Genomic DNA, 132,282 nt, shown 5'->3' on the forward strand with positions numbered 1-132,282 from the left:
AAGATCGGTTTTTAAAATTATCACTCTATCAAAAGTTTATCAATAAGTTATGTCAATTCTGCGAGTCAGAATTTGTATATTATGTCTATGAAATATGTTATGCCAAATTATCAAGTCTTGATAAAATTAATGGCAAAATTGGGTATAAACAATAACAGGCGATTGATTATCATTATATGTAAATAGGCATAACAACTATGTAATGTGCACCCTGAATGAACACATCTTGTGAAACAACATTTATTAGTCTTAATTTTATAAATTAGGTGCTGATCCAATCAAAATCAAAAAATGAGAGCCTTTAAAATATTTTAAATAAAATCTTATATATATCCTTGCAAAGTTATCTCTACTACAGTTACAGTCTTTTTATCGTCCCACTGCTGGGCACAGGCCTCCTCTCACACGGAGAAGGATCTCTCGGATCTCTGCTAATGATATCTCAATTACGAACCATAATTTAAGATGGGATTATAATACACGGTAAGTATGTATAATATTGTATACCAGACATGAGATACGATACAACAGACAGATAAATAGGTTCATATGGGTATACATAGGATATCTGTTCAAGTAGAATATTTGTATGCTTCCTAATACCTAAAGCACTTATTAGTATCTATGTACTTATGCTTTATAGGTATTACCTATAATATCGACGAGTTTGCAACTCCCTTGCTTGAATAGCAGCAAACATAATATTTCAGTACACGATTTAGTTAGCGAAAAATATGTCGGATTGTCCCTGTCTGTGCAGGATAAATAGGCTAAAATCTGTTTGGGACATAATTAACATTTATAGCTTATGTTGGTATATCGTTGTGTGAAGCTGAGTTTTCAACCATAGACCTAGCTGCTAGGAAATTGGTTCTACTGCGTCTTTTAGAACGAAAAGAAAATTGTAAACGTTTTCAGCCAAGCTAAATTATTTTGAAAGACGCTTGAGTACCTAATAAAATACCCATGTACGCCCAGTGTGGTCGCTTACGTTCATGATAGATGATACCTACTTGTTCATCGTTTACAATGCGGATGAGATTAATTTATAAATTACCTGCACAGTTCTGAAATTACTGCAAATGAAAAATGTACTTTCAATGGGTCAAATTATTCACAATAAAAATAATAAAAAGAAAGTTTTCTTTTGACAACTCAGAATTAGGACAGCCCCGAAAAAAATACATGCCTACTTACCACGTACCTTCGTACATACTTCCCTAAGGCAATAACAGATTACAAGGTCTTTAATCCAAACGAGATAATCAATAACATTCTGACTGTCATAATAACGATTTTTTAAGTACTTATCTAGATAAACATACTACTAGTGCTTATGTATTTTTTTTCTGGGAATTTGTCGATTTTCAACGATTAAAAGATTTTTTCTTTATCCGGTATTATTTAGAGGTATAGAGGAAGATAAGTATGCAAATTGTTAGAGTGATCCAATTTCCGCAATGGTTCAAGTCAAAATATTGGTTTTACAAAACATTGCACTTATATGTACATTGTACAGATAGAGTATTCTAACAAGGAAAAAAACAAGGGCCACAGCCAATTACAATATTGTTTCCCATGTAGGTAATTATAATATGTTACACACTTTTGCCAAATTAGATTTGTTAGGGTTTTACGCCATAAACTAACAAATAGTCCACACGTCCATATTTGATATGAAAACTATCTCAAACTATACTATAATATATTATTCACGTTTGGATTGAGCGTAGAACATAATGGGCGTGATCCGAGCGACCCTCTAAGTTCGTCTGGCTAATCTAGCGGAGGGTCCGAATATAGTATGCCTCAGATAAACAGATAAAATATTGGTAAAGTTTATTTCCACTCATTATCATTCTTACTTATTTGTTTTAGGCATTTGTTACTTATAAAATAAGCCCTGTCAAAAGATCGTAAACATCCCTACTTCCCTACTAATATTATAAAAGTAACTCTGTCTGTTTGTCTGTCTGACTGTTACGCTTTGACGTCTAAACCATGTAACTGATTTTAATAAAATTTGGTACACAAACACAATATAGAGATAGAGTTGACCTTGAGAAAGAACATAGGATAGTTTTTAACCCGCACTTTTGAAGAATTCTCTTGGTAACGATATAACCGAACACTGCGCGGTTGAAGCCGCGGGCGGAAGCTCGTAATATATAAAAGTAACAATAAAGTTAAAAAAAATACGTTGCATTCAAAGTTCAATTTTAGTGCAAGGCGTTCAGTTCAATAAACAATATATTATGTAGTTAAAGTAGGTACCTGTTAGGAATAAATGACTAAATAAACATAGCAACTCAATTTACCCAATGCACTAATGGATGATTTCACACCGACTGTCTAAATATGAACATGTTGACATAAATACTAAGTACTATGAAAATCATTGCGGTTTGGGTCACGTACACCAATTTAAGGAAAATTCTTTACTTCAGGAAAGTCATGAGAATGACATACATTTCTGGGGGAAACACAAAATGAAATGCTTCTGATTTTTTTGCTAATACTCAAGCAAAAAGTTCCACTCAAATTCTTTTTCATGGTCAATTTAAAATATAATACAGTTGTCGGCATCGAATAGGCCCTTGCAAATCTAATTTGCACCTCTTTGGGTTCCGTGATAGAGGGCAGGCACTACACTTTTGATATTTAACATTTTCTACAAGAGGAGGAACTTGACCTCTGGAAATAGAACTATCTCTATAGAGAAAAACTGTGCCTGTTCGTTCTTGAAAGTGCTTTGCGTAGGACGAAATATTATCAAAATTAAAGAAACACTGTGCTCACTGCTCTTAATAACTAAGTATATGTAGTGTAGTTGAACTTTATTGAAGTGTCACTGTCACTGTGCTAAATAAGTACCTATTTCTTTTGTTTTTTCCTTATTCTACTATGTTATTGATAATAACCTTAGTACTGTATTAGTGAATCTCTTGTTTAAGTAAATAATCATTTTTGTTTAAAAATTGACGAAAGGGAATTCCTGAAAGATGACTTTAGTTCAGTATCTTTTATACAGGTTGTAGTCAAATTTTACGATATTTTATACTTTAACCATTCTCTATACACGAAAAAAGGCAGTTAACTATACTCAACTGTTTTTAGAAAACTTTACTTTAAATTTCGTAAGCATACTTTTCAGAATTAAATGGATGGAAGTACCTATATTCCAGACACCTGATCTTAGCAGTTAGTTGAAGCTGCTTAACGACAGTAATTATATACATAAGTAACGTATTGACCTGTGAATTCGTAACCAACAGAGTGAACAATGCTCTTAACCATACCTTAATTTAAAATTCTTATCGCTACCATTCCCCAATATATCATAGAAAAGCTTGATAAACAAACACATTCTTTTACACGCTCAAGTTTTGTTATTAGAGAGATAAGTTGCCTCCCAGTCAGAATTACGTGATTCGATAACCGGATCTAATTTTAAAATACCAATTTGATTAGTCCAAAAATAACTAATAATAAGTTGACTGAAGTAACATCAAAATTGAAATGTTAGTCTACGATTAAATACAGACTAATTTGTCCACGCAGTTAAAGATTGCAACAAATATTTAATTATTGAGTATTACAATCATGCTATAGATAAAATTATTATTAGTTCAAATACTCATGTTTGTCCTCATCAAGTATTATATAATAAGGTTAATGTCGGTAAACGATACGCATTGAACTTGTGTAGCTCGGGGCTCAATCGTCAGTATTAAACTAATTTGCGCGGCCGAACGCGCAATTGTATTCAAATTTAACAAATCATAATGCTTCGGAAATACTCCATTGTTTTTATTGTGTTGTTACAAATATGTATAAGTTTTGGTGCTCATGTCAAGGTGAGTGTTAACGACTTTATCTAAACTCGGCGTTTCAGGCTAATCATGCTTTGCTAAATATAGAACTGGCCAAATGTAGAATTTTGGTAAGTCAGCGTGGGATGAATATGGTTCTTCTTTTATTTGTTCTATTATGTTTTTTATTGTTGTTAATTTATTTATTTGAGCCTTACTGTGTGTTAATTTCTTATCGAATTAATTAGTAACTTTCTTTGAGTTCGAGATTCAATCCACATAAGTACAAAATAAGTACATTCAATAAGATAAAGGGCAACTTAGGACAATATTTGGGGTATTTTTAATTTCACATTAGAGCGTTAAGGTGTATTCTTTTGTTTACGACTTTATGACTAATAACCGAAGGTTAAATTACACTCATAGCAAACTCATATTTTAATTGTTATTTTCACATATAGCTTCGCTCCAAATACCAGTTGACTTATTTAAATACAGTTATAGGCTAAATAATTTATCAATATTTTAACTTATGTTTATCGAATTCAGTCAAAACAACAGCTGCCTAAAGGCAGACAAAACATAATAAGAATAATTTATTATAAATATCCCAAAAAATAAAAAGTCATGTTAGGTAGGCGTCTTTTGCATTTCTAAGCGAGTCTCACTGAACCTTTCGATAAACAATGATAGTAGATAGTGTCGGAACTGTAAAGCAGCTTGGCGTTTGCGCCGTTTGGTAGTCAGTAGCCTAGTCACCACAGACTGGAGTACCGCAGAACACATGTCAATTGTTTTGATAAAACTAACGTGACGTCGGCATTATCTCCCACACCTTATCGAAAACTCCACATTAATAAGATGTCGATGTTAAAATAAAACAGATTACTTCGCGCTGTGTTCACGAATCCCCCAAAAAATTCGAAGGTAAAAATGGTAAGGTTTTCATTTTTTATTCTTGTAGCTTCCGTATTTTTTTTTGTTCTAATCAAATACAAAATTAATAAACACGTGGGTCTTGCATCAACTAGACATTTATTTATAGAAACTGGAATGTCACGATATTTTTTTGTGTACAGTTTTAAGACTTAACATAACATCAACGTATGACATTATGACATGCGTTTACGAAGTATGCTTAGCAGTTTTATGTTGTAGATTTTATAATCAAAAAGAAAGTAGTATTTTTTGAAACATTAATGACTTTAATATAACAGTTGTTAAATTGTTTATAACTTTTTGAGATTTCTTATATATATTTTTTTACTCATTGAATAGCTAAGCTTGGTTAAATTTTTCGTGTATACACTTTAAGTATCTAAGAATTTTTATTTTTAGTAGGTATCGCTGATCTAGATCGCGTAACTTAAAACTCTGTTTCCCAGAAAATATGGTCTAAGGTCTTTAGTATCTTATATTTTGTTTCAGTCAAAACGCGTATGTGTGATCGGTGCAGGGATAGCTGGTATATCCTCGGCCAGATATTTAAAAGAGGAAGGGATTGACTTCACTGTTTTTGAATCCACGCGATACATTGGAGGCACTTGGAGATATGATACTCACGTGGGTACAGATGAAAATGGTCAACCACTTCATACAAGCATGTACAAATACTTAAGGTACGTTAAGTAATTATATTTTTGTTATTTTGGGCCGCCTTACTAGATTGTTAGACATAATATTGTTTATTAGAGTGCATTTACGAAGAATGATTTAAAAACGGTTACTATTATCAATTCATTTATTCCATATTTCATTTCTGATACCTACTTATTGTAAATATTTAACTATATGATAAATTGCATATGTTTGCATTAGTCAAATATCTGTAGCTCACGTTGTAAACCATTGTTGACTTAGTTCTCAACTAAATAAACAGATGGCGCGGTATCAAGTTTGTACAATAATGAAATACAACACCATCTGTTGCTTCTGTATATAAACTTAGTAATGTATGAAACATAGTTGGAAATTAACATTTTTTAATGCTCTATCCTTTAAACTCCTCGTCGGCTGCCACATTTATTCCTGCATTTGGTAGTCGCAATCTTGAGGTATTTTAAACCTCACTAAAACCTCAGAACACGCTCAGGACCCAACAGAAATGTATGGGTGGACGAATTTATGGAACTGGAGAACTGGACCAAAATTCCCGTGCTCTTGTACTTGCTTTTTAATTAACGCCGGGTCCGGCGGAGCTCACGTTCTCTTCTGTTTTTCTCAGTCTGCCGACATCTCACTAGTATAATTCTTCCTAATCATGTCTTGCTTCATACAATCCATCCATCGGTTCTTTGTTCGTCTTTTGTCGTTTTCTTCCTCTAATCCATTCACACTCGTGCTCAATTACTTATGGTACCTTTGATCTTTGTTTTAGAACAAACCTGCCAAAAGCCCCTATGGAAATGCGGGGCTTCCCCCTGCCTGATTACCTGCCCTCGTACCCTACCGGGAGAGACTTCTACCACTATCTGGAGGAGTGTGTGGACCGCTTAGACATAAGGAAATACATCAAGGTGAGCTTGGGAGAATATTTTATTGGTTAGAACCCAAAATTTCTGGGTAATATACCAAGTGCTGTTCAAGAATAATTAAGCATTAAAGATAGATATTTTCTGCCTCCTTTAACAAAATCTTATGTTTTCGCAGTTCTTACACGCCGTAGTTTCGGTAAGAAGGATAAACGATGTATGGAAAGTCAAATACGAACACGTTGTAACTAAGGAGATATTTGAGGAAGACTTTGATTACATCATTGTTGGGAACGGACACTTTAGCAAACCCAGCTATCCTAACATTCCTGGTGAAGATCTTTTTACAGGTAACTTTATTTTCTAGTAAATGTTACATAATCGTGCAAAATAGATATTGAGACATGGTCACATAAAAAAATAGACTGACCAAGTATAACATCTAAAACACTTCGAAAGGATCAGCAACCATCAGATCAATGAATAAACCTATAACTTTCAGGTAGAATAATCCACAGCCACGACTACAAAGCGCCAGAACCCTTCACAAATCGTCGCGTACTAGTCGTGGGCGCCGGTCCATCAGGCATGGACATCGGGCTTGAAGTAGCTGACGTGGCCAGCGCTCTCATACACAGCCATCACTCTAAGATCAACTGGACCACGCCCTTCCCTCCGCATTACCACAAGAAACCTGACATCAAGGAGTTCAACGAAACTGGAGTCATATTCGAGGATGGTAGCTTTGAAGAGATTGATGATGTTATTTATTGTACAGGTAAAATAGGATAGGTTAAATAGTATAGGTAAAATTGCTTCGAATAGAATGCTAAAGAATTCTCAACCATATCAAGTGATACATCGTCAAAATTACGGCAGTTTGAAGCGATCACTCTTGCTGCTTATTATTGGTCACTATATTTGTCGTTGTTTATGCGAGCAATTTTCTTTGCACTTAAAGCTATTGAGAATTCATTATCAGATCCGTGGCCAGAAAGACCTTAATCAAGCATAGTACTTGAGTAACCTTTCTCTTGTTTTCCTAGGTTTCTATTACGACTTTCCGTTCCTGGATGAGTCAAGCGGCCTGACGATGGAGCCCAAGAGTGTGGTACCTCTATACAGGTACACCGTGAACATCAACCAGCCCTCTATGTTCATCATGGGAGCTTTCATCAGAGCCTGCTTGGTGGTCGCTTTGGATGCACAGGTAAGCGTTATCAAATAATTTATAGGGAAAATTATCGATATTAGAGTTTTTTCTTTCTTCTACAACGAAGAAGTTTTATTTATGTAGAAGTTTTATAATAATATTGTTCCACTATGGGATTGTTTTCTGTTTTCTTAAAATAGGAAAACTTGCCCACCTCGTTATATTTATGATTTTGTTACCAAAACTTTTTGTTATTGTACAATATTAAATTAGGTATCATTTTCCGTGTCAGATCACTGCTAATCGTAGGAATTAATTGCACTAAGACTAACTATGGAACACGAATTCTATACTACAATGCCCTATTCGCTAAAAATAATTAATCTTTCCCTTTTTCAAATCCAGGCACGGTACGCAACAGCATATATTAAAGGGAACTTCAGTCTACCGACTCGAGACGAGATGATGCTGGAGTGGCAGAAGCGAATGGACACCATCCGCTCCAAGGGACTGCCGACTTCTTACATACACATTCTAGGAGAAAAAGAGGTAAGCTACACCTAGCCCACTTTGGGCATCACGAAATAAGTCATTGAAGAGACTCGATTTGAGAACTCAATTCATTTTCAGATCTATTTATTGGTTTGGTACTTCTTCTTCTTTCTCTTCTTCTTTTTTCTTTTTTATTCTATCAAAAAATCAGAAAGCATCTTGACATACAATACGTTATATATTATTATAGTAACAGTGAGTTGCATCATTTTACAATAACGATAGCCGAAACATTTTCAGTTAGCAAATCGCCGATTTGACCAGTTTCAGGGCTGGTTTTCATTTGGATATCGTAATAGTTTAATGGTGCAACTGACCCTTACTAACAGACACACAGTTTATGTTATTATACAAGTACCTACAATTTTACCAATCGTTTTCAGGACGAATTCTACGCGGAACTTACAAGAGAGTCAGGTATCGAGAGAGTTCCTCCAGTGATGTTCAAGATCCGCACAATGGACACTGAAGCCAAGATAGAGAACTTATATACCTACAGGAATTACGCTTATACAGTCATCGATGACCATACCTTTGTGAGGAAGGTAGAAGACCCAGCTATTAGGAAAGGCATGCATGAATATGGGTTAGCGTATATGAATTAAAATGGATTAGAAAATAATATCGAAGTACGCGCAATTCACACAGTCACACTCAAAAAGAATTACGGCGGAGTCACACGCATTGAAATATGCATTGAGTGGCAGAGAGCGAATTTGACGGCAAAAATTACACTGGTCAACAAATTATAATTTTTTTTTTGGTGCAAAGGTGAAATATACAATTTCTTGTAGGATATTAGATACGTAATCGAAGTCCAGAACATAAAGTTGCACTAGCACGCAGGGATTTAGAGATATAACCCTCCTAAAGTACCAAAAACGCGTTTTTTTATGAAATTTGATGTCATTTTTTGGGGACAGCAGAATTTTATAGGAATTTCTAACTAAAGCATCATATAGTACTACTTTCCCCGCATTAACCCCATTTTAATTTATATTTTTGCGAGTTTTATTTCCCGATATATACCATTTTATAACTAAAGTGGAGTTTTTTCATACTAACAGGCCAAATGAAATATAGGGAAGATCGAACTATCGTAGCTGTATACGTATTTCATGAAAATTTAAACTCTTAACGTTGGAAATAAAAATGAATCTCAATCGGGAAGAGTAGTACTATATAATGCTATAGATAGAAACAAAAAAAACTATTTTGCTGTACTTCAAAAAAATCGTCAAATATCGTTAAAATCGCGTTTTTGGTACTTGAGGAGGGGTATATCTCTAAATCCCTACGTGCTAGTGCAACTCTATGTTCTGGACTTCGATTACGTATCTAATATCCTACAAGAAATTGTATATTTCACCTTTGCACCAAAAATGCTGTTGACCTGTGTTATCATACCGAGTTTCTCTGCGACATGCTCAAAGATGCGCTTACACTTATGCCCATTTTCACCAACAAATACGTAAATTTAGGGATCCCTAGAGAGCATATAGGGAACACTTAATACGAATTTCGTTTTCACCAAAGTTTAAGTGTCCCTTATAACCTTTATTATTGGGGGAACCCTTATACCAAGTGACACTTAGTTAGTAAAACGTTAAGAGATTGTTGGTGAAAACGGGCGTTAGATATTAAAATTAACCCTAAGCTTTTTGCCTACCAAATAATAATGAACATGCATAGAAAATGTACCAATTCATTATTATTGATACGTAACAGATACACTTACAATAGTTCATCAAAGTGTTTTAGCTTTAATTTCAAACGGCTATTGATCAAAGATTGATCGAACAACAAACTAAGTTTGTAATACGAAAGATGCGGATATTTTTTTATTTATTATACATGTATTTTATTTATGAAACTAGCTTTCGCCCGCGGTTTCACCCGCGTCCGTAGCCATATGGTGACAACAACTATACTAAAACCTTCTCCCGGGTCTAATTTACCTCCCCTCTTACTTTCAGCCAAATAGGTCAACCTGTCATGTTATGTCGTGACAACTCAAAGCGGGTTTCATTTTTCCTCATTCATCATTTTTATTTATATAGATACCCATATAAAGTTGCTGTAACAGTAAGGTAAATCAAGCTATAGAGCAAGTCAATTCATCTTTGCTGATAAAATAAAGAGGAATCATTTTTTTTTTTGTTTGTTTGCCTCCGAAACTAATGAACCGATTTGAAAAGTAAGTTCACTGTTGGGAAGCTAGACTTTCCCCGAGAAACATAGGCCACATTTTATCCAGGTACGGGAAGTTCTCCCGGGTCACGGGGAAACCGCGAGGAAACAGCTTATAGGAGATAACCAATAATGGATGAAACTGAGTAGGAAATAATAATTATAATGATGAGTTCATAATATGTTATTGCGTACGGAAATGTTACATGTTTTGATAACAGTGCCATCAACTTTTTTTTTTTTTTTTGGCAGGGGGAAAATCCTCATGGACTTCCCTCCACCTGGGGTCGGTGGAGGGGGTGTGCCGGACTCTTACCGGCTAAAAACCCACCCAGTGTTGCCTTCTATTACCTATTGTCGAGGGCACGGGTATCGCCAAAGCATTCTTCCGCACCCCCGACAGGTATTGGCCCGCCAGATGTTCAAAGGCGGGCCCCGTCAACCTCTGTGGCCGTCACCCAGCGGCCACAGCAAACTCTACTAAGAGAGGCGCGCGCAACACAACGCCACCGTCTCGAGGCCTATTTCTGATCGGACGACAGACGCCCCTAGTCTATCGCCCGCAGGCCGCGCCCTATGGTGGCCGGAGATCAGCCACCCTGCGACGCCCACCACGTCTGCTGCGGGCGGGGAGAGAAGAAGCAGTTTCTCTCTCCCTTTCCGCCGCCTCCTTTAAAACCATCACATCCTCACAAAAGGAGGCGACGGCGTTCCACCCTTCTTCGCTGCCGACCATGCAGGACACGACAGCCGGCAGCGAAAGACTTCCCGCAGCATCTACAGCTGCCGCTAGGTTACGGCGCTGCGTTGCCCATGCTGGGCATTCCACCAACGTGTGCAGCGCCGAGTCCTCGCTGCAGATCCCACAGTGGTGGCATTCGGGCGTGGGCTCCCGGCCTATGCGACACAGGAACTTTCCGAAACACCCATGTCCGGTAAGAACCTGTGTCAGGCGGAAGCTGAGGGCGCCGTGGCTTCTCTCCAGCCACTCCTTCATAACGGGCCTGATTGCCGCGACAACGGCGTGCCCTGCTGTGGGTCGCGCAAGTCGCTGCTCCCATTCCACCATCAACACCTGGCGGAGCTCTGCCCTGCGCGCCTCAACTTGTCGAGGCACGAGGCACTCACCCCGCTGCACTGCTTCCTCGCGCCATGGTTAGAGTGACGCGAGGACTATAGAGTGACGCGAGGACTACAGTGCCATCAACTGCCTTAATTATGTTTATAAGGAAATCAGAAATCAAAATAACATGACAATTCCAACTGTTTATTATTTGATATAACATTAAAATGTACCTTATAGTTAGGATTTTACACTATAGTTAATTTTATATAGAATTATTAAATAATTAGTAAAAATCACTTAATTTACAAACAATGAATGTACAAAAACAATCAATACTGGATAAGTAGTTTATTTTGTACCTATTAATTTATAATAATTATTACATTATTGATTTTATGGTAACATTCAAATAAATGAATAACAAATTGCATTAATGTCTTTTATTTAAATAACAGCACGTTTCACCACTTACTTATAAAGATAAAACTATATAAAGATCCCTCAAAATATGTAAAAGTGGGGAAACGGGCCTTGCAATTAGTACCTACTGTCATTACAGGCAAGATCAATTTTATTGGTCAATAAAATGCACTCAAACATCCACTCACGTTATACAAATCATTTTAATAATCTCATTATTTAAAATTTGATCTTCACTCAAGATCTATACATTGTACGCTTATTCTTCTTCAAGATCAATAAGATCCCTCAAAATTGTCCAATATCTTCAATATATTTCATCCAAAAGTTTAAAATAAATTATAATTCGATAGGACAAGGCAGCTCTTTCCTTGGTGTATACCTCCTCTCATAGTTTTCTTTATCAATAACTTTGTAATCATAATCACGATAGTTGAGCAAATCTTCTAGACGGTTCTTGCCGTTAAAACGAGCTATTTTAGTCAGTACTGGGGGAGCTGGCGTGATCTCTGCTTCTAGAGTTAGGTTTCCAAAGTATGAATCCTGAAAAAAGAAAACAAAAATTTGAAAATGTAGAAAAAATAGAACAATGAAATTGAAAAACTTTACTTTTAAATATGGGAGATCTTCAAAAAGCAAATAGAAAGCTTCAGTTAATATCATTGATCTGATAAAAACACAACCATTTTTCAAATTAAAATAGCAAACATTCGTGAAGTTTTACAATATTGAAAAGTATTTCCCATTTTTTGGTGCCATGTTATATGATTAATCACAACACTGAATCGAGTCACTGAGTCCCAAATAAACACCTTCTAAGCAATAGCAAAATATAGGGAAAATTGGTGCTAACCATGTCACTAATGACATTGACATCAACGATTCTCATGCCCTTATTCTGCTGCGCGTACACATGCTCCAGCCAGTTCCTCAGCATCTCCTCCTGTGACGGCAACTGGAATTTGCCCGACGCTAACGCTGCGGCGTACTGACCCTGTGTGACAAAGAAACAAGCATTCAATAAAGGAAGCAGGTCCAAACATTATAAGGTAAATAAGAGATGTTTATGTCCTAGAATATTGGGATATGTCGCTATTGTACATTATCATACAACTGTTAAGCATGTCGACTTTAACTGAAACCTTATTCTTGTCCATTATATATTATGTATAAAGCTTCGCCATGCGTTAGTTCCAGATTATACAGTTAAGCTTGTAATGACTTTGTATATTCAAATTAATTCATGAATAAGCTCATGGGTACTTATTACGAGAAATTTTTTGAACGAGAGTGAACTAACCTGAGCATCCATAACTCTATTGATGACTTTCTTGGAGACTCCTACGAAGGTCATGCTGGGATGTTTGATGTTCACTGTCTGCTGATACAGCGGCAGTACAAACTTGCGCGACGCCGTCACTCCTGAACTGCTGTCGAGGAACGGATGGTTGTAGTTGTAACCTGGAATTGTAGGGAAAAATGTTAATATGTGGTACAATATTTTATACACAAATTAAAGAACCCCTAAAACTCCGCAAAAATTGTCCTCTCATGGCATGGATGGCACATAGGTAACCTATACATAAAATAAATAGGTCAGGGTCTTTTACCCTTTTCTTTCAATCATGATAACTTATTTATACACTATAAGGTTTACCATTTCATCAGTTTCTATCTGCTTACCCGTGCAAAAGATAACATCATCGAACTCTTCAGTGGAACCATCAACGAAGAAGGCTCCGGTCGGCGTAAACGAGTCAATGTCTGGCTTCTTAACGTAAGTCTTGGAGAAGTCTGGCTGGTTGTAGTTCAGATGATGACTATGGAAGAGCTGGGACGTCACGTTGGATAGCTGCATCGCTAGATCAAGACCTGATGCCCCTGCGCCGACAAGAAGTACGCGACGATTCCTGAACTCTTCTGCGTCTTTGTAATCGTGGCTGTGGATCACTTTTCCTGCAAACAAATGAACGGATTTTTATTTTACTTTTCGAACGTGATTCGCAAATGTTTCTTCGGTCTTGTGTAATTTTGACAAAGTTTGTGGGTACTAAGTCAGTAATAAAAATGGTTTTACAAAAAGCTTACATTAACATGGACCATAAATATTTTAGTGGCAAATTAAGTTACATTAATGTTTCAAGTTAATTATAGTTTATGATAGCTTAAAAGTAAAAACAATGTACCAAAGCAATAAAAAGGCCTTGCAAATGTCCATAGAACGTGACTGACTAGCATAACTAAGCTTGGAAGGAAATGACAGGAAAATTGTTCGCTCACAAAAGAGCCCACAATTATTTTATTACCAAATGTATTAGTTTGTTGGTTGTTATTATGAAAAATATATGCATGAAAAAAACTAATTACAATGGGGCCAGATCATTTATGATCGAGGAAGTCCAAGCTACGCAATGCGGGTACTACAAGCAGTAAAAAATATATATATATAAAGCATTGATGCCCGTTTTCACCAACGAATACCTAAATTTAGGGAGCATTTACGGAACACTTAATAAGAATTTCATTTTCACCAAAGCCTAGGTGTCAAATTATAACCTCAATTATAACCCTATAATTTGACTTCAACTTGGGGGCCCGATTGATGCCTGCTTAAACAACCCCTATCATTATCATTACAGAATACAAACATATTTTGAACCGTGGATAGTGAAATGTACCTTTATATGTTATGTAACACCAAAAATACCATGTTTAAAAAGCAAAAAAATACAAAAAAAAATGAAACGTAAACTTTTAGAAAGTTTAGAAGCTGTGGAGGTTGTGGATATGTAAAATAATAATCATTAGAAGACCACGTACCTATCTTACGTGAAAGAGCAGATGAATGAGAAATAAGTACGATGATCATGACTTTTTTATAAGACTAGCCGTTTTTCCGCGGTTTCACCCGCGTCCCGTGGGAGCTACTGCCCGCACCGGGATAAAATATAGCCTATGTTACTCGCAGATAATATAGCTTTCTAATGGTGAAAGAATATTTAAAATCGGTACAGTAGTTTTTGAGTTTATCCATTACAACCAAACAAACAAACATTTTCCTCTTTATAATATTAGTATAGATATAGATTATAGGTTATCACTTGCTATGAAAGCAAGTGATAGGTCGTGATGTCGCTGAATTATTCAAAAATAGGTAGTCCTGCATGTCCATAAATATACAGACCATAACAGATGCAAATCTGGTAATCACTGATGTAGTTTCGCGGTGGCCGGGACATCTATAGGCCTATTCAGACCTAAGCGGTATTCGCTACCGTCTACGGCAGAGAAAACCCTGTGGGTATGCTGTAATATGACTGTTCAGACCTAAGCGGTATTCGCTACCACGTGCGACAGAGAAAACCCAGTGGGTATACGATAATATTACTGTTGATGTTCGGGACGTATGCCGCTGCTGCCGCGCGGTATGTACTTCTACCCACAGCGGCAGTGAATATCGCTCAGGTCGCTCTAGCCGCGGTAGGTATAGTTATTGGCACGGATATTGAGCCCTGACCTTAACCTGCGCAGAAGCCATTTATTGGTTTATTGCCTTGTGTACAGTGCGCAAAGCGATCCCCACTCTTCCGCCGAGAGCTCAATATCCGTGCCGGTAACTATACTTGATACTAAATACCTGAGCGAAACCCGTGCGGTATCTACCTCTACCCACAGCGGCAGCGAATATCGCTCAGGTTTGAATAGGCCTTTAAATACCAAAACTGCAGTAGATACCAATGATTCGAAAATGGTGAATATGGAGGAGCCTATCTCCTAGGTGATAGGGGATACCCTCTGGAGGTAAGAAGTAGGCTAATATTGAACATAATAAAATATATAAATTAAAACAAAGATAGTAAACAAATATTTTAATATTAGTCCTCATATGATGTACCAAACATTATCATCATCCTCCTGCACCAATTCAATTTGAGGTGGGCTGGGCGCAGCATGTTTTTACACGTCTTTCCAATTTCTCGCACCACCTGAAACTAAATAAATATAATAAATGTATAATTTTAACCCCATACTTAAATCCATCAACTCATGGAGAACAAAAATACAATGAAGTCGACAGTAAAACAAGGAACACAGTTGAACGGCAATATCTTATATTATTATACACAGATATTATTCACATTTACCTCTAAACGGTTCCTATCGCATTAAAACTATTTGTAACTGGATCCAAGCTTTGTTTTTGGCTTCGTTCGTGGTCCCATCCATTTTTTGTTTAATATTGTGTCTCTATGAGACGTCAGCAATTTCACTAGCTTGTCTTTTTCTTCTGCAAGAAAGGTTTATCCTCGTTTTCTCTTCTCTGCCAAAATAAACTTATCTATTCAACAATAATAAACCCAAAATTAACCTCACTCTATGTACACAAGCTCGATGATGTACACATACACATCAGTCAATTTGACAAACGCGCGAATGACATAGGTAAAAATTCACCTATAGAAAACCTCTTTTTTGTTTAATTGCATAAAACATAGCGTAATGTAGTTTAAGTTAAATTAAAATAACATCACAAGGAAAAAAAACTCACAGGCTATTGTAATATATACTCGATAGACGTTTATTTCTTAAGAAGTAGAGAAAAATCATTTTAGCGATAAAATATCGACTTTGCATTATCGTTTGTAGAACTAGTAATCTGTCACTTACTTAAGGGATCCATGTACAAGTGTGGTGAAAATGAATTTAGGTAGGTGTCAAATTGGGAGGGGTCCTTATTAAAAGTAGCTTTTAGATAGGGAAACGGTAAGAGGTTGTTGGTGAAAACGGGCATGAGTCACTAAGCCCACCATAGAATTGCGACATTGCTAATACACACGAGGTACCTATTGGTAGTTCTGACGCGAGGTTTTTTCAGTCTTACACCACAATTATAGGCAAAAAGTGAATAGATAAAAACCCCATTATCAGAACAAATAGGTACTAGTTTGCGTTTCTATATAGATTTCCAGTAAGTCAGTGTACAAACAAGCCGCTATAACCTGTTTGATGCAATGTAAATAAATACTTAGGTTCTATATTGATAGCGGAAAAGCTAAAGCCGTATTTGAAGTATGGAGTGCATGGAATTCTGCCAATCGCGTCTGACGAATGAATGCGATGACACACGCTCTTGTCTTACCAATTTAAGTAAGGAATCAGATTCTAGTCTGTCTGATTTTAATTCGAAAACATACACCTACCTTTTTATTTACTGAAGTCCGAATAGTAGAACTGGATTTTTTATTCCTTTCTTAGAAACTTTTTTGTAGTTCAATAAAGACTACTAGCAAAGTGCATTTACGAAATAATCTGTTAAATAACTAAGTACACTTACGATGCATCTTCAGGCACTTGTTACAAACTGAGGGTCTCTCCTAAGTAGTTCATCAAAAACCAGGAGATAGATAAAGAACGTACATAGATTGGTTTTAGTCTATAGGAGTCCCTCACACAATCAGTTCCTCCTTTACCATATAGCAACATCATATCCTCACCTTTGAACATCTCCAGTCGATCGATATTTGGTATGACAGGGCTACTGAACTCCCCACTCGCGACCACTATGAAGTCACACACCTCTGTCAACTGCTCCTTCGTGTCGGTCTTCGTGTACGTCACCTCCCAGTGGTCTTTGGCCCATTTCACTAGGTTCACGTAGCTTTGTAGCTGAAAACAAGTTCATAAGGTTAACATTGGATCAATGTTCTAAATGACAGTATGCAACTGCAGAATTTAAAATGGCAAAATTACATGAATGTCCCAATTTATCTTCGTGAAGTATCTTTGCATCATCTACTTCATCTTTTTCAGGTCATCATCAACCCTATTTAGTAAGTAAGTATGTAGATAGATACTATATCATCTTAGTTCTCGGATTTTAAAATCCGTTTAAACCTTAAAACAATGAATTGCAAGTCTTTCTCTCACGGGATAAGCACAAGGATTGTATCCCACGTTCCCTTAGTATTCATTCTGGCATGCCCAACCATATCTATGAAAATGAATGAATAATACATGAAGCGATGGTGTGAACGATAAACAATAATACAACACCATGTATACAGGTTTCTCGTCACGTCACCAGCTGGCAATTGGCAATGAACAAAATACTTTATAGCCGTAACATCCTGATTCTATTCCGCGATTATTTATGGGCAATGCCTTTATTTAAGGCCAAATCGTCGTCTGATTTATCACGCTAGATGCGTGACATTTGATTAATTTATATTAAAAGATCATAGAAGGATAACTAGAGTTATAAAAATCTTCGTCCTCGCAGTGTTTGCAGATATTTAGGAGAAAAAGGATCATATTTAAGCTACCGCTGCGAAACAGTTTGTTCAAACCGTTAAATTTTTAAAGGAAGTTTACCCTTCTTCGACATCCGAAGAACGTTAAACAGTTGATCCAAGCAACCCAAGCTACTATTTTCTGACCCCACATTAACAGCTAAGTTACCTAAGTTCAAGTGAGAGTGCACAAGTTCCTTATGACCGCTGCTGGCTTCATTCACATGATTACCAGTTACGCAAGCCTTTGACATTAGTTGCCCAACGATACGATTTCACTGGTTAAACTTTGCTCCTCGTTATTTAATTTTTGTTTATTTTTTGCATAATAATCGTTAGTTTAGTCTGGTCTAGCTACTGTTCAAAGAAGCAACTATAATTATTTAGAAGCTGTCTTATTAGACAGATTTTGGGCTTCTTTTAGATAAGAAACGTGAGAAACTAAAATACATACATACATGACCCGTCTAAACATAACATCCTGTGACCTATGTTTATGCGGTTCAAGAATCTATCTTGAAATTAATTTCCTGTAACAAGGGCATGAAGAGAAGAGTATAAGTGGATTGCTTGCTTGATTAGTATATCTTCTATCTTCCATTGCCTTATTATATGTCTCTTCTATTAAACGACTACTTTTTAAGAATTAAAACTAAACTTAAGAATAATGGAATATTTGAAACACCTACCAAGTAAAGGTTGTATTTCATAACAACCTCAATGTTAGTATGCAAAACCTGTCTCAAGTCCCATTTGACCCTAATGCCAGCTGAATGGAAATTATTCCCAACATCACACCTTACAACATTCGCCGAGAAAAATTGCACAATATTAACACACGAATAGATAGCTAAATTAACATAAAGTCAGCTCATTTGTATCTACTTTGTTTTAACATCCAACTTGGGAATATTTAAGTGACTTCATTTAAATATCAAATGGATCACCTACCTATTTTATTATCAGTAGGCAAATTACCTACCTAAATTGTTAACCGTTTCATTCTTTAGGATTCTCATAAGCACTCCTTGAATATTGATAATCGTCTCCAGCAATATCTATTACCTATATCCTGTTTTTGTACATTAGACATTTGAAGGACATCGTGATCGCAGGTATGTAGGTACCTAAGAACGTATTAGACTGGCCCGCAGATTATCAGAAATTGTGCAATATGAATACGATGGCAAAGTGCAATCGACTGGAATATCGCTATACCTAATGACAGTTAATACGTACCCCACTATAACAGATACCTTACTTGCTAAACATTCTAAAGATACCGGCTTACTAATCAACCATCTCGTGGGAGACCCTTTCATTTCCTTGACCGTTCTTCTTACATCTCATTTTAGTTTAGTTACTTACAAATATACCACCTAAAAGGCTTTATGAAAACTGTTGTCGAGTCCCAAAATACGCCTTTAGAGTAATATTTTCCTAACATTCGAAGATTGATAAATTATGGAATCAGGCGTTACTTTGCGGAAATCCATGACATTAAACATTGGGAAAAATATTCGAAGATTGACTTACTTGTATATTGTTCATGAGTTCAAAATGTTTGGCGAAGTGCTGCAGGTACTTGTAGAAGCAGGGTCCCGTGGGGTAGGAGGGAGTGCCCTCGGGGAACGGGAACCCGGCGTACTCCATCGTCTGGCGAGGAGTGTTTGTTCTGAAAAACATATTATTCACTTATAAACTTCACTCAATGCTCAATGAAACTCTCTATTAAGACCATACGAATAAATACTACATACTTCACTTAAATAGTTCTTAGACTAACTTTGAAATATCGGATTACAATCATAAAATATTCGCTATGATTCATAGTGTCCAATCTCGTATTAAGTAAATAAGAACTTTAAACTATATATTGCAGTTACTTGAACACAATGTCCTCCAAAAACTGGTCGTTAAAACTTAGATTGTAACTTAGATTATATTCACGACACTTCCAGGATAATTTTGGACTTCCTCAAAACAAATTCACAGGAGATGATTTGTGTCCATTAAAAATACTGAACCTGTCAAAACTTAGGAATAAAAATTCGATGCTTTCGTAACAGTTTGTTACTGCCAAGAAACGATGAAGTATCAAAGAACCTTTGTTCTGCTAATAACATTGCATTTCATTAAGATGCACGTGCTATTTCTGTGCAAGTTACTCTGTTCCGGATGACCTCTAACATCTTATTGTTAGTATTATCATTTATAACTTCATACCTCTCTTATGAATGAGAAACAATACGGAGAGTAACAAAAAAATGTCCTTGATTTTAATTATGTGATAAAAACCGTTTATATCGCATACAAATTATATTCTTATTTATAGTCGCTTCATGTAAATTAAAAAAACGTTACTATGCAAAAGTTAAACTGTCGGGTCTGACAGACTTTGCTGGAGCTAGTTAATTTCGTTAATGACAAGAAGCAACTTTTGATAAAAACTGTTCAGTTTAATTCGCCGCAAATTTTTGCCAACTTTTTTACGTTTTTCTGTTCCCAAAATTTTTGTAATGCATCATTATCATAAAAGGGCACGCAGCAACCAATGTACTTCTTACTTGTGCAATTATTATAAGCAGGATCATTCATACAGATAATGTAAGTACTCGTTTATAGATTTCCTTATTATAATATGTTGGATCCATTTGGGACGCAATTGGAACAACTTATTATCGAATATATTAAGATCAACAATATATAACATATTTATATTGGCACTATTTAGTCGTAACTGGTCCTCATATTGGTCATACACTGGTCTCATTTCATAATGGACCGGTTTTGTTTAAAAATACAATTATCTAATATCCGCGGTTTCACTCCGCAAACTTAACGATCAGTATTTTGTTATCATTTTATTTGAAGGAATTCTTATTCCTAATTTTGAGAACGTTGAAGAAGTATATAATTCCACTTAAAAATACAATACTGCTTTTTTCGACTTTCCTGCTTAAAAACTGAATAATTTTGAAAGATTTGCAGGTACGGTGTTTGTCCACTCATTGCAAAACTTATAGACTTAAGGAGACATGCGGCTAATAACAGTTGCGTTAAAGATCGCGTTGTTCTGTGTGAGAAAATGGTTTAATTAATGCTTTGATTGCTACTGTAATAAAACATTGTCATTGTGTACTTAAATGTATTTTATAACCAAGCAATTACTTTGAATATAAGCTTCTTGAAATTAGGACCTAAGAGGTAATGTTACTGTTACAGCCTTTTTATCGTCCCACTGCTGGGCACAGGCCTCCTCTCACAAGGAGAAGGTCAAAGGTAATGTGCCTTATATTTATTTTGTCTCTCCTCATTTGTACTCTTTAAATATCCATCGTGTTAACATATTTATTTTTATTCTTAACCTTGTCAAGGAGATCATAATTATTTTAAGGAAAATCTACAATACGTAACCACATACTCGTATATATTATTAAGTGTACTCGTGTCAAGAATCGTCCAAAAAACGTTACTGAGTTTTGGTTATAATAATAAAGAAACTGCTACACCAGTTAAAATGGGAATACCTAGGTATGTTTGGTTAAATATAAGCTCAAAGGCATGGAAAAGAAAAATGAATTAATATCCAATGTAGACAAATATATGGCCAGTAGGATAAGCAAGACATGAAAATAAAGACATGAGATTTATCTCCACTTAAAAAAAAACCTACAATCAAAGGCAAAGAAATTAAAACTAAAGCTCACCTTAAATTTTTATACATGCTAGTGAAGAGAGGCAGTCCATCCTCGTCGGTGCCGACATGAGGGTCGAACCTCCAGGTGCCTCCAATGTGGCGGGAAGCCTCGAATACTGTGAAGTTGACTCCATACTCCCTCATGTACCGAGCAGTGCCCAGTCCAGAGTAGCCCGCGCCAATGATGCAGACGCGGGGCGGTGGTATCGACTGGAATAGACAAAAAAGTAGCTAAGTAAATTCTAAAATAATTTAGTAATGCCTAAAGGATCTGGGACACAAACTCTTCAAGCAAATAAAATTGAATTTTATTAAGAAGATAATCAATTCCATAAATAACTGAGTCGGTTGCACCTACGCGGAAGAAGTACCTAATAGTTAATTGTTTGACGTTACGTAACATTTCACGATTTTTGATTATTTCAAGGCGTGCCAAATTAAACAAATCGTGTTGGTGCGCAGATGTGTGATTAATTTTAATCAGCTCTTTTCAGTATAATTAGAAAAACTATTAAGGTTTTCCCAAGAATCAGGCAGCGGTTTCACCCATTTTTTTCTGTGATTTATGTAAGGTGGGGGGAAATCCCAAAAAATAAGCTCGTGCCAAAAAAAGTACCTACTCGCAGCTGATAGGAGCCTTGAGCCAAAATAATTTACCATATTTTATATATTTTTTTTTAAATAATAATTAAAAAATAATTGAGAAGTCAAAAAAATTTACCATGACCAAGAGAAATTACCGGGATCTATATCAGATTTAGTACCATAGAAAGAATCGAGATCCATCAGTGTGTCCACTCATCAACAAATATGAACACACTGAAGTTGATATTATAAACACAAGTTATTTTCTTACTTAAATATGCTAATTTGTGATTCATCTAGATCAACTTTTTTAACAAGTCCTTTGTTAGGTCATCAATCCGATTTCTTGTAACTCAAGATGTGGTAGTAAATAAAAATAACCAATGAGGTAACGTTGTATTGGCAAACTCTATCATAAGAATCAATCGCAATTATGGCTAGAATTATAAATTTATCAAGCTATTCTAAGCACTAATTATCTGATACAAGTTTTATACCAGAATTATAAACCGTGATGACGATAACTAGATATACGTAACTGTATTTCATTAAATAATGCCTTGCAAACAACCTCTCGACGAGCCAATCGTGTATTAAAATTAGCATCTTCTATCTCCACTATAACTATTAATTCTTAGAATAGAATTATTTTGAATTAGTAATATACAAATAACAATATTTTCTGAGAATTACACGAAACCTCTTCATGTTCTTGGAAATTTGCAAAAACCTAATGGATTGGCCGTGGGTGGCGATTGTATAGGTGATATTTATAAATTCTATCTATAATTAAGCTCAAAAAATCTTTAAAAATAAGATGTTTTTTTTTATCATCATTGCATGGCAAAAATCAACACAACAATTCAAAGTAAACAAACTCATTCACGTGGGAACTTTCAACAAACACAGCGTTGACCTTACGCCAAATTAGTCTAACTTCACGCAAAGGCCAGCTACTGCCGGTATAAGGAAGAAGAAACGAGTATGTACAAACAAATCAAATGCTTACATCGTAAATAACATAGTCCTCAACTTCTTCTTGTTCCATTATCTTCACAACAAGCATAACAAACACTGTAAGAGACACAAATCTGCACACACGTTTGTATTTAATCCTTATCATTTCTCAACATAAATAAGTAAAGATGAGGAGTATTTAAGTACTGAGTAGCCTACATAAACTTATAACTTGGACTTAAAACTGGATTTGCGGAAAAACCGTGGCATAAATTATAAAAGCCTGCAGCCTAGCACCGTGAGAATAACTAAGATTTTTCTTGAATGAATTAAAACGGTAATAAATAAAGTTTATAAAAAAAAATTGCCGTGTGTGTATATTGACCACAACACGGCTTTGTCAACTGAATGGCAGTATCTGGATGACAGATTACAATAAAACTCGTTAAAGAAAAAAAGGTTATAAGTAGGTAAAACCCGTATTTTGGTGATGTCGATGTTTTCTGCGAATTTACACACTGATACACTTATGTATTCATATATGTAATATCTTTAATCATAGGTACCATATGAGTTTTTGTATCACAAATGTAAGGCGAACTAAGGCAAATCAATAGTTCAGTATCCGATACCATATGAAACCGAGTTTCAGTATAGAACAAGTACAAGATTACGTTTTGGTTATTCAAAACTAAATCTTATACTTTTGCAAATTTTTTATACAGCCGCAGATGTGTCGGATTGGATGTCACCAGTAACTTGCATGATCTTTGAATCGAACCTTTGTGTGTGTCTTTGTCCGAACTCCGGAATAAATGAACTCTATTTTCTCTACTCTCTCAACTCTCAATCCCTTTGTGACGAATTATGATAAAGTAAATAAAGTAGCCATTCGAAGTCCGCTGTCCTAGGTATAGAGGCCTAGTCCAAGTAAGACTACCTCAACACATAGGCATTCTTTTATTTAATCTCATCATTACGTAGAACTTACGGCTAATATCTTATTCACGAGCAGTGGCTCATAGAGACTGTTTAACCCGATTTGGCATTACATAATGCGTGCGCACGCGCACGTAAAATTGCGAGCCTGCACATCAAATAAGCGAAAATTTACCGAAATCCTCCTTGAACTTTTTGCGTGTTTGTTTCACTCTTCCAAAGAATTCAGTATTTATAAACAGTACGTTAGTCTCCTATTAAGAAATTAGGAAATGGTTAAGTTCCTTGTTAGGTATCTTACTAATGTATTAAGTATTTATTACCTATCGATATTACTATCGTTTACATGTAAAATGAATGACTCGAACCCTCTTTCCTTTTATTAATCACAAAAGACTATGTATATCTGCAATTTAAATGAAGTAATTATAACTTTTAAATGAACAAATGAGCTTTGTATCAATGTAAGCCTTTTGGTATTAAACGACAGTTGATCGTGAGTAATACAAAGAAATAAGAAACTATTAAATAATTTGCAATGGTAATATGCTTTATGCATGAATATGAGATAGAACTAAAACTTACATGGAATTCTATGTTTTCCCTAAAGAGTAGGATCATTTCAAAGGGTGACTGGAAAACTTCTACATATAACAAAATGGAAATAATTAATCCTCTTTAGTCCCCACAGTGTGGATTTCAAATAGCAATAGGTATTAGATTCAGAGAAATACCCAACTTAATTCATTGCATAAGTACTTAACTATTTCTAAGCTATGATAGTTTTGACAACACATTACTCTCCCAATGTGTCACACAGTGGGTAGGTAAACCTCATGACGACTATGTTTTCGGTGAGGACAACCACTTACATGATTTGCCATCTGATTTCCCAATCTATTCTCATCCGATCTCCTCATTGAGACCTAACTCTACGAGAGCCGAACAGCTCTCATAAATGCTAAATGTAATAAAATTTTATTGCATATATAAATTGAGATGCATAAAGATCGTGACTAAAATATGCAAAACAATTATTATGTGATTAAGGTTCCCACTTAAACGCTTAAGGACACTGGTTATTTTGTAGTTATTAAGTATGTCGCGTTTATTCAGATATTAGGTACTGTGTTATCTCACAAGAAATTAGGGTCAGAGTCGTTAACACTAAAATATAATATGCACCTCTATTCGTTGGTCTTACGTATATGAAGTCTCTTACAACAGCTTATTACCAAATTACCAATTTTTGATGAGGTAAAAATATCAACACATCATAGATAGATAGATACATAGATATTCTTTATTAGGTACACCAATTTTACGTTCTGGATCTTAAACTAGTTAAAGTAGATAACATAATGAGCGGTCTTATCGCTAAGAGCGCTTCTCTCTTCCAGACAGCCTTAGGATGGATTGAGACGAGAAGGAAAAGATTATATGGTAGGCAGTTAGGCAAAGTGTACACAGCTCCATGGCATTGGTCATCCTCTGTTGTATCGCCCTTTACAAAAAAGTCGTAACTATATTTGAATTGCAATATCTTTTGTAAGTATATAAGTACTAAATATGGTACCTATCAATTAGTACCTGTAATATAAATGATAGTAAATTAGAGGATTTTTTTTATACATGTGTTGTATTTCGTTAATAGTTCCTAGCAACTTCTTTCCATCTTTCACAAGTATCATAAACAATTTAAGGTTTGTTGACCAGATACAAAGGAGAGCGGATTAGCCTTGTAAATTGAAGTACTAGCTGTAACTTATTTGAATTGAAGGTAGTACTCGAGTCGTCAAGGACAAAAACAGGTTTGATTATGCCCTGTCTATTATTATTTGTTGCGAACAACTCAATATTTTATATTCATGTTTCTAAACCACAAAGCAGACGGGGAAAAATCCTCGTCATATTTTTTGTGCGAGGATTAGAGAGCGTGTAAAAGAAATCACGTAGCAAAAAGACCTTTAAGTATATTCTTTGGTAAAAATTAAATGAGCATAGCAAATAATTTTCAAATAAATACACTTAGAAATACAAACACTCACGGACTTGGCACGTCAAGTAAGTTTCTAATTATATTCGACATTCAACGTAATTTAAGATTCGAGATTTCAAGAACAAATAAGTATTTACATTATGTTAACCCCAGCTACATATTTACCTCAAAAATGTGCAAGGCACCTACAATCTACATAGATACAGATGACATTCATTGTACATATCATCACCCATTCAATTAGTAAATACTTAGTTACAATGCACCCGCATCAGTAACATGATTTACTGCCACAGATACAAAGAAAAATAAACAAACCTAAAATTGATACAAATAAATATCTACGTATACGTACGCATCGCATTTATCGGCGAATGCGTTTCCTGTCTTAAGACATTCATCACGACGACTTAGAAAGCTTAGCGTTTCGTCATTCGTTGAAGACAGATAACGCAATGCAATTAATTCACAGTTAATGTCCGACTGTTAAGTGACTGCGGTTACTATAAACAGTTAATTGTTTATCGATATTTTGGCGATCTTTCCTACCTGTCTTGATTGCAATAGATAAGGTATATTTTTATCAGTACAAATGATTAATTAATTGATGTTATACAAAATTAATTAAGTTATAATGATTTGTTAAATGTGTGGGTTTTTAATTTATGTAGCTATTATCTGATAATTATTTTTGATAGCCATCCCGTATAATATGCAGCACTAAGTGTTTTTTCAAATGCTAAAATATCCAAAAAAATTAAGCTCATATTTTAGAAGCAACAAATGAAAGGCCTTGTTATAACGTAAAGCTCACCAATTATCCTCATACCAAGAAGGTTGCATCCAAACTAAAAATACGCGCTGGAAACTGAGTCAAGGAACTCAGGTGTATTCATCATACCCATATCATCGTCTGACATCCTACATAAACACAATTTGGATTCACTGGCCGATGTTACAAACAGCCATAATTATATCTGCCCATGACACGACTGCCCACCGGAGCTTCAGAGAATCTCCATTGTCCAACGACAGCCGACTCATAAATAACCAGAGATAATTTTCTTGTTTCGAAAGCGGTGACGCTTAAAACGTTTAAAGAAAACAAAAGTGAAATTGCTAATAAAAATATTTGTAATACCACTTTCGAAGCGAGTTGTGATCGCTCTCGTTTAAATTTTCTATTTTTTAAGTTTTGCTACGGAAAGAATAAGGGTTGTCTCAGTGGTTAAAGTAAGCTCCTCAAGTAAGTCACTGCAGTTTTGATTCCAGGCAAGTAGGTAATAATCTGTGCCCTTTAGTGAGACAAAAAAAGGCTGATAATGATGTGCACAATCTAATGTTTATACCTAAAACAGCCCTATACAGAGTGTGTCGTACCTAATCACATTAAATTAAATACGTTAATATACTGATAAATATATGTCGATTAGCACAAAGAAAAAAATAGATAGGTAAAAATAAAAAACATTTCAAACAAAGTAAATAGAATAATAATGTGCGGAATAGAATGGAATAAAAACAAACAACGGAAATTCTCCCTTGAAAACTGACAGCTGTCAACTGGTCAAAACATTCGATACCTACTCCTAACTTTATCTCTGCTTTACACATGATGTTGTAAAATTGTAAATTATGAAAACGAAAAATGACTCCTGTGGCTAAAGCACTGAATGGAATAGGCAATTTTTTTTACAATTTACCATAGAATATCATAAAATATATGTGATAGGATTTAATGTGATTAGGTACGGCACACCCGATATAATCATACCTAATCCGTTAATTGATTTCATACTAATAATTTAACCTCGCCAATTGAAAAAAATAATTATACGTAAATTATTGCACGGTCAACCAAGTTCCTATAGATCAAGATCAGTATTTGTCGAATCATGTATAAAAGCCATTAAATATTTTCAAGTACCCATTGGGCCACTTTATGAAAAGGTTCGATACTGCAATGTTAGTACTTACAAATAAATCGTAAACAGTGATCTCGTATAATGTATCAGAGAGGGCACACGCTCAGATTGTGCCTACAAACATGGAGAGACATTATGTGGCCCAGCCGGTTGCGAAATGCTTCCCGTTTTGCCTTCCACAACGTTTTCCGCACAGTTCTGCGCGCACGCACGAAATGTGTCGGTGAACCATCACCAGATCACTGATACGATCACGCAGCGTAAATACGACGGAAATGCTATTATAGGAAAGTTTATAATTACTACACTATGTAACATTTGTTATTGTAAAACAAAGCAAACTATTTTATTCCTACCAGATCTTGATTGCTGTGGTAAATTAACAATAGACCACTACCGACAAGTTCAGAGTACCTTGATTTATATATTAATAGAAGAACTTCAGGAAAATGACAGGATCATAAAATTCTCCAAATGTACACATACCCCGGGGTATGTGGATACATGTATCATTATCACAATATTCGGTATATTTAATTCCCAATACCCTATGGGTCCATTCTTTTCAGAAGTCCGGGTTTCCTCCACAACATCGTGTGGTAAATTGGTGTGGTGGTCTAACCTGACATGTGGACCACATAATATTCAAATTGATTTTAAAAAATTTACAGATTTTTCGATTACCTAATAATACAGAAATATTTCCATTTAGGTGACACCAGTAGACATTAGGCTTACCAAAGGTAATAGAGCCCAGCACGACTAAAATCTGATAAAAATCTTTGATTCATCCTGACTTTGAGGGTCAAATCAACAACAGAATACGTCTGTACCTATCTAATACTGAATTACATACTTAACACGATGTGAATATAATAAATGCTGCTAAAAAATAATAAATAATATGCTGCTTGCAAAAAAAAATCCTATATTGTGTAAAAAAGATAAAAAATGAAGAAAAACATTTTTCGTATCATATTATTATACACATATTATTATATCATGTGTTATTTAATTGATATCACAATTCTTTCAGGAATGTAGTTTCTGACCAAAATAAGCAGAATGAGTACCTACAAACCACTTGGTCTATTATTTTCAGTCATCGTAAAACCATAATCCCGCGCTATGAAATTGATTTAGTTTCTTCGCACCTAATTTTTGTACAGCTCCGTATAATTCGTCATCGTCACACTATTCGCACATTTAGTCCGTTAGATTTAAAATTAAACTACACCGTACTTCTCAGTTTATTTACAACCGGGTTTAATTAACAAAAAAGTCTTGGAAGTCAGTTAAAAACTAAATAAAAATAAACAAACGACTTACGAGAGTCAAAACATCAGCAGCCTCTAAGATCACACTCAATAAACATAATATTGTCACGCACGATCGACACGCCATTTTTACCAAATCAACATTAATGGACCACTATAAAAAATTGCACTGTTAATAAAAACCGCGCTGTTGTTAAAAAAGTTGGTGGTACATGCGCGTGCGGTGATCAGTGGTGTTCCGCGAAGAGACAACACTAGAGTGAGCTTATGTTGTAGGTGCTGAAGTAGGGGACCACTCGACGACCTTGACCGTCAAGGCTCACTGACTCACATACACAGATCCTGTCTTCTTATTGCTCGTGAATCGATAGCAACAAAACCTCAATGATAATTATGACGGAGTGTGAAGTCACTTAATGGTTTTAAAATGATACAGCGATTGCGCCCTGCTGCGCTCCCCAAGATCGCGGACCGAGTTACCTTTGTACATTATTTACGTACGCAGTTTGAAGCCTTTTTAATTAATGTTTTGGCAAACAAAAAAGGCTCGGGTTTTTCGACCCATGTCGTTGTTCGTGTTGTATCAACCAAAAGTCAATGAATTTCTGGAAGCAAGTCTGACGTCATGATTATGGTAGGTTTTCAGTTTACTTTATGTAGAGATATAGATAGCAACGTTGGATTAGAGGCTTGTAACTAGTAGTAAATACCTCGTAAAGCTCCTGTCGGTACCTATTTACCTAATATATGTAAATGTTGCTATTACTAGCCTGATATCTAGGAACCTGTTACGAACGATGAAGCTTTCGCAACAATTTGCCATTCAAGATTTAAGAAATAGTGGAATACCTACACTGTTCTCGCCTTCTAACAAAACATCACCTATTCTTTCAGAATACATGGGGAATAACATTTATTACCAACCACTATTGTTCGCTATGTCTGAAAATTCGGTCACCAAAATCTAAAGTACGTAGGTAAGTAAATACAATTAAAAGTTCAACACACAAACAGGCAGACTGAGGTTTAAGTATCTATATTTAGTTAACAGTAATAATTCTTCAAAGAAGCAATTAAGAGATGCTCATTATGACCAGTCATATACCTTCATAAAATAATATTGTTTGGTTTTTTAAACTCATTAGGAGCAGGTAAATGCTATCGCTACTGCCTTATCAACTCACCTACGGTTTATAGATTTATGTCATGGACTTACATAGAGTATCTACTAAATACTAAATAATGTCTACACCTAGAAACCTCATAATATTACTTGTTTATTAAACAGTAAGTATTGGATTTTCCAAATAACATTGACGTGTGTTTGTAAAAGATACAAAATAAAACATCGCAATTTTTTATGATTTCAAAAAGAACCGTCCAAGCTGCGCTATGTTGTACCTATCTACAATTACGTCAATATAATTATCAAATACCTATACAATTAATTTTTCATAGTGAAAAGAAGATCCACGAGCTCCTAAGTATTTATTTACGTACAGAACACTTTCTAAATCAAAGTTTTCTTCCAAACTCATGGCTCTTCACAATTTATTTATTTATTGGTTCACCTATAATTGTTACATCAAAACATTGTTAGGTACAGTGCACAAAATTACGACTAGATGTATAATATTAAAGGGTAAACACTCATACACAGTTAATGGAACATAGTTAATGGTCTACTCTAAACCTAGTACTTCAGCCAGTACTTACATTTCTAAATGAGACGGCAAGACTGGTTATTGGCTCATTGGCTGGTTTTACCTACTTAATCATAAATCAGATTCTACGTAATTGATTGGAAGGTACTGGTACGAAAAACACCTTTGGCCCTAAAGGCTCCAGCTAGACTCTAGTATCACGATGTCGCAGAGTATAATCCTAAACACGATAATGAATGATGTAGTATAACGATCTTAGTATTCTTCTGATGTTTTCAACGTAACTGCCTACTTACTCAAATGCATAAATTATTCACAAAGACGTAAAGTGAAGTAGCAATCACACAGAGAAAACTTTCATTGCAATCATAATATATTTTAAAGCTTTAGGTATGTGCTCCCTCGCTATCTGTGTGTTCTTGTACTTATATTCTAAATTATTATCAACAAGATTTAAGTCTTAATCAAGTTGATCAAATCAATCCTTATTCTTACAGTTTGAAAGGAAAAGGATTTCATGATTAATAATTTACTTAATGTGAACGCATTAGTTTACTGTAAATGTTAAAAAGGAACGCATTTTTACGACCGTTGAAACGTCATATTGATAGATAAACAATCGTTCAGAAACGTGCATCATGCATGTGAATTTTCTGGAAATTAGAAAAACAAGAAACGATTACATAGTAACACTCATTATTTTTTTTACAAAACTAGTTTAAAATTGTTAAAACTTAGTAAGAAAGTAATCACTGTAAATAAATCAACTTAATTTTGTTTTGTTTTTGTCGGGGAATCACAGACTTGTTTACTTTGAATAGACTTCAATTTTGACAGTTCGCGAACTGTCATGCCATTTCTGAATTCATCAAAATAAATGCGAAATAACCTAGCCTTTTAAATAATTTTCCGTGTTAAATAAATATTTAAATGTCTATAGATGCCGAAAATGATTTCTCCGACTTCAAAGTGAGTTACTTCACAACTTGTTTGTTTTTATGGTTTACAAATTGTGTAACTTATTCGTGCAATATGTTTCAGCTACCACCGATCTTTGAAGATCTTAATGAAAGGGTTAAAGAGTATCTTTTGAAGCCGGAAAGGTTGTCTATTCATCAATGGGAACGGTCTCAGTCTCATTGGCATCGCGAGTCGAACGTCGATTCCTTATTTATTCATGATGCCGATGATTTTGGGCCGGACACTACACTTGAGGTAAACTTTATTATTTCAGATCATTATGAATAAAGCTATCTGTATGCTGCTTTCTTACAGTAACTCTCTAAATCAAGCAGTTAGTTTGCCACAGAACTTAGTTTAATTTTATGTTGGTAGGTACTTTTATGAGGGTAACTTGTCATTGTTAGTTATAAACTCAGCCATTAGGTTCAAAATCCTTTGAAGTAGTGTATAAAAGGATATTACAATCAACAATGTTTTATCATACCACTCAAGTTGTAAGTAGTACAACACTGGTTTCAGTGAATAAAAACTTTTTACAATAGGCTCGCATTTGACCACTGTCTTACCTACCAGTCATGACCAATTAGTATTATATTTGATAAACTAATTATAATTTCAGGTGGTCAGGGACCCAATTACTGGAGAAATAACAGGTTTAGAAGAAGTAAGTATACCAGTGGAAGATGACGAGGATAGTCTCTCTATGTCCCGGGCTCCTCTTCCCCCGAGCCTTGCTACTAGAGGTACAACTACTCAAAGCCCTTTCTTACCGGCTGGCTTTGAAGAAGAGTTGGAGAAAATGCTGGCTGAAGCAGCAAGTGGAGATGTCAATATTGATCTGGATAATGAGGAACCTGGAAAGTTTTTGGGTGAAGGTAAGATTCCAAAAGTTTTATGTATTGTGCATCATGTTTCTACATAATTTTGTGAACAATTAGCTTAATCTTAATTAATTTTTCAGACATCCTGAACACTGCACCAGGATCTAAGGAAACGGTACTATTTGCTGAAGATGGCTTCACTCTCCTGAACGCACCGAAGGTGTCTGAAGAGACTGCTGAGGATAAAGACAATGTTGATATTCATGTGAAGATCAATTTAGAGGAAGTGGTGGATAATAATGCACATTTAGTTGGTATGTATGATTTCAGCAACAAAGTAATAAGCCAACTAATGCTTTCAGTAGCATGATAAGTGGAAAAGTTTCTCTGTAGACAGTGGTGGATCTGCCATAGTGGCCAACTCTCATCAACTTGTGATCTTGTGCTTATTTATTCTTTTTATTTACTCACCTATGCACTCTTCCTTTATGCTCCCTTACGTTCCCTCATAACAACTCACTTATATACTCCCATGTGAATGTGGCCAACATTTCTTGAGAGTTAGATCTGCCCTGTCAATGTGATATACTTATTTACACAGATGCAGTGGCGAAGGGTGGTTTAATGAAATAGGGAAGCCGCAGCAAAAAAAGCTGGGGGGGGGAGTACTCAGGGATGGGGGGGAGAGGTAATGGAGGTAATTTCTCAGTCCACCTTTTAGCACTGACTGAGAGACTGATAGTTTGAACATATTTTCTCGAGGAATTCGGCAGATTATTAATATCTATAAAACTTTATTATCTTTAGTTAGGTATATTAACTACTTACATAGTAGAATCTGAGAAAAGTTGGCACTAGAAACAATACCTTTTAAGTATTTAATTTTCAACGGCCTGTTAGCCATTGATATTTATCGTAGGTATGTGTTTCATAAATCCGTCAGGACGTTATAAATTTTAATATTGACGTATTATTTGAAATGAAATGAAATGAAATGAAATCGTTTATTTTGCAAGTTGGACATTACATCACTTTTACACGTCATTTTAAGAACGCTGAGGCCGGCATTTCCTAACTGACTGATCCCTGAGAAGAAACGCCGAAACAAACTCAAGGGTCATAGTCTCTTTTTAAGTCCAAACATGTTATAATCCAATAATATTATGTGTGAGTGTCACCATGTACGCGGTCTGGAATGGCCTTTTGAGGAAAGAGCCACATCAGGCTGGAGCTGACCAGTCCCAACAGACGGCACGCATGCATCAGTCGTCGTGTAGCTCAACCATATCTTACGCGGTGTCCTGCGTGAGCGACGAACGCGACGCGACGCGACGCAACACGACGCGACGTAATGCGACGCGATGCTATACGCGACAGATGTCCTACGTGATTTTGGTCATTACTTCTCAAATCATGGAGAAGTTGTGTTACAATTTTGCTTGAAAGTTCATATTTAAAGTACAGACAGCAACAATCTTCCAACTTGTTTGTACTAATAAACGATTTCTTTAATATTTATGTTTTTTTTGTCCCACAACAATCAACGCTTCTGAATCGTTCGCGGTGTCGCGTCTGGTCGCCCTCAAAACAAGTACGCGTTACGTCGCGTCTCGCCGCAGACTGTCACATAGGCCGCATGTAGGGAATTCCTTTGAGTTGATCGCGTTCGTCGCGTTCGCAGCGTCGCGTCGCGTCGCGTTCGTCGCTCACGCAGGACACCGCGTTAGGGACAGTGGCGGCCCTAGGGGTGTGCGAACTGTGCCTTCGCACAGGGCCTCGCGCCTGGGGGGGCCTCGCGCTACAACCCACACTAATATAAAAAAATATAATTAAAAAATATATATCTGGTCCAAGAAAAAAAATATACATTTTTTCTTTATTTCTAATTCATTCTGCGTTTACTTTTTGAGTTCTCAATTTAACAAAAAGTTGGAAAACCAAAGTAACAAAAACAACTGGCTCTCGATCCAGTCACGGATTCTTTTTATTTGTGCTTAATTCCGAGTTTAATTTGAGAGTCCTTAAACAAAAAATTAAAAAAAATTCGCGCTCGCTACGCTCGCGGCTGTTCACTTGTCATTCTAACATGATTAGAGTACTTGTATGTCCCAAAACTCAAAAATTTTCGAGTTCGCTACGCTCGCGGCTGTTCACTTGTCAGTATCTACCGTTCATTCTAACATGATTAGAGCACTTTTATGTCCCAAAACTCGAAAACTTTCGCGCTCGCTACGCTCGCGGCTATTCACTTGTCGGTACGGTTCATTCTAACATGATTAGAGTACTTGTATGTCCCAAAACTCAAAAATTTTCGAGTTCGCTACGCTCGCGGCTGTTCACTTGTCAGTATCTACCGTTCATTCTAACATGATTAGAGCACTTTTATGTCCCAAAACTCGAAAATTTTCGCGCTCGCTACGCTCGCGGCTATTCACTTGTCGGTACGGTTCATTCTAACATGATTAGAGTACTTGTATGTCCCAAAACTCAAACATTTTCGCGCTCGCTACGCTCGCGGCTGTTCACTTGTCAGTACCGTTCATTCTAACATGATTAGAGTACTTGTATGTCCCAAAACTTCAAAATTTTCGAGTTCGCTACGCTCGCGGCTGTTCACTTGTCAGTATCTACCGTTCATTCTAACATGATTAGAGCACTTTTATGTCCCAAAACTCGAAAATTTTCGCGCTCGCTGCGCTCGCGACTTCACCTTGCTCTGTTGTTGACTATTCAAGTTGAGGTACTTTAGTGACCCAAAGCTCAAAACATTTTGCGCTCGATTCGCTCGCGAGTGCTTTATTTTACACTTCTATTTTTTTTTTCATCCTTTTTTTAGCCAAACCTAGAAGGTAGCGCCGCTTGTAAGTCCTTTTATTAACAAGAAAATAACTCCTAGCTCGCAACACAGACTTTTCACGTAGGACAAAGGGCCTCGCATAGATCTGCCGCACGTAGCCTCGCAATGGCTAGGGCCGCCGCTGCTTAGGGAGCTCAACGACCTGTCACACGACAATGCCAGATCTGCAGAACATTTGCGTAGGCCATTCAAAAATACTCAAACCCGCCAGACAGTATTTATGTTAGAAGAATATATAATGTTGCTCGCATACACGATACTCACATTCACAATAACAATAATAAATTAAAAAAAAAATACAATTATAATATATAAATGTCAATAAAAAGATAAAAGAATGTCATTAACAAAATGTTATCTGATGATAATAATATTTAAATGTCAAAAGTAACAATACACAGGCATTTAAAAAGATATCACTCACTAAGCGAGCAGCTCATTCCCAAGCTTCTTTATCATTTAAATAATCAGATATTTTGTAATATCCTTTTTTCAAAAGTTTGGATTTTATATGATTTTTAAATTTCTTGATAGGTAAATCACGAACCGCTTTGGGTAGTTTATTGTAAAAGCGTATACATTGACCCATGAACGAGTTGCTTACTCTGTGGAGGCGAGTAGCATGTACAGCAAGATTATGTTTATTCCTAGTATTTATGCTATGGACATCAGACATTGGTAGGTAATTCAACCGAGCGGCGTGCCCGAGTTTTATAACACGTTTTTATTCTCAAAACTTAACCTTGAAAAATAAGTTCCTTCCTAAAGTAAATAATCTGTCGGAAAACAGTCTAATGCGATAAATGCTGTCCTAGTTAAGTTTTAAAAGTAGGTACACTAAAAAGAAACCTGATGCAAACTGTCTGCGTATCAAAATAACTCATTTCAACGTAGGTCCCTCTATTTTTTTCACTACACACACTGTACTTGTACACTCACAGTGCGATTGCGGGGATTAGTATAGTAGGGAGTAATGATACTGCCAACTACTTAATCAAAATTACGTACTTGGTGAACATAAAAATTATCAATTCCCAAGTAGGGTCATTAAATCGCGGAGAATCTTAACACCGCGATTCAGGATTTGCATAAAAATGCACAACGCCATCTATGTTGACATAATGTAACTAAAACACTCAAACTAACATAAAATATTGTACACACACGAACTATGTTATTTCTAAATGATACACACACTAATAAATTCAATTAAGTAGTACAAAGAACAAATTGTTAATCTAAAACAAAATAAGAACAATGAGAGTGAATTTGTCTGATTTGTTTGTTTACATATTTGAGAGCTCTAAGCACTGTCACTCGCGCGTAGACAGATATAGCTACTCTACTCTTGACGCGTTCTTTCTCGTTCACTCGCGAGTTTTGATTGGCTGGAACCCGCTCCGTGAGCCGGCTTACCGCTCGCCCTTATGCCGCGAAAATCGCGCGGCGCGGCGTGGATGACGTCACGCAAGCGTAGTTTTGTATGGAGGAGGAAGCCGCGGCTTGTTTAGTAGGAGCAAAATGTTTCAAGTAATGTATAGACAATTTTTTTTCGGTGGTAGGCGTTTTGTTATACCTACATATTTAAATTGTGTGGTTTAAATGATTATATTAATTATACCTATACCTATATTATAACTTATACCCATGCTTCTTTCTTGAAATTCGAAAGGGAAGCCGATGGGAATCGGCTTATAAGGACGCCTCGCCACTGCACAGATGTTATTTATTGATTAATCTTTACAGATATCTGGAAAGACGAGGAAGTACCAGAAAAGAAACCTCACCGACCAGTAAAGAATATAGAACTGGATAATGACACAGACAATGACAATTTCCTTGAAGCCACTATTATAAGACCTCCTATCGAACTACCAGAGATTCCTGTGCTGAACATTACAAGCTCAGCTGCAAAGACTGGAGTCACATCAACGGATTGGGCAGAAATGATAGATGTGTCCCAACCTGTGCCAGAGTTCAGAGAAAAGATTAAAGACATGGCTCAAACTTATCCATTTGAGTTAGATAACTTCCAAAAACAAGTAAGACTTATTTCTGTCTACAGTTTAATTTGAGGATTTACTTTTTTTGACCTTATTTAATTAATTATATTTTTATATGAATTTTGCAGGCGATATTAAAACTAGAAGAAGGTCACCACGTGTTTGTAGCGGCGCACACGTCGGCCGGTAAAACTGTTGTCGCTGAATATGCGATAGCCATGTCCAGACGGAATTGCACCAGGTATTACTCATTTATCTATACAGCATATCTAATGTACCACCGGAATATTCATTCCGAACATTTTATTATCATCATCAGCATCGTTTTATCGTCCCACTGCTGGGCGCAGGCCTCCTCTCACGCAGAGCTGGACTGAGCGTTAATCACGATGCTTGCTCGTTGTGGGTTGGTGACGTCAGACTTTGTAGTCCAGGTTTCCTCTGGATGTTTTTATTAAGCTTTTATAAGTAATTGGTCTCTAAGATATACTTAAAAAATATACTCACAATCCTGACTCATTTTATTTTTTACAGGGCAATTTACACATCACCGATCAAAGCCTTATCAAATCAGAAGTACAATGACTTCAACAAGATGTTTGGTGAAGTGGGCCTTCTGACTGGAGACTTACAAATCAATGCCACCGCCTCCTGCCTCGTGATGACCACGGAAATTCTCAGGTCTATGCTATATTGTGGCTCTGATGTCACCAGGGACCTTGAGTTTGTTATATTTGATGAGGTTCACTATATCAATAATGCTGAGGTGAGTTTCATCATTTCATTTTAGCCTGTGTGTAAAACTAGTTGATAAATCTATATTTATTTACTAATGAGCACTGACATTTATGACCCACTTGAGCAAATTATTGTAGAGACAGTTAAATACAATAAGGTCGAAATTAGACATGCACTGTAAAGAAGCTAGTCTTTATTGGTTTAACAGTTTCAAAGTAAAGTATTTTCGAAAGAGTGGGTCATAGTTGTTATACATTTTGCTTTAGTTTTGTGAATAATAATTGATCAGTTTAATCTTTTTTTACTTAATAATTTTTACGTTAAGTTTCGATTGGGAAAGCTTCGGCGAATACTTTATCAATACTTACAGCACCCAAGCTATTCTTATGTTAATTTAAAACTGAAGTGACCACAGTACAAACAAATACAATTTTATATTTCACTTTATCATCCTAAAATTGTTCTTCCCCAGCGAGGCTATGTATGGGAGGAAGTGCTAATCCTCCTCCCAGCTCACGTGAGCATAGTGATGCTGAGCGCGACAGTACCCAACACGCTGCAGTTCGCGGACTGGGTGGGACGCACCAAGAAGAGGAAGGTGTATGTCGTGTCCACGCCCAAACGACCCGTGCCGCTGTGTCATTATCTTTATACAGGTATTAAATGGAACTTAGGCTTTATTTCGCCTAGGCTTTATTTATGGAGTTTCTTGAGAGTTCTTGTCCATGAGACCCACTCTTTGCAACCGTAGCTAACTAGCTTAACGTTTCGAAAGATTTCTTATTGACTATATGATATACTACTGTTCTAGTTCAAGCACCTAATTTAGAGTCTAAACAACATCAGACGTTGCTACGCGTTACGTGTAAAAAATCGATTTCCAAAAGTATTCTTGCTAAAATAAGGCAAGCATTATCAGGTACCGATATGTGATTGTCTTCTCATCATCACGCTTTCAGGAACTGGAGGAAAATCAAAGAACGAGAGGTTCTTAGTGGTAGATCAAGAAGGTAACTTCCAACTGAGAGGTTACAATGAAGCAGTGGCTGCTAAGAAAGCCAGAGAAAATGAGTACAAGAAGAACTTTGGACCTAAAGGTACATAATTCCTGAATGTATTGTTATATCTCACTCATAATAATGTTAATACATATTTTGATATATCTATGTACCGTCACTTCACTCTGTGTGAAATACTCTTCATTCTTTTTCTTTCTATTTATTTTACAGGTGGCAAAATGTATATGAATCCTAAAGCGGAACAAACTATGTGGGTGGCCTTCATTGACCATTTAAAACAGAAAGATAAATTGCCCGTGGTCGCATTTACATTATCACGTAATAGGTGAGACCACAGAATGCGTCATATTTTTTTCCAAATGTCAAGATATTTTACGAATAGGAATCCATACGTCGTCATTTTATGTTGTTTTTTTTACAATTCTTGTATTGTTTTCAGGTGTGACCAGAATGCTGAAAGTTTGATGTCTGTAGATTTAACCACTGCGAAAGAAAAGGGTCATATCCGATCGTTCTTCCAAAAGTGCCTACAAAGACTGAAAGAGCCCGATAGAAGATTACCCCAGGTAATAAATAACCTGTTATAGACTTATCACGGAATATAAATGATTAATATTAACTTTTTTTTTACATTTAATTAATTTTTTTTACGTATATTGATTTTCTTCTAGGTGATAAGACTACAAAGGGTACTTGAAAATGGTATCGGAGTACATCACAGCGGTATATTACCACTGCTCAAAGAAATTGTGGAGATGCTGTTCCAGTCTGGTTTTGTAAGTACAAATTACTGACACTTATAATTTAAAATACCTAATCCTGAACTTAATATTATTTGTAATTTCATTGTTTTGATAATACCAATTTTTATTGCTACAATTTTTTGTAGCCATTATATACAGGAACTGACCTCAATCAATTCTAATATTTAAATCGACAACTGATAAAGAAAAGTCAACCTTACTACCAAACACACAAGGTTTACTTTACAACAAAGGCTTCTAAAACTATTAAAAAAAAACACTTCAAAGTAGTCAAAGAACAAAACAAAGCAAAATCGACCTTATTACCAACTACATAAGGTTCATTCACTTACAGGTAAAAATCCTATTCGCGACGGAGACATTCGCGATGGGCGTGAACATGCCGGCGCGGACCGTGGTGTTCGACGAGACCAGCAAGTACGACGGCCTGCAGCGACGGACGCTGGCCCCGGCCGAGTATATACAGATGGCGGGCAGGGCTGGGAGAAGAGGTATAGTGGTTAAAAGCAGTTCTGTAAAAAAAATATAAACCGACAGTGAAAGGGACAAAATAAAACTTTTCATTTAACGTGTCTCTGGGAGTCGGTGTCTGCACGTCTAATGACTGTGTTATTTTGCTAATTGAGCCCCTGGTCGACCGACTGATCCATTTAACAGAAAAAAAAAATATCCAAACATCTCCCATTAATTATTTCATATTGATTAAAAAGATCTTCGTCTATTCTTGCATACAACACAGTTCATGAATATAAGAGTAGAGCTAAGCTGAAAACACGCTCCCTACAGCCACATTTAGCGTCTATACTGTAAAGCTTGTGTGCGTAAATGCGGTAGTAGAGCGGGTCTTTTCAGCGTTGACAAACTACATTAAGATACATCACCAACTTAATTACACAGAGTAAAAAAACTGCCTTGCAGTGAGTCCGCCCTTACCATAAATGAAAAATATATGCACAAAAAAATATATATTTTATTTTAGGTTTGGACGATACGGGAACAGTAATAATCCTGTGTAAGGAGGGAGTACCAGACTTGGTCACACTGAAGGGCATGATGCTGGGAATACCGCAGAAACTATCTTCCCAGTTCCGACTGACTTACGCCATGATACTTAGCTTGTTACGGTAAGATTTGTCATTAGTCAACTATACAGTTGTAATAATAATAATGCTTAATAACAGGTAGGTGTGTATGCAGCTATCCAAGTTGAAGATAAGCTTATGTGAATAGTGTGGGAAGATATATAGTTTGAGGTATAAAATAAAATTAAACCTACATAATAAAATCATATACCTATAGGTAATTGAACTTTTGTATGTCTAAATCCAGGGCAGCCACAGTATCAGTAGAAGGCATGATGCAGCGTTCATTCAGAGAGTTCAACCAAATTTGCCAAGCTGATAACTACAGGAAACAGTTAGAACTTGCTGAAAAGGAGTATTCGGAAAAATGCAGTACACCGCTGGCTTCCCACCTGGCTCCTTTAGCAGCATTCTATGATACGGCAGCAGCGTACATCGACGTATTGAATGAAATCATGCCGATATTGCTCAATACGTCTAAAGTGGCGAAGGAAATGACGCCTGGGAAGGTACTGATAGTATCTGCGGGCCCTTATATGAATCAGCTTGGTGTACTGTTGAATAATAATGGTAAGTGGAAATTGTGTCCTTTATAAATATCCAAGAGCTGGCTATATTTTGTGACCTTTAACTGAAGTATCATTCTTCGGCAGTAATTTTAATTGAATTTGAACCTTATAGTAATATTTTTAAGTTCTATAATACTATTTAGGTCCGCGACAGACGCCTTACAAAGTCCTCGTGCTAGACACCAAGGTTGAAGACAACGCTACATACAATTTCGAGGTCGATGAGAACTGGTACCGAATGCTCAGCTTCTCCGCCATGTATGACTCTATAGGTAAGCCACAACCCTTGAATTTAAAATAGATAAAAACTTGAATGAAAAAATATCTGTTTCATAATATCCTCCATGTCAGTGACAGATCTATCGCAATGGGCATTGTGAGCATATCCTGCCAACAACCCCAATGTATGTGTGTCGTGTCGACACTCTTATTACTTCTTATTATGTCCCCCCCCCATTATAAACTCCATTACGTACTACCCCATGTACTCCCCTTGTATGCTCCCTCATGTACTACCGTTTCAACTGTTCCTATGTACTGCCCCATGTACTCCCCTTATATGGTCCCTTGTGTACTACCCTTTCAACTGTCCATATGTAGTCTCCCTGTATATTTCCTTATGTTGTCTCTTATGTACTGAATGTAAATTTAAAATTGGCGGGATGTGCCCACAACTTTTTTTGATGACGGGATTCGCCGTAGCTTCATACATAGATATAAATAAATCTCTTTTCTGTCGCCAAGTTATCATTATTTGTGTTCCAGGCACAGAAGAAAGTACCTTAGATCACACAATACTATGTATAGCGCCCAAAAATATAATAGCAGTTACGAAAATGAATTTGAAAATGGATCCTAAAATCATCATAGACGACTGGGAAAAGCGGCAAATGCCTCGGTAAGTATTCTTTTTACTTAGTAACAATATGACTAAGGCCTAGAGTTTGCAATATTTCTGCCCAGGAGTACTACTGATTGGGCGGGGACAAGATATTTGAATAACGAAATTCTATTGGTTGTTTGAAAAAGAAACGATATTCTATTGGCGGTCGCTATAGGACGCATACTATTGCTTTTCGGTGATGCTACTTTTGGGGCAGCAATCAGGGCCGACGGATTGTCGATTGTCGATTGGATTGTCGGTCATTCTTTTGCGCGCATTTGTTTTTAAGAATGACTCAATAGAAATAGAGGGCGCATGCTTTATACCAATTGGTCATTGATTGTTAAGCTACGTATGGAGACCTTTGAGATGAGTCTTAAAAACGAAATGATTTTTTTTCAGGTTTAAAGATGCGCCAGTGGGTTCAAGCTGCACTAGTGCAGTACAGGAACTGTCCCGCATCTCCCACGCCGTGTGCTCGGGCGCCACTACACTGGAGCACGTGAGCCTCACGCAGTCGCTGTCCGTCACCACCGGGGAGATACTCTCCTCGCTCGACAAGATGAACAAGTGCATGGTGAGTCACACGTAGCTTGTACACTCACAGTATACAGTAGGGTGACAGCGCAGTACGGGAACTGTCCCGCATCTCCCACGCCGTGTGTGAACCAACAGAAACATGCAAGGTTTCACGGACAACAGTCAGGTAAAACTTCTACTAAGCCTCTTAAAGCAAAAGCGCATTTGCTGCTGCTACTATTCAATTTTTATATGTTTTGACAGGTCTGCATACTTACAAGTACCATTCCTAATGAATGTATATAACTTATACATGTAAAAAAGCCAGATTGCTTTGACCCATTTATTACATACCTACTTAATAAGAATGGTCTCGTTTCTATGTCATTCTTCAATATAATGAATCTGTATTTAGCACCATGTAATATTGCAATGAGCTTTGCGTCCTATTTCATCTCGCCCATCGTAGTCAAAAGCAGCTTAATCATTTCTACAAAGTCAAAAACAAGATCGGCGTGACAAGTCCATAAAAGAACTGTTTTTTACTACAATGTTCAAATCCATCATCATTAACCATATTCCATATTAATATTTGCATAAAACACCGCATAATATACATACTTATAAAAGTTATCTAACTACGGAAGGGCCAGATTGTTTTGCCAAATGTATTGATTTGCTTTATCTTATGTATGTGCTCACAAGACTGGGGAACTTAGAGGTAACTTCAATATGTAATTAAGCTTTGGCTTTGCAAGTATAACACGATAATTTTGATTTTTGAGTCTCTTGCTTTCCTCTGCTCCTGCGATTAGTGCGAATTTTTAAGCCTTTGCGACATTTTAAATAAGAAATATCTGTGAACATTCTATTAATTTTCTTCGTCTATGGTGTACTAAAAAGAAAAAACATATATGGCTTTAATAATCACTTCATTCACGCTCATCCATCATCATCTTATTTGTTTTTATTTATCTGCTATAATTTATATTAACCTCTTCAAAGAAATCCTTTTTCAGCCATCTCTTGGTATTTGAGGTGTATTTTCAAATTGCTGTATTTGTTTATTTATTTAAGAAAGGAACACCAACAGCTTCTGTGTACAAATTAACAAAATAGGAGGTTTTAAGTAGTAAGGGCTGTACTGCTGTTATTTAATTTTCTGATCGTTTCCTTAAGCTTTTCATCTGATCTGTGTGATATTGTTGTTAAATGTAAATGTTTTGTTGAATGGGTGCGAATAGTTGAACCTTGGCATGGAATGGTCGTTTTTAATGTCTTTTTTTTTTGGTAACATGATATTAAAAAAATGTTCTACTAGCATTATATTTCTTAGAAGAGAAATGTTATCTGTCTGCCAGCGAAACGACTAAAGAGAAAATTCACAAAGGCTAACAATATTTTTTTAATTTCAGAACGAGTTAAAAGAGCACAAGAAATGTACGGACATAGCGAACTTCAAGAGCGAGTTCGCGATAGTGTACGAGCGCAAACTGACTGAACGTAAACGGGACAAGTATAAACGGCTGCTATCGTTCGAGAACTTGGCGCTTTACCCGGACTACCAGCGGCGGCTGATGGTGCTGAGAGAGCTCAGCTATATTGATGAGCATGACAGCGTTATACTTAAAGGTAAGAAAAGTTAACTTTTGACGTTTTATATCGAGTAGCATATATTTTTAATAATCAAGGTATCCGGCGGCAGTGGATGCAGGTCGCTGAAGACTGAGCAAAATGGCGAACTTTGGGGGGAGGGGCTTTGTCCAGCAGTGGACGCCATTCGGCTGAAAAATCACCCTCTCTAAAACTAAAATTCAAAACTACTTCAAATGAAGTCATATCAGACTGCAGTAACATTAGAATTGGAGCACTGCGAAAAAAATGGTTTTGGTGTATTTTTATCTCTTGAATACGTCACATAATTGAAACAAAATTGTATACTGATTACAGGTCGAGTAGCATGCGGCATGGGAACAAACGAGCTCATCATCTCAGAGCTGGTCTTCAGGAACGTGTTCACGGACAAGACTCCCGCCGAAATAGCAGCGCTACTGAGTTGCTTCGTCTTCCAAGCGAGGACTCAGGTGGAAAACCAGCTCACGGAGAAACTGGCTGAGGGAGTCAAAGCCATTGAACAGATTGACGCCGAGTTGACGGCTATCGAGTCTAAATATTTGGTAAGTGGAATAGGTACTCTGCGATTTATAAGAAGATAAAAAATAAGATTTTGACAAATTAGTAATTAATGGTCAATTTTGTTTTAATCGACTTCCCAATAAGAAAGAGTGTCTCAATTCAGATTATTCAATATTTTTCTAATGTATGATTTAAACGTTGAAACACGAAAAGTCGTTTCAGAATCGTATGGGATTTCGCGTAATCATTGATTCAGTGGTATTATTTTTTCGTCCATTTTCGTTTGTGTATTTTCAGTGGCTCATTTAAGTTCGTTGATTTCAATATTAATTAAAAATGGTAACATTACAGGTTGGCCAGTTTGAGGGTCAAGCCGAAAGACTTAACTTCGGTCTCGTGAGGGTAGTCTACGAGTGGGCGCTAGAGAAACCCTTCGCCGAAATAATGGATCTCACCGACGTGCAAGAGGGAATCATCGTCAGGTGTATTCAACAGTTGCATGAGGTAAGAACAAAAAATTCGTGTCTTATATGGAAAAAAATGATTAATAACAGCTGTTACGTGCGATATTACCTGTGCTGTGATGTGACTACAAATTTTTCACCGATAAACTGGGGCGGATATACCGTAATGGGCACTATGTGCATACCCAGTACCCTAATTTACTTCGTTTTTTTATTATTGTGCTTGTGACGTCACACTTATTTCTTCTATTTATATACTACCTTATACATATATACCCCTTTTTAGGGTTCCGTAGCCAAAATGGCAAAAACGGAACCCTTATAGTTTCGTCATGTCCGTCTGTCCGTCTGTCCGTCTGTCCGTCTGTCCGTCTGTCACAGCCGATTTACTCGGAAACTATAAGTACTACAGTGATGAAATTTGATGGGAATATGTGTTGTATGAACCGCTACAAAAATATGACACTAAATAGTAAAAAAAAGAATTGGGGGTGGGGCCCCCCATACATGTAACTGAGGGATGAAATTTTTTTTTTCGATGTACATACCCGTGTGGGGTATCAATGGAAAGGTCTTTTAAAATGATATAAAATTTTCTAAAAAACATTTTTCTTAAAGTGAACGGTTTTTGAGATATCAGCTCTCAAAGTCGTAAAAAGTATGTCCCCCCCCCTCTATTTTTATAACTACGGGGTATAAAATTCTAAAAAAAATAGAGGTGATGCATGCTAATTAACTCTTTCAACGATTTTTGGTTTGATCAAAGTATCTCTTATAGTTTTTGAGATAGGTTGATTTAACTGTAATTTACGGAACCCTTCGTGCACGAGTCCGACTCGCACTTGGCCGGTTTTACTTTCTTATGTAGTCTATGTAAGTACTCCCTTATGAACGCACATATATACTCCTCTAAAACTTCGTTATAATACTTTATATACTCCCCTTATTTACATCCTTTTGTAATCACTTATATGTACTATCCCTATGTAGTTTTCGTGAAATCGTAACCAACGTCTATATTTTTTATTTCAGTTATTAGTAGACGTTAAAGACGCGGCCGTGGCAGTAGGCGACCCGAAGCTCCAAGCCAAAATGATGGAAGCTTCCACCGCTATCAAGAGAGACATCGTCTTCGCTGCCAGTCTATACACCACGCAAAAAGAAACGGTCACTACATGATAATAGAGTTGCATTTACAATATCAAGTGCCTTTTAATGAAATATAATTACGTTTTATATGGCTTGTGCCTAGTGTTGTATGAATGTTTTAATACCTATCGATGTTTCAATATATTTTCTCGGGCACGACGCGACAATTTAGAAGTGATTTGAACAGTGTTGATAGCCGGTTTAGCAATATTTAGTTAGCCTATTTTTATCTCGGTGGTTGCACTGTGCACATCACTTATTTGTGAGATTGGATGAATTCAATTGTTTTAAAATGTCTTGGCAGGCTAGTATGAAAATTCTGTCGCTACGATTTTACAACGAAGACTATTCAATGTGTTACTTTATAATATTTCGATGCGTCTGCCCAAGGAATAAACCTAACTTATTTTTTATTTCATCAAATATTTATGTTTTACGCTACCTTTTTTATATGCATGATTATTTATACAACCAGGAAAATAAAATTATGTCTTTTCATTTTTCGTTTTATTTTTTGCTCTATTTTTTAATGTAGCTTAGAGTTTTTTTTTTTTTTATTGCTTAGCTTTTACCTTGTTTTAGTAGAAACAGCGGTCCTATTATTATTGAATGGAAACTAGACACCGCCTTAAAGTACAGGTAAGTAAGCTTATAATATCACTAGAAATGTAGTCGGTAGTTCTTTATAACTAATGTAAGCTAAATAGATGCCTACCTAATGTTTTGAATTTCACTTAAACACAGATAAAACTGCTGAAGTTAAACGAGCGCGCCGGGGCTGCACGGTTGAAATCAAATCTACGTCACCAAGTAGCCTCTTCAATGTACCGGGAAATCGTCCTATCCGCCAGTTGGACATCTAACAAACCTCAAACTAACAAAATAGAGATCGTAGACGTAAAAAAGTCGAACCCTCTGAAAACACAGGCCACAGAAAATTATATAAAACCGGAACCAAAGAAAGCAAAGGCCAAGATACCGCCTGAAGTTCCTGAGAAAGCTGAAAAAGAAACTAATGAAAAAGTGAAAAACAAGCCGGACAATAATAAAAAGCATGACTCACAAAAGAAACAAAAGGCGACTGGGAAGCGGGAGAAAAAAAATGCCAAAAATAGTGAGGAGAGTAAACCCAATGACGTGCTTTTGGGACAACACGATGACTGGACAGATTACGCGTAGATTTAAAAACAGTTTACATCTTCTGAGCTTCTGATATTCAATCATCGTTGCTATGAACAGTAAAATACCTATCCACTTAAATGTATTAGGTATTCTAAGTATACAAGAAACACACCTGCAACCAACCAACTGCAAGATTTGAAATTATTGTAATTCAGGTTATTGCCACTACATGTGGTTCTGGTTTCAATGACCTACGCTAGACAAATGCCAGGTTTCACGAAGGGACGGAATGAGCAGAAGAACCCGAAACATTGCAATGGCCAAGGAGTTCCAAGCAATAGCATACAATATTAATAAGATTTTACAATATTCGATCATTATTGCCAAAAATCAACAAAATTAAAATATAATCAAACGATTACATTGCACTGATAAGTAATTTATATCAAAAGAAAATCAAGTCATATCTAAGTAATAAAACGGAACGTAAAATTGGTATTGCCAAACGACCAACATACTGAATTATTTTGTAATGTGGCAATAGTTACAAGACACGCAAACCATGCCTATTTTATATTTACTTTTAAGTTACTTCCTACCTGCCATAATCTGCTTCGTAAGAGTTCATTAAAAAAGATGTTCCATAATTATAACGTCAAAACTTTTGTGGATGTAATTTTCAAATAAGTTTCTCTATCCTTACCTTAACTTATTTCGTAATGATAAAAGTGTAATGTCTCTTCTTCATAACGTTTATCTCTTACGTATATCCTTAATCTTGTATCGAATCACCGAATTTTCTATTTATTTATTTGGCAGAAAAATAAAAAATATATACATTTAAATCGTGAATGCTTTGGAATGATGTTTTATTTAAAACCAGCTGTTCCCTCGAATGCAAGTATAGCATTTATTGGTCTATCAAATGCTCTCAAATATAGTCGTTTTATTGTGCAGATCAATTCTTCTGGTCGTCCCTCTATAAACAAAGAACCTTCATGTCAACCTATGCGGAAATTTCCTATAGGAGATTCTATCCCTATTTTATTTTCACAAAGTGGCCTTATGGATGTTCGATTCCTAAATAACGAACGCATTTTTGTGCATTTAGCTTCAAAATTTTCTACATCTGAATTAATACGTTAGGAAACATAATTAAGTAGGTAAGGAGTACGATTCGAAAATCTAAGTCAGAGCTGGGTTTTTTGATTGCTCTTTAGCTAGTACTTGTACTAGACACGCTTTGAGGTGGGGCATCCTAGACGTCAATAACTATACACATGTTATTACATTGTTCGCACGAATAATCAATAACTTATATCATATATCTAACTATCATATATAACGGTGTCCGATGCAACCAATGCTGTTGCACACGAGCCCGTGCAGTCTCAAACACACCCACTCTATTGCGTAGATTGAAACGCTTTTATGACCATGACGAGACTTGTTGAAATGACGCATGTCAAAATTTTGTGAATCGGAACGTACCTTTGGGACAGTTGTGAACTGACTTGGCGATTCGGATTTTCTTTCAGTGATTATCTCGATGACTTGTGTAAATTCAATGTTAATTTGATTTGTTAAATGACAGTATAATATTGGTGAACCGCGGAAGTGTATCGAGTAAACTTACAACTGTGCTCATGTGGCCGCCGGGAATAAAGGACATAAAATCACAGTGACTCGTTATATTTTTTCTAACAACAATAAAATATAGCAATCAATATGATACAAGACGATGAGTTTGAGTTTTTGGTGACAACCCCGGAGCGTATAGAGGCTCTGGGGTTCAAGCCGCAGAAGGAAATATTGACGAATCACATCCTACCATATGCCAATGAGCTGGATGAGGAGTCCATACGGTTCCTGGAACAAGTGAAGATCAACCTGGCGAAGGCCGTCATGCTGCGCGAGATGAAGCCAGCGTGCGGCGTCTGGTCCTCCAGGCTCATGAAGTAAATATACTTTCTTCCTTAATACATGAACCCACATGAGAGGCATATTTTAGGTGATATTGAATTATTGGAAGCTGTCCAATAGATAGCTGAAGGATTGTTTAACTCAGTTTAACATATTTATCAAGAGTAGTAAACATAACTGGTCTCTGGAACACAAAAGCTTTTGTTACAATAATATGAACTGCCCTATATTTAACAATTTTTTAACAATATTTACAAAAAAAAATAAGGGTAGTCAATTTTAATTTAATAACCGTATTTGAAGTATACCCCTAAGACAACCCACTGACCACTAATTTTCATGAATATAAAATAAATCATTATTTTCCTTTGTTTGTCAAAAACAGCGACGCAGTGGTCATGTATTGTAGCCGATTGGGTTTGATGACTACAAATTGGCAGGCGTTATTTTTATTATTTATTTATATTTCCTTGTCCCTTGAAACCTAAGTCTAGAATGTTTCTTCTGTACAGTACCGTCAATCATGGCAGTTGGGTAAATAACATATCAATACCAAAAAGAAAAGCCAACATTTGTTGCCTCAGCTGTTGCATCTCAGTCTTTAATATTTATATACAAATAATCTTTATAGTGCTTTCATCTTAACGGAGAAACCTGATACAATTTAATTTTGACTTCAAATAATAGCTTAAAATATTCAAACAATAAACAAAACTTACTTGGACTCTAAAGTACATTGTTTTGATTGCATTTCCGTCTAACTATGAGATTCTGCAAACACAGGTTTCAATTTCAATCTACCTGTAACCATTGTCAGTCCAATTTGCCAAAATGTCAGGAAAAAAAAGGTATCATACTGTATAAATTAATCTCGATTAAGTCGCCTTTGAATATAGATACAGCATGTATCTGTAAATGTTTGCATGTGCTAAACATTGCTCGAGATGACAATCTTGAACGCCCTTGCTAGAGCAATTTGTGATGATTCATGCAACTGAAAATCAACACAGCTAATTGATTCCTGTCCTGTTAACTACATGTAAACAAAGTAACATACTGTGTAGATCAATCTTCTGAAAAATAAACTCATTTGCAGATCACTGACACTATAGATTTATTACAAGAAGTTTTTCTTTCAAAACTTGTTTTAAGTAATTGCAAAAAACTATAATGATATTCTTTTACAGGCATGCCTAATTAATTATGTTGAATTCAATTACCTAACATACAATTTATATAGCCAATTGTTTACCTCAACAATTTTACTGTTGTTTTTTTGCCTATTTTAATCCTCTAAAATTCATATAACAGACCCATAAAAGGAGAAAAGCAAACAAGTTTACACTGTATTTTAATAAATAAATAATAATAAATTATCAGACAAAATTAAACAGGAAAATATATTTTTTACCTACTCAACTTCCCTTTGAAATTGGAGCTATTTCTCAAGTACGTTAAACACTGAAGTTATTTTAGTTTTTATAGAATGTGTTGTGTTATTGTCTCATAAAGATATGTTTTTTGCTTAGTAACTCCCACTGACTAATCAATGATGATGAAATGTTACATGTGGTGGCATAAGCCACAGTAGCTAATTCAGTTTAAAGCTTGAGGAAATCTTGTTTATTTGGGAGTTACAATAGGTAAAGCGTGATTTCCAAATAAATGAGATTTTACATAATGTTTCATATTTCAATGGTCTATAATTGTTATATTATATTACCACCACCTATATACATACAGCAGTACATTTTAGAATACAGCAAGTTTGCACAGCAGTAGTTACTGAAGAGCATACCTTTGGAATGTGACAGTTACATTTTAATAATTCCAAATCATAAGCGATTCCGATTAAATGCCCTATCATACACTTTTACGAAGATATTCACGAAATATTCTCTCAAAATTAGCCAGTCAACTATATCGCAATTGATAATTTTGTATACTAGGTATACACGTATACACCATTCAATTTATAACAAGTTTTGGTTTAGTGTTAACCTTTGGCAAGTATTGCCGAAGTTTCAAATATGCTGGCTGACACCCAGGGCTTCCTGCTAACTGCACCTGGCCTCAAATAACACTGACAGTTCATTATATTACTTCGCCATTCCGTATTGTTTTATTGTTATGTGATTCATATGAAAAAAGCAGGAATGCCTTGTTACCGATCGAAAGCCATCTATGAGAACTTGATTTCCAGATCGGACCATGGAGAACTCCGTGGTTCGAACACACTAAGAAAGAATTCGCCACAAACTCCATAAAATTAAAAGCGATACTGTATTTTAAGCTTACACCTGTGTTTATAATCTAACATTAGAAACCCAGGTTCCTGGGAACAGTGAAGGCACATTTCGCTTACTAGGCCTATTTTGTAGAATACTAAATACCTACGAAGGTATGAGATGATTGAATACTCTTTTATTTAATTCTCAGGTACATTCGTATTCATGGGCTGAAGTTTAGCAAGCAAGATCATCTGAAGTTGATACGACTGGCGTACGAACTAGTGCTCATTCCTGATCTGGAACCAGGAAAGGTCCACAAGTTCGCCACCATGTTCCTAATGCTCACTAAGTAAGTATAATTCTTGAGGCAATGTTCAAACAGTTAACAATACTTAGAGTATTTATAAATGCTGAAACGACGATTCAATCGTCTATCTAAATTAAAAGGAGGTATGTTAATTGAACAGTCACTCAATTAGTTACCTATGTTCGCCAACGATCCAAATCTAATAGAAAGTTTTAGTTCTATTGATTTATTGTTGATACCAATACTTAGGGTTTCTTAAATAATTGGCAATAACTAAGAAATAAAGAAGCACGTCTACCCACAATGACTCCCAAGCATCGGTATTTTATTTATTTTGGTATTTACATAAAAAAAAACGTATAAAATGTCTGCTGCTATGTATCTCTATCTATCTATAAATTTTATTAAAAGAGCCTAAATACTCGTATTCTTGGCAGTAAATACTTCAAATAATTGGCACAGTCCGCTTGCTAAATTGCTGACGAAATAATTAATTTCTACAGGAAAAGACAATTGATTACACCTGCAGAATTGACGCTGCCGTGGCGGCCGCTCTACGATATGGGCAAAAAAATATTTGATAAGAGCTCCACACATATTGGAATGTACCATTATTTAACGTAAGTATTTTCTTTTCGACCTACATAGGAATCAAGATCTAACACAGCCATCATAAGAATTAAAACATAATCCAAAGAACTTGATTATGAATGTGTCTGCAACTCATACAGCGCCAACTTTTGTTTGGGCACTTCCTTCATGTGACGTCTCGGGTACGTAAGCTGCGACGCAATCACACATGTATATCGAATTACCTATATGCAGAGAGCTAAGCATGACCGCGATACACGTAGCCAGAATTAATTGAGTGCTCAATGAATACGTCATTCTTACATCAATATTCCGACATGGCGTGTTTTACAGCTGTAAAATTGATTTCATATTTTATGACGCCCTTTATTAATTTATTTTCAATAACACATTTGTTAAAACGAAGAATACCTACCTAAAATCATGATGTGTACAGGCCAGATCGCTTTGCGAAAAAAGGAGTCGATGTGCTCGATTTGATTCGCAAATTCCTGTCAGGCGATGGGCTGGCTGACGCACTAGAGTTGCTCGGCCTAGCAGGACCCGAAGAGAACGAACTGCCCACGTAATGAATAGACAAACTAAGTTTTCGGGACACGCTTATTGTTCGCACATCGGGTGGCAGACGGGTTGGGCTCATGATTCATCGAACCCATGTCACTATCCTTGGTATGATGGACCCCAGAAATGATTTATTAAGTGATCAACCTTATCGAGTTGAATATTAATAAGTTATTTTGACCAATTATCCTATTGTACAAATTGTAGTGTCTGCATATCAGGTGGTAGGCTGTGCATGTTTCAAACCTCCCGTCAGTATGAACGTACATATTTCTGATTTGTCAATTTTTTTTTTTCAGCTCGCTAGAACTATCGTACATTTCTATGGTCAAATGTGCCAGACCGTAAGTAGAACACTGACTATATTCATATTTTCTTCAGAGCAATTCTAGAGAATTAAATATACCTTACCTTATGTTTTAGATATTTCCCAATAACCGCTACAAGAGAAATTCTAGCGGAGATATTACCGCAAATAAACCCGTGGTCGACGGACACGCACGTGATCTGCCAACTGGCGGTATTCTTGCCAGTAGCGCTGCCTCCCAAGCTCGCAGCACATGGACATCTGCTGTGGTTCGACGAGATCATGACGCTCTGGGATACCTGTTACAACTCGCAGTGTGGGATCGCGGTAAGATACCTATTTTAAATGATGTTCAAGTTTTTAGCCGACTGCTAAGACAAACTATGTTCTTCACACGGATCTTCTATTCATTTAATGTAATATGTAAACAGGAATTTGTATTCTACTCTACAGGATTTAATGATGCTATTTGCTGGACTAGCAAAACGCAACCCCGGTGCTATAGACTGGACACCACATGTTCCGAAGATGTTCATGAGGTTCCTTCACGCTCTGAACTTACCAGTCAGCTACAAAGACATGCAGATCACTCGCTGCCATTCCCTCGGTAAGTTTCTATCAACATGCCTCATTTCACTGCACACAATGCCACGGTTGATGCCAATTGCTATTTTTGATAAGCGATTGGTCATAGGTTGTCACTGGATTCTTCATGGTTATTTTTGAGCGTAGTAAGTGCGATAGTTGTTAGAGATTATGACGTAACATGCACACTAGGCGGTTACCATGGATTTGCATAAATTGAGGCATGTGCATTGTAAGGCGATAAATGAATATAGTGATCTGTAGTTTATTTTCCTAGTTAAGTAAAAAAGGGTCTCGATGATTCAATGGAAAAAAATCATACGCAGTAGAAAACCTCTTGTTTGTTTAATGGGCATGAAATTACAACTAGTTTATATTGTCCAGAGATGAAACACGTGGCGTCCTGGATAGTATGGAGTATCAGCCCCAACGGCGTGGTGCTGAAACACTTGCGCAGCTTCCTGGCCGGAGTGGAGAGCTACTTGCACAGCGCCAACTCCGGCCGCTGGTCCTACAAACTCAGAGACCTCCTCAGGAAACTCGCCAGAGAGTTCCTCAACAGGTAACCATTTGCTCAAGGAATTGTAATAAAACAGACTTAGGGTCATCATCATCTCGCCTCGGAAATTCGATTAAAAATCGTTCAGTTGTAGTGGTGTTCTTCATAATATTTAACATATCATTATTCTCGACATACCATTGTTGTTTAGGAGTATGTACGACTTTACACGAAAGTGGCCGGGTCTCTGTAAAAATCATGTAAGTAAGGTCGTACATGCTGTCGTACCATTCACCAACACCAACCAAACCATTCACCAACAAAGAACTTGACATAAACTGAAGTTTCCTTTTGCAGGGTGCGACGTGAACGTGAAAAAAGATTCTATGAAACTTGGGAGAACCAAACACCTGAGTCGTATCAACTCAGAGATGAAGACATCACAGATTTTGTGAAAATTGTGCTGGAACCGACACTGCAGGCGGTGTACAGCCGCAGCGGCTCCCTCGACATATCTATTGCTCTGCAGAACTTGGCGACGCTGCGCCCTGCTATAGTAGTTCCGCCGTTGCTAGAGAGACTGAAGACGTCGCTGACGTCACTCACCGAGCCTCACCGAGTCACCGCAGCCATGTCTGCTGTGGCCGCAGTCGCCAGGCCCATGCTACGTGGAGCTGACGCAGACTATCCAGAAGGCCCAACACATGTAGTGCCATTCCTCTTAGCGGTCCTACCAGGTCTCGATCCTAACGATATTAAAAAGACATTAGTTACACTACACTTCATCCTCATCTTCACATGGATGGTGCCATTCATAGACTGTAGTTCTGCTCACGAGCACCACGATGACCTCACTGAAGAGGAGCTTCTGACTTGTGAGTCCACTGCTCAATTCGAAGACTTCGTCCTCGTATTCTTGGACAGACTGTTTGTCATTATTGAATCTAGCGTACTGGAACATGTAAGACTGGATACGAAGGAATCTGACGGCGTACGTAGCAAGACTGATGCTGTTATGGAGACAGCAATCTCTTCGGCTGCCACAGCTGTGCTGATGCAGTGTTCGCCGAAGATATTTAAGGAGGCATTGAGGAAGTTTAAGGCTTTCGCCACTGAGTCCACGTTTGAAACGAATGTTTCTGGAAGCATGGTTGGCGTGATGTTGCGTGTGTTTGCTCGAATTGATTCTGAATCGACATTAGCGGCTTTCATGCCGAAGCTTTGTGAAGAGTTGACAGAACTGCTGTCTACTGACGAGGCGCTCCACGAGGAAAATCCCCCGCGTGACCTCATGTACAGATTGGTTCTGTTCATGCACATAGTGGAGTGTGACGGCTTGGTGCTCCTCAAGTACATTCCGGACATCCTTCCAATATTAGACAGGGCCTTGAAACTTCACTCGAACTACGCGCTGTCGCGAGCGTGTGAGGTCCTGAGTCATATGCTCATGTCTCTGTGCTATATCGACCTTAAGGAGTGGAAGAGTTCGCCGAAAGATTACGATAAGGCCCCTCAGGAGTGGCTGCCAATCCGCGAGTGGGGCTACGGGTGCATGTTGAAGGACGCGAACCTGAAGTGGCACGTGCCTTGCGCCGCGGAGGCGGAGTGTGCGCAGATGTTGCTGGACAGATACCTGAAGGCGGAGGTGCAACGTCTGCGGCAGTGGCTGAGCGGGGAGCGGCCGATGTGTCGCGAGCGCAGGCTCCGCAGCTTCTACATCATCAACGCTGTGCTGGCTTGCAGCACATTCTTGCCGCCGCCTGATGAAGAACCCGTGCAACTGTAAGTTTTTAATTTCAACATTCAACCTTATAATTGAGGAATACAGCTCCCGTGCTTTTGCCAGGTTTTAATTCATAAACAAATCCACATTGATATTCAAAACTGTTAAAGGCTAATAATTGCACATTTTCAGCATGGAATCTCAAGTACCCGCGACCAGCATTCCATTCACATGCGGCGTACGTTACCAAGTAACACTTGATGGTGAGAACGTACGCGTGGCGCTGACTCGACTGCTGCTTGAGGTGCAAGCTAAACTCTTAGCGGAGAAAACTGATGATACCAGGGGCTTGGAGATGCTCATCCAGGTGATTATACCCTTGTTTTGTTTAAATAGTTATTATTTAGGTTTCTGTAGAGGTCAATACATGTAGTACTATTCAGAAATGACCCTTGGATATGCTGAGCCGACCCTGTATCTAGAATTTTATTTATTTGTGATATATTTGTATATGCACTTAATTATAGATGATAGATATAATGCTGATTAACTACTAAACAGTCAGATATTAAAGACAGTCTGTGTGTATTTTTCTTTTTTAAATAAGTTCCAATTAATTCAAAATATCTTTTAACTCACCAGGTGTGGGAACGCGTGGTAGTAATGAAAGGACTACGCGGGAGCCCAGGTTTGGAGAACCGTCTCCGTTCATACGGGGCTTTGGAGCGTGCATTAGACGGTCGCGGGGGGCCCCCGGACCGGCAGGGCGGGACGCGAGGGGCTGGGGCCGCAAGGCTGCGTATGTTGGCGGCTGACGCTGCGAGGCTGCATGATGACGCGAGGTACGACCTCGTATGCGAGGCCGGGATCACACCCTCCGCGCTCAGTGCGTTACATGCGCTCGCTGATCTGTCCGTCAATACTTATAGCTCGGTGAGTATTGTTTAGGTGCAGTTCCATTACTTATTTGCTCATAGTTTGATTGATCTCTTTTGTTAATATGTAATACGAGCGATTTTGAAAAAAGTTGCTGTTTTCTCTTTATGTAAAAATATTTTTTCAATGAATGTCGAAGTTTCAGATTTAACCATTAAGTTAATGATATCAACATTTCTTTATAATACATCTAAAACAAGCTCTATGATATCCCAAATTATAATGTTAACAATATCTACATATTTTCTCCAGCAGGCGAATTACTCATATTTCAATACTCTTCTTATAGGTCCGCATTCTAGCTCAAATTCGTCTATACTGGATGCTAAGCCACTACCCGTACTCCTACCGGGCTTTAGTGCCCAAACTCGCTGCAATTTTAGCCGAGGGGGGCGAAGGCGACGAATGGCACGCCAGACATAAGGGGGTCTTGTTCATGATGCTGGGACCCCGTACTGGGCCCCTCGTGGCGAAACAGGACTGGGATGTGGTACGGACTCTATGGCCTGCTATTTTAAATGCTCCACTCAGTGAGAAGCCTAGTATGGTGCGGTGAGTATTTTAGAATATACTTTTACTTTCGTTCATATCGACTGGTGTCAGCTTATCTGGGCAAATGCTCAGCTTAACCGCTCTTTTTTCTTCTCAACACTGAAAACATTTTTTTACTCAGTGGCGGATCTTTCATATTGGGCACTGTGACCATGCCCGCAACCCTAATTATTTGTAACATCCCACTCATTTATACTCTCTTCTTTCTTTTTTTATACTCTCTTATACACCTCTATATACTCACCCTAATACTCCCTTAAGTGCTACATCCTCCCTGCAAAACTAAATGACCAAGATTTTCCAATCAAAACCAAACCCCAAAAAAATCAAATCATTAAATTCGCTCCCGATACTTACTCTAAAACTATATTTCAGCCTCGAACAGGCCTTCAGCGACAGCCTACACCGTCACTTCCCAACAGTGAACACCCGTCTGACAATGTCTCTCGAAGCAGTAATCGCAGCCGCGGTCCTTCTAACTGAGGAACAACGCACCGAGCCACATTTCAAGGAGCTCTTGAACGCCTCCATAGCTAAGGAACAGGCCACTTCAGATAGATGTGAGAAGCAGTATAATGAGCTGATCATGGAACTCGTTAAAGTTGTTGAGACGCCTAATGTGTGAGTGTATATTAATATTTACTTATGTACTTATGTCGTTAGTGTAGTAAAGGGTCGTGCTAATCAAGAATACTTGTTATATTTTCTTTAATTACATGACCCCCAACAAAGTGCAAGGCTCTTCACCGAACAAACGAAAAATTGTTAAAATACATAATATCATGTTTGAACAAAATTCTTGCCAAATAAGAATAGGAGTAACTTGATGCTCCAATTTATTTATTATTATTTATATTTATTGTTCAAAAAGTACATTTTAAGTTTTGTACATACATGGTGTCCAACAAAACTATAGTCACATATAGTTTGTCTGTTCTGTATACACATTGTTTGTCTTTAGCACCAAATATTTTTAAAAATGCGTTTAAATATTAACCACACACATTAATAAAATCTTTTTCCTCCAGGCAATGGCGTCGCCTAGAGCTAGCAATACAAATGCTAACTTTCTGCCCGTCACTACAAACCCCGTACCCGGGCGCCGCCGTCAAAGGCATGGTTAAAGCTCTCTTACACGACGACATCGCAGTAAGACGCACGGCGCAACGACTCGTGCATTACGTGCTCAAACAACGCAAGCACAAGATCGTGAAGATAGAAATGGACCCCTATGAGATAGCTGGGGTGCCGAGGCCTGTGAAACGGGTGCCTGGTGAGTAGAAATGTCGATATCGATATTTAAATAAATTAACTGTGTATTTAAAAAGTTAACTGTGCTTTAGAAAAAAAAACAACAGTGAACTCTGCTTTTGCTTTTTCAGCCGCGTCCCGTGGTAACTTCTGTCCGTACCGGGATAAAATATAACCTATGTTACTCGCAGATAATGTAGCTTTCTAATGATGAAAGAATTTAAAAAATCGGTTCAGTAGTTTTTGTCAAAATATAGTTTTCCTCTTTATAATATTAGTATAGATATGTAGCGACTAGCCAGAAGTTATAAATCGATCTAATTTGTCAATGAATCTGCTGTATTCTTATCCACAATAAGCTATAGCTAAAATATATTTCTCAGGTTATAGAAAGGATCTGGAGTGGGCCATATGGTCTCAAGATAGAGAACATACTACTGATGCCGAATGGGAGACTCCATGGCTCAGGAATCCAACATACGGCTTTTACTGTTGGCCTGAGACACTTGAGGTATGTAGCATCGACAGCACGTAGTAATGAAAAAATCTCAGATTATTGTGGAATAATATTAACTGATGAAAAAAAACAGGGACTTAACAGTTAACTAGTTCTCGGTTCCTGTAGAAACTATCCAATTATTAACAGACTTTCCTGCAACTACATATTATATGAAGTGGTGTCGTTTTGACGAACTATCCTTCGGTGAAATTTTTTCGTTACCATAGTTAATGAACAAACCTATTTTATGTAAGTATCCTTGTCCCAGGTGGCAGCACCATCAAGCGAGCAAGTGTTCTCCTCGGACCTGAGTCCCGAGGACATGGAGGAAGGTGAACGGCATATCTACGAGTTCTTCACCGATGAGAGCAACGTGGACCGCCTCGTCGCCTTCTTAACTGTGGAAGAGAAGAAGGGCAAGGACAAATTCAATGGAGTCAGATTTGCGCTGTTGAGGGTAAGTGCTTATATAATACCAAGGCAGATGTGTTTTTACTTTGCTCTTAGGTCTTAGGATCTGTTGCTTCCTATAAGCGCGTTAACCAGTTTTCAGAATAGTACTAAGAGGCTTAACTCTGGGGAGTTTTAATGTAGTCTCTTATTACTTTTCGGCACCACGTGTCGAGATGATGAAGCTTCGACCTGAAGACACACTGCACAGAAGGCCAAAATGTTTTGATTTACATGCACTTAATTAACTAACGAAACACAAGTTTCGCGTGAGTCAATCCCTTTCTTATGAATGATTTGACATATCATTTCATAAAGAGCAACGGTAATAGTTTGACAATGGAAGAAAAAATCTCCGCCATATCTAAGCCGGCCATTGTTAATACAATACATAATTAACAAGTAAAATTCCCTCGCAGACTCTATTCGCTCAGTTCGGGTCGGCCGTAGCACGCAAGTTCTTGCGTCACGCAGAACGTTGCGCGTGCGATTCTCAAGAGGCGCCGCAGCGATTCGCGGCGGAGGTGGCGGCTGCGGCACTGCGTGCCCCTCGTTACTGGCCGCGAGTCCGCGCCAGGCAGATGTATGCGGCCGCACTTAATATACTTGAAGCTGGTATGTATTGTTGTTAAGATTTTTTGACTCTGACGTAAATATGCTATGCGTGCTATTTTAGGTATTCTAAAGTATTCCAAACACGTCTATTCCTGGCAACGGCCGGGATTTTGCTGATACGAGAAAAAATATACCTGGTTCTTTACATCACATGGCACACAGGAATGCAAGTTTGCAAGTCACCGACATGACTAGACTATTATAACAAATCTACCATTACCACTCACACACCTAAAGTTTTTCAATCAGAACAGAGGCATTTCACCAAAAAACTTTTAAAGAAAATGAACCCAAAAACTTGCCGATTCTTTTACCCGTAAATTTTATCACCAGGTCTAACATCAGTAACTCCGGAGACGCTAGAAGACTGGGGTACATGCGTGGCCACTGGGGTCGAGAAGCTGGACCCCACCCGGGGCCACCAGGTCCTGACCATGTTGCTAGACTTGTGTGCCCCGCAGTCTCGCGGCAGTGACAGCGACACCGACAGCGACACTTCTTTCAGTGTCTGCGCTAGGCTTTATGCTCTACAGGTTAGTTATAAACCAGAAAAGTATCATTTTGGACCCGTAAAGTATAGTTATCATATGCCCTGTAGCTATGCTAAAAGATCATAAAATACTAATTCAGTATAAGGCTGAACGCTCACGTTAGAATTTTTGTAGGACAGATAATCCGACCGATATTTTGATACCAGTGTGTTATATTTTTCTCAAAAAAAAAGGGCTATCGATTATCCGACGTGGGCGGCCAGCCTATAGGAACTTCATCATATTATAGCAACTAACACATTCATTTTAAAAGAACTAACATCTTTTAGTACGTGCGCCAGGTTTTAAACTCTAGAAGGATCCGTAATGTTCTTTTAACCAATGTTATGTATGACACTCTTTAACCAAGTTTTCGTATAGGCTATAATATTAGGTCGAAATTCGATATTCAGTGTAAAGACAAGACAAAGTAGGCCATACATGACATTGGTTGATACATAAGTGCTATAGAAAGAATAGCTTTGTAGCCGTAAAGTGCAGTCATCAAAGCCTCATCAGTTTAACCAGCTTTGCCATTAAAATCATTCATTCAATTATCATTTTATTATTTAGATAGCTGCAGCTCTGAAGATTCGTGGCGTCGCAGATCAATACTGATCGTTTCTTAGACATTCAATTCGTCGTTTTCAAGGTGTGCTCTTCAATGTATGTATAAAAGTTTGTGCATATGTTGGAGTATGGGTAATGAATTGCAATTATGTTCTATCATGTACCAGTACTCGGTGAGGTAAGATCAGGCAAGCAAACCTCTGTTAATAGAGTGTTCTTCGGTGCTATGTCCAATTTGTATATCAGATATATGAAAATATCAGATTCTTGGTAGAAAACTGAAGACAGTTTGACTTAATATGATTCTTTGATTGGTATCTATCGTTTCTTAAAATCCTTCAAAAAGGTCGTAGAACAAAAGTTGGCTGCTTATATAGACAATCTTAGAAGCATTACAGTGGTTCTCAATAATTTTGTAAACCCTTTAATCTTTATAGTAGTTGCGCTGTTGATAAATACAAATGTGGTTATTCTTCGAGACTTTGCTAGTACATAAAGGGGTAACTCAAATTATGACCGCTGTGCGCAAAACATGTCTATCTTCTCTATAATGAACTCGGTAACTGTATACTAAATATAAAAGTTGCCGATCAACAGCCGGACCTCATACGAGGTTTGGAAGAGGATTCTGACTTGGATGAGTCGGCCCCTCGCCGGTACAACGAGCCGAGAGGTGACACTCTGTTCCGCGTCTGTGCTAGGCTTCACGCCATGCAGGTGAGACAAGCCTGTGTGGAAGCTTTACCAATGTTTAGGATCGCATGCACTATCGATTCATGTTTCTTCGTATTTTAGTATTTTTTATTTTATTGTCTTCGTTCTCTATAGAGGAGCAAAAATTGTATGGAAATGTCGGTGGTATATTTCTGAAGGGTATTGGCATAATGGACAAGATTGGCGGGGCGTTCGAAATTCAAAATTGATTGTTATATGTATGTAGAGAATGTTCAGCTGAGTTGGCTGTTACAACTTGCATCATTCGCTTTTTACAAATACTTTTTTTTTAAGTTTTCTTGTCGCTGTGGATGTTTTTTGGAGCGCATTCTGCGTCGTAGATGCTTTCTTTTGTTTTTATTTCTAAAGTTTTTGTTCAAAAGAGGTTCTTGTTTAGACTTTTAGTCTGTGTGTTTTTATTTCGATTTGTCGTTAGTTAATTATTTTCTTGCGCTTTTTTTAGTTAGTGTTTATTTATTTTTTCTGAAATATAATTTCATTTTTACACATATGAATGTGTTTCAATAATTTCTGGTACTGTTAGTTCAATCATAACTCAGAAGTTGTGAGACCCAGATGACGCCGAAATTGTAGAACAATTTTACGTTTGATATAACGTTAGAATTTATTCAGATTCTCGTACAACTCTTGACTATTTTCAACTATCCATGTCTTAAAATTTTCACTCGCTCCAGTATACTTTTTTAATGTCACTGTGGTAAATATTAAGATTCTCCACAGGGCGCTTTGGGCTCTCTACGTTGGCGCGCGGCGCCGCTCGCGGCTGAGCTGCTGAAGCGGCTGGAAGAGGCCAACTTCATTCAACACCCCTATCAGAACGTCAGGGAGACGGTGGGCAGGTAACGTCACAGCTATGTATACTATATGAATATTTTGTCAAATTGGTTTATCTTGTTAATTAAACGCTCTATAAGTTTTTAGCACTCGGGAATATATGGTAAGAATAACAAGGGAGTGGCTAGCATAATTTGCTTGCACATGCAATGCATGCGCAAGCATGCAATGCAATGCAATGCGATGCATTGATATAAGCGAGTAAATAAGGAAGTAGATAAGAGAGTAAATAGGAGTATGACCAGGGACCATTTTGGTTACCCATTGAAAGGGTTTTTGATAGGGTTTTGACAAAGTGTTGTTTTAGAACCAATTTCATATTTGTTACACTTTTTTACGAAAACCCTTATCAATGGATAACCTCTTTAAAACCCTTTCGATTTGATACCTGTATATTCAAAAACCCATTCTTAATGGGTTACACTTTTTTGTCGTAAGACGTTTTGAACGGGTTACCCCTTCAACGACTGTAACAGAGTAACCCATTGGGAATACAAATATTGTAATTTTATATCTCGTGCCTTTACTTTAAAGTTCTAAACTACAATACGGCCGTTGTGTCTTGGCGAGTCTGAACATAGGCTCTGCGAACTTTAGCGCATCAGATCGTCGCTTGAGCTGCTGAGGAGTCCGTCTGTCAGGCCTCTGCCTCGAATTTTGCGGGCAGCGGGGCGGCAGCGGCGGCGGCGCGGGAGCGGCAGGATCTAACGCGTATAATCAAATGGAGCGGCCCTCGAATACAGCGGCGCGGGAGCGGCGCGGCGGCGGGCAACGAGCGGTGCGCTCCAGTCAAGCGGTGACCGCCCGCGTTGCGCGTCTACAGTGTTGTACATTTTTTTTGTGACGTATCAAAATGGATTCTGACGTGCAAGAGCTAATTATTTCGGCAATCTTTGAGAAGGCACCCATATGGAACAGCAAACACAACAGAACACAACACTACACCGCTATAGTGCCGCGCGATCTGCCCGCTAGTTTGGAGAACAGGTATGCGCTGCCCGCCCCGCTCCCGCGCCGCCGCCGCTGCCGCCCCGCTGCCCGCAAAATTCGAGGCAGAGGCCTCACACATCACCTGGCTCTAAAGATAAAGAGATGCGTCCGAGATATCAGAGAGGAGGGCAGAGACGTGAAATTCTTCTGGCTGAGGGCCCACGTGGGAACTCCAGGAAATGAACGAGCGGACCAGCTGGCCAAGGAGGACAGAAAATACAGCGGATTACAATGTACTCCGCTGTATTTTCAAAGTTCTCGTATCGTATCAGAAAGTGGCAAGCGCGATATGAATCCTGCAGCACAGGAGCGGTCACAAAAGTGTTCTTTCGAAATGTCCTTGCGGCAAAAAGAACACTTAAAGAAGCTGTCCTTACACCGACACACATCCAGATCCTAACCGGGCATGGAGGATTCTCAGCGTATCTCCACAGATTCCAACTCAAAAACAGTCTCTCGTGCGTCTATGACCCCAGCTGCTATGAAACAGTCTGGCACCTGCTTTTCGAGTGTCCAAGGTTCTGCCACGACAGAATGGAACTGGAACACACGATCGAAACCGAGTCAGTCTACACTCCACACGATCATGAGGAAACCGGCTACTAGGAAACCATTTCTTGCTTTTGCGAGCAAAGTAGCCATAGTCGCAGCTGCGGCCAACAAAACGGACCGTACTCCGCGAAATCAGAACAGATCGCCATCTGAAACCAGCGCAGTCACTACACTCGCCACGACCACCACACCTACAACCATACACACCACCACCATGCAACCACATTTAACGTCAACAACAACACAGACAAGAACCACTCAACCGACAACCACAACACAAACGACAACAACACTAACAACAACCACACAACCGATAACCACACAAACTACAACCATACACGAAACAACTACAGAACAGACAACCAGACAAACGACTATCATACACTCAACACACACAGAATTAACAACTACACAAAGGACCTTCCGTCGAGAAAATGAGGGTCTGCTCCGGGTATTGCTGAAGGACGCAGAGGCGGCGGTAGACGACAACGCCAACTCCCAAGTCATTGCAGGGGAAATGACGGGGTCGTACATGGCCGCCTACAGCGCAAAGAGCGGTTTCGTGGCCCTGGACGAAGAGGCAACGGAGTGAACCGGCAAAATAAAATTCCTGACGCCACACGATGACCCGATAGTGGTTACCGCCGAATGTACCAAAATCATGCTGGAGGATAGTATCCTTGAAATGGCACAGACCGTTTCTGGGACCTCAGACACCTCAGCATCGATGGAAGCTTGGGCGGTACCCAATATCAGATGGGTAAATGGGGTGCCGGGGTGCGGCAAAACTACCTGGGTAGTGGAACTCTTCGACAAGATGAGGGATGTCGTAGCCACCACGACAACTGAAGCGGCCAAAGATCTAAGACCAATCACCAATTGGGCGATAGAGCGAAGACAAAGGTGCACACTATGGCTTCAATTTTAGCCAACGGGTTCAATCCAAATGAGAAATGTCACCGCTTGACGGTAGACGAAGCTCTCATGAACCACTTTGGGGCCATAGTCATGGCAGTAAAGTTGTCTGGTGCAAGCGAGGTGGTCCTCATCCGAGACGTGAATCAGCTACCATATTTGGACAGGGATAATCTTTTCCCATTAAAGTATACCCGTCCATATCTGGTGGCTGGCATCTCACAGGAGCTGCTCTGCACCCACCGTAACCCAGTGGATGTGGCCTTCGCACTCAGCGTCGTCCACTCCAAAACGTCGCTGTCTCATGCTCATTCCCTGAGCTTGAAGGGTTTTACAGGAGCCCAAATATCGATCACTGCCCAAAACACCCTATTCCTGGCTCATACGCAAGAAGAGAAATCTTCTCTTATTAGCCAGGGATACAGGTCCGGTGAAGGGTCGCGTACCTTAACCATTCACGAGGTACAGGGACTGACATACGACAGCGTCGTCATCATAAACACTAAGTCCAGGAGGCTCCAAATTCATGACATCGTCTCCCACGCGGTAGTGGCAGTGTCGAGACATACGGCTAGCTGCGTCTACTACACAGATGACGCCGACGATGCCACCGGCCGCTTCATTAAGCGAGCGATGGATGCGCCAATAAAAACGGTCGTCGAATACAACCTCAAGACGGCCATGCTACATCGAGACGGCACTGTCATGTTAGCCCTAATAGCACTCGCAAAGTCCCTAGTCGCTAGCGGGAAATGAGACCAATCCCCAATCCGTTCTTGACCCATAATCTTGTCAAACTAAGTCCATGTGTATAGTGTTAAGTATTGTGTAATAAAATTCTGTATATATTATATATATATATATATAAATATTTAAAATAAATACATAAATACGCGGTGAAATCACATAGTCTTAAGACTAGAAGTCAGTAGACATAAGTTTGTGAGGCCAAGACGGCGAAAATTATAAATTAAGTACAAAATATATATAAGCGCGGACCCCAAAGTCTGCGGTAGGGATTAATTAATAAAAAAATAAAAAACTTTAGCGCATGTACAATCGTGAAAAAAACACAAAACAATCCTAAACACTAAATAAAAAACTAAACAATACTAATAAAACTCAACAACAGTAACAACGAAAACTTTTGTAACCGACTGCGCTCAAGACAATATTATAGACGAGTAAGAAACACTAATGAAAAATTGTAAATGATTCCAAACTTTCAAGGTCAAAATCTATTCCCCTTCTCCTATGTAATTTAAAATAATTTGATTTAAAACCCTTTGAAAACCCTGAAAAACCCTTTCAAAGGGTTATCTACTTCAATTGGATATCATACATGAGCCGGTAACATCTTGTACTAGTTAACTTATTGAAAGGGTTACCCTAACGTTAGGGTTTTGAAAAGGCTATCACTACCAAGAGATAACACTTTTATTGACTGCAGCCATATAACCTGTAACACTTTCGAAAGAATTAACTTATATTCGGGGTTGTACGGTCCCTGAGTATGACATTAAAAGAAAAAATAACTGTTGCATCACGAGTAAATTAGGGTTGTGGACATGCCCACGTTGACTCTAGGCCCTAGGGTGTATTGTAAAAAAATGTATGGTGTAATGCCACAATACACATTTTTTTTTTCTTTATAATGATTATGATGATAGTCTTCATATGTTATTAAATACTACTTATATCGCAGTTTGCTGATGACGATCTTCGACACGGAGCTGGTGTTCCCGGGCGGCAGCAGCGGCCCCGCGCCGCGCCTCGCCGACTTCCTGGCCTCCGTGCAGCCGCGCCTCGCCGCACTCTATGACGAGAACGGCGATATCGGTGGGTTATACATGTTCCTATATGTTTCATTACAGTTTACAAACAGGTATTTTTGTTGTTGTGATGGCTTAGCTAACACATAAAAAAAATGATTAATTAACTTTATTACAATCAACTTTATTTATATTTTTACGCTCATAAATGCGCATAATAAAAAAAATATCTTTAATAATGTAACATTCCGATATTAGATTCCAAACCGTGCCAATCGTTCAAGACTCAAGCAAAGCTTCAATACTTTAATTAAGAAATTCAGCTGTACAATACTAATGAACTTGAACATTGCAGTGATAAAGACAGCAGCATCAGCCGCTGCGGCCATGCAGTGCAGTCCCCGCGAGGACACGACGGAGTGCGGCGCCGAGAGCCGCGCGCTGCGCTCGCTGACGGCCGTCGGCACGGTGGGCGAGGTCGCCCTGGTCGACGTGGCGCGACTGTCGCCCGACCACCAGCGCCACACGCCCACCAATGATGATGCGCCACAGGTACACAGCACACTCATACAGCAGCGTCAGCCATGCAGTGCAGTCCCCGCGAGGACACGACGGAGTCGGCACGGTGGGCGAGGTCGCCCTGGTCGACGTGGCGCGACTGTCGCCCGACCACCAGCGCCACACGCCCACCAATGATGATGCGCCACAGGTACACAGCACACTCATACAGCAGCGTCAGCCATGCAGTGCAGTCCCCGCGAGGACACGACGGAGTCGGCACGGTGGGCGAGGTCGCCCTGGTCGACGTGGCGCGACTGTCGCCCGACCACCAGCGCCACACGCCCACCAATGATGATGCGCCACAGGTACACAGCACACTCATACAGCAGCGTCAGCCATGCAGTGCAGTCCCCGCGAGGACACGACGGAGTCGGCACGGTGGGCGAGGTCGCCCTGGTCGACGTGGCGCGACTGTCGCCCGACCACCAGCGCCACACGCCCACCAATGATGATGCGCCACAGGTACACAGCACACTCATACAGCAGCGTCAGCCATGCAGTGCAGTCCCCGCGAGGACACGACGGAGTCGGCACGGTGGGCGAGGTCGCCCTGGTCGACGTGGCGCGACTGTCGCCCGACCACCAGCGCCACACGCCCACCAATGATGATGCGCCACAGGTACACAGCACACTCATACAGCAGCGTCAGCCATGCAGTGCAGTCCCCGCGAGGACACGACGGAGTCGGCACGGTGGGCGAGGTCGCCCTGGTCGACGTGGCGCGACTGTCGCCCGACCACCAGCGCCACACGCCCACCAATGATGATGCGCCACAGGTACACAGCACACTCATACAGCAGCGTCAGCCATGCAGTGCAGTCCCCGCGAGGACACGACGGAGTCGGCACGGTGGGCGAGGTCGCCCTGGTCGACGTGGCGCGACTGTCGCCCGACCACCAGCGCCACACGCCCACCAATGATGATGCGCCACAGGTACACAGCACACTCATACAGCAGCGTCAGCCATGCAGTGCAGTCCCCGCGAGGACACGACGGAGTCGGCACGGTGGGCGAGGTCGCCCTGGTCGACGTGGCGCGACTGTCGCCCGACCACCAGCGCCACACGCCCACCAATGATGATGCGCCACAGGTACACAGCACACTCATACAGCAGCGTCAGCCATGCAGTGCAGTCCCCGCGAGGACACGACGGAGTCGGCACGGTGGGCGAGGTCGCCCTGGTCGACGTGGCGCGACTGTCGCCCGACCACCAGCGCCACACGCCCACCAATGATGATGCGCCACAGGTACACAGCACACTCATACAGCAGCGTCAGCCATGCAGTGCAGTCCCCGCGAGGACACGACGGAGTCGGCACGGTGGGCGAGGTCGCCCTGGTCGACGTGGCGCGACTGTCGCCCGACCACCAGCGCCACACGCCCACCAATGATGATGCGCCACAGGTACACAGCACACTCATACAGCAGCGTCAGCCATGCAGTGCAGTCCCCGCGAGGACACGACGGAGTGCAGCGCCGGATCAACACGCGTTTGAAACTATGTATGTAAGAAAATCTTGCAATCTTAATTTGACCCACTTTCCGGTCTTTGATTAGGATATAAATATCCAATATGGCGGCTTCCCCTTGATGGCGGACTGACTACTAAAAGCATGGTTTTTTTTTAACCTACTTCTCAAAAAGAAGGAGGTTCTCAATTCGTTGGGATCTTTTTTTTTATTTATGTTCACCGATAACTCGAAGACGATTTGCTAAATTCTTTTTTGTTTTGATAGGGTATACCTCCCAATTGGTCCCATAATCAGCAGGTTGAATGTTTTGTTCGTGTTTAGACAGCGGAGGGCGGGTCGGCGTCGGAGTCGGAGGGCGGCGCGCGCGGCTCGCGCGTGGACAAGCAGCTGGTGGCGCGGCTGGACTCCGCGCTGCGCCTCGCCGGCGACGTGGCCGCGCCCGCGCCCAGGGACCACGCCCGCGCCGTCAACCTGCTCACTACCGGTAACTACGCTTACTTGTATACATATCCGAACACCTTTGTCACACATGCTCGGTTAGCCCCATGGCAAGTTATTAAAATACATGCCTACCTGAGACACGTCATTACAAATCCAATATGGCGGCCTCCCCAAGATGGCGGACTGGCTGTTACAAATCCACCCTCATGATATAGGTATCAAATGAAAGGGTTTGCTGTAAATTCAAAAAAGTATTTATCAAAATTAAAAAACACACTTTTGATTCTATTGTAATTTTTAAAAGCGTGTTTTTAGTTTTAAAACTATTAATTTTATCTTAAAAACGGTTCAACCATTCTTGAGTTATAAAATATGTAATTAACACGACCTTCTTTTATGTAAGTATGTAGATAAAAAATAAAGATTTATCATGTAATTTTTCTGCCTCAGTGCTCCGCGGCTGCATGGGCGTGATAGTCCGCGGCGTGAACGGCAACACAGAGACACAGTACACACTAGTCGCGACAGCCTGCGCCCTCGCGGCGCGCGGGCCGCCGCAGCCGCACGACGAGCTGCCGCGCGCCGCCGCCGGCCTGCTGGCCTCGCTCGCGCTCGCGCTGCACTCGCCCGCCGCCTTCGACGTCGCGCTGCGCCATCTGCGCGCTGGGGCCGACGGTAACAACTAACATACACTCGCTATACGTACTGTTACGGGGTGGGTCTGGATAGGCTTTTTTAAAAAACAAAACTTTAAATGAAAACTTTAATTATAAAAAAAAGGTCTACAAAAGAAAAGCCTATATCCGCGACGACGTTCAATACCACACTGACTAAACCCGGTATAATTCCTTAGTTATTCCAATACGCTGAGTCAGTGGAAAACATGGGAAACAAGTGCTGCAGCGTCAGCTGTTTATTACTGTATTCTTATTAGTGTTATTTAATATATAACAGTACCTACTTATAATGGCGTCCACGGCCGATTTCGGCCATTGCCTACTTTACTCACCAGTGTATACGTACCTACTTATACTCACCAGCGAACATTTTCTATCCGCTAGATTTTTTTTAATGATGACAAAAATAATCCATTCGCTGTGGGTTAGCAGCGGTGAGCGTGTGTCAGACTGTTACAGACTAAAAATCCATCATGTTCCGTCGTAGGCCTTTTATGAACCCGGGCCGCGGTATCTCTTTCGGACAATCTCACAGCCCCGGAGAATCCACGAGCTCAGCTATTATTTTAGTGCAATAATCACGAACATTTTGTGTGCTTTTTAACGCTTACACGAACACATTTCGAATATTCTAGGTAACATCAACAACTTAACAAGCATGACCCATTCTCGTAAGTTCACTCCTTCAAATAAAGCATGCATTGTATCAGGTCGGTCGTGGTGGGCTCGTCTCGCGTGCATCGACTTCGCTCAGCCGCTGCTGTTCTACGGGCTGCCGATGCTGTGTGACCAAGTGGACCGCGCCGTCGCCACCGAGCAGTTCGCACTCAAACTCATGAGAGATCCAAGACTGGAGGTCAGCCTGATTTCTAAACACGATTATTTCATAAATTTGTAGTGATCAAATTTGACTAGGATATATTATTAAGATATTCTATTAAATCTTTATTTTAACCCAGGGAAATACTATTCCTATATTAATATGTTGAGAACGTCTGTTATTTTTTTATGATTATTAAAATAAAAATTGTTTTGTGAAGGTTCGTCAATCGGCAGCAAAGCTGCTGACAGGGCTGATGCACTGCCGCGCGCTGCCGGACGAGGAGCGCACGCTGGCGGCGCTGATGCGCAGCTGCCGCGCGGCGGCGCTGGTGGAGCGGCACTGCGGCGTGCTGGGGCTGTGCGGCTACCTGGCGTCGCGGCCCTACAGCCTGGGCGCGCGGCTGGGCGCGGTGCTGGCGGAGCTGGCGCGGCACACCAGCGCGCCCGACCCCGTGCCCGCCGCCATCCGCGCCGCGCTGGCCGACTTCCGCCGCACGCACCACGACGACTGGCCGCGCCACCGCGACCAGCTCTCCGAGGAGGAGCTGGACCTGCTGGCCGACCTCACCTCGCCCCCCTCCTACTGCGCCTGAATCTCGTCTGCGCCGATTACCATAAGCGATTTCATTGTGATATTCAACAATAGCTTTACGTATGACACAAATTTTAGTTGCATAATTAATCTAAAACGATTTTGTTTCGACTCCCTTCTATGTGCACAGTATCCGTAATCGTTTATACCGTGGAATATACTAATCGAGCCAGCGGTAAATCAGTGTAATAGAAACGCCATAAATGTTGTAGTGGCTTAGTTATGTAAGTTACGATATAATCATTGCATCACTTGCTCACGTATCTACTTGTGTATTACGTGTTTGTATTGAATCTGTCATGGTGGTGGCTCCACTCATATTCCTGTGCCCACACAGTAGACGCCGGTGACGGATTAGCTATTAAGATGGTCAATGAGTAATTTTGAAAGGAGATTGGGCAAGAATGTATGAAGTTTGGTCCAAATGTCCACCACGAACGAGACCTATATAATTAAATAGTCCACTTAATTTAGAGTCACTTTTACTGAGAAAGTAAAAAAAAAACAATGCCAAAAAAAAGTTATAGCCAAAAATGTATTCTTAATTTTCGGTAGTTTTTGTATGTTATCATTATAATTTTTTATTTTATTCCACTCCCATTTCCGCGCTTTATCTAAAACTAAGACGAGTAAGACACATTTGCATATAAACAGCCCATATTTTTGCCCGATGGATGTACGAAACACTAACCAATTGAGGCGCCAGAAGTGCTTGAATATACTCAGCGGTTCCTGGTTCCAGCGGTAACTGGTGGTGTCTTCTCTCTAATAATGAACAATTCTATTTTGTCAGAAGTTACAGAAAGTACGAAAATCGAACATCACGAAAAGTAATTGCAAAAATGAAATCGAAAAAATCTGTAAAATGTTGTATTTGATTTTGCTATAACTTTTTTCTGGCATTATATTTTTTTTTACTTTCATAACAAAAAATGTTCTACATTTAACGGGCTATCTAGCCATATAGGTCTCGTTCGTGGTGGACATTTGGACCGGAATCGCCCATTGTCCTTTGTTTAAAAATATTTTATTTCATAGTTTTATTAAACTTTTCTTAATTTGGTTGGGGAGGAGAAAAGCTAGAAAATGTTTGATTTATAATAAAAAAATATATATAAATTTGGTTTATCAGTGTTGCATTGATTTTAAGACATTTTGTTCCATAACAGATCTGTTTACAAGGGTTAGGGATTTGTAAATACATGTATAAATATGAGTTAATTAATATTTCTTTTTTAGGATGTTGTATTAAATACATCAATAAATAAAGTGTGTTTAATTCTAGCCTTTTAACCTTGTTCAACATCACCAAGATCAAATGCATAAAACTGAGTGCCTAGTGCGAGCTTTGCAAGTTAACTTGCTCGATGCGTAAATTATCATACTAATTGCAATAATTTTAGATCTGCCTATTTAATACAGGCTGTCATCGGCACTTGGTTGTATTATAAACGCGCTCACTTGCGAAAGAGTAATCGTCATTACCCGGGAATAGAATGAACATGCTATATTCTAATCATGTGATGTAGCATACGACTCTTTACTTTAGCCAAGTTATAATTACGTATCGAGCGCGAATACTTACAAAACTCGGAATCAGCACTCTGAAGAATGTGTTCACTGTCAACACAGATCTGAACATCAACAACAATGTTTTCTACTTACTACACTTGTGTGCATATGGTTACAAAGTCAAAGCTTCTTTAAATCTATTGCTATAGTTATCGGCACGGATATTGAGCCCTGACCTTCACCTGCGCAGAAGCGATTTATTGGTTTATTGCCTTATGTGTACAGTGTGCAAAGCGATCCCCACTCTTCCACCAGAGCTCAATATCCGTGCCATCATCTTGTTGACAAAGAAAGAGTCAGCAATAGATTTAAAGAAACTTTAACTTCAATGGATCTTTCTGCAACTGACAGTATGTATATACATATTTATTCACTTGAAGGGTTCTCCAAAATCACTACATAGTATAAAAGAAAGTCGCTTTCTCTGTCCGTGTATCCCTATGCATGCTTAAATCTTTATAACTATGCAACGGATTTCGATGCAGTTTTTTTATAGATAGTGATTGAACAGGAATGTTTATATGTTTAATAACATACATTAAATAGTGGAGAAATACTGTTAACCGTGAGAAGCTGAGGCGGGTCGCTAGTAAAACATGTTTCCAGTTTTGTTAACCAGCTTGGTGATCACTAGTATTGAGTACATTCAAGACAGTTTTATCATGTGCAGATGACAGCACATCAACCTACTATTTGTCAAATTTCTTCAATAAATTTTCAACCCCACATCACATCACAATAGTGGAAGGTGTTCGATTGGTAAAAATTTAGATTCGGGTAGGTTCACATCCTCGTGTCTGAACATAATTCTAATAAAAAGTATGTATCTGCAATCAGGCCAGTGGCTATTACATACAAGAGATTTTGTTTTTGAATCAAACAGAGGATTCTTACTAATACTAAAGGTGTTGTTTAGATGAAAGTTGGTATGGAGATAGCCTACTTTTTTCCATGTATGGATGGAGGTAGTTCACCATAGACGCAAATTGAGGGAAAGAAAAGTAATACAATAACAAAACATTTACCACTTATACAATTTATTTATACCCAATTGTTATCAGAAAGAGTTGCATATAATAAACAACATTGAGAAATCCTGAGCATCTATTACAAAAGATTAGGTGTAGTTAAAATTAACCTAAAGCGTTCAATAAGTTCCAAAAGGCTATCTTCGGTCGTCAACATCTGAAATAAAAAAAACAATTAATTTTGTATACTTACATTTTACTGAGGGTTTTTACATGTTATTAGGATGATAGAGGAAGTCCCTCAGGACATATTTTTATATTATGTATAATTTTTAACTACTGCTGCAATGAGAACTTAATAGAACATTTTTATACTATCTTTAAAAGAAAAATTTAATGTTTTTATCATTCCTTATGTATTTTCTATGGCTCTTTTTTATGTATATCTGTTAAACGAATGAATAGGTTACAGGGACACAAAGAAGCTACTTACTTTTGCCATCACACGCTACGATTTTCACTTTGTCAACTTTAGCAACTTCTTGTACTTCACGAAATTCCACATCATTCAACATGAAAGTCCACACGTTATCACAAAACCTGAAATGCGCACAATTAAAATTAGCTGCTCTAAAAATATGTCAGAAAAGCAATCAGTTTCTGCTAAATTATACCTATAAGTATTTAATTTTCCTGCTTTGAAGGTTAGCCTTGACTTCACTCTGTTAGATAGAGCCAAATTTATAGATTTGTCGAATTGCAACAGAACTTTCACTGCTAGCGCCGGTGTTATCTGTCCATACTGCAAAAGGATCAAACAATGTAGCAACAAACAAGAACAGATTGTAATTTGCAACAAAAATAATGTAAACAATACTTGTATCAATTCGTCAAGGCTTTCTTGTAAAGTATTTCCGATCGTGGTGTTTCTATATAATTGATATGACATTACTAATGATTAAATGTACAATTTCTAATCAAGTAACAAATAAATGAGATCGATGGAATGATTAATTCTATGAAAATTAAAAAATAATTCCAATCCTATCTTTCACGTTCACAGGTTTTTGATTAGTGAGCACAGATTAAAATATCATGTAGTTTGAGAGATATCTCAAATCAGCAGTGTTGCCCATTGTAATAAGAATCTTTATTTGTATGAAACACGGGGTACGTAGATTAGTTCTGCACGTTTCGCCGTAGCATCGTTAAAAAGTTACTCTAGCACAAACTTTTAGTGCGCAAACCCGCTCTCCAACTCACGCTTTTCATTCATTGACGGTCGGCATCGGTTACGTGAATTTGTCCACCATTTTACTAATATTTGTGTTCAGTAAAATGATTAGTCGCAGTTTTTGTGTAGGAGTTTGATTGTCATTTAATAATGGCTTATGTTTAACTGATCACCAGATATAGTAACAAATAGCAGACAAAAATAGTAAATGATCACCAAAATGAAACTCGCATTTTAATGTAAAATTATAACCAAAGTTTTATCACTTTGCTATCCTATTTAAGTGAAATTACTCCAAAATAAATCATGCGTAAGGTAAGCCAAAAATAGTAAATGATCACCAAAATTAAACCACCATTTTAAAGTAAGATTATAACCAAAGTTTTTAAATTCTGCTGTCCTATTTAAGCAAAATGAGTCCAAATAAATCATTTTATCCCAAAAGTAGTAAATGATCACCAAAAGTAGTAAGGGATCATCAAAATTGTACCAGCGTTTTAAAATAAAATGATAATCAAAGTTTTTACTTCTTGCTATCCTGTTTAAGTAAACGGACTCCAAAAAAATCTGTTTGGCCTGATACAATAAATGTAATAACATTATGGGGATCCTTTGCCTGTACTGGGGTGGAAAATTGTCTATTGCATGCCTATAAACAGTGCGATAAGAGTGTGTTTTCGAGGGAGTGTATTGAGAAATACATTCTTCTTCTTCTTTCTCCTGCCCTGTTCCCAATTTTACTTGGGGTTGGCGCAATATGTAATTTTTTTCCATTTTCCCCTGTCAATCGTCATACTGACACTCACTCCCTTCCTATTTACATCATCTTTCAGGCAATCCATCCATCTTTTCTTAGACTGACTGACTGGGGATCGTGTCCGGGCGGGCACAGCGCGGCGGTGCGGTGGGAGGGGCGCATGTTTTGATAGCGCATGCATTGCAAGCCGGACACATAACTTAATATGGCATCATAATACTTTATTTGGTAATAAGCCTACATTTTATGGCAATCACAGTGACTTATTTAGGCAAAAATAATAAATTAATTTGATCGTCAAGAGTTGGTGATCATTTACTAAATTTGGTGGTCGAATATAATTTAAAGTGGAGTCGTGACTAAAATAGCTGGTACTATTACATTTTTAGACTTTATTTTTCTGGTGTTCAGTAGATATTTTTGGTTACAAATCTAAGGGTAGGTATCATAGCATTTTATGGTGGTCATTATATTTGTTCCCAATAAAAATTTGTGTATGCAGTCATTGTGGAGAAATTCACCAAAAACAGATTCCGCTGGGCGAACGTTGTCCTGGCGGAACTTTTTTTAAATCCATAGACTTTAGAAGAAAAGAGATGTGTCCAAAAATGAGTGTGTATTTGTGTATAATTGATTATGTATGAATGAAATCAGTGCATGCATAAACTTCGGAGAAATTCAAGTTTCCGCTACGCGAACGTTTGGCCATTAGCTAGTTTTCATATAAAGTGCTTACATAGAAAGCTGTAGATTTTTACATACGTTGTTTTGAATTTGTTTATATTTGTTTAAAAAACAGATTTAGAAAAAGTCGTTGGGTTTAAAAGATAAAAATATAAACGTAAAATACACTTATTAGGTCTTAGTTCTTAAAGTATGCCGTTTGAGGTCTAGATTTTCACGTTTACACAAACCTTGTAAGAGTCTCCAACATGTTGCCAAGTATCAATGATGTTCCGTTAGTAATTAAATAGTTATAGGATATTTTACCATGAATAGATCACTGTTTACAAAGCAGTCGAATATCACGACGTTCTAAAGGAATTGCATGGTAAAATGTATGCCAATAATCAGTTTAATCATTCAACTATTCACTTGCAAAATTTCATGTCATTAAATTCAGTAATTAAAGAAAGACAATTATAATACTGACGGAGCATCGGAAACCTACATAATCCGACCAAGTTCGGATAGCTACAAAAAAGCGATCGTGCCATATGTCTAAGAAACGTTCTTAACTTGAAAGGTTAGTATTTATTAATATGGTACAGTTGCGTACACAAGCGTTAGGAAAAAATAAAACAATTGTATTTCTTAATTGAAAAATATTTTTAAGTAATAATGCCACTATCGTATATATGTATGTCGGAGACTGTCATTAGTACGGACAGGCCTCTGTCACTCGACGTACTTGCGAGCGATAAATGCCTACCGCTCGCTGGGTTACCGGTAGCCCCACGCGGCACAGGGCTTTCGCCAGCCGCTCGCGACGCGCGCGTTTTATGTTTATAATTTTTATTTGTGAACATGACGACCTCTGGCCAGTTATGTGCTGTGCTTGGTTGCAGATCAAGTAACAGAAAAAATATAAAGCTTTCGTTTTTCCGTTTACCTAGAGACATAGACAGGTCAGTTATTGTATATTTTTTATTTGGTTTTTGAAATTATCTAATAAACTGAAGAACTATTTTGATTTGTGACTATTGTAGGAAAATATAAAGGTTTCCTATTATAGGCATTTAGAAATATTTTATACCTATGTATGAATATACATAGGTTTCTATTTTTTTAAGTAAAAATACTTATCTTCTTTGTCATTTTAAAAATAAGCGACTTACTTTAGATACTTAAATTATAAATACTTATACCTTATACTTAGTTATAAGTAAGTAAGTAGGTATGTATCAGTGGTGAGCGGTGTTGTGCCAGGTGTAATAGGTAAGTATAGAATACTTGCGTGTTCTGTGCTCGAAAAGTAGTTGGGCAGTTCCATTGATTCAGGAAGTCAGTTACAAATAAGCGTAACTTTGTTCCCTATTAAAGGCTCGAGCAGACCGGATGCGTATGCGTAACCACGCGCGTAGTCACGCGCGTAGTTACGGCGTAACCATGAGTTGTAATGTATGGAAATGTATGAGACAGGCCACACCGCTTGCGTAACGTAGACACGCGCGTCGTTACGCAAGCGGTGTGGCCTGTCTCATACATTTCCATACATTACAACTCATGGTTACGCCGTAACTACGCGCGTGACTACGCTTACGTCTACGCATACGCATCCGGTCTGCTGGAGCCTTTAATTGTAAGAGGCAACCCTACGCTCGCTGTCAGCACGGTCACGGTCACTGAACTGTGCGCTATCTCATTGAAATAACAATCGAGCGTTGGAGTTTTTAAGGTTCATTTTCTAACGCAGCTATGAATTTGTAGGTAGTTTGGGAACTTGTAGGTGCTTATAACAGTAGGCATGGAATTTTTTGTATGGAGTGATTTATCTGTTACGTAGTAACTATTATATAATCTGTGGTACGGACACTAAACGTCACGCAAGCGCGCCCTCTGGTGGCGTTTCCGGTGAAACAACATTTTGGCGCGCTTGGCAGAGTCGTGGCGGTCAGCGTGGCGTCCGCGGAGCTCAGTCTTGGTTCAGTCTTGGTCGAGGCTTCGTCGAGTCTTCGTGGAGTTGTCGCGTTACTGCCTTTCGTTACGTGTAGTGTACCCAAGGGCGGATCCAGCTTCAGCGCCAGGGGGGGGTCACACAGTCGTGGTCAAGTCACAAAAAATATTATATTGTAGCGTATACTTCTTTTAATATTAAAAGTAGTAGTATAAATAGAATAAGCGCGATCCTAGCGAGCTCGAAATTTTTACGAATGTAAAGAAAAGTGTTTTCATTGAAAATGGCCCGAGCAGAGTGAGCGCAATTTCTCGGACTAGACACATGTGGCAAAAAAAAGCGCGAGCGAAGCGAGCGCGAAAATATTTGTTCAGGTCGAGGACTAAGGTTAAAAAAGTGTTTTTATGTAGAAAATGGTCCGAGCTGAGCGAACGTGATTTCTTGGACATAAACACAGGTGGGAAATTGAAAAAAGCGCGAGCGAAGCGAGCGTGAAAATTTGTATTCAGTTTGAGGACTAAAAGTAGATGAAAACGCTTTCTTGCTGTATAACATACAGCACAAATACAAGAAAGCGCGATCATAGCAGCACGAGAATTTTTTCAGGTTGAAGACTAAACGTTTGAAAAGTATTGTGTACGCAGAAAAGGGCGCGTACGTTTTTTATTGCAGCAACAGTAAAACATTTTTTGTGAAAACTTCAATTATCTTACTATTGGTAAGGGTTCATGAGATCAGGGCCGTTTCTAGCCCATGTAGCGCCTGGGTGCAATCATCACCCACCGATGTATCTATTGAAAGATGTTGAGTAGTACATATTGATCGAAGTACTTTACAAGGAATATAAATAAGAACGTTCGAACAAAAGTCACTTTTTTGGTAGGTAGGACTTAAAAAAATTATTCCAAATCATTGTAGGCTCAAACTGTTGGCCAGATTTAAGTTATGAAAGTCGAGACAGGACAACGTAATTGTAAAAATTTGCGCGAGCTAAGCGAGCGCGCAAATTTTTTAAGTTTGGGACATAAAAAGTTCATAAGTTTTAAAAAGCGCTGTAAAGTAACGAGCAGTCGGACGCGCAAACTATTTTGTTTTTGAGGACTCCATGACTCCACTAATATTATTTTTGGCTATATTTGACTTATCAAGGTAAGGAATGTATACTATTGCGCGAGCGAAGCGAGCGCGAAATTTTTTAAATTATTTGTTTGAAGGCTCACAAATCAGACTGGGAATTAAGTACAAATAAAAAGGAACCGTGTTTAGAGCAAGTGCCACTTGTGTTCGTTGATTCGGTGCCTCAATAAAAATAATAAACAATCAGAAATACAGTACAGACATAGTCATTTAATTGCGAGCGTAGCGAGCTAGAATTTTTTCACTTAGTTGGAGGATGTTAAAAGTTAAAAATAATCAAAATTATCAATCCAACAAAGCGAAGGCGACTTTTTTGTCAGTAACATGTTACAATGTGGAACTTCCTTATCAAACGAGTGTAATTTATTCGAAATTTCCTGGTGGTGGGGCGTCCCGCGGCGCCCCTGATATCGAGGCGCCCGGGTTATTCGCACACCCTGCACCATAGGTTAAGACGGCCCTGCATGAGATACAGCATGTAATGTAGACAACCCGGACAGCGGATTCTTAGTAACAGGGTCCCGTTTCCTCCTTTTGGGTACGGATAAAGAGTAAATAAAGAATAGAGAGCGAGCGTTGCGAGCATGAATTCTTCAGCAAAACTACTCTACCTGTAACTATGTAGGTATCTACCTATTCACTCGGAATAAAAATTATCTTATATTTATAACAAAAACATAAAACATCGTGTTTAACCATTTCAATTATTGGTCCTCTTAGGTCCTGAACCTGGCCCAGGGGGGGGTCATGACCTTGTGACCTACCCCCTGGATCCGCCGTTGAGTGTACCTAGTGTTATTGCCTAGCGTTGTAGTACATAAACTTATTGTAAAGTCTTTTGATTTTTGTTTTGTAATGGTTCTTCTAACCTAACAGACAGACATGTGTTGCTGGGGAGTTTGTTCCGCCACTTCTCCCCAGCCAAAACACATAGGAAGTGGCGAAGGGCGGGCGTTTTGGGGGCTGTCTTTTGTTCTTTCTGACTAATTTGAATAAACGTTTGAGTTTTTAGTTTCTTTGAGTTTTGAGTTTCTTTGAGTTATCTCTTTGCTTGATTACCCTAACTGATGTCGGACGATAGTGCCATCCTGGGCCCCGATTCTCCTAAGTTAATAATGTCAAAATCTAATAGAAATCGAATCGCAATATGATCGTAATAGCAGTTTTAACCATATCGGGCATTCTGCTACTAATAAAAGACCAATCGTATTCGATTGACATTTGATTGGTGTGCGATTGGTCTGCTATTTTGATGATTTTGGTCTATACGGTAGTTTGCTGTACAATCATTTTGCAATCGTAAATCATTTGCAGACAAAATGATTCATTATTGAATGACAGAAAAGGATAAAAACGTTTATTTCAAAGAAAAAATAGCGGAATGCCACATACGCTTCAATAGTAATCGAGTCGGGATTGGATCTCAGTCGAATCGAGTCGAACGTCAATCGAAGGTCGCTTAAGTAAAATTAGGAGAATCGGGCCCCTGATGACGCCTCCGACATCAGAAGTGGGATGCAATCCGAATGCCCACATGCGTTTCGAATTCGCCATGCGAAAATAAATTTCTACCCACTAACAAAAAAAAAATGTAACGTCGATAATTTGAAATGGAGTTTGTAGTAGAAGATTTATTAAGAATTTCAGCGAAGGTACAAGTATGGTAACACGGTTATGGTAATGGTATTGTTTTCCATTGTTACATGTCAAGCTAGTTATTGAGGGTATGATAGAAAATTAACCGAATCTGTCTTTTTTTTTTCATGTTTCAACAATGACGGTGGTTATTGTGCAATATGGCGACAAAATTACTGCGGAGCATCCCAGCCGCCTGCCAGGATCCCAACGTGTCATCGTGAGTTCGGAGTGTTGGTGCTCGTGCATCTCCGTGGCTGGCTTCACGTTCGCGAAAGTCGCTGTACTGCGCGCTATAGCGATGTGCGCATCGTCACGCGCGTGGAGTGGAAACCCGGTGAGACCAATCCATTTTTGGTTTATTTTTGTGGTTATTTGTCATGACATTAATAAACTTGAGAGGCAGTCTGTCTCGCTGATTAGTGTTGGTTATGAACCGCTTGGTTTCAGGGAGCATTCATTGTCACAAGGATCCTTATGAAGCTGCTGTTAGTTTGTTTTGATCCGAATGTGTCAAAGAGCTGACATAATGTTGACGTGGCCTTCATAATGTTGTGATTAAATTAACCGATTTCCGATTTCTTTTGCATGTGATAATCCCGTGAGCCTCTCCTGCTTCGAGTGAAAGGAGTCTAGTCTGCTAGTTCGTCGCTGTGGTGTCCGCGAGCGCGACGCCAGGCTTCTACTGCGTGCCGGATTTCAGCCTGAACATACACGAGACGCTATGCACAAAGATGTTAAGAGACGCCTGAATGATAAACATGGTGAGATCAATCCAATTTTATTGTGGCTTGTCATTGTACATTGTACTGTTTGTCTGACTCGTTGGCCTAGTGGTCGCAAGCGTGACTGCTATACACGAGGTCTTGGGTTCGATTCCCGGGTCGGGGCGAAATCGCTTTGAGTTTTAGAAACTTTCACAAAGCAACCCCTAGTCTGGATGTTGGTGATTGATTCACTCGTGCATCGGAGAGCACGTAAATGTGTGTATGCTTGTGTGTTGCGCTTCAATCACAGGGGTTTTTATCCTTTTCTGTCATTTAATAATGAATCATTTTGTCTGCAAATGATTTACGATTGCAAAATGATTATACAGCAAAATACCGTATAGACCAAAATCATCAAAATAGCAGACCAATCGCACACCAATCAAATGTCAATCGAATACGATTGGTCTTTTATTAGTAGCAGAATGCCCGATATGGTTAAAACTGCTATTACGATCATATTGCGATTCGATTTCTATTCGATTTTGACATTATTAACTTAGGAGAATCGGGGCCCTGTTAAGTTGAAAGTCACAGAGATGACTGCCGTTGAACACTTGTCACAGGGTTGGCTGAAGTGTGTATCTTATGTTTGGTCACAGGGATTACCTGGTTTCTGTTTATCAATTAAAACCTCGAATTAGAATATTTCAGTTTTGCGTCATTTGATTGAATTGTGCATCAGACTATAGATTTTTGGTAAGGTGTTACGTTCACCTACTCGGTAATTTCGTTGCGTTAAGTTGTACCAATGATGGATACCGGGGTGACTTGGAAAAGACCCGTTGGCCTGTGTGATGGCATCGGGGTGACCAAGAAGAGACCTGTGTAAAGTCTGCGGTACTGTTGTTTTTATTGTGTTAAGCTGTACCTATGATGGGTATCGGGGTGACCTGGAAGAGACTCGTTGGCCTGTGTGACGGCATCGGGGTGACCAGGGGCCCGATTCTCCTAAGTTAATAATGTCAAAATCGAATGGCAATATGATCGCAATAGCAGCTTTAACCATATCGGGCATTCTGCTACTAATATAAAAGACCAATCGTATTCGATTGACATTTGATTGGTGTGCGATTGATCTGCTATTTTGGTGATTTTGGTCTATGCAGTAGTTTGCTGTACAATCATTTTGCAATCGTAAATCATATGCAGACAAAATGATTCATTATTGAATGACAAAAAAGGATAATAACGTTTATTTCAAAGAAAAAATAGCGGAATGCCACATACGCTTCAATCGTAATCGAGTCGGGATTGGATCTCAGTCGAATCGAGTCGAACGTCAATCGTATGTCGCTTAAGTAAAATTAGGAGAATCGGGCCCCAGGAAGAGACCCGTATACATCTGTGGTACAGTTGGTGTCATGTCACTGTGGTTGTGGTCCCTAGGAAGCCAGGATGGGCTGAGAGCTCGGCTAAAGGACACGACGGTTATGTGAAGCCTATCAAGTAGAAGGCGTAGATGTGTATGACAACCGTAGCTGTAATGATTTTGTAATTTACAAGTTGAGTCTGACTAGCAATTCGATCTTTCTTTGATTTCGTGCTTAGCATTTAATGTAACTAGTTTCTTCATTGAAATGGTGATTGCTATTCTTAAAACCCGTAACATGTGTTTAGGTCTTACCATCGAGAAGGTCTGTTGCTGACCCATATGTTGTCAATATTTGATCGGTTGCCTAAGCACTTTCTATTTGTGGCTTAACAGATATCATCGTAGGTGAACCGAGCCTGGAGAACAGAACGAGATCTACTAGGCAAGCGGCGACCGAGATAAGCTGCAGTTCCCGTTTGCAGCGTCGTCCTTCCCCGGATTTGTCGTGGAGGCCGTGTGAGTTGCGGCAGGCCAGGACATCGCATGTCATCGCACAAGGTGAAAGCATTCTATTGTATTGAAAATGTTTAGATTGATCAGACGTATGCCAAGTGGTCAGGTACCAAATGAAGTTAATGAGGATGAGTCAAATTGTGAGATGTAATCTGTTCCAAGCTAGATGCTCCAGTCGCAGACCGGGTCAAGTGTGACTGTATGTGTTGCAAAACACATAGGAAGTGGCGAAGGGCGGGCGTTTTGGGGGCTGTCTTTTGTTCTGACTAATTTGAATAAACGTTTGAGTTTTTAGTTTGTTTGAGTTTCTTTGAGTTATCTCTTTGCTTGATTACCCTAACTGATGTCGGACGATAGTGCCATCCTGATGACACCTCCGACATGTATATACGTTTATATTTTTATCTTTTAAACCCTACGACTTTTTCTAAATCTGTTTTTTAAACAAATATAAACAAATTCAAAACAACATATGTAAAAATCTACAGCTCTCTCATGGGCGTAGCCACACTGGGGCAAGCTGGGGCACCACCCTGGGCCCTGGCTCTGACCTCTATGGTGTCTGATAAATAATGTTTTTTTTACTAACTCGAGCGAGGGGGTTTTCGGATGGACGTAAATTGGGTGTGTCGTACCTAGTCCCCCCATTCATGAAAATGTATATTTGGGCGACATTTTACGTAGTTTTTGGTTTAAGTCCGATAAAAATTTCGCGCTCGCTTCGCTCGCGTATAAGGAAACTACATGCCCTGACTTTTGGCTTTTGTCCTGTGTGATTGTTTATTTTTATAAGTCTTAAAAAATAATTAAAATTTCGCGCTCGCTTCGCTCGCGCTTTCAGAAACTATTTTATTTTTGTATTTGTCAAGAAACAAAAAGTTAAGTACTTTTGGGCTAAATTTTACGTAATATTTGGTTTAATTCTCATAAAAATTTGGCGCGCGCTTCGCTCGCGTATTCAGAAACTATATGCCCTTGTTTTTGCATTTGTCAACAAACAAAAAGTTAAGTACGTTTGGGCTATATTTTACGTAATATTTGGTATAAGTCCGATAAAAATTTCGCGCTCGCTTCGCTCGCGTACTCAGAAACTATATGCCCATATTTTTGCATTTGCCAACAAACAAAAAGTTAAGTACGTTTGGGCTAAACTTTGTGTAATATTTGGTTTAAGTCCGATAAAAATTTCGCGCTACCTCGCGTATTCAGAAACTAGATGCCCTTATTTTTGCATTTGCCAACAAACAAAAAGTTAAGTACCTACGTTTGGGCTAAACTTTACGTAATATTTGGTTTAAGTCCGATAAAAATTTCGCGCTCGCTTCGCTCTCGTATTCAGAAACTACATGCCCTTACTTTTGGCTTTTTGTTCTGTGTGTGATTGTTTATTTTCTGTACCTGAAAATATAAACCTCTCAAATTTAGGGATTAACGGCTCAAGATACAAAAAATCGGAGGGCCCCCGCCCTCCCCCGGCGGATAGGTTGACTGGTGTGCGTTCGCGCAGCGGAATGTTGTTGAATTCAAAGATTTTAATTATGCAGATAATTAGTGTAAGACGTCCTATAATTGTGTATGGTAAATAAAAATTTGTGTATGCAGCCGTTGTGGAGAAATTCACCAAAAACAGATTCCGCTGGGCGAACGTTGGCGAACGTTGTCCTGGCGGAACTTTTTTTAATCCATAGACTTTAGAAGAAAAGAGATGTGTCCGAAAATTAGTGTGTATTTGTGTATAATTGATTATGTATGAATGAAATCAGTGCATGCATAAACTTCGGAGAAATTCAAGTTTCCGCTACGCGAACGTTTGGCCATTAGCTAGTTTTCATATAAAGCGCTTACATAGAGAGCTGTAGATTTTTACATACGTTGTTTTGAATTTGTTTATATTTGTTTAAAAAACAGGTTTAGAAAAAGTCGTAGGGTTTAAAAGATAAAAATATAAACGTAAAATACACTTATTAGGTCTTAGTTCTTAAAGTATGCAGTTTGGGGTCTAGATTTTCACGTTTACACAAACCTTGTAAGTGTCTCCAACATGTTGCCAAGTATCAATGATGTTCCGTTAGTAATTAAAAAGTTATAGGATATTTTACCATGAACAGATCACTGTTTACAAAGCAGTCGAATATCACGACGTTCTAAAGGAATTGCATGGTAAAATGTATGCCAATAATTAGTTTAATCGTTCAACTATTCACTTGCAAAATTTCATGTCATTAAATTCAGTAATTAAAGAAAGACAATTATAATACTGACGGAGCATCGAAACCCTACATAATCCGACCAAGTTCGGATAGCTACAAAAAAGCGGCCGTGTCATATGTCTAAGCAACGTTCTTAACTTGGAAGGTTAGTATATTTATTAATATGGTACAGTTGCGTACACAAGCGTTAGGAAAAAATAAAACAATTGCATATCTTGAATGAAAAATATTTTTTTAATAATAATGCCACTATCTACGACATTTTAGTTAAAATACGTAACGTTTATTAACGTTATTTTTAATCACGTAGTGAAGTAATTTATGTAAGTAATAATAATAAAAATATTTTTGTACACGGATATTTAAATAGAGAAGTACTTGTTAATTGAAGATTTATTTCTATCGTAGATAGTGGCATTATTATTAAAAAAATATTTACAATCCAGAAATACAATTGTTTTATTTTTTCCTAACGCTTGTGTACGCAACTGTACCATATTAATAAATACTAACCTATCAAGTTAAGAACGTTGCTTAGACAATGACACGGCCGCTTTTTTGTAGCTATCCGAACTTGGTCGGATTATGTAGGGTTTCGATATTTTAATTGTCTTTCTTTAATTACTGAATTTAATGACATGAAATTTTGCAAGTGAATAGTTGAACGATTAAACTAATTATTGGCATACATTTTACCATGCAATTCCTTTAGAACGTCGTGATATTCGACTGCTTTGTAAACAGTGATCTGTTCATGGTAAAATATCCTATAACTTTTTAATTACTAACGGAACATCATTGATACTTGGCAACATGTTGGAGACACTTACAAGGTTTGTGTAAACGTGAAAATCTAGACCCCAAACTGCATACTTTAAGAACTAAGACCTAATAAGTGTATTTTACGTTTATATTTTTATCTTTTAAACCCTACGACTTTTTCTAAACCTGTTTTTTAAACAAATATAAACAAATTCAAAACAACGTATGTAAAAATCTACAGCTCTCTATGTAAGCGCTTTATATGAAAACTAGCTAATGGCCAAACGTTCGCGTAGCGGAAACTTGAATTTCTCCGAAGTTTATGCATGCACTGATTTCATTCATACATAATCAATTATACACAAATACACACTAATTTTCGGACACATCTCTTTTCTTCTAAAGTCTATGGATTAAAAAAAGTTCCGCGAGGACAACGTTCGCCAACGTTCGCCCAGCGGAATCTGTTTTTGGTGAATTTCTCCACAATGGCTGCATACACAAATTTTTATTTACCATACACAATTATAGGACGTCTTACACTAATTATCTGCATAATTAAAATCTTTAAATTCAACAACATTCCGCTGCGCGAACGCACACGGTTGACTGCTGCCCCACCCTGAGCCAAAAGCTGGCTACGCCCATGCTCTCTATGTAAGCGCTTTATATGAAAACTAGCTAATGGCCAAACGTTCGCGTAGCGGAAACTTGAATTTCTCCGAAGTTTATGCATGCACTGATTTCATTCATACATAATCAATTATACACAAATACACACTAATTTTCGGACACATCTCTTTTCTTCTAAAGTCTATGGATTAAAAAAAGTTCCGCGAGGACAACGTTCGCCAACGTTCGCCCAGCGGAATCTGTTTTTGGTGAATTTCTCCACAATGGCTGCATACACAAATTTTTATTTACCATACACAATTATAGGACGTCTTACACTAATTATCTGCATAATTAAAATCTTTAAATTCAACAACATTCCGCTGCGCGAACGCACACGGTTGACTGCTGCCCCACCCTGAGCCAAAAGCTGGCTACGCCCATGCTCTCTATGTAAGCGCTTTATATGAAAACTAGCTAATGGCCAAACGTTCGCGTAGCGGAAACTTGAATTTCTCCGAAGCTTATGCATGCACTGATTTCATTCATACATAATCAATTATACACAAATACACACTAATTTTTGGACACATCTCTTTTCTTCTAAAGTCTATGGATTAAAAAAAGTTCCGCCAGGACAACGTTCGCCCAGCGGAATCTGTTTTTGGTGAATTTCTCCACAATGGCTGCATACACAAATTTTTATTTACCATACACAATTATAGGACGTCATACACTAATTAACTGCATAATTAAAATCTTTAAATTCAACATTCCGCTGCGCGAACGCACACGGAAAACAGGAGTGAAAAGTAACAAATTACTACTAATTCCTGGCAAAGTTTCATCAAATATTATGAGTTGGCCGCGCGGTCGAAATGGACACCATCTGGCCTGGGTAACGTACACGACCGATTCGTGCGGGTTTGATTAGGTAACTCTAACGAATGCCAAAGAAAACTATTTAGTATGGAAAAAAATATTTTATTATACAAGAAAATGGTGTAGTGAAATAAAAATGTTACGTTTTAAGATTATTTGTTACGTTTATTTGTCACTTTAATATCTTCTTCACTTCTTGGTTCTTCATTCGTTAAATGGTAAGTCTTCAGTCTTCACCATCGCCTTTATCTGGAATGATGAGAAAAAAAATACTAAAAGAAGCTTCAAAGAAATCTCAGATTTAGTTAACACATAACATAATGTCGGGACACTTTTTCACATACGGTTGGTTAGCCCCATACTAAGTTATTAATTAACTTGTGTTATGGGCGCTAACACAACTGATAAACTACATATACATATTTATAAATACATATTATAACACCCAGACCACGGCCAACAAGCATGCTCATCACACAAATATCGACCGAACCGGGAATCGAACCCGGGACTTCAGGTTCGGCAGTACGGCATGGTGACCATTGCGCCATCGAGGTCGTCAAAAGTTGCTTCCTAACACTTCGATTGTAAAAGATGATTTAAATAACTTTCTGCGCAACAAAGGTATTTAATAAGTAGGTACCTTAAGAAATTAAATGGTCTCCATGGAAAAAGGTTCGGAAGGTTTATCTTCCGCGTCTCGTCCGTGTCGATCTTCCGCGCCTCGTCCGTGTCGATCTTCCGCGCCTCTTCCGTGTCGTCTTTATGTTGATCTTCCGCGCCTCCTCCGTGATGTCTACGTGTTTTCTTTGGTTCTTGTATAAACTGCTTCACTCTGATCATATTTGTGGTCGTCGCAACCTAAAAAATAATATAATTGAAATGATATACGTATTTAAAATACATGTATATTTTGGAACAGTTGTTGACAGTTTGATGATGTTACCTGTTCCTCTTTTGTTTTCTGTTCTTCACGTGCTGATCTGCTCCTCGTCCATGTCATCTTCCGCTCCTCGTCCGTGTCGTCTTCGTGTTGATCTTCCGCTCCTCGTCCGTGTCGTCTTCGTGTTGGTCTTCCGCTCCTCGTCCGTGTCGTCTTCGTGTTGGTCTTCCGCTCCTCGTCCGTGTCGTCTTCATGTTGATCTTCCGCTCCTCGTCCGTGTCGTCTTCTTGTTGGTCTTCCGCGCCTCGTCCGTGTCCTCTTCATGTTGATCTTCCGCGCCTCGTCCGTGATGTCTATGTGTTTTCTTTGGTTCTTGTACAAACTGGCTTTACTCTGATCATATTTGTGGTCGTCGCAACCTAAAAAATAATATCATTGAAATGATATACGTCTTTAAAATACATGTATATTTTGAAACAGTTGTTGACAGTTTGATGAAGTAGTTACCTGTTCCTCTTTTGTTTTCTGTTGTTCACGTACTGATCTGCTCCTCGTCCGTGTTGGTCTTCCGCTCCTCGTCCGTGTCGTCTTCGTGTTGGTCTTCCGCTCCTCGTCCGTGTCGTCTTCGTGTTGAGCTTCCGCTCCTCGTCCGTGTCGTCTTCTTGTTGGTCTTCCGCTCCTCGTCCGTGTCGTCTTCGTGTTGAGCTTCCGCTCCTCGTCCGTGTCGTCTTCGTGTTGAGCTTCCGCTCCTCGTCCGTGTCGTCTTCGTGTTGAGCTTCCGCTCCTCGTCCGTGTCGTCTTCTTGTTGGTCTTCCGCTCCTCGTCCGTGTCGTCTTCGTGTTGGTCTTCCGCTCCTCGTCCGTGTCGTCTTCGTGTTGGTCTTCCGCTCCTCGTCCGTGTCGTCTTCGTGTTGGTCTTCCGCTCCTCGTCCGTGTCGTCTTCGTGTTGAGCTTCCGCGCCTCGTCCGTGTTGTCTTGTTGTTGATCTTCTGCTCGTCTGTGTAGTTGTTGGTTTCTTGTCCGCGTAGTGGAGTCCTAACTTATTTCGATATTGTTCGCCTTGCAAATGTCTTACTCTAACAATGATCGTTACCTGCTTCGCTAATTTGTATTTCCGCCAGCTCCAGATCACGAACTTTCCTTTATTTTGGTCAATAAACTAATTTAAGAATTACCCCTTCTTACGAATTGTCATCTCTCCGTTGTTTAGTATGCCTACTATTATATCGTAAATATTGTTATGCCGTAAGCCATCTTCGCTTAAGTAGATATTCATCATATATATTTTTGAGTTGTACCTCATTGCTGTGTATTCTGGTTGTGTCAATTATCTACAGCACATTTTATAAATATCTCGTCGCATCGTTGACTCATTTTGACATAAACATACTTTTATGAAACTGACATCTGAATAGTTACCTAATTTATGATTTTATCTCCAACTTTTGCCCTCCGTCTGTGTCTTGTCTTGTTCTTGTAACAACTGCTTTACTCTGGTCAAAACTTCGTGGTCGCATCCTAAAAAAATATATAATCATTTGAGCTGATCTCTTTTACATAATATAGTGGTGGTACCGTTTTGTCAATTTGTAAATTTTATTTACCTGTTCCTCTTTTGTTTTGTATTGTCCACGTGTTAGTGTTCCGCTGGTCGTCTATATTGTCTTCATGTTGATCTTCCGCTCCTCGTCCGTGTGGTCTTCATGTTGATCTTCCGCTCCTCGTCCGTGTCGTCTTCATGTTGATCTTCCGCTCCTCGTCCGTGTCGTCTTCATGTTGATCTTCCGCTCCTCGTCCGTGTCGTCTTCATGTTGATCTTCCGCTCCTCGTCCGTGTCGTCTTCATGTTGATCTTCCGCTCCTCGTCCGTGTCGTCTTCATGTTGACCTTCCGCTCCTCGTCCGTGTCGTCTTCATGTTGATCTTCCGCTCCTCGTCCGTGTCGTCTTCGTGTTGGTCTTCCGCTCCTCGTCCGTGTCGTCTTCATCTTGATCTTCCGCGCCTCGTCCGTGTCGTCATCCTGTTGATCTTCCGCTCCTCGTCTGTGTGGTCGTCGTGTTTGTCTTCCACTCCTCGTTGGCGTTTTTCTTCTGATATTCGTCCGTATAGTTTGGGTAATTTTCAGCTTTCCATTTCTGCAATTTCGTTTAAGCGTCTTAAATTTTCGTCGGTTCTTTCGTCCGTGTTATATTCCTATTGTTTATTTTCCACTCCTCGTCCGTGTCGTCTTCGTGTTGGTCTTCAACTCCTCGTCCGTGTTGTCTTCTTGTTGGTCTTCCGCTCCTCGTCCGTGTTGTCTTCTTGTTGGTCTTCTGCTCCTCGTCCGTGTAGTCTTCCGCTCCTCGTCCGTGTCGTCTTCGCGTTGGTCTTCCGCTCCTCGTCCGTGTCGTCTTCGCGTTGGTCTTCCGCTCCTCGTCCGTGTCGTCTTCGTGTTGGTCTTCCGCTCCTCGTCCGTGTCGTCTTCATGTTGATCTTCCGCTCCTCGTCCGTGTCGTCTTCGTGTTGGTCTTCCGCGCCTCGTCCGTGTCGTCTTCGTGTCTTCCGCGCCTCGTCCGTGTCGTCTTCGTGTTGATCTTCCGCTCCTCGTCCGTGTCGTCTTCGTGTTGGTCTTCCGCTCCTCGTCCGTGTCGTCTTCGTGTTGACCTTCCGCTCCTCGTCCGTGTCGTCTTCGTGTTGGTCTTCCGCTCCTCGTCCGTGTCGTCTTCGTGTTGGTCTTCCGCTCCTCGTCCGTGTCGTCTTCGTGTTGGTCTTCCGCGCCTCGTCCGTGTCGTCTTCGTGTTGGTCTTCCGCTCCTCGTCCGTGTCGTCTTCGTGTTGGTCTTCCGCGCCTCGTCCGTGTCGTCTTCGTGTTGGTCTTCCGCTCCTCGTCCGTGTTGTCTTCTTGTTGGTCTTCCTCTACTCATGTGGGTCATTTTCGTGTTATCTTAGCATTTGTGTTTGTTTGCTTATTTTAGTGTCTCTAGATTCATCTTATAATCTATGTAGTATTTATTCTTTTTGTTACTCTTTCGTTCTTTGTTGGTGATGCTTGTGTTGATTCATGTTATGTATCTTGTTGGTTTTCTGTCTTCATTTTGGCTGTTTATTCTCTCGTTATCAATTCTCTTCTTCGTGTCCTTGTCCAGTGATGTATTTATGTGGGGCTTTCGTGCCTTTATTGCCTTCTTCTGATGCAGCTGTTCTTTTCTGACTCTGAACTCTTGTACGATTTTTTTTATTGTATTGTCCACGTTGCGGTCGTTTTACTTTCTTTTAATAGATGAATATCCTGTCAACAACCTAAGTATTAAGTACATACGTACCATTTTATATTCTTGATCTCGAGATCTGTTACGCCATCATTGATTTTGCAGTGTTGAAAAATTCCAAGCTGTTTTTGTTGCCATCACATTTTAGTGTGCATCTGTTGACAATACTTTATTATCGGCATACTCCTCCGAACCTGTTAATTCTCGTGTGTTGTTTCAGGCACCATTGCATACATTGCTGCACGAATATTCGATGCTCCTTTACTCGTAAACTGTTAACAATACATTATGGCTCTATTCTATATATTTCATAACAGAATATTTTGTTACCTTATTTAGCTTGAATCGGCTACTCGGAGTTAAGAGTGTACACTATCTCAGTTTTTACTCCACAACCCCACGTTGTTTCTCACCGATCTCTGTCAACAATATGTATTACGACCCATCTCTAGAATCTCCGCAGTATATAAGAGTTATGAATTACCTCTAAAATAACTTCTTTCATCCCCATGAGCTCATTAGTTACTTCAGATCAGGATGTTGAATTCAGAATGCTGCGGAAATCTGTTGACAATGCTTTGTTATGCACCTTGTGTCGTCGATACCTTCCGTGTCACGTCAAGCGCTTCTGAAGTAGAACACTTCTGTGTAGTATCTGGTTTGACTTACATTCCGCTTTGGTAGCCACGCTGTTTCTCCACGTTAACCGGTAATCTGTCAGCAATATTTGTTATGCACCTACCAAATTTCTTCAATTCACGCAATTTTTGTATGCCCGGCATACAGATGTTTTGAAATGGTGACGATGCCAGTGATTGAATGGCTATTACGGACATGCTCTAAACAATTTCAAACTAAACGTGCTTACCCCTTACATGAGCTGTATGGTCTGACCGTTTTTTGATGCAGTTGACAATTCTGTCAGGAATCCGATCCAGGAATTATGGCTATACGTTTTATGCAGATTTGAATTTAAAATAAACGCAGTTCTTAATCAATCTTGCTCGCAGCGCTTCCACTCGAGTAAAGGAGAAAACTGGTTACATTGCAGCTTACATGTTCTGTGCTGATGCTTTGGCTTTTCATTCACAGTGATGATTCTGGACTCCTGTTGACAATACTCATTAACAACCTACCTATTTCATAGCTTTGGCAACGTTACTGGTTGAGGTAAGTTCCTTGCTAGCGTGAGGTATGATATTGTAGCGTACCTCTTACACGTTTTTGTCTCCTTATCAGCTTGTGATTGAACTGTATCTTCTTCTTGGTCACGCAATAGCAGTGGTAATCTGGTAACAATACTCATTACGGGTTTTTCCTACTTCATACATCTTAAGGAATTATTATAAAATACCTTATAACAGTATCCGGGTTTTGCAAATGCGGGATGTACCTGATAACAATACTTTATTATGCATTACACTTGTCACAAGTCAGTGAGGCTGACTTGAGAACACTATTAAGCATATGGGCATAAGCTTGGGTTGCAGCGCTACACTTAAATTTGATAACTGTCGCTTATGAATTAAATTGTGTTACCGCCAAGCATGTCGCCTTCAGATATGTTCGCTTCGCTCTTGCAAAAACTTCTTCACAAGCATTTCTAACGTATTTAAGTTGTGTCGACTCGGGCATTAAGTAATCCTGCTTGTCTGTAGACAACACTTATTATGCTCCTCAAGCTTATGTCTAAAATAGTAGTTACCATTTTGTGCCGGTGAAGTTCCACGCACCATCTGTCAACAATACGTATTATGCACCCACCACAGCCATCTCCACGAAGGCTTATTATGCAGTTACATACTTGTGTGTGTATTTCTACTCTCCGGTAAATAGTAACGCTATCATTTTCTCTTACCAATAAGTAAGCCACTTGTTCTTTGGAGGGATGTACGTGATGGCGGGGTGTAGACACCATTTCGTCAAATGTGCTGCACATCTGTCAACAACTCTTGGTTATGTCCCTACGTCATACCGCCTCTTTCGTACGACAATCAATGGAATTATATTCTAAGTAAAACCAAGAAATAACATACTGTTGCAGACGAACACCTCAACGTGACCGATGATGACAGGTTTTCTTTACGTAGGAATCTTCATTTTCTTAATTTATCTAGTGATGCATGCTGCTTACAAGCTGAATACCCTGCTGACAATGTTTATTGTGATAGACGTACCACTATCCATATCCCGGCTTTGCGCCTTCGAGTTGAAGAGTTGTTTCAATGAAGGCAGTGTATGCTCTGATTGGTAAGCAGGTAGGTGCAGTTTGCGGAATGGTGTGCTCTCATTGATAACTGTCAACAAAATCGGTAATGTTCTAAACTATCCCAGCCCTAGCTAGGTTATAATAACTAACAGATGCATTACTACCTTAGACCAGGTATAATTGTTAAAAACATTTGGTGAAAGAAACCAGTGTTACCTTTGCTTTTAGATAGTGTGTTTAAATTAGTATAATAGTAATATTCACAATACTTGCTATTTATCACTTACACTCCATTCAATTACTTATCTACACAGCGTGTTTTTCAAGGCAGGCAGATGAAATCAGTTGGCAGACCAGTACAAACCGCTGTGCATTTATCCAAGCGTGTTCATTCCACGAAGCTGTTATTTCTACTACACCAAGCTTGATGAAAATCTGTTAACAAGACTAAGAAAATTCGTTCCTTCTACCCAATTTTGCTTCCAAAGATTGCCAATTTCTGCAGTTAGGTACTTGACATAAATTAGTGTTCATGCTTCGTAGGTGTCCAACACATACAATCTATCGTATAGCATCGTAGAAATCTGTTAACAACACAATTATGCACGGATCCAAACATGTCTAAGAAGCATAATGCATTACAAGAGACAATAAAGACAATTAACAATTTAACTTTGTGTATGAAGATGAGGATATTACATACCAAAAAACAGTGTGTTACAAAGCACATACCGACATCTCATTTTCTTGTGACATTTTGCTTTTGGAGTAACCAGTAACCAACCCTTTTCATACACGATTGATGTTTACCTCGGAACGCGTTTAGTTTCTCATCTGCTAACAATAGTTGTTAAGAGCCTAAAGCTAAGCAGTTTAGCTATCGTAAAAGATAATACCAGTTTTTGAGGAGTATCTGCAACAATACTTATTACTGCACCTAATGCGTCATTTAATGTAGCTAGCATCTGTGAGATAGTTTTTAAATTAACACCTTTACACATATATATAGATATGCCACATTGCACAATTAGTCAATAGTAATTCACCCACTGCCAAGCATTTCCACAATTCTATGATCTAGCTAGTTCATGCGCCATCTTCAAAGGCAATCTTCTATTGCATTCGATTAATCTGTTGACAAAATCTATTAAACACCTAAAGAGCTTATATCTAGATGATTTATTGAGCACACAAACATTTTATTGACAAATAAATAAAGTTTTACGGTTACCAAAATGGTATGCAGTCTATCTTCGATTGGCATTACTTGCGAGGCTTGCTACTTCTAACACTTAGGTTTGCATTTACCAATCCTCATCGATTGAGTGGTTTACAGTGCTTTTATTATTCCGATGCTCAAGCGGCAACTTAATATGTATTAGGTATACTTTACATGGAGTTCTGATTACTTACATACAAGTGTATCTGTCAACAAAAATCGTTATGGACATATTATGTATTCTACTTTATAGTAGAAATTGTTACCTCCTGATATTGTGCCGAGAGTCACGGAACTCTGTAGTAATGATTGCGAATCTGGCTTCAAAGCCAGGTTTATCCCAGGCATTATTATTTTTCAGCTTTAAAGATCATCTGTCAACAATATGCGTTAGGACCTAACTAGATAGTGTAAGATACGTAAAAATAACAATAATAAATTGTTACCTCTCAGCAAACTGCATTTCTGTTAACAATCCACCAGCATCGATCATCATTCAAATAAAAACATAATAGCCAATTGTTATTATCTAATGACAATGATAACATCGTCTTACGTGCACTCGCCGTTGCGCCAAAAGTCTTATCGAACTCTTCGCGATCACGATACAGTTGTTGAACAAGTGTTCTGTTGACAAAACTGATTACGGTACCTACTATCCTAATGGTAAAAGCAAGCTATAAAATACACAATGGATACCTCTTTTACTAGAAATTACAGATCACAATCTAGGTGTTAACACTGACTGCCATGCATCAACACTTAATTGAAGCCAAATTTTGATTAATCATATCCCGTTCTTAATCATTCTCAATTTGTAGTAAATTTTGACATACGCAGTGGGTACTTTGTGTTTGAAGAATCTTTAAGTATCACGAGAAGGGCCAGCCATCATCAAATGGTATCAGGCACGCGCTGTTATCCTGTCAACAATATGGATTACGGAATCTATCCTAAAGAAGAATGTGACAATTTGTTACCTCCCGTAGCCCTGGCTTGCGACTTGCGCTCGATCATCTGTTAACAATACTTTGTTACGCACAAACACAATATCGGCAATTTTTCGTTTTAGATTGTTCATTCCAACTTAAATATCTATGTGATATTTAATGTAGGTACATACGCATTAATTTTGATCTTGTTTCATTCTTCTCATGATGCAAGCCATTGGTATACTCTCTGGCTTTCGGAAGTCAATATCTGTTAAACAATAAATGTAATGCGACCTATCCTAATATAAAATGCAGTAAAATTTTACCTCTCTATGTTCAGGCATGTTATTAGTGTCAGATTCATGTCTGTTGATTTGATATCGATGCATCACCCACATTCAGAATAAACTTTGTTATTAAATCGACAATCCCTTGTAGTCCATAGTTAGGCACAATAATAAATATTTACTTTGTACATGACTACAGATGCTCCAAAATACTGTTATACAAGATGCCATGCAATTTCATATAAGGCATTTCTACGTCACCATCTGTTAACAATATGTATTAATAACCTATCCTAGGTTATACAAACTTCAAACTCGCATACCAGGCGGTAGTGGGTTGAAACTTACGCCAGATCGAAGGTATCTGTTAACAATATTTTATTACGCACCCACCGACACAATGTCGTAAAACTCTCCACTACTCTCCAGGCCGCAAACCTCAAGTCGTTTGCTACTAGTTTTACATACACTCCACTCGTCAGAAACGTTCAATTCGGGGAATTTTGCCTCAGCACGAGGGAATCTGTTAACAATATAAATTAGGCTCCTAACCCTAGTGTCCCTAGCAAAGTATGTTGCGTGAAAGTGTATTTTCAATTCAGTTACTTGTAGACTAAATTCACAAAGATGTATCCCAAACGACAACCATAACTTGTTAGCATAAAAAAAAGAAATCCATAAAAGCCAGAAGCAGAAGAAAAACTTACTGCGATACTGGTGAGAATATTTTCGAGCCTACTGACATCCATCTCGATGGTCATATAACAAAACTGCCATTTCTTATTCGCAATTCGTGTGCAAGCATCGTTCAATTTAATGTAGTATAGGTTCAATTCATTATCTTATTCAAAATATAAGTTGTCCATGCTTTGTAACGATTGCAACAAGCTTTCTAAGCTTTGCGTAAAAAACTGAAAAGACGGTTAATCAAACAGTACCTGAAATTAAGAAGGTACCCACCTCGTCCATATTGCCATTAATTGCTTTAACAATATTCATTTATTCTCTGTAGTGCTTTATGTTACCAGGTGCCTATTTAATATAATTTGTATATAGAATATTGCTGTCTTCGCTTCGTAATAATATTTATAGCTTTCTTAATTAATCCTCATCCTTCTCATCGGATAACTGAATTTCGTACTCTTACGCAGAAATGTACTTATTATTTATATGTTTACATGTAACTAAAATATTTGCTGAAAAGAAACGTATTATCGTCTTACCTACAAAGGTAGTAAACAGAAATTGAGCTACAATACCCGTTAGAACAGTATTGAAATTGTTTTAGAATTACTTTTGTACTTATCAAGTGTTGAGAGTTGTGATATGTTATAATAGACCAAGCAAAATCAAACATTCCATACCTAAGGATGGAAAGTGTGACAAGCCGTTGCGTCGAGATTGCAGATTGATTGCCGTCGAGCCGCGCCGCAGGGGAGACAGGCGGACTGGCCGCGCCGTCGAGCCGGACCATAGGAGACAGGCGGGCTGGCCGCGCCGTCGAGCCGGACCATAGGAGACAGGCGGGCTGGCCGCGCCGTCGAGCCGGACCATAGGAGACAGGCGGACTGGCCGCGCCGTCGAGCCGGTGAGGGGAGACAGGCGGACAGGCCGCGCCGTCGAGCCGGACCATAGGAGACAGGCGGACAGGCCGCGCCGTCGAGCCGGACCATAGGAGACAGGCGGACAGGCCGCGCCGTCGAGCCGGTGAGGGGAGACAGGCGGACAGGCCGCGCCGTCGAGCCGGACCATAAGAGACAGGCGGACTGGCCGCGCCGTCGAGCCGGTGAGGGAGACAGGCGGACAGGCCGCGCCGTCGAGCCGGTGAGGGGAGACAGGCGGACAGGCCGCGCCGTCGAGCCGGTGAGGGGAGACAGGCGGACAGGCCGCGCCGTCGAGCCGGTGAGGGGAGACAGGCGGACAGGCCGCGCCGTCGAGCCGGTGAGGGGAGACAGGCGGACTGGCCGCGCCGTCGAGCCGGTGAGGGGAGACAGGCGGACAGGCCGCGCCGTCGAGCCGGTGAGGGGAGACAGGCGGACAGGCCGCGCCGTCGAGCCGGTGAGGGAGACAGGCGGACTGGCCGCGCCGTCGAGCCGGTGAGGGAGACAGGCGGACAGGCCGCGCCGTCGAGCCGGACCATAGGAGACAGGCGGACTGGCCGCGCCGTCGAGCCGGTGAGGGGAGACAGGCGGACAGGCCGCGCCGTCGAGCCGGTGAGGGGAGACAGGCGGACAGGCCGCGCCGTCGAGCCGGACCATAGGAGACAGGCGGACTGGCCGCGCCGTCGAGCCGGACCATAGGAGACAGGCGGACAGGCCGCGCCGTCGAGCCGGACCATAGGAGACAGGCGGACTGGCCGCGCCGTCGAGCCGGACCATAGGAGACAGGCGGACAGGCCGCGCCGTCGAGCCGGTGAGGGGAGACAGGCGGACAGGCCGCGCCGTCGAGCCGGACCATAGGAGACAGGCGGACAGGCCGCGCCGTCGAGCCGGACCATAGGAGACAGGCGGACAGGCCGCGCCGTCGAGCCGGACCATAGGAGACAGGCGGACAGGCCGCGCCGTCGAGCCGGACCATAGGAGACAGGCGGACAGGCCGCGCCGTCGAGCCGGACCATAGGAGACAGGCGGACAGGCCGCGCCGTCGAGCCGGACCATAAGAGACAGGCGGACTGGCCGCGCCGTCGAGCCGGTGAGGGGAGACAGGCGGACAGGCCGCGCCGTCGAGCCGGTGAGGGGAGACAGGCGGACGAGATGACAACGGCGGAATGGCCACGCCTTCGTGCCGGCCGAGAGCAGACAGGCGGACCGGCCGCGCCGTTGTGTGGGGCAACAGGAGACAGTCGGGCTTGGAAGGGCTGCCGGCACGAAGACTGGCACCGCTGTTGAGCCCCGGAAGCAGGGACGTAAACCAGCAGCGCGTAACGCTCGTGCTGCCGATGCTGATTAACTTTGCGGAGTAGACACGACTGCCCGGGAAGACCAGGCGGCTGATCCTCGATCGCCTTGCCCGGAGGAGGCGCGCAGTTCGCGAGCCGAGCAGAGTAGACACGAGTGCCCGGGTAGACCAGGCGGCTGATCCTCGATCGCCTTGCCCGGAGGAGGCGCGCTTTTCGCGAGCCGAGCAGAGTAGACACGACTGCCCGGGAAGACCAGGCGGCTGATCCTCGATCGCCTTGCCCGGAGAAGGCGCGCAGTTCGCGAGCCGAGCAGAGTAGACACGAGTGCCCGGGTGGACCAGGCGGCTGATCCTCGATCGCCTTGCCCGGAGAAGGCGCGCAGTTCGCGAGCCGTGTAGAGTATACACGAGTGCGGAGATGACTATGCCTCCGAACACAATTCACCTTTCCCGGAGGAGGCGCGCAGTTCGCGAGCCGAGCAGAGTAGACACGAGTGCCCGGGTGGACCAGGCGGCTGATCCTCGATCGTCTTGCCCGTAGAAAACGCGCAGTTTGCGAGCCGAGCAGAGTAGAGTAGACTTAAGCGCGGAGTTGACCACGCGACCAAACGCCATTCACCTTATCCGAAGAAGGCGCGCAGTTCGCGAGCCGAGCAGAGTAGACACGACTGCCCGGGAAGACCAGGCGGCTGCTCGTCGATCACCTTGCCCGGAGAAAGCGCGCAGTTCGCGAGCCGAGCAGAGTAGACACGAGTGCCCGGGTAGACCAGGCGGCTGCTCGTCGATCACCTTGCCCGGAGAAGGCGCGCAGTTCGCGAGCCGAGCAGAGTAGACACGAGTGCCCGGGTAGACCAGGCGGCTGCTCGTCGATCACCTTGCCCGGAGAAGGCGCGCAGTTCGCGAGCCGAGCAGAGTAGACACGAGTGCCCGGGTAGACCAGGCGGCTGATCGTCGATCACCTTGCCCGGAGAAGGTGCGCAGGTTACGAGCCGAGCAGAGTAGATACGACTGCCTGGGAAGACCAGGCCGGCTGCTCGTCGATCACCTTGCCCGGAGAAGGCGCGCAGTTCGCGAGCCGAGCAGAGTAGACACGAGCGGCTGAGATGACCAGGCGGCCGATGGTCGATCGCCTCTTCGATCGAGGGATGACTATGCATCTAGTTGTAGTTTAAATCGCGCAGTATGCGCGCCGTCTAGGGATGACACGAGGGCCCGGAGTAACCATGCGGCTGATCGTCGATCCGCTTGCCTTGCTAAAAGACGCGAATTTGACACAGTGCAGTGTAGCGCGGAGCGTCGACGTTAGTCTTAATAGACGACAATACCTACGACAAATTATAAACCGCAGTCAGCCAATTTGGCAGGATAGGATTGATTAGACGATTTTAATTTGAAAGAATTTGACATACCCGTTTGCAGTAAGTGAAGTAGAAGTGATATCCTGATATGCTCAGCGGAGCACTTCAGTGCTCGGCTCGATTTTTCTAAGGTACCTACTTCAGGACGAGCAAGCATATGGTAGCATTTTATCTCTTGGTAGAGTTTACAGAGCTTGGGGAAGAGTGTGGAGTGTGCTATGTGTGCTATAGCATCTCACTTACAGGTGTGCATTTCAGGGTAGTTGGTATGGGTCAAGATAATATTACATGGTCGTCATTTCGATAGTGAGCATTGGCACACGAGAAGATTGTAGTCATCTATTCTTGATCACGAGGCGATATACATTTACTTCAGTGAACTTTGAGGGTTGACGACACGCAGGTCACGTAGTCAACGAGCATTGACGACACGCAGGTCACGTAGTCAACGAGCATTGACGACACGCAGGTCACGTTGTCAACGAGCATTGACGACACGCAGGTCACGTAGTCAACGAGCATTGACGACACGCAGGTCACGTTGTCAACGAGCATTGACGACACGCAGGTCACGTTGTCAACGAGCATTGACGACACGCAGGTCACGTAGTCAACGAGCATTGACGACACGCAGGTCACGTTGTCAACGAGCATTGACGACACGCAGGTCACGTAGTCAACGAGCATTGACGACACGCAGGTCACGTAGTCAACGAGCATTGACGACACGCAGGTCACGTAGTCAACGAGCATTGACGACACGCAGGTCACGTAGTCAACGAGCATTGACGACACGCAGGTCACGTAGTCAACGAGCATTGACGACACGCAGGTCACGTAGTCAACGAGCATTGACGACACGCAGGTCACGTAGTCAACGAGCATTGACGACACGCATGTCACGTAGTCAACGAGCATTGACGACACGCAGGTCACGTTGTCAACGAGCATTGACGACACGCAGGTCACGTTGTCAACGAGCATTGACGACACGCAGGTCACGTTGTCAACGAGCATTGACGACACGCAGGTCATGAGTCTACTATTATAACCTAAAGGAAAATGAAGTCGGCTAGCATTAATCGCGAAGGGGCCGCGTCAACGCATTGCGAAGAAGCTTCGGCAGTGGGCTCTGGCGATACGCGAAGACCATGAAGTCAGCCAGCTCAGTAGAAACGTGGAGAGGCCACGCAGAGGACAACTGTCAACTTAGGGAGCAAATTTAAAAGAAAACTGGCGACAGGATGTCGCACAGCTATAAAATTGAAAAAAGTTGTCAAATTTAGGATAGTGCCTTTTAAATCGATTCTGGTTACTAAAAACAGAGTTGACCAATAAATATTTGTTATCAGAATAAAACAGTAGTGCACGTCCGATTAGCCACATACCGTTTTACTATTAGCCCGGCAATGTAGAGTTGGTTGTCACGTTGGTAACGTGTCGAGGTTGATTTGTGGGTAGTTACTTGTATACAGTTGGCCGGCTAGGAGTCTGACTAGCGCCGTAAGAGTTGAGCCACTTCTCCGGAACCAACGCCGGTTGGAGTAACAGTAGAAAAGCAGTGTCGACGTATGTAGACCACACGTCGTGTAAGTAGTCGTGGAGTTTTACCTGACAAATTGACACATGCCATTGTAACAAGAGGAACGTCCGCGTAAAAAGAAAAATATTTAAATATAAAGGATAAGTTTACCCAGTTGAAAGACGATATAATTTACTCATGAGCGATCTCAGGTAGAGGTAAGGGCGATCATGGCAAGGGAATGAAAATTAAATTTGGTACCTGTTTCACCAACACGTATGGGTTGACGGCTACGAGTATTATATCCTGAATAGTTACATATTTGATATTCTAGAAGAACCATGTGTTGAAATGTGATATTTCTAAATATTCATATTCTTATTGCTATACTTGGTATATTATTATAAGCTCCTTTGTTCCTGAAAACTAGAAAAGAATGCTGCGCTGCTCGTATGTTTTGTGTGTAGGACGACGGAAGATTACATTGCAGATTTGTTTGTATATCTTGTGGATAGGTTTAGGTTTAAGTCTAGGCAGATAATTATAAATTCTTATCACATCATTTCAACTCCAGCAGCCCTTATTACAGATGTATTCCTAGTTAAGAGGATGCTTTGAAGGATAATTAAACTTTTGAAGTTGAATCAATTTTATCTTTCAGTAGTATCCCAAAATGGTCATTCATCCAAGCATTTTAAACTGAAGTGACAGAGATTCATTCGGTTTTAACAAGCCTCTGAATGTGTGAACTAAGGGTCTGCTATTTATATCCTGCTCCTAAACAGATAGAAAAAAAAGATTACAGACAGAACACCAGTTCTGCTTATGTATGATTTAAAACAATTTATAAAAAGCTCTTTCCAAATTATGCAAATAGACTATTATGTTTCCACTTGCAAGTAGTTTTTGCGATAAAAGAAGCAGAAGAATCTAATAGGAAAACACTACAGAATTTATATAAAATGATAATAATATAGAAAAGAACCGTACCCATCAGCAGATGCTGCCGTGTCAGGAAGTCAACATTGTAACCTTTTGATTCCTTGTCCACACCTAGTATTTATTGTTAATTGAATTCTTGGATTCTTAATTCGATTTATATATCTGGATTATGAATTGTGGCATGGACCATGATCAATATTTGGGCTGAAATTAACCAAATCTTGGCCAATATAGGTCAACAAGATCATCAAGGGTTTGGTTCGACATACCTTTAAGAAACTATTGGTGCGTGATTCTCCGCTTTACTTGTAATTTTGTATCCTTTGTTCACCTTGGAACTAAATCTTCAATTTGTTATTTATGATTTACTCGTAATTACCAATCGAGCCTTAGCTCAAGTAAAGTGGGAACAATTTTGATAAGAATGTCTCATTCACCAGGTGTAAACAGCGCTGGATTTTGGGTAACTTATATGCTCAGTAATACTTCGGTACTGTGTTGTCTGGATATTTAGAGTCCTAGTTGTATGTGGGTCCTGTCAAACAAAATCTTCAGCACACAAAGTTCCGTTTAAATGGAACTATAATCGCACCACGCAGTGGCCAATAAAATGAGAAGTTGTTATGTACATACCCCACCAGAAGGCATTGTTTACAGGTGATTTGTCAAAAAATATACCTCCAAAATTAAATAGGTCTAAAACAGGTTTTAACATCAATTTGCATAATAATATTGTTATTTTTACGACAGTGTCACAGATTTCAACGAAAATTGTGTCGATATGCTTTAAATTGGTTTCCTTCTGATATTCAAATAAAACTTAGGAGAGCTAGTAGTTATCGTAATTCGAGTTAGTTATTTTTATCTCATATTATCTGAAATAAAAGGTTTGATTATAGGCCCCTACTTGCCTTTGCGTCAAGATAGCTAATGTCATTACTAATTAAGCAGAATGTTTTATTCAGAAAATGAAGATCACAAGCCAGACTTACCTATTATTTGTAAATTCTCAATTAAATTGTGTATTAGATATTCGTAATAGAATGTAGACCTATAAAGCCATTATGCAGCTTTTGTTTTTTGATACGTAATGCAGAGGCACGTTTCTCTTTGTCTACGATTTACATAATATGAAGAGTATGGCCGGTTTGACTTATCTGTGGATGGGGCGTGGAGATCCACTCGCTAATATCAACTGGAGCCGGGCTAGCCTTCTCCACTAGGAAGGACTTCACCTTGCTTTTCATAGGATAGGTAGTGCTAGATTGGCGTGATACTCTCTCACGTCAGCACCCAGTCCAGTCGTTAGCTGTGAAGTTTGCATATAATCAGTAATTTGTTGTTTACATACAATTTGTCGCTATAGCAAATCAACTAAGACCTCAGAACATTAATTAGAATAGAATCAAAGAGATCAGTACAGTTGCGACAACTCACCGTTAACTCTGTCCGTTCACGTTTGACCCTCAGTTTAGTATCATTTGGTTATCAGCTTATTTATATTTAGAATTCAATCAGGTTTCACATTAGTGTAGGTACAGTCCCGGTTTAGTCATCAGCCCACAGTTTCTTTCTTGTGTAGTTGTATCATCATAATTAAACAATGCTTATAGTTGGAACCTATCTTTGTTTCAGTAAGAATCAGCACCTACTGCTACTGTGATGGAAGCTATTTGTTCTCGAGCACGTCTCTCTTCACAATAAATTAAGACAAAAACAGCATGCCAATTTCTGATTTGTAAATAAGTAAGAAGCATTCATTACCTAAAAGTGAAAGTCGCCCACCACCGCCGCGCCGACGGCAGCAGGACCCGTGGCATGTCAAGGTCATTTGTACTGGACAATGTGCGAAATTATGTTACATGTGCGTGGTCGACCTCCGCTTAACCTCACTCCTGTTTCTTGTACGAATACAGTCTTGATGCTTACTCCATTGCAGGTTAATTCCTGTTTATTGGATTATTATGGCACAAAATCCTAACCACTTATTTCCAAAATGAGTATCAACACAGACAGTATTATCATTGGATATTAGATACACATTAACCACTGTTTTGATAACATACGACTCACCAGAGGTCATAACTTCCATTCTAGAAAACATTCATAGCAGTATTTCCGTGGCGAGGAGATAGATCCTTTACTCGAAGCTCGTGGCAGCTGCAAGGCCACGGTACGCAGGGCTCTGAGAGACTAAACATAATGTTACACGCAGTGGCCCGTGTACGGGCCACACAATAACACTAGCTAAATGTAGGATAGGAACCTTCACGCCAACAACCTAACGGTTACCTAGTGGGCTGACAACCGGGACGAATTTGCGAGCGCGTCGCATAGTAGACAGCACGCCAGTGCATACGGTACGCAGCAGATTGCAGCCAAGCGAGCGGCACCGCAGACGGCTGACTCATATACTCGTTCACAGCGACCCGAACACGCCAACGCTGTCGCAACTCTGCCATGTTCTCCTCGCAGAGACGTTGATGACTCATGGAATAATACATTGTTTGTGTGGTGAAATTGTAAGAAAAGCAAAATGAGTTCATTGATACGACATTTCTTTTTTCAAAAATTGTTTATTTCCATACTTAAACATATGTACAATTTTATTATTCAATATGAATAAAAATCAAAATTCCAATTTAATCGTTATGCGAGAGAAATTGAAACACTTAAAATTAACTACTTAAATAAATGCATGATACCGTTTTACAAACCCATTTTGTAGCTAGCAGCGACCACGCCCCAGCGGCAACCAAGATGGCGGCCGACGGATGCAGGCCCACGCGAAACGCAATGGGACTGTAATTTAGAAAAACATCCTACATAATATCACAGATACAAAACACTTTACTTTACCTAATATGGACTACTTTGGAGTTGGCTTGACATTATCTAATTCTCTAAAAAAACTATCTAGGCCGCTGAGATCATTCTTCCATAAATTATCGATTTTCTCCTGACGTTGTTTGGCGACTTCTTCTTCCTTATTGCACAATCCAAGATCAGCTTGCATTTGAGCCCACCTCCGGGCGCGTTCTCTTTGTTTCGTAACGAGTTCACTCTCAGCGCGTGATAGAGAGTTACTCAAAATGGCGATTATTCTCAAGTCACGCTTTCTCTTTGTCTTGGCATTTAAGGATTTGCTTTTAACTTGACGAACCCAATTAGATAGGGATTCGGCTTTACTTTCACAAAAGTCAACAATAGATTTTTCATTTGAACTGTAACCCATTTTTAAGGATGGGTCAGAAAGTACTGTGTTGGGACAATACTACACACCTGAATCCGACCAGGCACAATTATCACTTCTTGAAATCTTCAGCACAACACACAACGTAGCCACATCTGCACTTCACCACGACGAAAAATGAATGTTGGGCACATGACGTCATGGCGGCTTTATATACTCGACCTGAGGTGGGGGGCCGCACTGCGCAGTTGGCCACAAAATGGCGTCACTCCCAATACCAAAGTCACGTACGAACTTTGCCGATCAAAACCGAAGATAAACGACGATCTGGGGCGAGCGGAAATTTTGTACATATGAAATAATTGCACTACTATTTTAAAACAACATTTAAAATGCATTGTATCATTAAATGTTTATGTTTTGAGTAGGTATGAAAACCGTGTATAATTGCTGTATTATTTTTAGTCAAAATTTGATGGATTCATTATGTCCGGCTTTTGACAGACGAGTAATGATCGTCCTGGCTAGTACACCTTTAAATTGATGGACCAATCGATGCAGAAAGCATATTATTTTTGTTGAATTAAATGAAATATTGAAAATCCATACTTATAGACTTTGTAAGTTGAATAGGTACTTCCGATCGGACTCATAATGTGCTAGCCTGTTAGAAAGAGACAGCACTATGCAGTGCAGAATCAGCGAACGAGGATATTATTGATCCAACAAAGAGGCCCGATTTAAGAGTTCGGGGGGAGGTGAGGTGAGGGGGACGCGCCAAGTTCTAGATATTTCTGACGCGATATTGACGTAGGTATGAAATAAAAGACCATATAAATTATAGAATAGAACATTTTTATGGCATTTAATTGCCTAGTTACCTACCTAAATAGGTATTTTATCAATTCAATGAAGGTGGATAAATCATGTTTTCCAAGGAATATTAGGATTAAAACTAATTAAATCAACGATCTGATAAGAACCATTTTGTAATGATTATGATGGTACCTACCCTAATGTTATTTTTTTATCAGAATACCTATTATTTTCTGTCTTTCAAAATTATTAGAACCTACAAAAATCTGAACTAAATGCTGTTCGGCTATTATCATAGGCTCTGCAATAGGTACCTACGCATCTATTACATGGTTTGTCTAACAATTTAGATATCTGTGTAGGTAGGTAAATAGGTTTCAGATTGATAGGTGTCAGATTTTTTTCATAAGTAGATACTTACTTATGGCCAGAACTATTAAAAATATACCTAAGAAGGTACCTACCTACACCATTTCTGTTATTTTTTATCGCTAAGATAGGTAATGATTAATCCAAAAGTACCTAAATGTAAGTAGGTACTTACACAAGTTACAAACAACCTAAGAACCTAAATAATAAAACATCTATGGCCATAAGTAACTCAGAACATGGGTTGGTATTAATTTCGGATACGGTACTAGGTAGGTACCTGCTGGGCTCAGCCGGTGGCTCAGCTCATATAAAAAAGTCACATTCCTTAGTGTGACCATAAACAGGCAACATAAAGTTTCGTAGAAGCAAAACAAATAGCACGTGGCATTTGAAGACTGTTGTAGCAGGATGTGATTGTAGTAGGGAAGTACCTACCTAATGCACAGTTTTTATTAGCAGGTCCATAATAGGTACCTACAAAAACATGCAAACATCCGAATTGAGAACCTCATATTTTTGGAAAGGCTGTTAAAATACTTAGCAATAAATTGGAAGAAACTATTTAGGAACATCCTTCTAATGGAAATGTAAGTGGTATTGGACTTAAGTAGGTACCTAGCCCAAATGTATGATGATGAATAATGAAAGAATCTTAGTTGATCATTAAATAGCTCAAGCAGTAGGTTTAGACGGCTGACGTGGTGTTATTAGCACTATGTAGGTAAGTACGTAATATATTTTAACTTCGGTATGAAAACCATGCATTGATTGCTAGTGTTTACCTTTTTAAAGTCCTATTAGTCATACATGTACAATAGAATAGTGAATCATAATATTTTATTATTCTTCATTGAGTCACAATAGGTACTCGGAATGTCTGCATTGTCTTACAATCATGTCATATTTTATCCTTATGTGATTAATGTTAAGGTAGGTTTTACTGTGGCATCATTTCGATGTATCGGATAGAAGCAAAACGGTTGGAAGTCGGCCATGTTGTGACGTCACCCCTCCGGTCTCACGCTCGCTCAGGCCATGGTCGATACACAGGGTAGGGTGTGCGGCAGCTGCATGCATCGGACCAACGGACTTTAGCAACCGACCTTGTTTTGCCTAGAATTATTATTGAAACGAAAGGAAGTAACATGGTTTCCTTTGTAAGTATGAACAAAGCTCCCATGAGAACATTTCGGTAGGTACGTAGGTATTATTAATGAAGCAATACGAACATGTTTCCTAGGGGTTCCTTCTATCTGGCAGAATTTTAATGCTCCTTTTATTTGGCATAACACACTTGGCATAATTTTCTCTTAACGAATGTTTTTAAGGCATAAAAAATATTTGGAAAAAATGTTTGGAGTTCTGCATTATTTCGTTCAGCATAATATTTATTTTGAGAAACTATTAAATGGTAAAATCTCACTTGGCCTACTACCTATGAAGATGGTAGAATTTAATTTGGATTCATTTTATTTAGCATATTGTCATTTATAAACTTCAATTAAAAATATTGTACCTATTAAAAGTTCTTTATGTTTTAAGAATAAATTAATGCAATTGTTATTAAGTTGTTGACTTACAATTGTTAAAATAAGATCAAAATATAAGTGACTAGCTTTTGCCCGCAACTTCGTTCGCGTGGAATAGTGACTACCAGCAGATTTTTGATTTGACCAATAGATGGCGCTATATGTCCGGAATAATTTTATTTTTTTTTGTAATAAAAACTATCCTATGTCCTTTCTCAAGTTTCAAACTATGTCTGTACCAAATTTCACACAAATCGGTTCAGTAGTTTAGGCGTGAAGAAAAGACAGACAGACAGACAGAAAGACAGACAGACAGACAGACAGAGTTACTTTCGCATTTATAATATTAGTTTGGATTCAATTGTTTTTTTGGGTAGACAAAACTGTTGATCATAATTTTTTTTTATGTTGGCAAGGTGTTGGCAAGGAACGAGACTCGCGGCCTCGTTATAACTATCCCTGTCGGCTCGGATTTGCCTGTGTATTATGCAACCAATTTAGTACCTTATTGCGTTGGAATAGAGGTTCATTTTCGTAAATATATATTTTGACTATGGGCAGACAAGACTACGTGGAGTCGGTTTTGCAGCGATTCGTTTTCGTCACTAACTTCAATTTTAGTTAGGCCGAGTTAGTAAATTAGATGACAATGTATAAATAAGAAGGACAAGTCACAATAATTGATGACCTTTACTTGAAGCTTTCTACAGGGGGCCGATTCTCCTAATTTTACTTAAGCGACCTTCGATTGACGTTCGACTCGATTCGACTGAGACCCAATCCCGACTCGATTACGATTGAAGCGTATGTGGCATTCCGCTATTTTTTCTTTGAAATAAACGTTTTTATCCTTTTCTGTCATTCAATAATGAATCATTTTGTCTGCAAATGATTTACGATTGCAAAATGATTGTACAGCAAACTACCGTATAGACCAAAATCATCAAAATAGCAGATCAATCGCACACCAATCAAATGTCAATCGAATACGATTGGTCTTTTATTAGTAGCAGAATGCCCGATATGGTTAAAACTGCTATTACGATCATATTGCGATTCGTTTTCTATTCGATTTTGACATTATTAACTTAGGAGAATCGGGGCCCTGAATATTTAGTTGGCGTTGTAAAAAAGACGAATTAATTAGTTTATTAGAGGCTAAGTCATTTCCCCGTTGCTTAGTTATAAAATTAGAAGTTTAATCATGTGTCCAATATATAATTTTGTGGCTAGTCTTATAATTTCCCAAAAACTTCTGCCTTATAGGGCGGACCCGTTTCCTAGTTGTCCCTTATTATTAATATTCAGACTACCTGATTGAAGAAATAACTTTTTTCAATGTAGGTAAGAAAATGTATACAGTGCGATTTCATTGCAATAATGAAGCCAAGAATCGGCCAAAAAATAAAAATCATTCAGGTCATTTATTTACAAGCTTAATACTTGTCCATTGCTTAGTCGATCGGTACTACAGTGTCTGGGTATTTTTTTATTTTTATTTATTCTTGTACATATTAATTACATTTTTAAATATTAAATATAAAAATAAAAAACATTTAAAAGTATAAAAAATAGGTTTCCACCGATATCGGGTCTGGGGGTATTTCTGATATACGTACATAGGGTGCTTACATAAAGAAACAGGTTTCCGGTACAGACAAACCTGTACGGGTAGATACCGATCAGCGCAGGTATAATATTTCAATATCTTGTTCACTCACTTATAAACAAACCGGTTGTAACTTGTCGGTGCCGACTACCTGGACCGTGCCATTCGGGTTTAAGCATTTACTGGTGTAGGGTGTGTTTAATAATATTAAAAATGGATTTGGATAACGAAGTTTTGATAGCCCTAGTGTTTGATAAACAATGCTTATGGAACAAAACTCATAAGTTCCACAGCAACAGAAATGTTACAGATAAGTGTTGGAAAGAGATCAGTTTGGAAATGAAACAGGATGGTGAGTAGGTACTTTCAATGATCAGTTCGATTTATTTTAATTTTGTAGTTATAAAATATTAATAATAAAGTATTACCTACCTAATTTAATTAGGTACCTATATATTAAGTGATTATGTTTGAAATATTGCATAAAATTAGCTCTGACGTTTGTAGCAACATTACTATACCCTATCCACGGAAGCAAGAGCTAAAAGGTAAACAAAGAATGACACTTTTTCAAGATGGCGGTATAACCCGACCGATGACAAAATCACAGATACTGCGAACATTTTACACAAAAATGTGACGTTTTGTCATCGGTCGGGTTATACCGCCATCTTGAAAAACTGTCATTCTTTGTTTACCTTTTAGCTCTTGCTTCCGTGGATAGAGTTATAGGCGGACTCATTGTAGGGTTACCATATCTCAGGATTTTTCGATTCTTCTCAGGATTCCGGTCGGATTTAGCAAATCTAGTGATAGCTCAGGATTTTGAATAAAAAACAGGTTACATTTTAAAGATCTCTCTTATTAAACTACTAAAAATAATATTCTTTCGGTACCTAACAATTGTAGTTAAAATCAATACTTATTATTAATTTAAAACAAACTTAAAATAATCTTCTTTTGGTAACAATTGCAGTTAAAATCAATACTTACTTATTTATCGAAGTAAAAGATCCGCAGTGTATACGACGACAATAATACGTTTTTGGGAGAAAATTCTCATCTGTAGAAAATCTCAGGACTTTTACATGGAAATCAGGCCTTTTCTCCGGACTTTTGTTTTTTTCATCTGGTAACCCTAACTCAGTGCCATCTTCGTCTAACAATATTTACCGAAGTCAAGTTTCGTTCAAAACCCTCTTTATCGATAATTATATTGCGCAAAAAACACATAGTTTTTACGATCTTATCAGCTAGTTGAATATCGCGAAACGCCACTTTGAGTATACCTAATCTACCAAATGCACATTCCACTGCTTTTCTTGCTCGGGACAAGCGACTATTAAAATTTTGTTGGTCCACTGTTAAATCACGTCCCCCAAAGGGTTTCATTAAACTTGTTTTTAAAGGATACGCTTCTTCAGCTAAAAATACGTAAGGAACAGAGACTTAGGTATTAGACAAATAAGCGGGCAATGGAATATCTAATTCTCTTTCATATAAAAACTGATACAAATCTGATACTCTAAAGGTACCGCCATCACTCTGTTCACCATAGCCCCCGACTTCTACCATTACCCATTTATAATTGGCATCGGCTACTGCTTGCAGTACCTACCACAAAAAAAATATTTTTCCAGATTTTTTTGGCCACATAACGCGCACATGTTTACCGTCCTAATTGTATTTGACCTCTGTAGGAAAAATATCAGTATCTACTTTTTTGTTTCAGAAAGTAAAATAAGAAAAAGATGGAGATATCTAAGGGATCAATTTGCGGTAGAGTTAGGAAAGATTCCACGTTCTCGCTCTGGAGATGAGGTAACTACAGTATATCCCAAATGGCGATATTTTAAACCCTTACTTTTTCTCAAGCCTATGGTGAAGGCGCGGTTAACCACTGGAAGTTTGACGCGACAAAGATCTCATTCAAATAGTGCTGTGAGCCTTGATAGTGAAACAGAAAACACCCAAACTACAAATGACAATGATTGTTCTCTTTCACCTGAACCAAACAATATGGAAGATAATGATGCGAGTGACCAACCAACAGTGTCTCCTGCGATGCCCGTTTCAAAAATCACTTTGAAAAGGCCGAAGAGAACAATCAATGACAAATTATTGGACATTGAGCATCAAAAACTTAAATTTTTACAAGATAATGAAAAACCCCGACATAATAGAACATCAGATGCAGACAACGAACATATTTTATTTTTTAAAAGCCTCATACCACACATTGAAAAAATTCCACAGCACATGCTACTTTCTTTTAGAAACCGCATTCAAAGCGTTGTCGAAGAGTTCGCGTACCAATCTTTGCAATATGGTAACCCTAGTTCGATGTCAAACGACTCTTATTCAAGTTATGTTTCCCGTAATAGTAGTGTGCGTTCGCGCAGCGGAATGTTGTTGAATTTAAAGATTTTAATTATGCAGATAATTAGTGTAAGACGTCCTATAATTGTGTATGGTAAATAAAAATTTGTGTATGCAGCCATTGTGGAGAAATTCGCCAAAAACAGATTCCGCTGGGCGAACGTTGGCAAACGTTGTCCTGGCGGAACTTTTTTTAATCCATAGACTTTAGAAGAAAAGAGATGTGTCCGAAAATTAGTGTGTATTTGTGTATAATTGATTATGTATGAATGAAATTAGTGCATGCATAAACTTCGGAGAAATTCAAGTTTCCGCTACGCGAACGTTTGGCCATTAGCTAGTTTTCATATAAAGCGCTTACATAGAGAGCTGTAGATTTTTACATACGTTGTTTTGAATTTGTTTATATTTGTTTAAAAAACAGATTTAGAAAAAGTCGTAGGGTTTAAAAGATAAAAATATAAACGTAAAATACACTTATTAGGTCTTAGTTCTTAAAGTATGCAGTTTGGGGTCTAGATTTTCACGTTTACACAAACCTTGTAAGTGTCTCAACATGTTGCCAAGTATCAATGATGTTCCATTAGTAATTAAAAAGTTATAGGATATTTTAACATGAACAGATCACTGTTTACAAAGCAGTCGAATATCACGACGTTCTAAAGGAATTGCATGGTAAAATGTATGCCAATAATTAGTTTAATCATTCAACTATTCACTTGCAAAATTTCATGTCATTAAATTCAGTAATTAAAGAAAGACAATTAAAATATCGAAACCCTACATAATCCGACCAAGTTCGGATTGCTACCAAAAAGCGGCCGTGCCATATGTCTAAGCAACGTTCTTAACTTGGAAGGTTAGTATTTATTAATATGGAACAGTTGCGTACACAAGCGTTAGGAAAAATAAAACAATTGTATGTCTTGATTGATAAACATTTTTAATAATAATGCCACTATCTACGATAAAAATAAATCTTCAATTAACAAGTACTTCTCTATTTAAATATGAGTGTACAAAAATATTTTTATTATTATTACATATTACTTAACTACGTGATTAAAAATAACGTTAATAAACGTTACGTAATTTAACTAAAATGTCGTAGATAGTGGCGTTATTATTAAAAATATTTTCATTCAAGAAATGCAATTGTTTTATTTTTCCTAACGCTTGTGTACGCAACTGTACCATATTAATAAATATACTAACCTTCCAAGTTAAGAACGTTGCTTAGACATATGGCACGGCTGCTTTACCTATCCGAACTTGGTCGGATTATGTAGGGTTTCGATGCTCCGTCAGTATTATAATTGTCTTTCTTTAATTACTGAATTTAATGACATGAAATTTTGCAAGTGAATAGTTGAATGATTAAACTAATTATTGGCATACATTTTACCATGCAATTACTTTAGAACGTCGTGATATTCGACTGCTTTGTAAACAGTGATCTGTTCATGTTAAAATATCCTATAACTTTTTAATTACTAATGGAACATCATTGATACTTGGCAACATGTTGGAGACACTTACAAGGTTTGTGTAAACGTGAAAATCTAGACCCCAAACTGCATACTTTAAGAACTAAGACCTAATAAGTATTTTTACGTTTATATTTTTATCTTTTAAACCCTACGACTTTTTCTAAATCTGTTTTTTAAACAAATATAAACAAATTCAAAACAACGTACGTAAAAATCTACAGCTCTCTACGTAAGCGCTTTATATGAAAACTAGCTAATGGCCAAACGTTCGCGTAGCGGAAACTTGAATTTCTCCGAAGTTTATGCATGCACTGATTGCATTCATACATAATCAATTATACACAAATACACACTAATTTTCGGACACATCTCTTTTCTTCTAAAGTCTATGGATTAAAAAAAGTTCCGCCAGGACAACGTTTGCCAACGTTCGCCCAGCGGAATCTGTTTTTGGTGAATTTCTCCACAATGGCTGCTTAAACAAATTTTTATTTACCATACACAATTATAGGACGTCTTACACTAATTATCTGCATAATTAAAATCTTTAAATTCAACAACATTCCGCTGCGCGAACGCACACGTAATAGTACTCCAGAGAAACTAAATAAATTTTCCATTAACTTCGACTGACAATATTGCTGTTATAAGCAACCGATTAGCCACAGAAGAATATGAAGAATCCACCTGCGACCGACTAGTTGCAGACGAATGCAATCAATCTAATAGCCACCGAGTATCTACAGAAGAAAATAATGAATCTACTCAGAATGAACGATCTCTTGCCGAATTTTATAGCAGATACCAATTGTGAAATCTTCAATTTGATTTTGGCCCATGGGGTGCCAAAAACCAAGGTGTATAGCTATAACTTAAACACAGCATTTTTAATAAGTTTGTTTGCTTTAAATACCCCATTTGGAGTTTTACTTTATTATAATTAAGTAATTATTAATAATTTAATTTTAAGTTGACATGTAAGTCATGTACCGTATTGTACGTTAAGTATGCCTTTCGCTGATTTTGGCTATTAAATAACATTCACTTAATCGAAATTGTATTTCGGATATTTTTCATTGTGTTATATTATATATATTATATTGTATTTTTCATTAAAACTTACTACAACTTACAAATAAAACACTAGCCTACTGAATGAAAAAAGTAAAGGAATTTCTCTGAACATTAGCTGTGGACAGCCCGGTTATAAGAGGCATAGAAGACATTTCATTTTGAAATTATACCACCCAGTATATTACGCATATTTTTATACTAATATTATTCATTACTTAGGTACCTAATAGTGATAACGAGTCTTTCTTCAGGTGAAATTGATTGAACATGCCATGTTTCTCCATTTCTTAATTAAGCGATGTTCGATTATATTTAATATGTAGTAAAATGTTTCTTGAGTCATCCTTGTATAATCATAAAACTCCTTTTCATCGTCCTTTATATCTTTTAAGAATAAATGATAATATGTTCCATATTTAGTTCTTTTTCTGTTAATATCAGATACACTAACTGTTCTTCTCTTTCTATATTTGACGTTAGTACTTTCTAAAAGTAAAAAAATCTTCGTCCGACGAACTGGAGGCCATGATTGTCACTAAAGACAGATTCACCTGTTTCTTAATGCGAGTCAACACTGTACCGATCGGTACCGACCCGTACAGATATAGTAGCCATACATACTTACCTACTTTGTCTGAATTTCTGGAATCACTACCTACATAGTATAAAACAAAGTCGCTTTTTCTGTCTGTTTTGTACCTACCTACGTCCTGAAATCTTTTTAGGGATCGGTCTTAGGTAGGATCCCTAATTGAGCACTGCCTCTTCTGGTCGTGGGGTGCAGGGGGTTGAGAGAAACACGGTGTCCGGATACCGGATATATTTCGCGAAAACTCCCAGATAGAACCGTTCACTCGGACCAGTGCGCAGTAACTGCCCGTATCTCGCATACCTCACGCTCCTACACGTTTTTGCTTACCTACCTTGCACTCTGCCATACATACTTACATGTGTCCCTACATCACTCCCCCCCAAAATTTGCCACAATTTTTTTTTAAAACCAAATATAACTTATTACTACTACTAGCTTACTTACTACTCACAGTTACAAAACAGAACAACAAGATTACAGAGAAGGTATTGAGTTACACATTGCGATAAACTTGGCCATCGGTAGACACTATCAGCAGAAAATGTGTTTGCGTTCCATTCACCATAAGTAGCACATACATTGTTGCACAATAATTTCACATTGTTAACACCGGCGATACCTAGTTTGCTTTTAATGACAACTCAGCTTAATAACTAAACTGGTGCTTCCCAACGGGTGCGGTCACCCATTGTGGGGGTCGTCTCGTTTATGAGAGCTGTAGAAAAACTCCCGGTAAACGAAGCGCTTGGGCGTTTCTGTATGTGCTGCACGTGTTGGTGGGTTCCCAGCGGCACTGCTTCCCTGGGTCATCGTGTACCATCCCACTTGCGTTTCTCCTCCCTCATGGCTGCGGCTCCTGGTGGACGGCGTGTGCTCCGCGCAGCCACGCCTCCGCCACCTACTCCGGGCGTCTCCTCACCAGCGAGTCCTTGTTAAGCCGCTTGATCTCGTCCATGAGGTGTGCTGTGGCTGTGGTTGTGGGTTGAGCTGGCACTTGTGGTTGCATCGTGTCGGTCACAGTTCGCGCTTACGGTGCGCTTATATAGGTATGACCACGCAATTCACGCAAAACGTGTATAAATTGCATCACGTCGGGGTCACCACTTTAGGGATCGGTTTTAGGTAGAATCCCTAATTGAGCACTGCGTCTTCTGGTCGTGGGATGCAGGGGGTTGAGAGAAACACGGTGTTCGGATACCGGATATATTTCGCGTAAACTTCCAGATAGAACAGTTAAACTCGGACAAGTGCACAGTAACTGCCCGTGCTTCGCATACCTCACGCTAACTTCTTCTTCAAGATTTTCATGCGGTTTTTTTAAATAAATAGAGCGACTAAAGAGGAGATTTACATGAATAATAAATAAAATAAAAATAACATAAAAAAGCCCTTTATTTCTATTACTTAATCATAACATTTACAAGCATAACATAGTTGTACCGACTTTTGACTAATAATAAAAAATTATAACCTACATTCTTAAAAAAGAAAAATAATGATATCTCTTGAACCAGGGTGAATAAATGAAAAATGATTATGAAAATGCAATGTTTTTTCTATTAGTTAAAATAAAAATCTTCAGGGCACAAGCTTTTTTCACTGGGACCCAACTTCCCTTACAAAACGGACAATCTCCTTAAGGCCTCGGCCTCGAATTTTGCGGGCAGCGGGGTGGCAGCGGCGGCGGCGCGGGAGCGGCAGGATCTTACGCGTATAATCATATGGACCGGCCCTCGAATACAGCGGCGCGGGAACGGGCAAAGAGCGGTGCACTCCAGTCAAGCGGTGACCGCCCGCGCCGCCGCCGCTGCCGCCCCGCTGCCCGCAAAATTCGAGGCCGAGGCCTTATACCTACATATTTTTATTTGCTTATGTTGATTCGCGAAAAACTATCACCGTTATCCCATACAAACTTCATAATATGTTTGCCGACTTTTAAATATATGATTAACAAAAACCTAATGTACAATAGTAGAATTGACACTTTTAATAATTTATTACAGCCTTACTGATAAACGTGAATTAAATATAAGTAATACTTAAGGGCTGTTTAAGAAAATTCTTACTTATAAACGTTGCTTAAGCATGTCTTAACTAACATTTAATCACTACTTAAGACTATAAGTAGTGATTAGCTAAAATGTTGTTTAGAAGGTGATTAGAGATTTTATAAGTAAGGGGGTTAATCTATATGGATGCTGAGACACATAAATATGCGTATATTTTAGATTCCAACTTATATCTTCCATACACCTTCAAAACTTATAGCACAAAGTACGGAAGTCTAAATTATCTAGGTTTGAACATCGTTATAAAAGATTTACAAGACCTTATTCTAGACTTAAGCTCAAGTATGTAGATAATGAATATAAAAAAAAAAGCAAAATCTAATAATTCACTGAATGTAGAAGTAAAGGATAAATGTAACGACACTAATTTTTTTCGTATATAACAGAATACATGTCTTTCATCAAAATATTAACGGTTTATTAGCAAATCCGATGAACTTACCGTAAATTTAAATAATATTATCAATAACATAAATGTAATTGATGTTGTGTGCATTACCGAACATAATATGATAGCAGATGATACTAAGTTCCTTCAAATTCCCAACTATACTTTGGCTGCAAATTACTCAAGAACCAATAGAAATGATGGTTCCTGCATCCTGATAAAAAATGGTCACAAATATAAGATTTTGCAAGAAGCTAAGCTTATCAGTATATCCAACCTCATAGAATGTTCGGCAATTGAATTAGTGGATCATAAATTTATAACAATATGCATATTTAGGCCACCAAAAATTAAAAGAGATTGTATAAATATATTTCTTGACCGATTAACAACCATGCTTGCAAAATTATCTACAAAATCTAAAAAAATTGTTCTATGTGATGATTATAATATTGATCGACTAAAAGATACTCCAGTATCAAGAGAGTTTGCACTTTCCGATCACACAGCACAAATATTGGCATGTCCTGTTAGGAAAACGTACTCAATTACCCATTGGTACAAATTCAGAAGGGGTTACAGTAATGAGAATGTTTAAAAATTTATTAATTGTTTGAAAGCTCTAACTATTAGTAATTGCTATGACAAAAGTGACTCAAATGCTGCTTGAAGAATCCATGATCTATTTAAACTTTTTTATGATCTTTGCTTCCCAAGCATAAAAATTAAGGTACCAACCATACGAAGTACTAAATGGCTCAGTAACGGCTTAAAAATATGTTCCCTTCGTAAAAGAATGTTACTTAAAACTATTTATTTTATTCAATGTACACACTATATATATGTCACCGTAAGATTACAAACATCGTTAGATTACAATCTATCTCGAGAGATTGTAAACTGTCGAATTATTGTGAACCGTAACATCTGATTGCAATTTAACGCATTATTTTTCGCTAAAGCGGTCAAATTGTCAACTGGCGCAGAACGGAATGCATCTTGCGCGCTGATTGGTAGAACGTAATGTGCCCCCACCGCTCCGGCTTTCGCCATTTTGTTTGTTTATTTCGTTTGTTGTCGATTGTGTAAACAACTGTTTTCATGATTATAAATTGATTTTCTGTTGAAAATAACTTATATCTTCAGAATTAGTCATATAAAAGTGTTGAGGATGTAAAATTTATCTGTGATTAACCAAAGTGAAGCAGTTTGAACGATAAACCAACATGGGAATAGAACGGCTGGTCGTGATTGGTCGATCTTACAAAAAGACTGACCAATCAGGGAGAGCTTTCGGACAGTTGACAATTCGTCAATTTCTCATCGATAGATTATAATATAGCGAAAAATAATGCGTTAAATTGCAATCAGATGTTACGGTTCACAATAATTCGACCGTTTACAATCTCTCGAGATAGATTGTAATCTAACGATGTTTGTAATCTTACGGTGACATATACAAACTTAAACTACCTACTTATCTTAATACAAAACTAAAAATAAAATACTATATACAAAGTATATATAAACATAAAACAGAATTGAGCCAATTTTCATATGCCCTCTATATGCTCAAAAAAGTTTCCAAGCAAACTGCACTGCTAAGTGCTTACCAAGCATGATGTAGGATCCACTCTATCTTATGGATATGGAGTACTTTATTGGGGATACTCACCTGAAAGAGAAACTGCTTTCAAGGTACAGAAAAGGTGTATTAGATCAATCTGTGGAATATATCAAACCAACTCCTGTAAACCCCACTTCATAAACCTACATATACAAGCCCTCCATTTTAGTTAAATCCAACATAAGTTCATATATCACATTAAAAACCAGTAGACTTCAAAATACATTATGCAGTAACAGTATTTTTTGTATGAGCATTAAAATATACAATAAGCTACCCCAAAAATTAAATTCTATTGCCATATTTAAAAGGAAGCTCAAAGACTTCCTAATTCAAAAAGCTTACTATTCTGTAAAAGAATTCCTTGAAGAAAAATGATAATATAATTAGAAATTACTGTGATGTAAATAATGTTATGTGCCTAGATTATAAGAATAGAATTTAAGATGGTTATTTTATGATATTAGTTTTATTATGAAAAATTGTATTTAATTTTATAAGTTATAGATAGTATAGGGACCTAATTTTAATTATTATATTTTTGTAATAAATTGCAATGCAACATAAATGCAAAATAAATGGCAAATAAGTTCTAAGAGCGTACCTAATTATAAGATCTTTTTATACCTACTTAGTTCGCAATAAAGATTTTGAATTTGAATTTGCTCTTCTTTCTTCAATTTCACTCTTGCTTGTCATGTGGTGAATGGGGTAACCAAAGCACACTGAAGGCATGCTAGTGCTAGATTGAATATAATAAATATATCAGCAATTGCATACCTCCGGTGGCTTTGAAAAAAGCCGTTTGGTTTGCTTCATTGTTCAAGGAAACAAAGTTGTGTTACCTAAGTAGTTGCTTGCATCGTAAAAGGATTAACAGGTTACAGACAAAAAAAAGAAATCAGAAAGTTACAAAACGAAAGTAAAAAAATAGGTATATAGAATGTAATAAGGAATTTAAATAAATTACCTATTTATATTCTAATTGGAATCGTCTATTTTTCTTAAGAAATGATTTAATTACATCAGAGTAAAATGTTGGTGATCGTTTTAATTCTACCAATAACTGTTTTTCAATAGCTATCATTGATAATTCGGAAAGACGCTCTTGACCTTGTGTATTTCTCAGATAGGTATGGATACGTTTAAGAGACGAAAAAGCACGTTCCTCGGAAGCACTTGTAGCCGGAATAGTTACAACGAGATACGCTAACTTTAACAGCTCGGAAAAGGCATCTTCCAGGCTATTCTCATGAATGAAATCAATTAATTCGTAAACATTACGTTTTGTGAGTTCAATACTAGAATACAAGCAAATCAATTGGCTTTTTAATGTTTGTTTGTCAAAATAGCTTGCATAACTGGCAAATAATGAATCAAATTCTTCTACAGGAAAATGTAAGTGATAATTTTCAAATTTTTTGTTGTTCAGCAGTTGGAAAAACTCTAATTTATACATTTCAGAATATCGGTCAGTGATTTCGGTATTAATGTTATCAATTACTTCTACAAAAAGCTGTCTGTATTCCGTTTTTGCACAGCTTACGTTGCGTCTCAAACGAGGAGCCGAGTTATTTTGCAACGTATTCTCATAAATTTGGTCAAATTCGGATTGAAATTCAAAACGTAACCATGTCTGAAATTCCTTGATTTTTTTCATACAATAATCGACATCAACTTCTGAGTTTTGTAGAATATTGCACAAGCAGTCGGTTTTTTCAAATATCCGATGAAAAATAAAAAGAAAAAAATTGAAATTAAAAGATCGCAAAGTGTTTTCAAAATTCTCCGCAGCTAAAATCGTATCCCCGTCCCAGTTCTGTGGATTGTCGCACAGTTCAGAAAACAACTCAATAAGTTTACTTTCTTGTTCAAAAACCGTGTTTACAACTCGCGGCATGTATGTCCAACGAGTTGAGAGAGCATTAGGCAATTTTTTGCTGCAATGAGTATCGTAAAAAGCAGCTCGTTTAGTACTATTACTAAAAAAAATACACAAAGCCTGAAGGGCTGAAAAAAATAAACTAACCTCCTGAATTCTATTGCATGATTTAGACAACACGAAGGCCAAAACATGTGCATTACACCAAATGTGAATTGCTTGTGGACAAACATCTTTAACTTTTTGTTGCACTCCATTTCTTACACCGGACATTACACTGGCACCGTCATAGCTTTGCGCTACTAATTTTGCGGTGCAATCATGTCTACTCAATAATTCTAAAATAATGTTAGAGAGTGAGTCTGCTGTGCGACTTTCCGACACATTAAGAAAGCCCAACAAACGGTCACGAATTTCATGTTTATAATAATACCTGAGAATCAAGCACAGTAATTGTTCTCTATGACTAACATCGGGAGTTTCGTCAATAATAATTGAAACAAATTTTGTTTGCTTAAGTTCGTAAGCGATACAAGTTTGCATCACATCGGCTACGGAATGAACAATGTCGTTTTGAATGTTGTTAGATAAATAACTCGGCCCCGGTTCGTCACATTGTTGATGCTGCGTAAGCTTTTCTGAACCGACATCGTATTTTGAAATCAACGAGACCAGTTCTAAAAACTTGCCTTTAGTTAATGTAGATTTTGACTCATCATGTCCTCTTAAAGGAAGTTCCTTTTGTGCTAAATGACAAACAATATCGACTAATCTTTGAAATACACTACGGTTTTTATCAACGCACGAGTTATATTTTGAAATTTCCTCTGATAACTGGCGTGGTACAGATGTCCCAATTCGTAGTTTACCAAAATTACTGAAATCAACCATTGCACACAGGTGTTTATGGGAATTTGCGTGCCTTTTAATGGCGCCAGATATGTTAGCTAAATCATTAAATCCAGCTTTATTCCAAGCGGAAATTTCATCCGAAAAAAATACACAGCACCAACAATACAACTTATTACTGTGCGAGCAGCCAACAATCCAACTAGTTTTATACACTGATCTATGAAATTTTCGTTTATGCGTTTTACTAATCTGACAAATAGACAGATCAGGCGTCGGTTTTAATGAACAAATTAACTGTTTTTTCTGAGCAAAGGTTAGAGATTTCACCTTATCTTTGCCAAGCAAAACTTGGACGCATTTTAAATCCTCACAAGGTACAATTTCCTCCATTGTAAGTCACCAAAACAATGATTTCACTGAGAAAATCTAAGAATACACACAAAAATTTTTAAACACAAACAACTTGTCCCACTCAAACAAATGAAACTGAAGTGAGTTGCTCTCGGGTGTCAAAAACTTAACCAGAGTTTCAGTGTTGTCGTTTAGGCAAAAAAAGTCGCCAGGTATGAAAAATCTAGCCAGAATTATATCGCATTTTTTACTTTACTAGATTAATTAGATTTTTAGCTATTTGACTAAAAATCTAATTAATCTGTCAGTTAGATTATCAAATAATATTTGACTGGTATTTTTTCTTTTCTTACCCAAATCAAAATTGACGGACTATATGATGCTTTCAAAATACGTCACAATTTAGTACAGTTTTTACTGATTTCTGACGTCACGAGCCCCCACTCTCGAGTCTTGATGTAAATATCTTGTTAAATAATATAATTGCTTTTACATGTGTCCGTTATTTTTTTAAACTCTTTAACTCTAACGGACTTTTAGATTTATATTTTTTTTTTTTGATACTGTCAAATAGTCTATTAGTTATTTTAAAAAGTCGCTAGTTTTTTATTGTGGCAAAATCTTAAAAAGTCTCAAAATTCGTTAAAAATCTCCCAGATCTCTCACGTCGCTAAAACGGCAACATTGCAGCGTTAACTGACTTTGAGACTTTTTGGCGGGAAGTCAAACAAGGCGGCAAATTTGTTTTATAAGTTTTTGAATTAATAAAAAACTATTGATAAAATACCTTAAAAGTCAGCATAGTAAGTACTTAAAACAACCAAGAATGAGTGTGCATAGTGGCGGTGAAGAACCGCCGCCGGAACCCGGAGAAAAGCGAAGAAGAATACACACTTCAGGCGGGAATGCCGATTCGCATAAGTATAAAATGTTTACGAAGCCTAACTATAAGCGTTTATTCATAGAAAACAATAACACCGAGTTCACAGTCTACGTACAATCCACAGAAGATGAAAAGTTAGGGAACAAGAACCCCATAACACTCACCAACCTGATCACAGATCAGGTGAAAGATGTTATAGGGGTTCATAGAATTAATGCGCATAAAATAGGGATTACATTTCGAAAAGCTGCAGCAGCAAATAATTTCCTGAAAATGGAGGACTTTTTATGGATACATAAGATGAAAGCATTTATCCCATCAAACCTCACTGAAAGAGTTGGTGTGTTGAGGTATGTACCGAAGGACTTATCCAACGAAGAGATTTACAAAAGTATGGTGTGCGACGCCGAAGTCGTATCTATCAAAAGATTTATGAGGAAAGTAGAAGGTAAACTCGTGCCTCTAAACACTATTTCAGTAACTTTCGCCTCTACAACTCTACCACAGTATGCCTATATTAAACTGTTCAGATATGAAGTTAAAACTTATATACCACCATTACTACAATGTTACAAATGCCTAAAATTTAACCACTCAGCAAAAGTCTGCAGAGGTGAACAGCACTGCTCTTCGTGTGCTGGTCGCCACTCCTACCGAGATTGTGATGTCGAAGAAGTTGTATGCATAAACTGTTCAGGTAATCACCTTGCCATTTCTCGAGAATGTCCCATTAAAAAACAAAAAATAGAAGAAAGAAAAGCCAAATACCTTAGACAGCAAATGCAGCAATCATATGCCACTGTTGTGAACACACCCCCTACCTTTACTAATAAGTCATTCCCTTCTTTACCTAAAGTCGCAGATAAACCGAAAGTAAATGACGCCCTGGATATGAACAAAATAGCAAATAATGATATAATTATAAATGCAATTGTAAAATCGTTGGTAGCCTTAGGAAATAAGAGTGACTCTGATGGGCCTCTCACACATAAGAGAATAAAAGAAATATTTTTATCTAATTTAATTTAATTTATGGATAATTACATACATATTTTACAGTACAATATACAAAGTTTGCAGAGTAAAAAGAGCCTTTTACAAAATTTACTTATTGAAAAAAATATAGATGTCTGTCTACTTAACGAAACGTGGTTCAAATCTACTTCCATAATTCCCCACTTTCCCTCATATAATTTAATTCACAAAAATTCACAGAATTCCCATAATGGAGTAGCTATTTTGGTAAGTCATCGTTTAAAGTACCAAGTCATTCACACACACTTCTCAGAATCTATACAAAATGTATGTATTACTATTGAAACACAATATGGGTCTATGGCAATACTTTGTGTATATAGTCCACCAAGTATCAGATTCGATTTAGTAAAGTTAAGGGAACTACTTAATCAATAATATACCCAAACCTTGTATTATCATGGGTGATTTTAATGCTCATAACATAGCTTTTGGATGCCAAAGTGATAGCAATAGAGGTAGATGTTTGCTTAATATTATTGATGAATTTGACTTATGTATTTTGAATGATGGATCACCGACAACTGTTCCTTATCCCAATAGACAAGCCTCAGCTATAGATCTTGCCCTTGTTAGCTCTTCAATCGCTCATTTATGTAACTGGTATGTTCATGATGACCCTATGGGTAGCTATCATCTTCCAACATTGCTTGACGTTAACATCAAACCATCAGCATATGACGTGTCTCCTCCTGTGGACCAAGAAAAATATATTTACAGTAAAGCAGATTGGTCCAAATATAACAGTTTATCAGAAACTTGTTTCTCTCATATTGATTTAATTAAAGATTCCCCTATCAACTCATATAATAAGTTTGTAGAAACTTTACATGATTTAAAGGATAAAACTATTCCGAAACGAAAATTAGCTTCAAATACAGTTATACGAAAGCCAGTACCATGGTGGAATAAAAAATGTAGTGAAGCTGTAGAAAAATCAAAAGATGCACTAAAATATTATTTTTCTAACCCAAATATAGAAAATTGGATTATGTACAAGAAGTTAGATGCAAATAAAAAGAGAATTTTGCAGGAGGAAAGAAATTCTTCTTGGCACAATTTATGCAGTAGCTTTAATAGGTTAACACCAGTGTCTAGAATATGGGGATACATCAAAAGATTTAAAAAAATAGGTACTGATCGAAATCGAAACTTTAATGATGAGTGGGTTCCCAGTTTTTTAAATAACTTAGCAGATTCTACTGAAACAGATGAGAGTAGGCTTGAATATTTATTTAAAAATGCTACAGATAACAGTTTAAATATTTTTCTCAAGAACAATTTTACTATGGAGGAATTACAAACATCTTTAAAGTCTAGGAGAGATACTACACCCGGATTGGATGATATACCTTACATTTTAATCAAACAGTTACATTTAAATGCACAGACTACGTTACTTAATATTTATAATAAATTATGGCTTGAATTAACTATGTTATGGACCATGTGATTAATTCGGGCATTATTTATAATGCCCGAGCATTATGAATAATGTCTAGCTTTATCGGGCCACATGATTAATAACTATCTTAACTTCATTATTTATCACTTGGCACGGGCATTATTATATTGCTACATGATAGTTGGGCAATTTGATAATAAAGCTATATTTTATGCGGTGCGAGGGTGGCAATTGTTCTAATAAATAAATCCTGTTACTTGCTACATATTTTATGATTATTGTTTTAAATCATATGTTCTATTTTAATGGGAAATTATAAGTTTAGCCAGAAAATTATTAATTGGACAATCTGGATCTCATTTTTCTTGGCTCGTTTTTTTTATGATAGAATTTAATTTGGATTCAATACATTGTATTAAAAACTGAACTTAGTGACGAAAACGAATAGCTGCAAAACCGACTCCACGTAGTCTTGTCTGCCCTACCCCTAGAGTGCAATTCAAAACCGCGTAGGCACGGAGGGGCGAGGCGGCCTGCGAGCTGAGGCGCAGGTAGTTTCAGCGCTCGCCGCCGCGGCTGAGGCTGGCCGGCGGAGCCGGCCAGCAAGCCGAAGCTGCGGCGGTGAGCGTGAAAACCATCTGCGACGATAAGCTCGCATGGGACCGCCGGAGCCCCGCAGCGCCGGAGCCGTGACAGAAGCCATGCTTGCTGCATGTTGCATGCTTCCTTCTATGCTCTGTCAATTGATATGGGATGTGTGAATATGTTTGTATTACTTTGCTCAAAAGGTCACGGGCAATATGTATAGTGCCCGGTTATTGGAATACTACCATAGATTAAGTTACTATTTTGTCTGTGGTTGTCCCGTCACTATGACAGGAAGTATCTGTCATCCTCCCTTCTTCCGGTGAGCTTTGATAATGGCGTGCGTAGTAGATCATTATAATGTGCAGTAAAATAAGTATAACGCTAATAAACATTCTGTCTGAATTATTGGGGCTTTCATTTAATCAACATTTCTAATAGGTTATGGGCCCAGGCCCATAATTCAGTCAGATGACACAGGATAGCGTAGGAAAGTACCTAATCAACAAGTAAGGTTACGGTCAAACACGTGTAAAAGGGTAAAAGGGGTAGGCTTATTTTTCAGCCAGAAACGAAAAGAAGAAAGCCAAAATAATGACAGCGTCGTGTTCCCATATACCGAAACTGGAAGACAATTTTGAGAATTGGCTCTTTAGAATCGAGATTCTCCTAGATGAAAAGGGATTGAGAAAGGTAATAGAAAGCGGGAACGAGAAGAAAGCAAAAGAGGAAGAGTTCATCAAACAAGACTCGAAAGCACGCAATATAATAATACAAGGAATACCAGATAAGTATCTAGACTATGTTAAAAATGCATCAACCGCATATGACATGATTACCAAGCTCAAGAGTACGTTTCAAAGAAAATCTACACTCAGCAGCTTATGTCTCAAAAAACAACTGATAAACTTGAAATGCAGTAAGAATCAAAGTGTTCAGGATCATATAAATAAATTCGAAAAACTAGTTCAAGATATCGCCAGTCATGGAATCGTCATAGATGAGAAAGAGAAAGTATGTCAATTTCTATTAAGTATCGAACAAGCTTATCAATCCTTAGTCACAGCTCTTGAAATGTCAAACAGTGAATTAACTTTAGATTTTGTAAAAAGCAAATTACTGGACGCGGAAATGAAAGAGAAATCTAATCAAGGTGTTACGAGAAAAACCAATGAGTATGTTTTTGAAAGCACTTCTCAAATAAAATGCTATAGTTGTGGAGAACCCAACCATTTTGCTCGAAATTGCCCAAAAGAAATTTTCATCAGAGAGGCCGGAACCTTCAGATCACGAGGCAGAGGCATGAGGCAGACTAGAAAACAAACTGCAAATATTGGAGAAGAGCATACCACTAACAAGGAAGTATCATTTGTAGCAGCGCAGGCCAACTCGGCAGAAAACACACAAAATCACATAAAAGAAGAAATAGAATTTGTGATAGACTCTGGTGCATCACACCATATGATATCTCACAACTTCCAGAAATACATGACAGATATACAGAAGATTCCTCGCATAAATATTAAAGTAGCAGATGGAAATACAATAGGAACAACTCTAAAAGGAAAATTAAAAGGAACTTCAAAAGAAGGACTAGAAATATCAATTCCAGATTGCCTTATTTTGGAGAAATTGTCTCACAACCTATTGTCAGTGAGAAAACTTAATGAAAAAGGTTTACAAGTGACATTTAGAAAAGAAACAGCATTAATAAGCAAAGGTAACATACATGTGCAAGGGCAAAGCAATGGAAAATTATATACAGGACAAGATGTTTATATACTTATATTTGTGGACGATATATTAATAATTGGAAATGGACAAAATATTATACAGAAGCTAAAAGAACAATTCCAAGCTAAGCATATGGGAAATATAAATAAATTCTTGGGAATGGAAATAACTAAAACCAAAGATGGAATAAAAATAAAACAAACACAAATTATAGAGAAAATTTTATTGAAGTTTCATATGCAAGACTGTAAAGGATGTAATACACCTATGGAAGTTAACTTAAAAATAAATCAAAATGAAGAAGTACTGAATAACATTCCATATAGAGAACTCATCGGGTCACTCATGTATTTGGCTACAATTAGTCGTCCTGACATAGCCTATGCAACAGGATTCCTTAGTAGATATATGAATCATCCAACTTCAACACTGTGGACAGCCGCGAAGAGAATCTTGAGATACCTGAAACAAACAAAGCACAAAGGATTAGTATACAGAAGAGAAACTAACAATATATTACTAGCCTTTTCAGATTCTGATTGGGGAAGTGAACAAATGGATCGTAAGAGCGTCAGTGGAGTTGCAATATTTCATCGAGGCAGCCTGGTCAGCTGGACTTCCAAGAAGCAGACTTCAGTCGCATTGTCAACAGCAGAATCGAATATATTGCAGCAGCTCTATCTGTAAGTGAAATTGTCTACATTAAAGAAGTGTTAAAAGACTTACATTGTGATAAAGACTTAACCTGTTCTTTGTTTATTGACAATCAAAGTACAATTAAAATGATAGAAAGCTATGAAAACAGTAAAAGATCCAAACATATTGATATAAAAGTTCATTTTATAAAAGACATAGTAAACAAAGGTTTAATTACATTGAAATATGTGTGTACTAATGAAAATAAAGCTGATATACTTACCAAATCATTGTCTCAAGTTAAACATAACTATTTTTGTGAAACACTTGGTTTGTACGAAACGTAGATTATAAGATGTTCAAACATTGTTTGTATTTGTTGTTAATTTAGCATGTTTTGTATTACTTGGATATTTGTAACATGTTTTAGTAAACATTTTCTTTAAATATGGATGTAAGATTTAGAGAGGTTATATTTTTCTGTCAATGTCAAGTTAACCATTTTAAATGTCAAACGTCATAATGACAGATTGTAATGTTGCCATTTTTATAAAATAAGGATGTGTTCAATATCAAGTAAATTTTTATTGTTTTGTATAAGATTGTAAGAAAAATTTAGACTTGATCTTGAGCGGGGGTATTGGAATACTACCATAGATTAAGTTACTATTTTGTCTGTGGTTGTCCCGTCACTATGACAGGAAGTATCTGTCATCCTCCCTTC

General features: G+C 38.7%; 8 protein-coding genes and 2 long non-coding RNA genes across 21 annotated transcripts; 4 read left to right on the plus strand and 6 right to left on the minus strand.

Moving 5' to 3' along the window:
* The first annotated feature begins 3,562 nt into the window (after nt 1-3,562).
* Nucleotides 3,563-8,983, plus strand: LOC110379572 (senecionine N-oxygenase). 3 transcript variants are annotated; one of them, XM_064039721.1, is made up of 8 exons: nt 3,563-3,857; nt 5,241-5,431; nt 6,190-6,328; nt 6,462-6,633; nt 6,786-7,061; nt 7,330-7,493; nt 7,842-7,985; nt 8,372-8,983. In XM_064039721.1, the coding sequence occupies exons 1-8, from the start codon at nt 3,786-3,788 to the stop codon at nt 8,591-8,593; spliced, it is 1,380 nt and encodes a 459-aa protein (XP_063895791.1). In that variant the 5' UTR covers nt 3,563-3,785; the 3' UTR covers nt 8,594-8,983. The 3 variants fall into 3 exon arrangements, with proteins under 3 accessions (XP_063895791.1, XP_063895793.1, XP_063895792.1); XM_064039723.1 differs by lacking the exon at nt 3,563-3,857 and adding an exon at nt 4,520-4,739; XM_064039722.1 differs by lacking the exon at nt 3,563-3,857 and adding an exon at nt 4,525-4,748.
* Nucleotides 8,984-10,752: 1,769 nt separating this feature from the next.
* On the minus strand, nt 10,753-11,175 carry LOC135118300 (uncharacterized). Its single transcript, XM_064039861.1, has one exon. The coding sequence runs from the start codon at nt 11,173-11,175 to the stop codon at nt 10,753-10,755; it is 423 nt and encodes a 140-aa protein (XP_063895931.1).
* A 249-nt stretch (nt 11,176-11,424) lies between these two features.
* On the minus strand, nt 11,425-29,659 carry LOC110379571 (senecionine N-oxygenase). 2 transcript variants are annotated; one of them, XM_021339289.3, is made up of 8 exons: nt 29,389-29,659; nt 21,665-21,864; nt 19,491-19,629; nt 17,160-17,331; nt 13,348-13,620; nt 12,965-13,125; nt 12,518-12,658; nt 11,425-12,207 (listed from the first exon to the last, which is right to left on the minus strand). In XM_021339289.3, exons 1-8 carry the CDS (start codon nt 29,461-29,463, stop codon nt 12,004-12,006), a joined length of 1,365 nt encoding a protein of 454 aa, XP_021194964.3. In that variant the 5' UTR covers nt 29,464-29,659; the 3' UTR covers nt 11,425-12,003. The 2 variants fall into 2 exon arrangements, with proteins under 2 accessions (XP_021194964.3, XP_021194963.3); XM_021339288.3 differs by lacking the exon at nt 29,389-29,659 and adding an exon at nt 23,249-23,583.
* On the minus strand, nt 15,521-16,461 carry LOC135118277 (uncharacterized). The gene is made up of 2 exons (XR_010277467.1): nt 16,333-16,461; nt 15,521-16,003 (listed from the first exon to the last, which is right to left on the minus strand). It is a non-coding gene; the product is annotated as an uncharacterized LOC135118277 (long non-coding RNA).
* Nucleotides 29,660-31,808: 2,149 nt separating the features above from the next.
* Nucleotides 31,809-48,286, plus strand: LOC110379578 (superkiller complex protein 2). Of its 2 annotated transcripts, XM_064039727.1 has the most exons (23): nt 31,809-31,969; nt 32,042-32,215; nt 32,583-32,838; nt 32,925-33,098; nt 37,388-37,683; nt 37,773-37,885; nt 38,179-38,410; nt 38,855-39,038; nt 39,342-39,479; nt 39,612-39,726; nt 39,841-39,967; nt 40,073-40,177; nt 40,500-40,656; nt 41,145-41,289; nt 41,495-41,817; nt 41,960-42,088; nt 42,582-42,714; nt 43,102-43,276; nt 44,634-44,850; nt 45,169-45,395; nt 45,706-45,858; nt 46,851-46,985; nt 47,712-48,286. In XM_064039727.1, the coding sequence occupies exons 1-23, from the start codon at nt 31,931-31,933 to the stop codon at nt 48,144-48,146; spliced, it is 4,182 nt and encodes a 1,393-aa protein (XP_063895797.1). In that variant the 5' UTR covers nt 31,809-31,930; the 3' UTR covers nt 48,147-48,286. The 2 variants fall into 2 exon arrangements, with proteins under 2 accessions (XP_063895797.1, XP_063895798.1); XM_064039728.1 differs by lacking the exon at nt 47,712-48,286 and having other exon boundaries at nt 46,851-47,463.
* A 1,263-nt stretch (nt 48,287-49,549) lies between these two features.
* LOC110379587 (proteasome activator complex subunit 4B) lies at nt 49,550-73,040 on the plus strand. Its single transcript, XM_064039862.1, has 28 exons — nt 49,550-50,047; nt 52,452-52,592; nt 53,054-53,170; nt 53,578-53,706; nt 54,002-54,046; nt 54,126-54,336; nt 54,463-54,616; nt 54,979-55,156; nt 55,451-56,875; nt 57,009-57,183; nt 57,459-57,749; nt 58,042-58,304; nt 58,680-58,925; nt 59,333-59,577; nt 59,939-60,066; nt 60,323-60,511; nt 60,924-61,119; nt 61,453-61,652; nt 63,675-63,793; nt 67,951-68,084; nt 68,373-68,705; nt 68,748-69,040; nt 69,236-69,511; nt 69,668-69,982; nt 70,372-70,534; nt 70,942-71,166; nt 71,879-72,024; nt 72,209-73,040. The coding sequence occupies exons 1-28, from the start codon at nt 49,818-49,820 to the stop codon at nt 72,581-72,583; spliced, it is 6,942 nt and encodes a 2,313-aa protein (XP_063895932.1). The 5' UTR covers nt 49,550-49,817; the 3' UTR covers nt 72,584-73,040.
* A 2,134-nt stretch (nt 73,041-75,174) lies between these two features.
* Nucleotides 75,175-76,205, minus strand: LOC110379574 (transcription initiation factor IIA subunit 2). Its single transcript, XM_021339294.3, has 4 exons — nt 76,000-76,205; nt 75,797-75,924; nt 75,616-75,722; nt 75,175-75,339 (listed from the first exon to the last, which is right to left on the minus strand). The coding sequence occupies exons 1-4, from the start codon at nt 76,069-76,071 to the stop codon at nt 75,320-75,322; spliced, it is 327 nt and encodes a 108-aa protein (XP_021194969.1). The 5' UTR covers nt 76,072-76,205; the 3' UTR covers nt 75,175-75,319.
* Nucleotides 76,206-89,644: 13,439 nt separating this feature from the next.
* On the minus strand, nt 89,645-93,017 carry LOC110379117 (uncharacterized). Of its 3 annotated transcripts, XM_064039891.1 has the most exons (6): nt 92,050-92,774; nt 90,954-91,963; nt 90,677-90,865; nt 90,510-90,548; nt 90,207-90,424; nt 89,645-89,812 (listed from the first exon to the last, which is right to left on the minus strand). In XM_064039891.1, the coding sequence occupies exons 3-6, from the start codon at nt 90,698-90,700 to the stop codon at nt 89,809-89,811; spliced, it is 285 nt and encodes a 94-aa protein (XP_063895961.1). In that variant the 5' UTR covers nt 90,701-90,865; nt 90,954-91,963; nt 92,050-92,774; the 3' UTR covers nt 89,645-89,808. The 3 variants fall into 3 exon arrangements, with proteins under 3 accessions (XP_063895961.1, XP_063895959.1, XP_063895960.1); XM_064039889.1 differs by having other exon boundaries at nt 90,510-90,865; XM_064039890.1 differs by lacking the exons at nt 90,677-90,865; nt 90,954-91,963; nt 92,050-92,774 and adding an exon at nt 92,781-93,017.
* Nucleotides 93,018-93,462: 445 nt separating this feature from the next.
* On the minus strand, nt 93,463-108,501 carry LOC110379115 (nascent polypeptide-associated complex subunit alpha, muscle-specific form). Of its 6 annotated transcripts, none has more exons than XM_064039883.1 (4): nt 108,340-108,501; nt 106,495-107,859; nt 101,681-106,366; nt 93,463-101,596 (listed from the first exon to the last, which is right to left on the minus strand). In XM_064039883.1, the coding sequence occupies exons 3-4, from the start codon at nt 101,848-101,850 to the stop codon at nt 99,667-99,669; spliced, it is 2,100 nt and encodes a 699-aa protein (XP_063895953.1). In that variant the 5' UTR covers nt 101,851-106,366; nt 106,495-107,859; nt 108,340-108,501; the 3' UTR covers nt 93,463-99,666. The 6 variants fall into 6 exon arrangements, with proteins under 6 accessions (XP_063895953.1, XP_063895956.1, XP_063895952.1 ...); XM_064039886.1 differs by having other exon boundaries at nt 101,681-105,932; nt 106,050-107,859; XM_064039882.1 differs by having other exon boundaries at nt 101,681-104,892; nt 105,106-107,859.
* Nucleotides 108,502-112,565: 4,064 nt separating this feature from the next.
* On the plus strand, nt 112,566-115,435 carry LOC126056241 (uncharacterized). The gene is made up of 2 exons (XR_010277498.1): nt 112,566-112,928; nt 114,309-115,435. It is a non-coding gene; the product is annotated as an uncharacterized LOC126056241 (long non-coding RNA).
* Nucleotides 115,436-132,282: the final 16,847 nt, after the last annotated feature.

The sequence above is a fragment of the Helicoverpa armigera genome, chromosome 20, assembly GCF_030705265.1.
Source record: "Helicoverpa armigera isolate CAAS_96S chromosome 20, ASM3070526v1, whole genome shotgun sequence".
In the NCBI taxonomy this organism is placed as follows: Eukaryota; Metazoa; Arthropoda; class Insecta; order Lepidoptera; family Noctuidae; genus Helicoverpa; species Helicoverpa armigera.

What these genes read in the sequence shown, in the direction of transcription:
- LOC110379115 (XM_064039883.1), bottom strand. Translation starts at nt 101,850, where the DNA reads ATGGCGTTTGGTCGCGTGGTCAACTCCGCGCTTAAGTCTACTCTACTC. An exon ending in GCGCGCCTCCTCCGGGAAAG is followed by an intron (nt 101,597 to 101,680) that starts GTGAATTGTGTT and finishes TCTCCGGGCAAG; the next exon opens with GCGATCGAGGATCAGCCGCC.
- LOC110379571 (XM_021339288.3), bottom strand. Translation starts at nt 23,362, where the DNA reads ATGATAAGGATTAAATACAAACGTGTGTGCAGATTTGTGTCTCTTACA. An exon ending in AGGACTATGTTATTTACGAT is followed by an intron (nt 21,865 to 23,248) that starts GTAAGCATTTGA and finishes TGTCTATTCCAG; the next exon opens with TCGATACCACCGCCCCGCGT. An exon ending in TCAATGTCATTAGTGACATG is followed by an intron (nt 12,208 to 12,517) that starts GTTAGCACCAAT and finishes TTCTTTTTTCAG; the next exon opens with GATTCATACTTTGGAAACCT.
- LOC110379587 (XM_064039862.1), top strand. Translation starts at nt 49,818, where the DNA reads ATGATACAAGACGATGAGTTTGAGTTTTTGGTGACAACCCCGGAGCGT. An exon ending in CACTCGCTGCCATTCCCTCG is followed by an intron (nt 54,617 to 54,978) that starts GTAAGTTTCTAT and finishes TATATTGTCCAG; the next exon opens with AGATGAAACACGTGGCGTCC. An exon ending in GTCAGGGAGACGGTGGGCAG is followed by an intron (nt 63,794 to 67,950) that starts GTAACGTCACAG and finishes CTTATATCGCAG; the next exon opens with TTTGCTGATGACGATCTTCG.
- LOC110379117 (XM_064039889.1), bottom strand. Translation starts at nt 90,770, where the DNA reads ATGAAGAGGACACGGACGAGGCGCGGAAGACCAACAAGAAGACGACAC. An exon ending in AGAAAACAAAAGAGGAACAG is followed by an intron (nt 90,425 to 90,509) that starts GTAACATCATCA and finishes ATTATTTTTTAG; the next exon opens with GTTGCGACGACCACAAATAT.
- LOC110379572 (XM_064039721.1), top strand. Translation starts at nt 3,786, where the DNA reads ATGCTTCGGAAATACTCCATTGTTTTTATTGTGTTGTTACAAATATGT. An exon ending in GTTTTGGTGCTCATGTCAAG is followed by an intron (nt 3,858 to 5,240) that starts GTGAGTGTTAAC and finishes ATTTTGTTTCAG; the next exon opens with TCAAAACGCGTATGTGTGAT. An exon ending in ACATAAGGAAATACATCAAG is followed by an intron (nt 6,329 to 6,461) that starts GTGAGCTTGGGA and finishes ATGTTTTCGCAG; the next exon opens with TTCTTACACGCCGTAGTTTC.
- LOC110379574 (XM_021339294.3), bottom strand. Translation starts at nt 76,071, where the DNA reads ATGTCATATCAATTATATAGAAACACCACGATCGGAAATACTTTACAA. An exon ending in GGAAAATTAAATACTTATAG is followed by an intron (nt 75,723 to 75,796) that starts GTATAATTTAGC and finishes TGCGCATTTCAG; the next exon opens with GTTTTGTGATAACGTGTGGA. An exon ending in CGTAGCGTGTGATGGCAAAA is followed by an intron (nt 75,340 to 75,615) that starts GTAAGTAGCTTC and finishes TTTTTATTTCAG; the next exon opens with ATGTTGACGACCGAAGATAG.
- LOC135118300 (XM_064039861.1), bottom strand. Translation starts at nt 11,175, where the DNA reads ATGAAGGAGTGGCTGGAGAGAAGCCACGGCGCCCTCAGCTTCCGCCTG.
- LOC110379578 (XM_064039727.1), top strand. Translation starts at nt 31,931, where the DNA reads ATGTCTATAGATGCCGAAAATGATTTCTCCGACTTCAAA. An exon ending in TAATAATGCACATTTAGTTG is followed by an intron (nt 33,099 to 37,387) that starts GTATGTATGATT and finishes TAATCTTTACAG; the next exon opens with ATATCTGGAAAGACGAGGAA. An exon ending in GAAAAGCGGCAAATGCCTCG is followed by an intron (nt 42,715 to 43,101) that starts GTAAGTATTCTT and finishes ATTTTTTTTCAG; the next exon opens with GTTTAAAGATGCGCCAGTGG.